At 46.6% G+C, this 111,426-nt stretch overlaps 2 protein-coding genes, 1 long non-coding RNA gene and 1 pseudogene across 3 annotated transcripts; 2 read left to right on the top strand and 2 right to left on the bottom strand.

The window, feature by feature from the left end:
• Positions 1–41,052: 41,052 nt before the first annotated feature.
• LOC123106189 (uncharacterized) lies at positions 41,053–46,175 on the bottom strand. Its single transcript, XM_044528413.1, has 6 exons — positions 45,694–46,175; positions 44,931–45,125; positions 44,167–44,361; positions 43,404–43,598; positions 41,914–42,805; positions 41,053–41,822 (listed from the first exon to the last, which is right to left on the bottom strand). The coding sequence occupies exons 1-4, from the start codon at positions 45,765–45,767 to the stop codon at positions 43,457–43,459; spliced, it is 606 nt and encodes a 201-aa protein (XP_044384348.1). The 5' UTR covers positions 45,768–46,175; the 3' UTR covers positions 41,053–41,822; positions 41,914–42,805; positions 43,404–43,456.
• Positions 46,176–46,592: 417 nt separating this feature from the next.
• On the top strand, positions 46,593–86,904 carry LOC123101867 (uncharacterized; annotated as a pseudogene).
• Positions 86,905–98,036: 11,132 nt separating this feature from the next.
• Positions 98,037–99,603, top strand: LOC123108582 (probable glycosyltransferase 6). The gene has a single exon (XM_044530344.1). The coding sequence runs from the start codon at positions 98,101–98,103 to the stop codon at positions 99,475–99,477; it is 1,377 nt and encodes a 458-aa protein (XP_044386279.1). The 5' UTR covers positions 98,037–98,100; the 3' UTR covers positions 99,478–99,603.
• A 4,976-nt stretch (positions 99,604–104,579) lies between these two features.
• Positions 104,580–105,632, bottom strand: LOC123108581 (uncharacterized). Its single transcript, XR_006451930.1, has 3 exons — positions 105,120–105,632; positions 104,855–104,866; positions 104,580–104,693 (listed from the first exon to the last, which is right to left on the bottom strand). It is a non-coding gene; the product is annotated as an uncharacterized lncRNA (long non-coding RNA).
• Positions 105,633–111,426: the final 5,794 nt, after the last annotated feature.

Genomic DNA, 111,426 nt, shown 5'->3' with positions numbered 1-111,426 from the left:
ATGCAATCAAATAGAGTAGTGACATGATATGGCCAATATCATATAGCTCCTTTGATCTTCATCTTCGGGGCTCCATGATCATCTTGTCACCGGCATGACACCATGATCTCCATCATCATGATCTCCATCATCGTGTCTTCATGAAGTTGTCACGCCAACGACTACTTCTACTTCTATGACTAACGCGTTTAGCAATAAAGTAAAGTAGTTTACATGGCGTTCTTCAATGACACGCAGGTCATACAATAAATAAAGACAACTCCTATGGCTCCTGCCGGTTGTCATACTCATCGACATGCAAGTCGTGAATCCTATTACAAGAACATGATCAATATCATACATCACATATATCATTCATCACATCCTTTTGGCCATATCACATCACATAGCATACCCTGCAAAAACAAGTTAGACGTCCTCTAATTGTTGTTTGGCTGCTATGGGTTTCTAGCAAGAACGTTTCTTACCTACGCAAAACCACAACGTGATATGCCAATTGCTATTTACCCTTCATAAGGACCCTTTTCATCGAATCCGTTCCGACTAAAGTGGGAGAGACTGGCACCCGCTAGCCACCTTATGCACCAAGTGCATGTCAATCGGTGGAACCTGTCTCACGTAAGAGTACGTGTAAGGTCGGTCCGGGCCGCTTCATCCCACAATACCGTCGAAACAAGATTGGACTAGTAACGGTAAGCATATTGAACAACATCAACGCCCACAACTACTTTGTGTTCTACTCGTGCAAAGAATCTACGCAATAGACCTAGCTCTGATACCACTGTTGGGGAACGTAGCAGAAATTCAAAATTTTCTTACGTGTCACCAAGATCTATCTATGGAGAAACCAGCTACGAGTAGAAGGAGAGTGCATCTACATACCCTTGTAGATCGCTAAGCGGAAGCGTTCAAGTGAACGGGGTTGATGAAGTCGTACTCGTCGTGATTCAAATCACCGATGATCAAGTGCCGAACGCACGGCACCTCCGCGTTCAACACACGTACAGCCCGGTGACGTATCCCACGCCTTGATCCAGCAAGGAGAGAGGTAGAGGTTGAGGAAGACTCCATCCAGCAGCAGCACAACGGCGTGGTGGTGGTGGAGGAGCGTGGCAATCCTGCAGGGCTTCGCCAAGCACCACGGGAGAAGAGGAGTACTTGGGAGAGGGGGAGGGCTGCACCAGAACTTCGTGTATAGCTCCCATGCGCCTCCCCACTATATATAGGGGTGGAGGGGCTGGTTTCTTGCCCTCCAAGTCCATTGGGGCGTTGGCCAAGGTGGGAGGAAAGAAATCTCATTATTTCCTTCCCCACCGATTGTTATCCCCCCTTTTTAGGGATCTTGATCTTATCCCTTCGGGATATGATCTTATTCCTTCTAAGGGGGGATCTTAGTGCACCTTGACCAGGGGTGTGGGGCCTTTCCCCCACTACCCACGTCCATGTGGGTCCCCCCATGCAGGTGGGCCCCACCCCGGAACCTTCTAGAACCTTCCCGGTACAATACCGAAAAATCCCGAACATTTTCCGGTGCCCAAAATAGGACTTCCCATATATAAATCTTTACCTCCGGACCATTCCGGAACTCCTCGTGACGTCCGGGATCTCATCCGGGACTCCGAACAACATTCGGTAACCACATACAAACTTCCTTTATAACCCTAGCGTCATCGAACCTTAAGTGTGTAGACCCTACGGGTTCGGGAGACATGTAGACATGACCGAGACGTTCTCCGGTCAATAACCAACAGCGGGATCTGGATACCCATGATGGCTCCCACATGTTCCACGATGATCTCATCGGATGAACCACGATGTCAAGGACTTAATCAATCCCGTATTCAATTCCCTTTGTCTATCGGTATGTTACTTGCCCGAGATTCGATCGTCGGTATCCAATACCTTGTTCAATCTCGTTACCGGCAAGTCACTTTACTCGTTCCGTAACACATCATCCCGTGATCAACTCCTTGGTCACATTGCGCATATGATGATGTCCTACCGAGTGGGCCCAGAGATACCTCTCCGTTTACACGGAGTGACAAATCCCAGTCTCGATCCGCATAAAACAATAGATACTTTCGGAGATACCTGTAGTGCACCTTTATAGTCACCCAGTTACGTTGTGACGTTTGATACACCCAAAGCACTCCTACGGTATCCAGGAGTTACACGCTCTCATGGTCGAAGGAAGAGATACTTGACATTGGCAAAGCTCTAGCAAACGAACTATACGACCTTTATGCTATGCTTAGGATTGGGTCTTGTCCATCACATCATTCTCCTAATGATGTGATCCCGTTATCAACGACATCCAATGTCCATAGCCAGGAAACCATGACTATCTGTTGATCACAACGAGCTAGTCAACTAGAGGCTCACTAGGGACATATTGTGGTCTATGTATTCACACGTGTATTATGATTTCCGGATAATACAGTTATAGAATGAATAAAAGACAATTATCATGAACAAGGAAATATAATAATAATACTTTTGTTATTGCCTCTAGGGCATATTTCCAACAGTTTCCCCCTCAGGTCAAAACGGTGAACATGATATATGCTACCCACATCCCCAAGAGGGAGGGCAAGCGCGTGCTCAGGGACGTCTATGCGATAGAGCCAGTCGCCCCAAAATTTAATCCATGATCGTCATGCCCGATCACTTTCGATCGCTGGGATCATCTGACCAATATCCGTCATGGCGGTTTAGCCGCACTGGTCCTAGACCCAGTAATTGATGGGTTCCACCTGACGCGAGTCCTGATGGATGGTGGCAGCAGCCTCAACATGCTCTATCAGGATACAATGCGTAAAATGGGCATTAATCCATCACGGATCAAGCCCACCAAGACTACCTTTAAAGGAGTCATACCAGGTGTAGAGGTCCGTTGTACGGGCTCAATCACACTAGAGGTTGTCTTTGGATCTCCGGACAACTTCCGAAGTGAGGAGTTAATCTATCGTCCCCTTTCGCAGCGGCTATCATGCACTGCTTGGACGAAACACATTTGCTTGATTCAACGCGGTGCCACACTACGCTTATCTCAAGCTCAAGATGCCCGGACCACGCAGCGTCACAACAGTTAGTGGAAACACGGAACGCTCCCTCCGCACCGAGGAGCACACCGCTGCCTTAGCAGCAGAAGTACAGAGCGGCCTTTTCAAACAGAACCTTAATTCGGCGGCCGAGCTCCCGGACACTCTCAAGAGAGTCTGGACTATTCTGTAGTAGGATAGGTCAGCTTGTCAAGAGCTCGACTAGCAAGTCGGCCTCCGTCCCAGTCCCGACCAAGTGGCGGCAATTGTACCGCACATACATAACTACGCACTCAAAATACCATGTGCATGGATTGAGGCATAACTAGCTTGTGATCCACAATACGGCTCGACCACCCCCGGACACACACACACTTTCACTGTTTCCTTTTCCTCCTTTTTCATGTCTCTTTTTCACAGGCCTTCGCTGACGGCTCGTTCTTTTTTGAAGGATAAATACACCAAGACGACAAGAAGCATGAACGTACTGGGAAATTTTAGGTGGTTTCTTTAATGATCCCTTTACCTGTTTTTAGGACCCACACGCAGCTCTCCCTTGGTTAAGGCATATCAAATAGCTTTCTGCTTATTGCACTACTTGTATAAAGGCGCTTTAACGCACCAATGAAATTATAAAAGAAACAGTTTGCAGCCCAAATTCTACGGCTTTTAGCTTACTACTCTTTCTTATTTTTCTTGTTTTTGATAACTTTATCAAATAGCACCCGTACACTCTGGTACGTTTCAATATGCCAAGGGCTCCATAGCACCCCACAACATGGCAACAAAGTCCGAACACTTTTTCCAGTATAGTTCGGCACCTCGAATTTAGCACTATATGCATTGGCTCTTAATCATGTCTTTGGTCAATAGTTGGGTTGCCCGGATCCTGTGCTTACAACCTTATGTTTCGTTGTATCGGCAAGGGTAGTAAAGGGAGAACTGTTGCGATTGTGCCCTGGTTTACCTGGATGAGCACTGAGGGAGTCCTGTATTAGGGGGTCTCCGGACAGCCGGACTATATCCTTTGGCCGGACTGTTGGACTATGAAGATACAAGATCGAAGACTTCGTCTCGTGTCCGGATGGGACTCTACTTGGCGTGGAAGGCAAGCTAGGCAGTACGGATATGGATATCTCCTCCTTTGTAACCGACCTTGTGTAACTCTAACCCTCTCCGGTGTCTATATAAACCGGAGGGTTTTAGTCCGTAGGACAAAATACAATCATACCATAGGCTAGCTTCTAGGGTTTGGCCTCTCCGATCTCGTGGTAGATCAACTCTTGTAATACTCATATCATCAAGAATAAATCAAGCAGGACGTAGGGTTTTACCTCCATCAAGAGGGCCCAAACCTGGGTAAAACATCGTGTTCCCTGCCTCCTGTTACCATCCACCTTAGACGCACAGTTCGGGACCCCCTACCCGAGATCCGCCGGTTTTCACACGGACATTGGTGCTTTCATTGAGAGTTCCTCTGTGTCGTCGCCGTTAGGCTTGATGGCTCCTACGATCATCGATAGCGATGGAGTCCAGGGTGAGACTTTTGTCCCCGGATAGATCTTTGTGTTCGACGGCTTCGCACTGCGGGCCAACTCGCTTGGCCATCTAGAGCAGATCGAAAGTTACGCCCCTGGCCACCAGGTCAGGTTTGGAAGCTTAAACTACACGGCTGATATCCACAGAGACTTGATCTTCGACGGATTCGAGCCTCTGCCTTGTGCCTCACACGGTCACGATGAGTACAATTTAGCTCTACCATCAGACAGTGTTCAGGAGATCGCACCGACAGCCGCTCCAACCCTCAATTCGGAGACAGTTGTGCCGTCCATGGACGGGTGGATGGACCCCGCCACGGAGGCCTTACCCTCAGCGGTGATCGAGCCGAACATCGACCTTACCCTGCACGAGAGCCGTGTTGTCAAACTGCCGGATCCTTCTCCGGCCACGGACTCCGAACTGCCTGCGCCCGTTCCTAGCGAATCCGATTGGGCGCCAATCATGGAGTTTACCTCCGCGGATATTTTTCAGCACTCGCCCTTTGGCGACATACTGAACTCATTAAGGTCTCTCTCCTTGTTAGGAGGATCTTGGCCAAACTATGTCCGGCAGGATTGGGATGCGGATGACGAAGTAATTCGCTGCCCACCCACCACCCACTTAGTAGCCACTTTCGATGACTTAACCGACATGATCGACTTCGACTCCAAAGACATCGACGGTATGGACGACAATGCGGGAGACGAAGAGGAACCACTGCCCATAGGGCACTGGACAGCCACCTCATCATATGATATATACATGGTGGACACACCCAAAGAAGGCAATGGCGACGAGACAACGGAGGATGACCCCTCCAAGAAGCAACCCAAGCGCCGACATCAGCGGCGCCGCTCTAAGTCCCGCCAAAGCAAAAGTGGTGATACCGACACAGGAGATAATAACACTCCGGATAGTGCCGAAGATGGCAACAATCCCCTCCAGCACGATTTAGGGCAGGAGGATGGAGAGGCCAGACCTCCAGAAGGAGCGGCATACGGAGAGGCGGAAGACGATAATTACATGCCTCCCTCCGAAGACGAGGCAAGCCTCGACGATGACGAATTCGTCGTGCCAGAAGATCCCGTCGAACAGGAGCGCTTCAAGCGCCGGCTTATAGCCACGACAAATAGCCTTAAGAAAAAGCAGCAGCAGCTTCAAGCTAATCAAGATCTGTTAGATGACAGATGGACTGAAGTCCTCGCGGCCGAGGAATATAAACTCGAACGCCCCTCCAAGAGTTACCTAAAATGCAGGTTGCTACCCTGACTGGAGGAAGAAGCGTATGATGCGGCTGATCGGCCACCTCGTGGACGCGATAGAGAGGCATTCCAGCCAAAAGCTCAGCCTGCACTCCGACGCCATTCAAATAAAAAGGCATGGGGAAATACGCCAGAACTGCGAGACATATTGGAGGACAAAGCAAAACATGCAAGATCGATCTATGGATCACGAGGGCGTGCCACTATGCGAGATGATAAACGTCACGCCGGATACAGTAAAAGTAAATCCGGCCGGGCCGAACACAGCGGGCAAGACTCATTGGAGCTGCGTCGCGATATAGAACATTACAGAGGCACCGCACACCCCTTATGCTTCACAGATGAAGTAATGGATCATCAAATCCCAGATGGTTTCAAACCTGTAAACATAGAATCATACGACGACATGACAGATCCTGCGGTATGGATCGAGGATTTCCTCCTGCACATCCACATGCCCCGCGGTGATGACCTACACGCAATCAAATAGCTCCCACTCAAACTTAAAGGACCAGCTTGGCATTGGCTCAACAGCTTGCCAGCAGAGTCCATTGGTTGTTGGGAAGATCTGGAAGCCGCATTCCTCGACAACTTTCAGGGCACTTATGTGCGACCACCAGACGCCGATGACCTGAGCCATATAATTCAGAAGCCAAAGGAATCGGCCAGGCAATTCTGGACACGGTTCCTAAAAAATAAAAATCAAATCGTCGACTATCCGGATGCAGAGGCCCTAGCAGCTTTTAAACACAACATCCGCGATGAGTGGCTAGCCCGGCACCTTGGTCAGGAAAAGACGAAATCTATGGCAGCCCTCACGACACTCATGACCCGCTTTTGTGCGGGAGAAGACAGCTGGCTGGCTCGCAGTAATAACATATCAAAGAACCGTGGTACTTCAGATACCAAGGACGGCAATGGCAGGTCACGTCGCAACAAACATAAGCGCCGCATAACAGCGACAATACCGAGGATACGACAGTCAATGCTGGATTCAAAGGCTTTAAACCCGGTCAGCGGAAAAAGCCATTTAAAATAAGCACTCTAGGCCCGTCTAGTTTGGACCGCATACTCGATCGCTCGTGTCAAATACACGGCACCCCCGACAAGCCAGCCAACCACACCAACAGGGAATGTTGGGTGTTCAAGCAGGCCGGCAAGTTAAATGCCGAAAACAAAGATAAAGGGCCACGTAGCGATGACGAGGAAGAGCCCCGGTAGCCGAACACCGGAGGACAGAAGAGGTTCCGCCCACAAGTGTGGATGGTGAACATGATATACGCAACCCACATCCCCAAGAGGGAGCGGAAGCGTGCGCTAAGGGACGTATATGCGTTGGAGCCAGTCGCCCCAAAGTTCAACCCATGGTCCTCCTGTCCGATCACCTACGATCGCAGGGACCACCCCACTAGTATCCGTCATGGCGGATTCGCCGCACTGGTCCTAGACCCAATCATTGACGGATTTCACCTCACTCAAGTCCTTATGGATGGCGGCAGCAGCCTGAACCTGCTTTACCAGGACACAGTGCGCAAAATGGGTATAGACCCCTCAAGGATCAAACCCACAAAAACGACCTTTAAAGGCGTCATACCAGGTGTAGAGCCCCATTGCACAGGCTCAGTCACACTGGAAGTGGTCTTCGGATCCCCGGATAACTTCCGAAGCGAAGAGTTAATCCTTGATATAGTCCCGTTCCGCAGTGGTTATCATGCACTGCTCGGGCGAACCACATTTGCGAGATTCAATGCGGTACTGCATTATGCATACCTCAAGCTCAAGATTCCAGGACCTCGGGGGGTCATTACTGTTAATGGAAACATAGAGCGCTCTTTCCGAATAGAGGAGCACACAGCGGCCCTCGCAGCAGAAGCGCAAAGCAGCCTCTTAAGGTAATCCACTAGTTTGTCGTTTAAGGACCCAAACACCTTCAAGCGCGCCCGGAGTTATCAGCAACAGGACCGCCTGGCACGTTCCGAGCTCGCATGGCAATGCGGCCCCCACCTCGGCCCAAGCCAAACGGTGAAATTTGTGCCACGCGTACATAACTACGCATTAAAATAACCATGGGCACAGGAGGGGAGGGGGCATGACTATGGCACGCCCCAAGACGCGGCTTAAACCACACTAGGGGCTTCCCGTTTTGTTATTTTCTCTTTTCAGGACTTTAATCTCTGGAAACCCGGTCCGGCAGCATGATTGCCGAACATATGATGCAGCAACCAAGAAGGCAGAAAGCTACGTCACACCACGGAACTCCCAGGTGGATTACGATCATGAGTGTAATACTTGCTTTAATACTATTCTTCAGCTCGCCCTTGGAGGGGACATAGTCCTACTTTTTGCTTATTGCACTGCCTGTATCATTCTGCTTTAACGCACCTTTTTTAAACAATGCATAGCATTAAGACTATTATTGCATATATATATATATATATATATATATATATATATATATATTCATTCATGACATCCAGCACCCGTACACTCTGGTACGGCCAATACTCTAGGGGCTTAAGCATACCCCACAATACGGTGTGAGAAGTCCGAACACTTTCAACAGTGCGGCACCCCGAACCTATAGCATTATATATATCAGCTCCGAATCATGTCTTGGGTCAATAGTTGGGTTTGCCCGGCTCCCATGTTTTGGTACCTTACGTTCCCCTATATCGGCTAAGATAGCACTGGGAGAACTACTACGATTGTGCCCCGGTTCTGCTGGGCTAAGCACCTCAGGAGAGAAAGCTAAAACTGGCTGTCATGATAAGGTGAGAGACTGGTTGCTGTTCGAGAGGTTTTCGAGTCCTTAAAGACTTATGCCGCTTAGAGCGATGAGTCGGCCCTGTCCGGCTTAAGGTGTGTATCGCGCCCCGAATTCAGCCTTCCGAACACTAGGGGCTTCGCCTAAATTTAAAATTATAGAATTATATGGCTAAGTGAGAGTGATAACGCATTATAGTCCAATTGCCTTGTTCGTTGTGCTGAGCACCTCCCTCGAAGGACCCAAAAATGGGAACAAGAGTGCTCAGGTTTATCCCGAACACCCCAGCACTCATGGCATGGGGGCAGAAGCTGACGACTATCCATCTCTCAGATTTGATAAACAGTCGAACAGAAGGTAATATTTTAAATTCAAACAAGCGTTGCATAGCGCATATGAACAAGTTTTCATGAATACAGGACTACATGAGCGGGTTTACTCAAATATTATATCTTTGGTACACTCGTCCGCTACGAGACGGGCACCCTTCAGGACACCCTCATAGTACATCTCGGGGTGGCGATGCTCCTTGCCCTCCGGCGGCCCTTCCTTGATCAGCTTCATGATGTCTAGCTTGGCCCATTGCACCTTCACATGGGCGAAAGCCCGGCGTGCACCTTCGATGCAGATGGACCGCTTGACGACTTCCAGCCGTGGGCAGGCATCCACAAGCCGCCTCACTAGGCCAAAGTAGCTGTTCGGAAGGGCGTCGCCAGGCAACAGCCGGACTATAAAGCCCTTCATGGCCTGTTCGGCCGCCTTGTGTAGCTCGACCATCTGCTTTAGCTGGTCGCTCATAGGCACCGGGTGTTCGGTCCCAGTATATTGGGCCCAGAACAACTTCTCCATTGAGCTTCCCTCCTCGGCCTGGTAAAACATTGCGGCATCCGACACGCTGCGGGGCAAATCTGCGAATGCTCCTGGAGAGCTCCGGATTCGGGTAAGTAACAAGTAATTTACTTTCACATGCTTGCTTTGCATATAGAATGCCTTACCCGCCGCTATCTTCTTCATCGCATCAATCTCCTAGAGGGCCTTTTGGGCTTCGGCCTTGGCATTCTTTGCGCTTTCGAGGGCCGCGGCAAGCTCGGACTCTCGCATCTTCAAGTCAAGCTCCAACGCCTCGTGCTTTGCCACGAGAGCGTGGAGCTCTTGCTGCACCTCGCCCACCCGAGCCTCCTACCTTTCCCGCTCGGTGCGCTCCTTGGCCGCTTTGTTTTTGGCCTTGGATGGCGCTTGCTTCAGGGTCGCCACCTCGGTCGTGGCCCCTGGCAAATTCATGATGATCCTGTCATTTTGCAATCGCATTCCTTACTACTTACCTTTGTTCTCCTCGAGCTGCCTCTCGGCAAGGCCGAGCTCTTCCTTGACCCTTTGAGGTCCTGCTTCAGTGTGGCGACCTCCATAGTCAGTGCGGCAGAGGCCAACAGCGAAGCCTGCATACGCATATAGACATACTTATATTAGACTCCTGCGATATTGTTTGATCCTCTGTTCGGCTTTTCTTTGTGAACACCGAACAGAGCATCAGGGGCTACTGTCTATGCGGTAATATTTTTTCTATATTTCAAAAACTTACCTCAAAGCCTGTTAGAAGGCTGGCATAAGCTTCAGTCAGTCCGCTCTTGGCGGACTGAACCTTCTGTACCACCGCACTCATAATAGTGCGGTGCTCGTCGTCAATGGAAGCGCTGCGAAGCGCTCGTAGCAGATTGTCCGGTGCCTCTGGATGGACAGAGGTCGCCGACACAGGCGTCTTGCCCCTCTTGGAAGGACGCCTGCCCGAGTCCGGAACCACTGGAGGTTCCGGCGCGGTGTTTGGCTGAGGGCCGAACTCGAAGCCCTCGGGGGCCTTGTTCCCTCTGCTCCCGGAGTCCGGAAGGTCGCCTTGAGGGCCCTCCGGGACCGTCTCCCCTCGACCCGGTGCCTCTTGAGACAACACCTCGGCGTTATCCTTAGGGCAAGGGGAGGTGGCGGTCGGAACTGGATATCTATCCATATCCGACGAGTCCAGGGAGCCGTCCATGAGGATACGTCGATACGGGCTCGGGGCGGTCTGCATAATCACGATTCGGCGTTAGGAGAAGCAGTGCGACAAATGAATGCTATGAGTTACTCTTGTATCCGAATACTTACGACTTCGCCAGGGGCTTGGCCCTGGGCAACCACTCGTGTTCGCCTTCAACGGCGGTGGTGGAACTGTCCGGAAGGAGAGTCCTTCCCTTCTTGGACCCTTCTCCCCCCCCCAGTTGGGGCGGCCTTCCTTTTCTTGTCTCCCCCGACTGGAGGGGGAGCGTCTTCGTCATCCTCCTCGTCTTCGTGGGAGGAGTGCGCCGAGGAGTCCTCGGACGATGAGTCCGATATCACCTGGCGCCGGGAACTCTTTCGGGTTCCCTTGGCCTTCTTGGTCTTCTCCGGCACCTTGTAAGGAGCCAGAGTCAGCATCTCCGTCAGGAGAGCGTCCGCAGTGTCTTCGGGGAGAGGGGCTGGACAGTTAATCTACCCCGACGTCTCCACCCAGTCCTGTCAATGGTATGGAGCTCAGACCCCGCACATGATTAAGCTAGGGGAAATAAATATCCTACTGGATGTATAGAACTCACCAAACACGCCAGGCGCTTTGCGCTTAGCCCGCGGTCCTCGGCGAGAGAGGGAGGGACCTCGGCGCCCTTGAACAGCACCCTCCAGACGTCCTTGTGCGTCGTATCGAAGAGCTCGCTCAGAGTCTGGTGCTGGGCCGGGTCGAACTCCCACAAGTTAAAATCCCGTTGTTGACACGGGAGGATCCGGCGGATGAGCATGACCTGGACTATGTTGACAAGCTCAAGCTTCTTGCTTGCCATACTCCGGATACATTTCTGGAGTCCATCCAGCTCCACCGATGAACCCCACGACAAGCCCTTCTCTTTCCAGGAAGTGAGCCATGTAGGGAATCCGGATCGAAACTCGGGGGCCGCCGCCCATTTGGTGTCACGTGGCTCGGTGATGTAGAACCAGGCCGATTGCCACCCCTTTATGGTCTCCACGAAGGAGCCCTCAAGCCATGTGACATTGGGCATCTTGCTCACCATGGCTCCACTGCATTCTGCTTGCTGGCCTCCCACCACCTTCGGCCTAATGTTAAAGGTCTTCAGCCACAGGCCGAAGTGAAGCCGGATGCGGAGGAAGGCCTCACAGACGACGATGAACACCGAAATGTTGAGGATGAAGTTCGGGGCCAGATCATGAAAGTCCAGCCCGTAGTAGAACATGAGACCACGGACGAATGGATGAAGGGGAAACCCTAGTCCGTGGAGGAAGTGGTGGAGGAAAACTACCCTCTCATGAGGTTCCGGGGTAGGAACGATCTGCCCCGCAGCAGGCAGCCGATGCACAATATTTGCGGCTAAGTATCCGGCGCCGCGCAGCTTTTTGATGTGCCCCTCCATAACGGAGGAAGCCATCTATTTGCCCCCCGCTCTGGACATGTTTGGAGAAGGTTGAGGGGAAGGATGTGGACTTGGGCGTTGGAGCTCGAGTGCGCAAGAACGGATGGGCAAGGAGGAAGAAGGCGTGGGTAGAAGAAGGTTAAACCTTATCCCTTTATAAGGGCGGCCGAAACCATGCACCCCCACTAGCCTAGTAAAACTCGCTTATTCCCCAAGCGCCATAATCAATGGTGCGGTTGGGTTACCCACGCCCGTATTGATGAGAATCCCGTAATCAGGGGGACACGATCCCTGCTTTGACAAGACGTGTCAGGAAAACTGCCTCGCGTTATGTGCGGAGCTAGTTAAAGGAAACGGTTCGAATAATCACCGGGCCATGACATAACATCATGTTGCCGAAACGTGTCAGCAGATTAGATTTGTGGAAATATTATTCTCTCTATGGTGGTATGTGGAACTTATTTTGCAGGGTCGGACACTATCCTTGTATTCAAATTCTTCCGGAGTGTATTCGGAGGAGGAACCCTCCTTGCAATGCCGAAGACAATATTGCACGCCGGACTCGTCGTCATTGAAGCCTGGTTCAGGGGCTACTGAGGGAGTCCTGGATTAGGGGGTCTCCGGACAGCCGGACTATATCCTTTGGCCGGACTGTTGGACTATGGAGATACAAGATCGAAGACTTCGTCTCGTGTCTGGATGGGACTCTACTTGGCGTGGAAGGCAAGCTAGGCAGTACGGATATGGATATCTCCTCCTTTGTAACCGACCTTGTGTAACCCTAACCCTCTCCGGTGTCTATATAAACCGGAGGTTTTTAGTCCGTAGGACAACATACAATCATACCATAGGCTAGCTTCTAGGGTTTGGCCTCTCCGATCTCGTGGTAGATCAACTCTTGTAATACTCATATCATCAAGAATAAATCAAGCAGGACGTAGGGTTTTACCTCCATCAAGAGGGCCCAAACCTGGGTAATACATCGATTCCCTGCCTCCTGTTACCATCCCCCTTAGACGCACAGTTCGGGACCCCCTACCCAAGATCCGCCGGTTTTGACACCGACAAGCACCTCAGTAGAGAAAGCCGAAAACTAACTGTCATGATGCGGCGAGAGCCGGTCAGCTCTTTGGAGGTCTCAAATCCTTAGAGATTTTTTCCGCATTATGCGAGGGATTGGTACTTACCCGATCAAGTGTTATAGCATCCTAGTTCGGATACTAGGGGCTGCGCCTATATTTCTATTGTCAAACTCTTATGGCTAAGTGAGGGAGCTAAAGCCGCATAGTCCGATTGCCTGGTTCATCGCGCTAAACATCTCCTTCAAGGACCAAACAATTGGATCAAGAGTGTTTAGATTACATCCCGAACACCCCCGTACTGCCTACGTGGGGGCAAAAGCCGACGACTGGCCAACTCTCAGATTACACACAACCCGGCCGCACAGGAGGATAAATTCTTTAAATAACCAACATTATATTACATAACGACTTTGTTTCATCATACAAGGCAGAGACAACATGAATGTATTCATTCGATGAGACCCCCGCAGGACATCTGCAAAATATCGCTTGGGTGTGCGGTGCTCCTTGCCCTCTGGCGGTCCCTTTGCCGTAAGCTTGACGGCGTCCATCTTCGCCCACCACACCTTGACGCGGGCGAAGGCCATGCGCGCACCCTTAATGCAGGCCGATCGCTTGACGACATCCAGCAGAGGACATGTGTTCACCAGCCGCTTCACGAGCCCGAAGTAGCTGCCAGGCATAGCTTGGGCAGGCCACAGCCGGATTATCAAATCCTTCATGGCCAGTTCGGCCACCCTATGCAGCTCAACCAGCTGTTTTAGCTGATCGCTAAAGGGCACTGGATGTTCTGGTGCAAGATATTGCTAACAGAACAGCTTCTCCATTGAGGTCCCTTCTTCGGCTCGGAAGAACTCCGCGGTGTCAGAAACACTGCATGGAAAATCTGCAAACGCCCCTGGAGAACTCCGAATCCGGGTTAGTAAGAAATACTTCTTCTTCACATACTTGCTTTGCATACTAAACGCCTTACCCGCCGCGATTTTCTTGGCCTCCTGGATCTCCTGGAGGGCTCCCTGGGCCTCAACCCGGGCCTCTTCCGCGCTTTGGAGGGCCTTAGTGAGTTCGGTCTCTTGAGCCGAAACATTGCGCTCCAAGGATTCACATTTCTTCCCTGCATCCTGGAGCTCTTGTTGGACCTCATGATCAAGCCTGGCCTCGTGCTTCTCTCGAGCGGCTTTCTAATTGGCAGCTTTCTCCTCGGCCTGGGCCAAGTCCTGTTTAAGGACCTCGACCTCGATCACCGCTCCTACACATATCACGGCACTACGGTCAATATGCATCATTTATTCTATCTGAATATACAACCAGTCAGTACATACCTTGCTGGTCTTCCAGCTGCTTTCTCGCTTGGCCGAGCTCCTGCTCGGCCCGCTCTAGTCTCTGCTTTAGTCCGGAGACTTCGGTAGTGTGCGCGGTCGCGGCCAACAACGACGCCTGCTTATTCATATAAGACATATTTAGTTAGTCTCCTGCAAAAATAAATTGATTCGTTGTCCGACTTTTCTTTCCGAACACCGGACAGTGTCTGAGGGGCTACTGTCTATATGGGGATTTTCTCTTTTGTGTCGCTTACCTCAAAACCTGTCAGCAGGCTACTGCAGGCCTCGGTTAGTCCGCTCTTGACGGACTGAACCCTCTCAATCACCGTACCCATAAGGATACGGTGTTCATCCACAATGGAAGCGCCTCGTAGCGCTTCCAGTAGATTATCCGGTGCCTCTGGTTGGACAGAGGTCACCGACGGAACAGGCACACCCCCTTCTTTAGAAGGAGGTTCCTCACCGGATTCCAGAGCCATATAGGTCTCCGGGCTTGTATTCAGCTGGGGGGGCGAATTGAGCAAGGCCCCCATCCCCAGTCGCCATGGGGGTCTGCTCCCCCATGTGTCCAGCAGCCGAGGCTTCGCCCTCTGGTGCCACCGTGGCGGCCTCCTGAACCTCTCCCTGGCCAGGGAAGGTCCTTTGGGACAACACCTCATCGTCGCCCTTGGCTGTGGGAGAGTGATCGACCGGCGGTGACTCACTGGCCATCGCCTTTGAATCCAACGAACCTCTTGATGAGGATTGCTGGGAGCTGTTGTGGGTCGGGATGCAATGACATTATTTAAACATATTAATATCATGAAGCAAGAGAGGCCGGATGTATGGATGTATGCAGGTCTTTAGTACTTACGACGCGGCCAGAGGCTTGTTTCGGGGGCGTCGCTCCGAGCTGTTGTCGACGTCCCACGCAGAGTTATCCACAGGGGGACCCTTCCCCCTCTTGGGTGCCTCCGCCTCCAGATTTGTGGAGCCCGCCCACTTCTTCCTCCCCCCATCAGGGGAGAGGTGCTTTCTTCCTCCTCCTCGTCATCGTCTTCGGTGGCGGAGGAGAGAGTCTTGTCTTCAGACGACGCGTCTGAAGCTCCCTTGCGGCGGAGAACACTCCAGACCCCCTTGGCCTTCTTCTTGGCCTTCTTGTCCGGCACCGGCACCAGCATCTTCACCAGGAGTGGGATGACTGGTTCTTCGGGCAGCGGAGCCGAACAGTGAATCCGCTCCACCCTCTCCGTCCATACCTGAAAGAACAATAATAATAAAGTTTAGATATCCTCCTTGAAACAAGCAAGTAGAGGATGCGTCAGGCGACGTAAAAGGCTTACCTCATTGGTAGATGGGTAATATCGTGCGCGCGGTCTGAGTCTATGGCTGGCGGCGTCTCGTTGCCCTTAAAAAGCAACTTCCATGCATCTTTGTGAGTGGTTCCGAAGAGCCTTTCCAAAGTTTGGTGCTTCTTCGGATCGAACTCCCATAAAGGGCAAGTTCGGCTTTGGCATGGGAGGATCCGGCGTACCAGCATCACCTGGATGACGTCGACGAGCTTCATGTTTTTATCCACCATGCTTTGGATGCGCGTTTGCAGCGCTATCAGTTCGTCCGACGAAGACAAATTTGGGCCCTTCTCTATCCAGGAGGTGAGCTGCATTGCAGCTCGGAGTTGAATTCGGGAGCCGGGCCCCAGGTGGCGTCACGGGGCTCTCTGATGTAGAACCACCATTTCTGCCACTCCTTGACAGTCTCCACAAAAGTACCCTTGGGCCATGTGACACTGGGCAGCTTGCTCACCATGGCGCCTCCACACTCCGCGTGTTGGCCATCCACCACCTTCGGATACATGTTGAAAATATTGAGGCACAGTCCGAAGTGGGGTTGGATGCGGAGGAAGGCCTCACACACGACAATGAATGCCGAGATGTTGAGGAAAGAGTTCGGGGCTAGGTCGTGGAAATCTAGCCCGTAATAGAACATAGGTCCACAGATGAAAGGGCAGAGAGGAAACCCTAACCGCGGACGAAATGGGGGATAAACACCACCCTCTTGTTGGGCTTCGGGGTGGGGACGATTTGCCCCTTGGCTGGAAGCCGGTGGGCGATTTCTTTCGCCAGATACCCGGCCTCCCGAAGCTTCGTGATGTCCTTATCCCTAACGGAGGAGGCCATCCACTTTCCTTGACCTTCGGATCCGGACATGGCTGAGTGCTTCCTTGAGACGGAAAGAATGAGGACTTGGGCGCTGGAGCTCGAGAATGGAAGGACAGAGAAAGAGAGGAGGCGTGGGTGAAGAAAGGGAATCCTTATCTCCTTATAAAGGCAGCAAATATCAAGCGCCTCCCCACTCGCCTGAAAACTCGCATGTTCCCAAGGGTTGTGCAAACGACATGGTTATATTACCCACGCCCATATTGATGAGGCTCCCGCAATAAGGTGACACGATCTCTGCTTCGACAAGACGTGCCTATTAAAACCGCGTCTCGAAACGTGGAGCGTAAGACGGAAAACGGTTTGAAATGATGACCTAGCAGACGTGATGTCACATTACAAAAAGTTGTCAGCGGATTGGACTCGTGCAATATTATATTCTCTGCGGTTGTATGTGATACGTCTCCAATGTATATATAATTTTTGATTGTTCCATGCTATTATATATGCTGTTTTGGATGTTAATTGGCTTTATTTTACACTTCTATATTATTTTTGGGACTAACCTATTAACCGGAGGCCCAACCCAAATTGTTGTTTTTTTGCCTATTTCAGTGTTTCGCAGAAAAGGAATATCAGACGGAATCCAAACGGAATGAAACCTTCGGGAGAGTTATTTTTGGAACAAACGTGATCCAGGGGACTTGGAGTGGACATCAAGAAACAATCAAGGAGGCCACGAGGCAGGGGGCGCGCCTACCCCCCTGGGCGCGCCCTCCACCCTCGTGGGCCCCTCGTTGCTCCAACGACCTACTTCATCCTCCTATGTATATCCATATACCCCGAAAACATCCAGGAGCACCACGAAACCCTATTTCCACCGCCGCAACCTTCTGTACCCAAGAGATCCCATCTTGGGGCCTTTTCCGGAGCTCCGCCGGAGGGGGCATTGATCACGGAGGGCCTCTACATCAACTCCATGGCCCCTCCGATGATGTGTGAGTAGTTTACCTCAGACCTTCGGGTCCATAGCTAGTATCTAGATGGCTTGTTCTCCCTCTTTGGATCTCAATACAAAGTTCTCCTCGATTCTCTTGGAGATCTATTCGATGTAATCTTCTTTTGCGGTGTGTTTGTCGAGATCCGATGAATTGTGGGTTTATGATCAAGTCTATCTATGAACAATATTTGAATCTTCTCCTAATTCTTTTATGTATGATGGGTTTATATTTGCAAGTCTCTTTGAATTATCAGTTTGGTTTGGCCTACTAGATTGATCTTTCTTGCAATGGGAGAAGTGCTTAGCTTTGGGTTCAATCTTGTGGTGCTCGATCCTAGTGACAGAAAGGGAAATGACACGTATTGTATTGTTTCCATAGAGGATAAAAAGATGGGGTTTATATCATATTGCATGAGTTTATCCCTCTACATCATGTCATCTTGCTTAAGGCGTTACTCTGATCTTACGAACTTAATACTCTAGATGCATGCTGGATAGCGGTCGATGTGTGGAGTAATAGTAGTAGATGCAGGCAGGAGTCAGTCTACTTGTCACGGACGTGATTCCTATATACATGATCATACCTAGATATTCTCATAATTATTCGCTTGTCTATCAATTGCTCGACAGTAATTTGTTCGCCCGTCGTAATACTTATGCTATCTTGAGAGAAGCCACTAGTGAAACCTATGGCCCCCAGGTCTATTCTCCATCTTATAAGTTTCCAATCTATTTTATTTTGCAATCTTTACTTTCAATCTATATCATAAAAATACCAAAAATATTTATCTTATTATCATTATCTCTATGAGATCTCACTCTTGCAAGTGGCTGTGAAGGGATTGACAACCCCTTTATCGCGTTGGTTGTGAGGTTATTATTTGTTTGTGTAGGTACGAGGTGACTCGCGCGTGGTCTCCTACTGGATTGATACCTTGGTTCTCAAAAACTGAGGGAAATACTTACGCTGCTTTGCTGCATCACCCTTTCCTCTTCAAGGGAAAACCAACGCAGTGCTTAAGAGGTAGCAAGAAGGATTTCTGGCGCCATTGCCGGGGAGATCTATGCCAAGTCAAGACATACCAAGTACCCATCACAACTCTTATCCTTCGCATTACATTATTTGCCATTTGCCTCTCGTTTTCCTCTCCCCCACTTCACCCTTGCCGTTTTATTCGCCCTCTTTTTCATTCGCCCTTTCTTTTGCTTGCTTCGTCGTTATGGCTAGTCCTTTATCTACTCCTTTATCTCCCGAGAATGATGTCCTTAATTTTAAACAAAGGGAGGGAGAAAATCTAAATGATGCTTGGTTCAGAATTTGCAATGCGCAAAATATATCTATTAGGAAGCATTCCACTTCCGTTCTCCTTCGCAATTTTTATGTAGCCATCACTCCTTGGAATAGATATATTCTTGATACCATTACCGGAGGAAATTTCTTGGGTAGCCATACTTTTGATTCCTATAATGCTATGATAGATTTGTTTGGCCCACCACCTCTTTTGGATAATGGAACTATTTTAACTTTGGAACACGTGATGCAACGACTTGAAATTATTGAAAATAAAGTCTCGACCGTAGAGTTGATTGAAAATTTGGATAGAAAGATCCATAACCAAATTACCCAATACAGATCTAAGGTAGGAGTTGCTCTTAATTTTTTTAAAGAAAAGGGACCTATGGTTAATGAAAAGATAGATCAAGATTCCACTAGAATTGATAAAATTGAGGATATTATTACCAACCAAGGGTCTGCCTTTTCCTCCGTGAAAAACACTCCTCCTACTGCTAGGATTGCCAAATTGATGTATGTTCCTAAAAATAAGGGTGAAACTTCTAGTAATGGAAATGCAGACCTCAAATACATAAGTGTTCACCCCAACTTTCTCACTATCCTTAAGGAATCTTTTGCTACAAATGATTTTCTCGATTTCGTGCCTAGGAGTCTGATAATTAATAAAAAGAAATAAACTTCTAGGAGTTATAGGTGTCTTATTTGAGAATTGCCTACCAAAGATGGCAATACCTAGATCTATCCTTGCTTTTATGCCTAGCTAGGGGCGTTAAACGATAACGCTTGTTGGGAGGCAACCCAATTTTATTTTTATTCCTTGATTTTTGATCCTGTTTAGTAATAAATAATTTATCTAGCCTCTGTTTTGGTTGTGTTTTTGTGTTTAATTAGTGTTTGTGCCTAGTAGAACCATTGGGAAGACTTGGGGGAAGTCTTTTTGATCTTGCTGTAAAACAGAAACTTTAGCACTCACGAGAGTTGCTGCCATTTTTTATTGGAGAGTGCTATTTAGTTAATTATTTTTTCAGATGATTAATAGCTAAATTCCTAACGTTCGGCAATTTATTTTAGAATTTTTGGGGCTCCAGAAGTTTGTGTTAGTTACAGATTACTACAGACTGTTCTTTTTTTAACAGATTCTGTTTTTCGTGTGTTGTTTGCTTATTTTGATGAATCTAAGGCTAGTAATAGAGTCTATGAACCATAGAAAAGTTGGAATACAGTAGGTTTAACACCAATACAAATAAAGAATGAGTTTATTACAGTACCTTGAAGTGGTGTTTTGTTTTTTTCGCTAACAGAGCTCACGATATTTTCTGTTAAGTTTTGTGTTGTGAAGTTTTCATGTTTTGGGTAAAGATTTGATGGATTATGGAACAAGGAGTGGCAAAAGCCTAAGCTTGGGGATGCCCAAGGCACCCCAAGGTAAAATCCAAGGACACCAAAAAGCCTAAGATTGGGGATGCCCCGGAAGGCATCCCCTCTTTTGTCTTCGTTCATCGGTAACTTTACTTGGAGCTATATTTTTATTCACCACATGATATGTGTTTTGCTTGGAGCATCTTGTATGATTTGAGTCTTTGCTTTTTAGTTTACCACAATCATCCTTGCTGTACGCACCTTTTGAGAGAGACACACATGAATCGGAATTTATTAGAATACTCTATGTGCTTCACTTATATCTTTTGAGCTATATAGTTTTTGCTCTAGTGCTTCACTTATATCTTTTAGAGCACGACGGTGGTTCTATTTTATAGAAAAAATTGATCTATCATGCTTCACTTATATTATTTTTAGAGTCCTTTAGAACAACATGGAAATTTGCTTTTAGGCATTATAAAAACTTTCATATAAGTGCATTGAATACTAAGAGAAGTTTGATACTTGATAATTGTTTTGAGATATGGAGATGGTGATATTAGAGTCATGCTAGTTGAGTAGTTGTGAATTTGAGAAATACTTGTGTTGAAGTTTGTGATTCCCGTAGCATGCACGTATGGTGAACTGTTATGTGATGAAGTCGGAGCATGATTTATTTATTGATTGCCTTCCTTATGAGTGGCGGTCGGGGATGAGCGATTGTCTTTTCCTACCAATCTATCCCCCTAGGAGCATGATGCACGTAGTACTTTCTTTCAATAACTAATAGATTTTTGCAATAAGTATGTGAATTCTTTATGACTAATGTTGAGTCAATGGATTATATGCACCCTCACCCTTCCACCATTGCTAGCCTCTCTAGTACCGCGCAACTTTCGCCGGTACCATAAACCCACCATATACCTTCCTCAAAACAGCCACCGTACCTACCTATTATGGAATTTCCATAGCCATTCCGAGATATATTGGCATGCAACTTTCCATCGTTCTGTTTGTTATGACACACTTCATCATTGTCATATTGCCATGCATGATCATGTAGTTGACATCGTATTTGTGGCAAATCCGCCATTCATAATTTTTTCATACATGTCACTCTTGATTCATTGCATATCCCGGTACACCGCCGGAGGCATTCACATAGAGTCATATTTTGTTCTTAGTATTGAGTTGTAATTCTTGAGTTGTAAGTAAAAATAAGTGTGATGATCATCATTATTAGAGCATTGTCACAGTGAGGAAAGGATGATGGAGACTATGATTCCCCCACAATTCGGGATGAGACTCCGAACGAAAAAAGAGAAAAGAGGACAAAAAGAAAAAAAGGGGCCCAAATAAAAAAATGAGAGAAAAAGTGAGAAGGGACAATGTTACTATCCTTTTTCCACACTTGTGCTTCAAAGCAGCACAATGATCTTCATGATAGAGAGTCTCCTATGTTGTCACTTTCACAAACTAGTGTGAATTTTACATTGTAGAACTTGGCTTGTATATTCCAATGATGGGCTTCCTCAAATTACCCTAGGTCTTCGTGAGCAAGCCAGTTGGATGCACACCCACTTAGTTTCTTTTGTTGAGCTTTCATACACCTATAGCTCTAGTGCATCCGTTGCATGGCAATCCCTACTCACTCACATTGATATCTATTAATGGGCATCTCCATAGCCCGTTGATACGCCTAGTTGATGTGAGACTATCTTCTCCTTTTTTGTCTTCTCCACAATCACCATTCTATTCCACCTATAGTGCTATATCCATGGCTCACTCTCATGTATTGCGTGAAAATTGAAAAAGTTTGAGAACATCAAAAGTATGAAACAATTGCTTGGCTTGTCATCGGGGTCGTGCATGATATAATATTTTGTGTGATGAAGACAGAGCATAGCCAGACTATATGATTTTGTAGGGATAACTTTCTTTGGCCATGTTATTTTGAGAAGACATGATTGCTTAGTTAGTATGCTTGAAGTATTATTATTTCTATGTCAATATTAAACTTTTATCTTGAATCTTTCGGATCTGAACATTCATGCCACAATAAAGAAAAATTACATTGAGAAATATGATAGGAAGCATTCCACACCAAAAATTCTGTTTTTATCATTTACCTACTCGAGGACGGGCATGAATTAAGCTTGGGGATGCTTGATACGTCTCCAACGTATCTATAATTTTTTATTGTTCCATGCTATCATATATGCTATTTTGGATGTTAATGGGCTTTATTTTACACTTTTATATTATTTTTGGGACTAACCTATTAACCGGAGGCCGAGCCCAAATTGTTGTTTTTTGCCTATTTCAGTGTTTCGCAGAAAAGGAATATCAAACGGAATCCAAACGGAATGGAACAAACTTGATCCAGGGGGCTTGGAGTGGATGTCAAGAAACAATTGAGGAAGCCACGAGGCAGGGGGCGCGCCTACCCCCCTGGACGCGCCCTCCACCCTCGTGCGCCCCTCGTTGCTCCACCGACCTACTTCTTCCTCCTATATATACACATATACCCCGAAAACATCCACGAGCACCACATAACCCTATTTCCACCGCCGCAACCTTCTGTACCCAAGAGATCCCATCTTGGGGCCTTTTTCGGAGGTCCACCGGAGGGGGCATTAATCACGGAGGGCCTCTACATCAACTCCATGGCCCCTCCGATGATGTGTGAGTAGTTTACCTCAGACCTTCGGGTCCATAGCGAGTAGCTAGATGGCTTCTTCTCTCTCTTTGGATCTCAATACAAAGTTCTCCTCGATTCACTTGGAGATCTATTCGATGTAATCTTCTTTTGCGGTGTGTTTGTCGAGATCCGACGAATTGTGGGTTTATGATCAACTCTATCTATGAACAATATTTGAATCTTCTCTGAATTATTTTATGTATGATTGGTTTATCTTTGCAAGTCTCTTCGAATTATCAGTTTGGTTTGGCCTACTAGATTGATCTTTCTTGCAATGGGAGAAGTGCTTCGCTTTGGGTTCAATCTTGCGATGCTCGATCCCAGTGACAAAAAGGGAAACAACATGTATTGTATTGTTTCCATCGAGGATGAAAAGACGGGGTTTATATCATATTGCATGAGTTTATCCCTCTACATCATGTCATCTTGCTTAAGGCGTTACTCTGTTTTTATGAACTTAATACTCTAGATGCATGCTGAATAGCGGTCGATGTGTGGAGTAATAGTAGTAGTTGCAAGCAGGAGTCAGTCTACTTGTCACGGACGTGATGCCTATATACATGATCATACCTAGATATTCTCATAATTATTCGCTTTTCTATCAATTGCTCGACGGTAATTTGTTCACCGACTGTAATACTTATGCTATCTTGAGACAAGCCACTAGTGAAACCTATGGCCCCTGGGTCTATTCTCCATCATACAAGTTTCCAATCTATTTTATTTTGCAATCTTTACTTTAAATCTATATTGTAAAAATACTAAAAATGTTTATCTTATTATCATTATCTCTATCAGATCTCACTCTTGTAGGTGGACGTGAAGGGATTGACAACCCCTTTATCGCGTTGGTTGCGCGGTTCTTATTTGTTTGTGTAGGTACGAGGTGACTTGCGTGTGGTCTCCTACTGGATTGATACCTTGGTTCTCAAAAAATGAGGGAAATACTTACGTTGCTTTGCTGCATCACCCTTTCCTCTTCAAGGGAAAACCAATGCAGTGCCCAAGAGGTAGCAGTATGCGGTGCTTGTATTGCAGACCCAGACATGTTCATTACGTCTGAAGACTATCTTGGATTATTTGGAAAGGGGAACCCACCTTGCAATGGCGAAGACAATTTGCGCATCGGACTCCTCGTCATTGAAGCCTGGTTCAGGGGCTACTGAGGGAGTCCTGGACTAAGGGGTCCTCGGGCATCCGACCTATTGGATATGGGCCGGACTGATGGGCTGTGAAGATACAAAGACCGAAGACTCTACCCGTGTCTAGATGGGACTCTCCCTGGCGTGGAAGGCAAGCTTGGCGACTAAATATGAAGATTCCTTTCTCTGCAACCGACCTTATATAACTCTAGATCCCTCCAGTGTCTATATAAAATAGAGGACTAGGACCGTAGATACACATCCTCATAATCATAGTCAGACAGGCTAGACTTTTAGGGTTTAGCCATTACGATCTCGTGGTAGATCAACTCTTGTAATACTCATATTCATCAAGATCAATCAAGCAGGAAGTAGGGTATTACCTCCATAGAGAGGGCCCGAGCCTGGGTAAAACATTGTGTCCCCCCGTCTCCTGTTACCATCGACCTTAGACGCACAGTTCGGGACCCCCTACCTGAGATCCGCCGGCTTTGACACCGACAATGATCACCATGACTCTTGTATAAGTGTAGAAGATAAAAGTGAAAGATAGGCCCTTCGTAGAGGGAAGCAGAGGTTGTCATGCGCTTTTATGGTTGGATGCACAAAATCTTAATGCAAAAGAATGTCACTTTATATTTCCACTTGTGATATGGACCTTTATTATGCAGTCCGTCGCTTTTATTTCTTCCACATCACAAGATCATATAAAGCTTATTTTCTCCACACTAATAAATCATACATATCTAGAGAGCAATTTTTATTGCTTGCAACAATGACAACTTACTTGAAGGATCTTACTCAATTGGTGCAAAACTGGGTTTAAGGATATTTGGAAGCACAAGTAGTATCTCTACTTGGTGCAAAGAATTTGGCTAGCATGAGAGGGAAAGGCAAGCTCAACATGTTGGATGATCCAAGACAATATAACGTTTCGGATATAGGAAAACATAACCCATTAAGTTGTCTTCCGTGTCCAACATCAAACTTTTAGCATGTCGTATTTTAATGAGTGCTCACAATTGAAAAAGATGTCCAAGATAGTATATTTATATGTGAAATCTCTCTTCCTTCAATATTCTTTCATGAATTGTTCAAGTGACCAATTCTGCGTTTGCTAACTTCCAATAAGTTTACTAGCTCTAATTATTATGTGTGAAGTCATTACTCCCCATGTTGTAAGCATATGAAACATGTATAAATTCAGATTTATGATATTCAATTCATTCAACCATTTACTCATAGGATATATGTGAAGCACGTGAGTAAATGACAAACTACTCCAAAAAGATATAAGTGAATAGTACTGAGTAGTCAAATAATTAAATATCCATGGGAGGATTATTTTTCATTCAAGATTTCAGATCCAATTATTTTATTCAAACCGCAAGTAAAATTTAAAATACGCTCCAAGAAAAACACATATAATGTGACGAATAAAAATATAGCTCCGAGTAAGGTATACCAATAGTTTTGAACACAGAAGAGGGGTTGCCTTCCGGGGCATCCCGAAGCTTAGGCACTTGAGTCTTCCTTGAATATTACCTTGGGGTGCCTTGGGTATCCCCAAGCATAGGGTCTTTCCACTCCTTATTCTCCTCATATCGACATCTCAACCAAAGCTTGAAAACTTCAATCACACAAAACTTAACGGAACTTTGTGAGATAGGTTAGTATGATAAAGAATAAACCATTCACTTTGGTACTGTAAAATACAAGGCTCATAATTGTTCTCACACAATGCCTACTATACCATATCATTTCTACAATTTATATTGAGAAATATAAGCCATAGAAACTAGAAAACAAGCAAACTATGCAATGAAAACAGAATCTGTCAAAAACAGAACAGTCTGTAATGATCTGAACAGAAACCATACTTCTGCCACTCCAAAAATTATGAAATAAACTTGTGGACGTGAGGAATTTGTCTATTAATCTTCTGAAAAAAGAATCAACTCAATCGCACTCTTCTGTAAGAAATGACAGCTAATCTCGTGAGCACAAAGTTTCTATTTTTTACAGCAAGATCACATTAACTTTCACCCAAGTCTTCCCAAAGGTCTTACTTGGCACTTTATTGAAGCAAACTCTATAATAAATGATTACTACAGTAGCTTAATTATGATTACACACAAAAACAGTAAGGCTAAATATTAGGTTGTCTCCCAACAAGCGCTTTTCTTTAATGCCTTTTAGATAGGCATGATGATTTCAACGATGCTCACATAAAAGATAAGAATTGAAACATAAAGATAGCATCATGAAGAATGTGACTATCACATTTAAAACTAACCCACTTCCTATGCCTAGGGATTTTTTGAGCACACAATTTATGGGAACAAGAATCAACTAGCATAGGAAGGCAAAACAAGTATAACTTCAGAACTTTAAGCACATAGAGAGGAAACTTGATATTATTGCAACTCCTACAAGCATGTATTCCTCCCTCATAATAATTTTCAGTAGCATCATGAATGAGTTCAACAATATAACCAGCACATAAAGCATTCTGTTCATGATCTACAAGCATAGAAAATTCACTAGTCTCCACATAAGCAAAATTCTCCTCATTCGGAATAGTGGGAGAAAACTTCTTCTAAATCCACTTTAGATGATAGTATCATTCATACTCCAAAAGATATAAGTGAAGTTCATGGAGCATTCGACAATCAATATAGACTAACCAATATCCAAGCTCAAAATATATAAGTGAAGCACACGAAGCATTCTATAAAACCATCCTCAAAAGATTTAAGTGAAGCACAAAGAGCAATTCTATAAGATCATACATAAAAGATATAAGTGAAGCACATGAAGCATTCTATAAATCAATGAAGTGCTATATCATACTAGCATGGTTCTTAAAGGAAAAACAAAAAACACAAAGGACACAAATCATGTGAACAAAACAAAAACCGAGGTGTACCGATAATTGTTGAAGAAGAAAGATGGGATGCCAACCGGGGCATCCCCAAGCTTAGATGCTTGAGTATCCTTAGAATATTTACTTGGGGTGCCTTGGGCATCCCCAAGCTTGAGCACTTGCCTCTCTTTATTCTTCTCACATCGGTGACTCCTCGTTCTTCGAACACTTCGTCCACACAGAACTTTAACAAAAACTTTGTGAGATCCGTTAGTATAATAAAGCAAATTACTACCTTTAGGTACTGTTTCAAACTCATTCCAATTTCATATTAGAACTATATCTACTGTATTCTAACTTCACCATGGTTCATACCCCCCGATACTACCCATAGATTCATCAAAATAAGCGATCAACACATAGAAAAGAGAATTTGTCAAAAATAGGATAGTTTGTAGTAATCTGGAAGTTTAGTAAACTTCTGTAACTCCAAAAAATTGTAAAAATGTGAAAATTTAGACAATTTGTACAAAAGTAATGTGCAAAAAGTTTCATACCCATTCGACTTTCCAGTAAAGAATGTAAAATCATGAGCTACAGCCAAAGTTTTTGTTTTTGTACTGCACAAAGTAAACAAGCAATCTAATCATCCTAAAACCAAGGATTGACACATTATTTTATAATACAATGGATATATACAAGGGGATAATTATTTTCAGAGAAGCTTCCATGAATTTTTTTACATTGTTTCCATGAGCATGAACACAAGTGTTCAAGGTCGACCCTCGTTTGTCCAATGCATAACCTTCCAATCACTTCTCTTATTGAAAAACTTTTTAGGTATGAGAGGCAAGTAATTTTTTTTGTATTTTCATTCTTTAAAAAAAAGCTTGATAATCCCCAAGTGCAGGGAATCATCGTAGAAATTCCCAATGGTGGAAGTGATAAGTATGGAGTGTCGAACCCACAAGGAGCTAAGGGTAAGATCAATATTCTCTCAACCCCTATCTGCCACTGATACGACTCTACGTACACCGAACATTTGCTTCCAACTAGAAACGAGAAATAAAACTACCTTGTGGGTATGAAGAGGGTAACTTTGCATGGTATCGGAGAGATAAAATATAAAAGTAGGGGTTGTTATCATGAATTTGGAATATATTACTAAATATTATAAATAGCGAGTGTGGACTAATGATGGATCGGTGTGCGGAATTGTCTTAGGCAATTGTTAACAAGACCGGTGGTCGTCATTGCAATTTCATATGAGGGAGAGGCATAAGCTAACATACTTTTTCTTCTTAGATCATATGCACTTATGATTGGAACTCTAGCAAGCATCCGCAACTACTAAAGATCATTAAGGTAAAACCCAACCATAGCATTAAAGCATCAAGTCCCCTTTATCCCATACGCAACAACCCCCTTACTCAGGTTTATGCTACTGTCACTCAAGCAACCCACTATAAGTGAATCATGAACGTATTGCAACACCCTACATCGGCAATCCCTCACGCTTGCGCGACATGCAGGGCACAATAGGACAGCACCAAAATAAAACATACAACTCGTACCAATCTGGATCATCAATCAACCCAAAGACAAAGGATATCTACTCAAAACATCATAGGATGGCAACACATCATTGGATCATAATATGTGGCATAAAGCACCATGTTCAAGTAGGGATTACAGCGGGGTGCGGGGGAGTGGACTGCGTAAAAGAGATGAGGGTGATGATGATGATGGTGATGTTGATGAAGACGATCACCGCGGCGATGATACCCTTCTCGATGGCACTCCGGTGCCAACAAGAGAGAGGAGGAGAGGTTCTCCCCTTGTGCTTCCTCTTCCATGGCCTCCCCCTGGATGGGGAGAGGTTCTCCCTCTGTTCCTCGGCCTTCATGGTGATGATGGCCCCTCCAGGATCCTCCTCCATAGCCTCCGGTGATGATGCCCCCCTCCGGCAGGGTGCCAGAGAGGTCCTAGATTGATTTTTCGTGGCTACAAATGCTTGCGGCGGCGGAACTTCCGATCTAGGTTATTTTCTAGGGGTTTCTGTATTTATAGGAATTTTTGGCGTTGGTTTCATGCCAGGGGGGTCTCTGAATCGTCCACGAGATAGGGGCCCACTCCCAGGGGGTAGGGCGCCCCCCCACCCTCCTGGATAGCCTGAGACTCTTCTGGCCCAACTCTTTTACTCCGGGGGCTTCTTTTGGTCCATAAAAAATCATCAAAAATTGGCACGTCAATTGGACTCCGTTTGGTATTCCTTTTCTGTAGAACTCAAAAACAAGGAAAAAACAGAAACTGGCACTGGGCTCTAGGTTAATAGGTTAGTCCCAAAAATCATATAAAATAGCATATAAATGCATATAAAACATCTAAGATGGATAATATAATAGCTTGATTACTTCATAAATTATAGATACGTTGGAGACATATCAGAGATTTACCATGTAATCGAGTTAGTTTTGTTACAGTTTGATCCCTAGTATCCATTATGTTCTAAGATTGATGTTGCTATGACTTTGCTATGCTTAATGCTTGTCACTAGGGCCCGAGAGCCATGATTTTAGATCTGAACCTATTATGTTTTCATGAATATATGTGAGTTCTTGATCCTATCTTGCAAGTCAATAATCACCTACTATGTTTTATGATCCGGTAACCCCGAAGTGACAATAATTGGGACCACTCTCGGTGATGACCGTAGTTTGAGGAGTTCATGTATTCACTAAATGTTAATGCTTTGGTCCAGTACTCTATTAAAAGGAGGCCTTAATATCCCTTAGTTTCCAATAGGAACCCGCTACCACGGGAGGGTAGGACAAAAGATGTCATGCAAGTTCTTTTCCATAAGCATGTATGACTATATTCAGAATACATGCCTACATTACATTGATGAACTAGAGCTAGTTCTGTGTCACCCTATGTTATAACTGTTGCATGAGGAACTGCATCCGACATAATTATGCATCATTGATCCATTGCCTATGAGCTTTTTCACATATTGATCTTTGCTTAGTTACTTTTCCGTTGCCACCGTTACAATTGCTACAAAAATTGCTACTGTTACTTTTGCCACCATTACCTTTACTTCCATACTACTTTGCTACTAAATATTTTGTTGCAGATATTAAGCCTTTTAGGTGTGGTTGAATTGACAACTCAACTTTTAATACTTGAGAATATTCTTTGGCTCCCCTTGTGTCGAATCAATAAATTTGGGTTGAATACTCTACCCTCGAAAATTGTTGCGATCCTCTATACTTGTGGGTTATCAAGCCTATTTTCTGGCGCCGTTGCCGGGCAACATAGCTCTATTCTTTGAGTCACTTGGGATTTATATCTGTTGATCACTATGAGGAACTTGAAAGATGAAAGAAATAAGATTTTTCCCTCAAGTACAAGGGGAGATAAGGAACTGCCATCTAGCTCTGCACTTGATTCACCTTCTGTTTTGAGTAAACTTGCGACACCTACTCCTGCTATTGATTCTGATATGTCGCATGTTATTGATGATGCCACTTTTGCTATGCATGATGCTTATGATGAAACTACTTCTATGCTTGATAATACCGTGCCATTAGGTGAATTTCTTGATGAACAACTTGCTAGGGTTAGAGAGAATGAAATTATTGAAACTGATAATACTGATGAAAGTGATGATGAAGATTCTCCCCCCTAGATATGAATTGAAATTGATAATACTAACAATTATTGTGCCATTAGGAAAATTGACTCTCCATAATAAAGAACGGAGATCATCCTGTCTCCAAGTCTTGGCCTACGCACAATGTTGCTTCCAAGTAGCTCTCTATGATGGTTCAGACATTTTTTGAAATCATTTATTATCATGGCTTCCTCGCTTTTAGAAATCCGGTATGGAGAGGAGTGATGTGGATACTGCGGCTGACCTGGCCGTGGTGGCCGTAAGCTCATAACATTAACACGACCTCTCGTCAACATCAGATGAGGCACACAATCCATCGGGATTTTCTGTTCAAAAACATAGTAATAACTTTGTAGTTAGCAATATAGTTTAGTTTTAGAAGAATTTATGCAAAAGATGCACATATGTCGTAATAGTAGAAAATCTTACCATGATATCTCCATTGATGTTACCATAGTTCAACACGTTCACTAGTGGCACGTATTGACCATAATGTGGAGGAGTTTGATAATAGCTATTGTAATTCTCAATATCAGTAAAAAATGTGATAAGACCATCTTGCTCCTTATAAGTTAATTGTGCTTCATCATGGTAGTAGTAGGTTCTGTCTACCATTTTCTGTACATTTTTTGAAGAATGAAAATAAGCTGTCAAATATTTTGAAATAAACAATATAAATTACTTAGTAAATATGTTTAAGAAACTCACACAGCGGTAGAACTGGAAGCGTGTCAACAAGGACCCAAATGGTCATATCATTTTCGTCGATGTCAGGATCACCAAGATCGAAGTTGAGAAGCATACCCTCATGAAAATCATACGCCTTGCAAAGGGCTTCCCAATTCAGGCAACCAAAATTGGATGAGTTCACATAATTGTATAGATTTACAGCAAAATCATAACCATGATGGGTCCTCAGTTGAATTATCTTTGTCTCCATTCTTTCATGATCTTCAAAACCCATCTTCTCCAAGACATAGCGTCTTGCATGGCATGGGATAATCTAGTCGAACTGTAAAAGACGGAAATTACACGTTGAAGAAGCAGAGAAGTCGTGCAAAAAATAACAAAAAACACTTGTCGTCGTTGCACACCGTTTCAACATCGAAGGTCTCTTGGAGCTTGATGCTGAAGCGCCGACCTTCTACCAAGTGAGGCCTGTCACACAGACCACGCTCATCTTTGCAGTACTCGCACATAGTGAATTCCCTTCCGTCGCCAGACATTTCCTAATAGGTAATTAATAATCCATCATCGAATACATATATAGTAGTTTGTAGCAAAGATCATCATATAACAACTAAAACACCTAAAATTTGTAGTTTGTAGTAGTTTGTAGCAAAGATCAACATCGAACCTAGTTTGTAGCAAAGATCATCATATAATCCATCATCGAATACATATATAGTAGTTTGTAGCACAAACCGCGCTCATCTTTTGCATTCAATAAGCAAATAACTAATAGGTAATTAATAATCCATCATCGAATACATATATAGTATTTTGTAGCAAAGGTCACCATATAACAACTAAAACACCTAAAATTTGTAGTTTGTAGTAGTTTGTAGCAAACATCAACATCGAACCTAGTTTGTAGCAAAGATCATCATATAATCCATCATCGAATACATATATAGTAGTTTGTACCACAAACCGCGCTCATCTTTTGCATTCAATAAGCAAATAACTAATAGGTAATTAATAATCCATCATAGAATACATATATAGTAGTTTGTAGCAAAGATCATCATGTAATATTACTAATACATCTCGAATAATAGCTCCTCTAGGTTCAGTGGGCCACGGTGTACACCCAAAGAGAAGGAACCATCACCGGATCATAGCTCCGGTGAGATCCCCAAATAATCTGCCAGGTATTCGAGAACCGACCATTTGCCAACGCAACCAAGTAGTGCTGGACGTGCGCGTTCTCCTCCGTGACACGGTGATGTACCACCTGCGTGGGGGACCCAAGCCTCTCCACCGATGCAGGCCCACGTGACCGCCACCAAAGAAGCTCCGGGTCAACGAAGGGCTGGCTCCTCACTAAGCTGCGCTCACCAGAAGGTAGCACAACCCAGTACCAGCCCGGCGGAGCCCAGTCCCGGACATGGCCCCTTGGCTCAACCAGGAGTCCTCCGCCGAGTCGACGACGAGGATGCGGGATAGGCATCATCGACGTCGAGAACTAAATGCTTAATTATGAAAACAAAATTAATAAACACTTAGCAAAATTTGGCATGACCTTTGCTAAAAATAGGACATATCGAGAGCCTGAAATTTGCTAGAACGTAAACGAATCAACATTTCTGGCAAAACATAGGCCACTCGGAAAAATATGAAATGTCAAAAATGTGACATGTTCAAAATATGACATGTCCACTGCAAATTTGCATATAACAGGAAAAATTGCTTTAACTAAAAAAATAACAACAATTGCTTTAACTAAAAAAATACCTACAATTCCTTTAACTACACCTAAAACAACTAAAACACCTTAAATTCTGTTAACTACACCTAAAACAACTAAAACACCTAAATTCTATTAACTACACCAAATTAAAAACGTAGCTAAATTTCTGTCCTAACTTTAAAACCTAGCTAAATTTAAAAACATAGGGTTCATATGAATTAACTAGGGTTCATACCTAATTATTCTAATAACCTACATTTTTTCAACTACATAGGATTCAAAATAACTACTATAATAACTATAACTAGGGGGAGGGAGGAGGAGGAGGAAGGAGAGGAAGGAGTACCTCTCAGTACGATGGAGGAGGGCCGGCGCGGGAGGAGAGCCGGCGCGGGTGGCGGGGTGGCTGGCGGGGGAGGAGGCTGAATCGGGGGAGGGTGGCCGGCGAGGAGGAGGGCCAGCTCGGGCGAGGGCGGCCGAAGCAACAGGGAGGAGGGCCGGCCCGGGGGACGGCAACATGCGGGTCGACGGCGGTGCGGGGGGATTGAGAGGGAGGAGTGTGGAGTGTGAGTGAGCTTTAGTGAGAGATGAGGCAGGCCGGGCCGGGGGCGCGCGGGGGGAGAGGGAGTGGGCTTAACAACAGCGCGGGCAATGGGCCAGCGCTACTGCTAAGCCCACTAGCTGTAGCGCTGGCGCAAAACAAACACTACAGCTAAGTGGCCTGCCCTTTGGCCCCGGCGGCCCGCTAAACAGCAGCGCCGCCCACGCCAACCAGCGCTGCTACTACTCAGTAGCAGTAGCGCCCGTTCTGGCCGGCGCTACTGGTAAATACCAGTAGCGTGTGTGCCCAAATAGGCGCTACTGCTAAAATTCTATGTATAAGCTTTTTCCTAGTAGTGAGGCAATGACTATGAAATATAGGCATCACATCCGTGTTAAGTAGACCGAAATGATTCTACATCTACTACTATTACTCCACACATCGACCGCTATCCAGCATGCATCTAGAGTATTAAGTTCATAAGAACAGAGTAATGCTTTAGGCAAGATGACATGATGTCGAGGGATAAACTCAAGCAATATGATATAAACCCCATCTTTTTATCCTCGATGGCAACAATACAATACGTGCCTTGCTGCCCCTACTATCACTAGGAAAGGACACCGCAAGATTGAACCCAAAGCTAAGCACTTCTTCCATTGCAAGAAAGATCAATCTAGTAGGCCAAACTAAACCGATAATTCGAAGAGACTTGCAAAGATATCAAATCATGCATATAAGAATTCAGAGATAACCAAATATTGTTCATAGATAAACTTGATGATAAATCCACAATTCATCGGATCTCGGCAAACACACCGCAAAAAGTATTACACCGAATAGATCTCCAAGAACATCGAGGAGAACTTTTTATTGAGAACCAAAGAGAGAGAAGAATCCATCTAGCTAATAACTATGGACCCGAAGGTCTGTGGTAAACTAGTCACACATCATCGGAGAGGCTATGGTGTTGATGTAGAAGCCCTCCGTGATCGAATCCCCCTCCGGCAGATCGCCGGAAAAGGTCCCGAGATGGGATCTCATGGGTACAGAAGGTTGCGGCGGTGGAAAAGTGGTTTCGCGGCTCCCCTGGATGTTTTTAGGGTATAAGAGTATATATAGGCAAAAGAAGTACGTCGGTGGAGCTAAGAGGGGCCCAGGAGGGTGGGTGGCGCGCCCTCCTGCCTCGTGGCTGCATCGTTGCATCTCTGACTTCCACTCCAAGTCTCCTAGATTGCGTTTCTTCCAAGAAAGATCCTCGCGAAGGTTTCGTTATGTTTGGATTCCGTTTGATATTCCTTTTCTGCGAAACAATGAAATAGGCAAAAAGCAGAAACTGGCACTTGGCCTCTGGTTAATAGGTTAGTCCCAAAATAAAATAAAAGTGCATATTAAAGCCCATTAAACATCCAAAACAGGTAATATAATAGCATGGAACAATCAAAAATTATAGATACGTTGGAGACATATCAGCATCCCCAAGCTTAATTCCTGCTCGTCCTCGAGTAGGTAAATGATAAAAACAGAATTTTTGATGTGGAATGCTTCCTAACATAATTTTCAATGTAATTTTATTTATTGTGGCATGAATATTCAGATTCAAAAGATTCAAGACAAAAGTTTAATATTGACATAAAAATAATAATACTTCAAGTATACTAACCAAGCAATTATGTCTGCTCAAAATAACATAGGCAAAGAAAGCTCATCCCTACAAAATCATATAGTTTGGCGATGCTTCATTTTCGTCACACAAAATGCTCCCATCATGCACAACCCCGATGACAAGCCAAGCAATTGTTTCATACTTTAGTATTCTCAAACTTTTTCAACTTTCACGCAATACATGAGCGCGAGCCATGGACATAGCACTATAGGTGGAACAGAATATGATGATGGAGGTTGTATGGAGAACACAAAAAAGGAGAAATTCTCACATCGATGCGACTAATCAACGGGCGGCTATGGAGATTCCCATCAATTAATGTCAATGCGAGGAGTAGGGATTGCGATGCAACGGATGCACTAGAGCTATAAATGTATGAAAGTTCAACAAAAGAAACTAAGTGGGTGTGCATCCAACTTTCTTGCTCACGAAGACCTAGGGCATTTTGAGGAAGCCCGTTGTTGGAATATACCAGCCAAGTTCTGTAATGAAAATTCCCACTAGTATATGAAAGTGACAAAATAAGAGACTCTCTATCATAAAGACCATGGTTCTACTTTGAAGTTACATTGTCCCTTCTCTCTTTTTTCTCTCATTTTTTGGGCCTTTTTTTATTTGGCCTTTCTCTTTTTTTATTTCCTCACACGGGATAATGCTCTAATAATGATGAACATCAAACTTCTATTTATTTACAACTCAAAAATTACAACTCGATACTAGAACAAAATATGAATCTATATGAATGCCTCCGGCGGTGTAGCAGGATGTGCAATGATTCAAGAGTGACATGTATAAAAAATTATGAGCGGTGGCTTTGCCACAAGTACGATGTCAACTACATGATCATGCAAAGCAATATTACTATGATGAAGCGTGTCATAATAAACGGAACGGTGGAAAGTTGCATGGCAATATAGCTCGGAATGGCTATGGAAATGCCATAATATGTGGGTATGGTGTTGTTTTCAGGAAGGTAAATGATGGGTTTATGATACCGGCGAAATATGCGCGACACAAGAGAGGCTAGCAATGGTGGAAGGGTGAGAGTGCGTATAATCCATGGACTCAACAGTAGTCAGAAAGAACTCACATACTTATGGCAAAAATCTGCAATTCATCAAAACCAAGCACTACGCGCATGCTCCTAGGGGGATAGATTGGTAGGAAAAGACCGTCGCTCGTCCCCGACCGCCACTCATAAGGAAGGCAATCAAAGAACACCTCATGCTTCAAATTTGTCACACGACGGTTACCATACGTGCATGCTACGGGACTTCCAAACCCCAACACAAGTATTTTTCAATTTAACAATTACTCAACTAGCACGAATCTAATATCACCATCTTTATATCTCAAAACAATTTTCAAGTATCAAATTTCTCATAGTTTTTTAATGCACTCTATATGAAAGTTTTTATTATACCCATCTTGGATGCCCATCATGTTAGGACTAATTTTATAACCAAGGCAAATTACCATGCTTTTCTAAAAGACTCTCAAAATAATATAAGTGAAGCATGAGAGATCATTGATTTCTATAAAGTAAAACCACCACCGTGCTACAAAAAGATATAAGTGAAGCACTAGAGCAAAATTATCTAGCTCAAAAGATATAAGCGAAGCACATAGAGTATTCTAATAAATTCTGATTCACGTGTGTCTCTCCCAAAAGGTGTGTACAGCAAGGATGATTGTAGTAAACTAAAAAGCAAAGACTCAAATCATACAAGACGCTCCAAGCAAAACACATATCATATGGTGAATAAAAATATAGCCTCAAGTAAACTTACCGATAGACGAAGACGAAAGAGGGGATGCCTTCTGGGGCATCCCCAAGCTTAGGCTTTTGGTTGTCCTTGAATTTTACCTTGGGGTTCCTTGGGAATCTCCAAGCTTAGGCTCTTTCCACTCCTTGTTCCAAAATCCATCAAATATCTACCCAAAACTTGAAAACTTCACAACACAAAACTCACCAGAAAATCTCATGAGCTCCGTTAGTATAAGAAAGAAAACCACCACTTAAATATACTGTAATGAACTCATTCTTTATTTATATTGGTGTTAAACCTACTGTATTTCAACTTCTCTATGGTTCAAAACCCCCGATACTAGCCATAGATTCATCAAAATAAGCAAACAACACACGAAAAACAGAATCTGTCAAAAACAGAATAGTCTGTAGCAATCTGGATAGTTCGAATACTTCTGTGACTTCAAAAATTCTTAAAAATTAGGAAGACCTAAATAATTTTCATATTGATCTACTTCAGTTGGAATTGGTATTTTATCGCTCTCTAGTAGAAAATGAAAATTATTCTTGTGAGCGCATACTTTCTGTTTTTATCAGCAAGATCAAACAACAATCACCCAAGAAGATCCTAAAGGCTTTACTTGGCACAAACACTAATTAAAACATAAAAAACCCACTCATAACAGAGGATAGATGATTTATTTATTACTAAACAGGAACAAAAAGTAAGGAACAAAAATAAAATTGGGTTGACTCCCAACAAGCGCTATCATTTAACGCCCCTAGCTAGGCATTGACAATTTCGATGATGCTCACATGAAAGACAAGAATTGAAGCACAAAGAGAGCATCATGAAGCATGTGACAAACACATCTAAGTCTAACATACTTCCTATGCATAGACATCTTATAGACAAACAAATTATCATAGCAAGAAAAAACTAGCATATGCAAGGAAGCGGAAAGAAACAATAGCAATCTCAACATAACGAGAGGTAATTTAGTAACATGAAAATTTCTACAATCATATTTTCCTCTCTCATAATAATTACATGTGGGATCATAAGAAAATTCAACAAAATAGCTATCACATAAACTCAAGCAATATGATATAAACCTCATCTTTTTATCCTCGATGGCAACAATACAATACATGCCTTGCTGCCCCTACTGTCACTGGGAAAGGACACCACAAGATTGAACCCAAAGCCAAGCACTTCTCCCATTGCAAGAAAGATCAATCTAGTAGGCCAAACTAAACCGATAATTCGAAGAGACTTGCAAAGATATCAAATAATGCATATAAGAATTTAGAGAAGAACCAAATATTGTTCATAGATAAACTTGATGATAAATCCACAATTCATCGGATCTCGGCAAACACACCGCAAAAAGTATTACATCGAATAGATCTCCAAGAACATCGAGGAGAACTTTGTATTGAGAACCAAAGAGAGAGAAGAAGCCATCTAGCTAATAACTATGGACCCGAAGGTCTGTGGTAAACAACTCACACATCATCGGAGAGGCTATGGTGTTGATGTGGAAGCCCTCGGTGATCGTATCCCCCTCCGGCAGATTGCCAAAAATGGTCCCTAGATGGGATCTCATGGGTACAGAAGGTTGAAGGGGTGGAAAAGTGGTTTCGTGGCTCCCCTGGATGCTTTTAGGGTAGAAGAGTATATATAGACGAAAGAAGTACGTCGGTGGAGCTATGAGGGGCCCACGAGGGTGGGGGCGCGCCCTCCTGCCTCGTGGCCACCTTGTTGCATCTCTGACTTCCACTCCAAGTCTCCTGGATTGCGTTTGTTCCAAAAAAGATCTTTGAGGGAGTCCTGTATTAGGGGGTGTCCGGATAGCCGGACTATACCTTCAGCCAGACTCCTGGACTATGAAGATACAAGATTGAAGACTTCATCCCCTGTCCGGAAGGGACTTTCCTTGGCGTGGAAGGCAAGCTTGGCGATACGGATATTCAGATCTCCTACCATTGTAACCGACTCTGTGTAACCCTAACCCTCTCTGGTGCCTATATAAACCGGAGGGTTTTAGTCCGTAGGACAACATAGACAACAACAATCATACCATAGGCTAGCTTCTAGGGTTTAGCCTCTCTGATCTCGTGGTAGATCTACTCTTGTACTACCCATATCATCAATATTAATCAAGCAGGACGTAGGGTTTTACCTCCATCGAGAGGGCTCGAACCTGGGTAAAACTTCGTGTCCCTTGCCTCCTGTTACCATCCGGCCTAGACGCACAGTTCGGGACCCCCTAACGAGATCCGCCGGTTTTGACACCGACATTGGTGCTTTCATTGAGAGTTCCTCTATGTCGTCGCCGTTAGGCTCGATGGCTCCTACAATCATCAATAGCGACGCAGTCTAGGGTGAGACCTTCCTCCCCGGACAGATCTTCGTCTTCGGCAGCTTCGCACTGCGGGCCAATTCACTTGGCCGTCTGGAGCAGATCGAAAGCTACGCCCCTGGCCGTCAGGTCAGATTTGAAAGTTTAAACTACACGGCTGACATCCGCGGAGACTATTGTAGTTAAACGTATAATGCAGGTATGTGCTGGTCAACAGATGCTTTAAAAAACAGGAGATTCCTTGATGTACATTACTATATAGACAACTTGAGAACAAGAATTGTGTGAAGCCACCTCCAGAGAACGAGCATTATTGCGTACGTCTAATCATATCAAAACTATATGTGCTGGACGACATTTACGCATCTTGAAAGCAACCCTTTGAGGGGCATTGCTGGCCAGGGAGATGGGATGATCACCATCTAATTAGACGACTTCGTTGCTACGCATCAAAAGTCAGTCAATGAGGGGCAGGCATGTACAACAGTTCCTTGGAAGTAGTGGAAATTTCACGGAAATTTCACCCGAATCAGACAAGTTTTCCTGCCAATAAAAAAACAAATTATTATCAGCATGGTCATTTCTAAATTGGAACGGCTGCTCAATGGGTAAACAAACTTGGGACCCAAAGCAAGAGAGTGACCTGATAGTGTGCTGACTGCTGCTGGATACAGTCAGAGGAAGACCAAATCCAAGGCCACTATTTAAAACCACTATCAGAGCCTCTCCTTTAGGCATTCTATGAGATGACACTTCCTAGGAAGAGCAAAGGCACAAAAGGGAAAAGATGCCCCTGGGTTGATGAAAAGTGATGCAGCACAATTAGGTACTTTCGTAAGCCTTTTAGAATGCTTCCAGATATCTTCACCTTTTCTTGTTTGAGGTGGGGCTTCCATGGTTCAGGTTCTGCTGAACAAGATAGCAAAAGCAGAATCAAGATCTGATGTTAATTCTTGATTTTTAATGGTATATGTAGGGAGCAAGAAAGATGGATCAAGAAGAGGTTCATATCGCGGTTGAGAAGAACTTCAGAAGAGAGAAGGCTAACATATTATGGGCAGCTGCAAATTTCCGCCACACTAGTTCTTGTCAATGTTCACTGGCCATCCAAGTGGATGCCTTTCAGTAAGATTTCTTCCGTCAAATATTTTCCATCCTTTGTACAGCTCTAATAGTCACCCATGTGCAATTTTTTTGAAGGAAATTTGAAAGATGTTTCATCAGAAGAAGAAAAAAGCATGTGCAGTTCAGTGTACTGTCTTTCAACTTGTGTGAAAAGAAAGTAATACGCCATCCAATCCTATAAAGAAGCGAAAATTCGAAATGGCTCGTACTAGCATATGATAGTACTATCTAAGCCGTTGGTCCTCTTCTGGATTGCTGCGTGCAGCTGTATTTAGCGTGATATTGCAGCGGTGAATTATTTATCAAACGGTGCCCCTGTCACCTGTCCACTATCCATTAATGCGGTGGCTCACTTTAGTCCACTACGGTCTCGACCGTCATCCATTTCTCATGGACCGAAGCCCTGTAGCACCTGGTCTGCTTGGCCGTCGCGTGACCCCTCCAGCTTCTATTCAAACCATTACCCGCCACATCACAGGCATCCTGTTCACATTCAAATTTTGAAAATTCAAACTTACTGACTCTCCCACCGCACGCATACCAACCGTGTGGCACTGGCTGCCCCCCTACTTGCTTATGCATTTCAAAATTTGTATTTACCACAACAGAAGTAACAGATTTAGTTATCCTATCACCATGATAATAGTCCATTAACGTTCACATCACACGCACGACATGTGCATTCTACAACCACTTTTGGTCCTAATTGCTAGTACAACAGTACACCCTGAACAACTTTTCCCGCTGGCCTGTCGCATGGTGTTCTTCTGATGGCCAGTGACACCACACTTGCTGCAGTTTTGCTTCTTTCCTCTGAACTTTGGGAACGTCTCCTCTCTGTGGGCAAGTTGTTCGTTTGTGGCCTTGAATTTTGCAGATGCAACAGAATCTACTCTTACTCATTCCTTCGTAAGGTGCCTGGCCTCTTGCGTTTGTCGGCCTCCCTGCACTTTTCTTCTTCGACGGCGCTCCCAGGCCAACCAAAGGATTGCTATGCCCCGGCAGCACGACATACTCATCCTCGCTAGCCTTGGTTTCTTTTTCATCGACATTGCCTTGCTTCTTGCCACTGACACGATCCTCCTGTCCCAGCCCATTCCTCGCCTGGTCGAAAGGAGCCATCGCCTTCATAGCTTTATTGAAGAGTCCCATCAGTGTTAAGCTTCCACACTGGCGTCTCCCAACCGGATCAACTCTAATGCCTGCACATACATGTCAGGGGCGTGGCACCAAGCTGATCGCACTGGTAGTGATGCAAGTGCTCTGGCAGTATGTCTCGACCATCGTTGGTCCACCTTCTCACAATGTGCTTATCCGACACCTTTGTCATGCCAAGGAATCCATCACCTGAAAATGAAGCCAACCACGAAAGAGTTAACCAACATCCAGAAACTGCCTTGAAGAAACAAAGTTTTGTGTGAGCCTGGCATGCACGAACCTGAAGTATATGACAAGACACCTATGTGCTCAAAAAGCCCGCATTCTCACCCAAACTCTGAACCATTACCGGTCATTTTTACTAGGAAAACCACCTAGCTCCACTTCTCATGTCTCTACCGTTTCTTTCTCAATGAAGCTGCACTTACGATTTTAGTTTTCTTCTCTTCATAACTCTCATCTGATTGACGATCAAACTGCAACAGCATGTACTGCCTAACAAACTTATGCATTGGAGAGCCGGAGGGCACATAGTTCTTCAGCATATGGTTCACACTCTCACTCCTCTAGGTACTTGTCATCTTCACACAGAAAATTCCCTTGAAATATGACTTCGCCCACTTCTCTCTTATCTCAAAAATCTGCGTCATGTACGAGTGTGCCTTCAGGTCGTACTTCTCCAGTAGCTGAGACCACGCTTCCTCGATCGATCTCGTCCACTGTGAGCATATGGTTTATGACTTTATGAAACTCCTCTCTAAATTCATTTTCTATTCCCGTGCAGAACCCCCAAACTTTCTTTAGCCTTCAAGATGTGCCACTTAAATCACCGGTGGACTGTATCTGACAGTGTGCTCTTTATCACCTGTATTTCTTGTCTAAATTCATTTCAGTTCTGCATCCTTACCGAGCAACCACACACTATCTCTTGCATTTGTCTTCTGCTTGCCTGGGTTCAGTCGGCTTTTGCCATACGTTATACCGAAACCAAGTTCCCATGAGTATAGATTGTAGAAGTCGTACGCTTCCGTCAACGTGTCAAATGTGGTGCCTAACTATGGCTTGACAACCTCTTCTCTGTCTCGCTCCGCAAAGCCCCTTTAGATTTTTTGAGGGCCCCCATCCTTCCCAGGCAGGGTGTTCTTTATGTAGGAATAGTGCCCGCACGAACTCTGCGTGAAAAACAACACACCCACAAAAATCAAACACCAAACATCAGTGAAACCAGTTCCTGATTGTTTTCAGAATTTCCCCCACCCCATAGACGCCCATGCGGAAATAATGATTGCAAGCATTACGTGCAAAAAACTAGAAGAAAAAAATCATCGGCGGACCAGCCTGCCGATGGTGAACATATGCGACAGAAACAAAGCCAGACAACAAACATCCCTCCCTCCCCAAAACCGCCCACACTTGCCTGCTGGTCATGCCTCATGCGTAACGATACAGTAGCACTAATTCAAAATCTTTTCTAATCTCTGTGGTAGCGGGGATCCTAAACAAACCACATGCACTAGACAAACAAAGCAATCCCGTACTGTCTAATACAGAAGCAATTCATGGGGCGCACCACTCAATTGGCTCAACCCCTTTCCCCCTACAGTTTTTTATGGGATGAATCCTCTGGCTGACTGGCTCTGGTGGTAATAGACACAGAGAGCACCACTGAATTTTTGGTTATTTTACACAACATCACCATTACCAGAACAGAACAGCAGGTTGAAAACGAATTACGGGTTAAAACATTCAGAAGAATTTGCTTCCTTGTACCTCTTCATCCAGTCCGGCGACCGTGGAGCCGGCTTGACGGCAGACTCCCCCGACTACGCTGGGCCATTCTCCATGCTCCCATCGCCGTCGTACTCCACGCAGTTGTTGTGTGGAGCCACAGATGAATCCCGCAGCACATCTCCTCCCCTGCTCCCAACCGCGCTCCCGCGCGGCGCCTCCTGGAAGATCAGCAACCTGCACACACGACGAAAAAAGACACGGCGCACCGCCGGGGGGAGTCAAGGACCATGGATGAGCTCGCGCGGCCACCACAGAATACAGATGCGTATCGGATCCACAGGGAAATCATCGATCCCTCTGGCCCCTAGATGGGATCGATGGTGAACATATGCGACAGAAACAAAGCCAGACAACAAGCATCCCTCCCTCCCCAAAACCGCCACACTTGCCTGCTGGTCATGCCTCATGCGTAACGATGCAGTAGCACTAATTCAAAATCTTTTCTAATCTTTGTGGTAGCGGGAATCCTAAACAAACCACAGGCACTAGACAAACAAAGCAATCCCGTACTGTCTAATACAGAAGCAATTCATGGGGCGCACCACTCAATTGGCTCAACCCCTTTCCCCCTACATTTTTTTATGGGATGAATCCTCTGGCTGACTGGCTCTGGTGGTAATAGACACAGAGAGCACCACTGAATTTTTGATTATTTTACACAACATCACCATTACCAGAACAGAACAGCAGGTTGAAAACGAATTACGGGTTAAAACATTCAGAAGAATTTGCTTCCTTGTACCTCTTCATCCAGTCCGGCGACCGTGGAGCCGGCTTGACGGCCGACTTCCCCGACTCCGCTGGGCCATTCTCCATGCTCCCATCGCCGTCGTACTCCACGCAGTTGTTGTGCGGAGCCACGGATGAATCCCGCAGCACATCTCCTCCCCTGCTCCCAACCGCGCTCCCGCGCGGCGCCTCCTGGAAGATCAGCAACCTGCACACACGACGAAAAAAGACACGGCGCGCCGCCGGGGGGAGTCAAGGACCATGGATGAGCTCGCGCGGCCACCACAGAATACAGATGCGTATCGGATCCACAGGGAAATCATCGATCCCTCTGGCCCCTAGATGGGATCGATGGTGAACATATGCGACAGAAACAAAGCCAGACAACAAACATCCCTCCCTCCCCAAAACCGCCCACACTTGCCTGCTGGTCATGCCTCATGCGTAACGATACAGTAGCACTAATTCAAAATCTTTTCTAATCTCTGTGGTAGCGGGGATCCTAAACAAACCACAGGCACTAGACAAACAAAGCAATCCCATACTGTCTAATACAGAAGCAATTCATGGGGCGCACCACTCAATTGGCTCAACCCCTTTCCCCTTACATTTTTTTATGGGATGAATCCTCTGGCTGACTGGCTCTGGTGGTAATAGACACAGAGAGCACCACTGAATTTTTGGTTATTTTACACAACATCACCATTACCAGAACAGAACAGCAGGTTGAAAACGAATTACGGGTTAAAACATTCAGAAGAATTTGCTTCCTTGTACCTCTTCATCCAGTCCGGCGACCGTGGAGCCGGCTTGATGGCCGACTCCCCCGACTCCGCTGGGCCATTCTCCATGCTCCCATCGCCGTCGTACTCCACGCAGTTGTTGTGCGGAGCCACAGATGAATCCCGCAGCACATCTCCTCCCCTGCTCCCAACCGCGCTCCCGCGCGGCGCCTCCTGGAAGATCAGCAACCTGCACACACGACGAAAAAAGACACGGCGCGCCGCCGGGGGGAGTCAAGGACCATGGATGAGCTCGCGCGGCCACCACAGAATACAGATGCGTATCGGATCCACAGGGAAATCATCGATCCCTCTGGCCCCTAGATGGGATGGATGGTGAACATATGCGACAGAAACAAAGCCAGACAACAAACATCCCTCCCTCCCCAAAACCGCCCACACTTGCCTGCTGGTCATGCCTCATGCGTAACGATACGGTAGCACTAATTCAAAATCTTTTCTAATCTCTGTGGTAGCGGGGATCCTAAACAAACCACAGGCACTAGACAAACAAAGCAATCCCGTACTGTCTAATACAGAAGCAATTCATGGGGCGCACCACTCAATTGGCTCAACCCCTTTCCCCCTACATTTTTTATGGGATGAATCCTCTGGCTGACTGGCTCTGGTGGTAATAGACACAGAGAGCACCACTGAATTTTTGGTTATTTTACACAACATCACCATTACCAGAACAGAACAGCAGGTTGAAAACGAATTACGGGTTAAAACATTCAGAAGAATTTGCTTCCTTGTACCTCTTCATCCAGTCCGGCGACCGTGGAGCCGGCTTGACGGCCGACTCCCCCGACTCCGCTGGGCCATTCTCCATGCTCCCATCGCCGTCGTAATCCACGCAGTTGTTGTGCGGAGCCACAGATGAATCCCGCGGCACATCTCCTCCCCTGCTCCCAACCGTGCTCCCGCGCGGCGCCTCCTGGAAGATCAGCAACCTGCACACACGACGAAAAAAGACACGGCGCACCGCCGGGGGGAGTCAAGGACCATGGATGAGCTCGCGCGGCCACCACAGAATACAGATGCGTATTGGATCCACAGGGAAATCATCGATCCCTCTGGCCCCCATCGCCCCGCCGGCGCCGGCGCCGATGCCGAATCGAATCCTCTCAGTCGCCGCCGAGCCGCTGCGCATTAAATTCGGAAATTCTGAAAATCAGGGGGAGGGGATTTGAGGGTACGAGACTGGCCATGGCGCAAAAAAGACTGGCTACGCGGCAAAAGGAAAAAATTCTGGACTATAGTCCAGATATACCTCGAGACAAGGACCAGCGGTCCAGGTATAGTCACGGGCGTTACCTGCATGCGGGCCAGGGCACTGTCAGCATACGGTCGTGTGTCCGCGTATGGCCTGCCCCACGACCCACGCTGTACGCTTCACCCGCAAATACTCTATTTTCTACAGCTTGTATATAGCCACATTCAATGCCACACAACTACCAGATATGTCCATACAATGGTCTAGATAATATGACTATATGGTAATGCTCTCATAAAGATGAATTTCAAAGATGGATATAGGAACATGATTTTTTATTATTATTTAGTGAATCCGTAGCCATCTTAGATAGCAATACACTTTTTCTCTCAAAAACAGAGACCATACACCTTTAATTTTTCTGCCAGGCCGGGAAAGGAAATGCCTAATCAACTTCCCTAGTATGATAAACAGACTTTTCCTGCTCTCATGTTATTCTGGACAAATGCACACGCAACATTAGAGCAACTGCCGAGGGTAGTAAAAATGTTGTACTCCCTCCAATCCATATTAACTGTCACTGCTTTAATACAACTAATATGGACCGGAGGGAGTAGAAGATTACACACATGAGCAAACGCGCCTGTAGCCTAGTGGTTCCAGTGCCCTTAGTAGCGCCCCAGGTCCTAGGTTCGACTCCCGTGAGAGCGGATTTCAACAGGTCCGGATACAAATTTCTGGAAAAAGGGCCCCTTGTTCCATGGTACTACCTCCGTCCTGGTTTATTACCGAAAAAGGCTTTCGCTCCGCTTTATAAATAAAGCAACCCGCCCAGAGCACACATACATGGTCTAGTTCAGAGCACACTCACCCAAGGCACACAATAGGAGATCCAAATTAAGGTACTGCCGAGGGCATAGCTCAACAAGCCCAAAAACAACAACAACAAAAGAAAAGCACGGCCAAGCCCGAGGCCAAGGACAAGAGCTCGCCAAACACCTAATCAGGCTCTGGAGGAGGCGGAGGGGGCGGCGGCGACAGGCGGACGGCCATCGATCGAATGACGGCGATGAAGGCGGAGATGGCGTCCCGGTCCCGAGGGCGGCTATGCGGCCGCCAGAGCTGCAAATAACGTGGCGAGTTTGAAGAGAGCGTGAGTAGCCCGTCGAAGCGGAGTGCGCTGAATCACAAGCTAATTGTGAATCGTCCGGAGGGTCCACGCGAGAGCCCCAATCTCAAGCCACCTAACGTGGCGAGTGGGCAGGGGGGAGGTCTGGAGTTCGGCGAAGAGGTCGGGGAAGTTGGTGTGGCACCAATCTCCACCCACAGCCTCTCTAAAACAGCCCCAGAAAAATTGGGCAGACATGCAGATGAAGAAGATGTGGTCTGAGTCCTCGGGGGTACTACAGAGCGGGCAAAGACCGGAGCCTGGACCATTGCGCTTGCGGACCTCCACCCCAGACGGGAGCCGACCGCGAATCCACTGCCACATGAAGATCCGGATCTTCAGAGTCACACGAATGGGCCACACCGCTAGGAGGGGGGATGGAGCAAAGGAGGGAGCGATGGCCGAGTAAAGGGACTTGGTGGAGAATTGGCCCGATGGATCAAGGCACCACCGAACCTCGTCCGGGCTAGCATGGATAGCCGGCTCATGGATGGCGATGCAATCAAGAAGCTCCTACCAAGCGGCAGTTTCCGGAGGCCCAAATGGCCTCTAGAACATGAGGCGCCCTAAGTCAATAAGGGCCCGTTCAACGGAGATCGTCGGGACGAAAACGATGGAGAAGAGATCGGGGAACCGAGCCATGAAGGGCGAGTCCCCCTCCCATCAGTCAAACCAGAACAAGGTAGCTGAACCCGATCCGCCCGATATGGAGGTCCCAATATGGAGAACGGGGAGCAACTGAATGATAGACTGCCAAAATTGGGATCCACCAGACCGTTGACAGAAGGCCAAAGGTTGGCCACGCAGGTATTTATTTCAGATGATGTCTAGCCACAGCCCACCATGCCCTTGCGAGATGCGTCAAAGCCAGCGGGAAAGAAGCGCGATATTCATGCACTTCGAGCACATGATACCGAGGCCACCTTGCTCCCGAGGCTTATAGATGTCGGGCCAACTAACCATATGGTATTTCTGTTTGTTATTGTCCCCGGCCCAATAGAAGCGGGATTGGACCTTGGCAATCTCGTGGTGAAGCGTTTCGTGTAGGTTGTAGAAGCTCATGAGGAACAAGAGGAGACTAGAGAGCGAGGAGTTGGGACGGAGAGTAGCCCATCACCATCACATCACTCTTGTCGAAGTTGATCTTGAGTCCAGACATTTGTTGGAAGCAGAGGAGGAGGAACTTAAGGTTAGCGATGTCCACGTTCGACCCTTCGACCATGATGATGGTATCGTCAGCGTACTGGAGCAGGAAGATGCCGGTGCCACCGGCCAAGTGGGGCGGGAGCCCACGAATATGGCCCGCCGCCTTAGCCTTGTCCGGGATGGTAGCCAGTGCGTCCACCACCATATTGAACAGGAATGGGGAGAAAGGGTCACCCTGCCTCACCCCACAGAGAGTGGGGAAGTAGGGGCCAATCTCCCCATTGATGTTCACGGCAGTGCGGCCACAGGAGACCATCTGCATCACCCTGGAGATCCACCGGTCATCAAAACCTTTCCGTAGGAGAACTTCCCGAAGGAAGGGCCAACTAACAGTGTCATAGGCCTAATGGAAATCTATCTTCAAGAAGACTGCCTTGAGGTGTTTGGACCGGACCTCATGGAGTACTTCGTGAAGAACTAGCACCCCATACAGGATATATCGCCCTTGGATGAAGGCCGATTGGTTGTGGTGGGTAATGTGGTCAGCGAGCAGGGTCACCCTATTGGCGTACCCTTTTGCCAGAATACGAAAGATCACATTTATCATCGTGATGAGGCGAAATTGACGGATGTCAGCCGCCCCAGGAACCTTGGGGATAAGCGAGATCGTCCCGTAGTTGAGGCGCCCGTGGAACCAACATAGAACTCATCAAAGATGGCCATGACCTCCGGCTTGATCACATTCCAGAAGGCTTGGAAGAACTTAACCGGCAGGCCATCCGGGCCCAGGGCCGAGGTAGGGTTCATGCCTTTGATGGCGGCCCAAACCCCACCCTCCGAGAAGGGGGCCGTGAGGGCCGCATTCTCCTCATCCGTGACAAGCTGGCGGCCGGATCAACAATCCAGGGCCAGGGATAAGCCGCTCCAAGGAGCGGCTGCGAACAGAGACCTATAGAAGCCGTCAATGTGGGACCTAATGTCCCGTGGGGACTGCAGTAGAGTCGGCCCATCCCAGAGAAGGGGGGTGGTGTTGCGCCTACGCCTACCATTCGCGATGGCCTGAAAGTACGCCGTATTGGTGTCACCCTTCAATACCCATTTCTGAGCCCCGCGCACACGCCAGTAAGCTTCCTTGTCGGAGTAGATGATCGAGAGTTGGTCTTCCAGGTCATACCGGGAAAGCCACTCCTTAGGAGAAAGGCCGGTGGCGTCGGCGCGCAGGTCGAGGGCCTGAATAGCAGACAGATGGGCCTTCTTCCGCTTGCGGAGGTAGTGACCCAAGTTGGCGCCCCACCCCTTCATGAACTGTCTGCCGCGCTTGGCACAGAGATGCCACGAGTCGATGGCGGAGGGGGGGCGAGACAAGGACTGGGAATGGACGCGAGCCTCCACCCAGCGAGCGGCCACGACCTTGACGAAGCCGGGTTGGGACGACCAAAATGTCTCAAACTGGAATCGAGGAGGAATCGGGGGATGCTCGTCAGCGGAAGAGAGGAGGAGGGGAACGTGGTCGGAACCGATCCGAGTGATGGCCCGGAGGGAAGCAAGAGAGCAGCGGAGGTCCCTTTCCGGGGAAACTAGGACCCGGTCCAAGACGGACTGAGTCGGAGCGGCCTGGGGGTTGGTCCAGGTGAACCTGGCACTAACCCTATCTTTTTCGCGGAGCCCAAGGTCAGCAATGCAGTCGTTGAACATTTGCATACGCGCAAAGTTGACGTGCGAATTGCTCTTGTCCTCCGAGAAACGCATGAGGTTAAAATCGCCCCCAACCACCACCAGAAGCGAAGCAGCCGAGACCTTCCGGTGGATCTCCTCAAGGAAGGAAGCGGGCCAGCTATGGTCGGCGGGGCCGTAAACAACAATAACCTCCCACTTGAAGTTGAGGGAGCATTCATAAAGTTCCATGCTAACAAAGAATTGTCCCTGGTCCATACCGCCAACCTCAAAGGTGGCATCCTTCACTCCTAACAGCATGCCACCGGAATGCCCCGAGCTCCAGGTGGGGGCTAAGACGGTCGAGCTCGGGGAGGGAGAATTCCGTGCGCATGGTGTCTTGGATGGCGACAATGTCAATGTGTTCATCACGCATGTACTCGATTAGTTGGCGGCGGCGACAATCGTGGCCAAAGCCACGGATGTTCTAGAAGAGGGCCCGCATCAAGCAACCATTGAGGGGCTGCTTGACTCCAGGACACGAGAAGTGCTTTGGGCGCGGAGAGCAGCAGTGCGAGAGTGGGTGCGGCCCCGGAGATCTGCCATGGATAGGGGGTGCCACCGGCCCACCGAGGAAGGGGGGGACAACATCCCCTAACGCGTTCAACGGGGCAGGCATAGCGAGCAGAGCTGCTCGGGCCTCCGTGAGCCGACCATCGAGGATCTCACGGGCCCTAATGGCCTCAATCTGGACTAAGGGGGGGCAACCTCCCCCTAGAAGATGATCGTGGAATCAGTCGCAACCTTCACGAGGTGGCCGAGCGGAACCGACTCTAGAGCAGAGAATGAACAAGAAGATGCCGAGGGGGGACTGCAGGCGTACCTGGCTCCAGGTTCCGGGCAGCCGCCCGAAGCTCCGCCCGCTCGTGGATGGGCATCGCGGGGCTCCCCTCGGGGCGCGCTGCGTCAAGCCGAGCGCTCCGGCGGGAGGCAGCCACCGGAGAGGAGGTCGAGCGCCCGCGACGAGAGTAGGCCGCGGCATGCGGAGGGGGGCTGGGCGGCCAAGGGGGTGGTCACCCGAGTCCCCACATCCGTGCCGAGGACTACCGCGGGAGGGAGCCCACATCCAGGGGGCATCGGAGTCGGAGGCGGGCTCGGCAGGGGTGGTGCAGGGGAGACAATGAGCGGAGCCGGGTCCACGAGAGGAACCCCGAGCTGAGGGGGAGCCGCGACCGGAGGCGGCCACGAGGGGGGGCGCGGGCGAGCGGTGACAGTCGGAGTCGCCTCGGCAGCGCTGAGGCCCAACGCTGGCAGCGGGTCGCAGATGGGGCCCGACGGAGCGGTGGCGACCACAGCGCCAGGGGAGGGAGCCGGGGATGTCACCTCCACCTCGGCGAGAAGAGAGGGCGGGTCAGGACGCGACGATGGAACGGGAGAGCGGCGGAGCGACGGCCCGGTGGGAACGGGGGAGCGAGGAGAGGACCCGAGGCAGACGACCAAGCCCACGATGGAGGCATCACTGGCCTCAGGGGACTCGGCCATCGAGTCGAGAGGAGCCTCGAGGAGCAAACCCGGTGCATCCTGACGCACCCACCGGCGGCCGGAGGCGAAGGAGAGCGAGACTGGGACCGGGAGTGTGAGTCCTCCGATCCCCCCTCGTCCTCTGACCGGCGAGAGCAGGGGCGGTGGCCGCCGTGGTAGTCTCCATCGGTCCCCGGGTTGCCACCGGGGAAACCATCGTCGGTGAAGCGGGGACAGCCGACGTGGTTGGGGGGCTCGGGGCAATCTTGAGGTCGTAGCCCTGGTCATTGAACAACACGCGAACGGTAGCATGGATCTTGGAGGAGTCTAATCACTTGACCTTGACCCGGACTTCCTCCTCCTTGCGGAGGGAGAGCTCATCCACCACCACCACCTTGGCCAGAATCTTGGACATCTGGCGGATGACGAGCTCAGACCGGGCGATGTCGGGGAGGCCGCCCACAAGGAGCCAAGCCGTATCCAGGACGGCCACCGCCGGGGCGTCAGGGACCGGCTCGGTGATGTCGACGACGAGCTGGTTGAGGGCGAGGGTGATCCGGCCACTACGCGTGGCGTAGCCGTAGCTGTCGGTGTCGGGGAAGACCACAGTGAAGATGTGACCTGCGGTAGGAGTGACCACCCAGTCCCACTGGCGACGGTAGAGGTGGTTGAGCTCAGCCTCGATCATCTCCGGGGAGGCCACCCCGTCGACCACCGTGACGACTGCCTGAAGCGAGGGGGTGGGCAGCGGGAGGTCGCGGACCTCAAGGTGGAAGAAGCCCAGCCCCTCGATACCGTGGTCGTACATCATGAGCTCCGACGACACCGGACGGTCCGGGCACAGAAGGGCGGGATGCCCGGGATCCTTGCATATGTAGCAGCACTGAGGGTTGACGCGGTTGACTTGCGAGTGTCCCTCCACCCCGCAATTGAAGCAAGGGGTGAGGACGGTTGGAGACGGGGCCCGGAGCGGAGGAGGAGCCCGGGGCCGGCGGGGGAAGGTGGGTCAGGTTGCCACGGCCCTGACCGCGGCGCTTCTTATTCTTGGCGGGGCCTTGACGGCCGTGGGAGGGGGCGCCGCACTGGGCGGCAGCCGCGGTGGGCGCCGGGGAGCCAGATGCGTGGGGTGGCACATATTTCTTGGCAGCGGGGGCCGGCGGAGGAGCCTGGGTGTGAAGGGACGGGGGGCGCACAGCCCGAGCCAGGGAGGGAGTGCTGGGGATCGTTGCAGAAATTAAAAATTTCTACACATCACCAAGATCAATCTATGGAGTAACTAGCAACGAGAGAGAAGGGGGTGCATCTTCATACCCTTGAAGATCGCGAGTCGGAAGCGTTGCAAGAACGCGGTTGCACGAGTCGTACACGTAGCGATTCAGATCGCGGCCGAATCCGATCTAAGCACCGAACAACAGCGCCTCCGAGTTCAACACATGTGCAGCCCGGTGACGTCTCCCGCGCCTTGATCCAGTAAGGAGGAGGGAGAGGTTGAGCAAGAAGGCTCCAACAGCAGCACGACGGCGTGGTGGTGATGGAGTGGCAGTTCTCCGGCAGGGCTTCGCCAAGCTCACGCGGAGGAGGAGAGGTGTTGGGGAGGGGAGGGGCTGCGCCTTGGATGTGGTGCTGCAGCCCTCCCCTCGCCCCTCTATTTATAGGGACAAGGGGAAGGGGGCGGCCCCTCTAGATGAGATCTAGAGGGGGGCGGCCAAGGGGGAGGGGGCTTGCCCCCCATGCAAGGGTGGCGCCCCCCTATAGGGTTCCCCCCAAACCCTAGGCGCATGGGCCCTAGGGTGGGATGGCGCCCATGTTGGGGAACGTAGTAATTTCAAAAAAAATCCTATGCACATGCAAGATCATGGTGATGCATAGCAACGAGAGGGGAGAGTGTTGTCTACGTACCCTCGTAGACCGGCAACGGAAGCGTTGACACAACATAGAGGAAGTAGTCGTACGTCTTCCCGATCCGACCGATCCAAGTACTGAACGTACGGCACCTCCGAGTTCTGCACATGTTCAACTCAGTGACGTACCTCGAGCTCCGTTCCAGCAAAACATTGAGGGAGAGTTTCGTCAGCACGACAGCGTGATGACGGTGATGATGTTCTACCGACGCAGGGCTTCACCTAAGCACCGCTACGATATGACCGAGGTGGAATATGGTGGAAGCGGGCACTGCACACGGCTAAGGAACGATCACGAGGATCAACTTGTGTGTCATGGGGTGCCCCCTTGCCTCGGTATATAAAGGAAGGAGAGGGGGAGGTGCGGCCGGCCCTATGGGTGCGCCTGGAGGAGTCCTACTCCAACCGGGAGTAGGACCCCCCCTCTTGCCTTGTTGGCAAAGGAAGGAGGAAGGGAGAAAGAGGAAAGGGGGGCGCCGCCCCCCTTCCTTGTCCTATTCGGACTAGGGGGGAGGGGGGCGCGGCCTGCCCTGGCCAGTCCTCCTCTTCTCCCTTATGGCCCATGTAGGCCCAATAACCCCCGGGGGGTTCCGGTAACCCCCTGGTACTCCGGTAAAATACCGATTTCAGCCGGAATGTTTTCGATATCCAAATATAGGCTTCCAATATATCAATCTTTATGTATCGACCATTTCAAGACTCCTCGTCATGTCCGTGATCACATCCGGGACTCTGAACAACCTTCGGTACATCAAAACACAAAAACCCTAATTACGATTGTCACCGAACTTTAAGCGTGCGGACCCTACGGGTTCGAGAACTATGTAGACATGACCGAGACATGTCTCCGGTCAATAACCAATAGCGGAACCTGGATGCTCATATTGGCTCCTACATATTCTACGAAGATCTTTATCGGTCAGACCGCATAACAACATACGTTATTCCCTTTGTCATCGGTATGTTACTTGCCCGAGATTCAATCGTCGGTATCTCAATACCTAGTTCAATCTTGTTACCGGGAAGTCTCGTTACTCGTTCCGTAATACATCATCCCGCAACTAACTTATTAGTTGCAATGCTTGCAAGGCTTGAGTGATGTGCATTACCGAGAGGGCCCAGAGATACCTCTCCGACAATCGGAGTGACAAATCCTAATCTTGAAATACACCAACCCAACAAGTACCTTCGGAGACACCTGTAGAGCACCTTTATAATGACCCAGTTACGTTGTGACGTTTGGTAGCACACAAAGTGTTCCTCCGGTAAATGGGAGTTGCATAATCTCATAGTCATAGGAACATGTATAAGTTATGAAGAAAGCAATAGCAACAAACTAAACGATCAAGTGCTAAGCTAACGGAATGGGTCAAGTCTATCACATCATTCTCCTAATGATGTGATCCCATTAATCAAATAACAACTCATGTCTGTGGTTAGGAAACATAACCATCTTTGATCAACGAGCTAGTCAAGTAGAGGCATACTAGTGACACTATGTTTTGTTTATGTATTCACACATGTATTATGTTTCCGGTTAATACAATTCTAGCATGAATAATAAACATTTATCATGATATAAGGAAATAAATAATAACTTTATTATTGCCTCTAGGGCATATTTCCTTCAGTCTCCCACTTGCACTAGAGTCAATAATCTAGATTACACAGTAATGATTCTAACACCCATGGAGCCTTGGTGCTGATCATGTTTTGCTCGTGGAAGAGGCTTAGTCAGCGGGTCTGCAACATTCAGATCCGTATGTATCTTGCAAATTTCTATGTCTCCCACTTGGACTAAATCCCGAATGGAATTGAAGCGTCTCTTGATGTGCTTCGTTCTCTTGTGAAATCTGGATTCCTTCGCCAAGGCAATTGCACCAGTATTGTCACAAAATATTTTCATTGGACCCGATGCACTAGGTATGACACCTAGGTCGGATATGAACTCCTTCATCCAGACTCCTTCATTTGCTGCTTCCGAAGCAGCTATGTACTCTGCTTCACATGTAGATCCCACCACGACACTTTGTTTAGAACTGCACCAACTGACAGCTCCACCGTTCAGTAAAAACACGTATCCGGTTTGCGATTTAGAATCATCCGGATCAGTGTCAAAGCTTGCATCAACATAACCATTTACGATGAGCTCTTTGTCACCTCCATATACGAGAAACATATCCTTAGTCCTTTTCAGGTATTTCAGGATGTTCTTGACCGCTGTCCAGTGATCCACTCCTGGATTACTTTGGTACCTCCCTGCTAGACTTATAGCAAGGCACACATCAGGTCTGGTACACAGCATTGCATACATGATAGAGCCTATGGCTGAAGCATAGGGAACATCTTTCATTTTCTCTCTATCTTCTGCATTGGTCGGGGATTGAGTCTTACTCAACTTCACACCTTGTAACACAGGCAAGAATCCTTTCTTTGCTTGATTCATTTTGAACTTCTTCAAAACCTTGTCAAGGTACGTGCTTTGTGAAAGTCCAATTAAGTGTCTTGATCTATCTCTATAGATCTTAATGCCCAATATGTAAGCAGCTTCACCGAGGTCTTTCATTGAAAAATTCTTATTCAAGTATTCCTTTATGCTATCCAGAAATTCTATATCATTTCCAATCAATAATATGTCATCCACATATAATATCAGAAATGCTACAGAGCTCCCACTCACTTTCTTGTAAATACATGCTTCTCCAAAAGTCTGTACAAAACCAAATGCTTTGATCACACTATCAAAGCATTTATTCCAACTCCGAGAGGCTTGCACCAGTCCATAAATGGATCGCTGGAGCTTGCACACTTTGTTAGCTCCCTTTGGATCGACAAAACCTTCTGGTTGCATCATATACAACTCTTCTTCCAGAAATCCATTCAGGAATGCAGTTTTGACATCCATTTGCCAAATTTCATAATCATAAAATGCGGCAATTGCTAACATGATTCGGATAGACTTAAGCATCGCTACGGGTGAGAAGGTCTCATCGTAGTCAATCCCTTGGACTTGTCGAAAACCTTTTGCAACAAGTCGAGCTCTGTAGACAGTAACATTACCGTCAGCGTCAGTCTTCTTCTTGAAGATCCATTTATTTTCAATTGCTTGCCGATCAACGGGCAAGTCAACCAAAGTCCACACTTTGTTCTCATACATGGATCCCATCTCATATTTCATGGCTTCTAGCCATTTTGCGGAATCTGGGCTCACCATCGCTTCTTCATAGTTCGTAGGTTCATCATGATCTAGTAGCATGACTTCCAGAACAGGATTACCGTACCACTCTGGTGCGGATCTAACTCTGGTTGATCTACGAGGTTTGCTAGTAACTTGATCTGAAGTTTCATGATCATTATCATTAGCTTCATCACTAATTGGTGTAGGTGTCATAGGAACCGGTTTCTGTGATGTACTACTTTCCAATAAGGGAGCAGGTACAGTTACCTCATCAAGTTCTACTTTTCTCCCACTCACTTCTTTCGAAAGAAACTCCTTCTCTAGAAAAACTCCGAATTTAGCAACAAAAGTCTTGCCTTCGGATCTGTGATAGAAGGTGTACCCAATAGTCTCCTTTGGGTATCCTATGAAGACACATTTCTCGGATTTGGGTTCGAGCTTATCAGGTTGAAGCTTTTTCACATAAGCATCACAGCCCCAAACTTTCAGAAACGACAACTTTGGTTTCTTGCCAAACCACAGTTCATAAGGCGTCGTCTCAACGGATTTCGATGGTGTCCTATTTAACGTGAATGCAACCGTCTCTAAAGCATAACCCCAAAACGATAACGGTAAATCATAGATCGCACCATATCTAATAAAGTGCGATTACAACGTTCGGACACACCATTACGTTGTGGTGTTCCGGGTGGCGTGAGTTGCGAAACTATTCCGCATTGTTTCAAATGTAGACCAAACTCGTAACTCAAATATTCTCCTCCACGATCAGATCATAGAAACTTTTTTTTCTTGTTACAATGATTTTCAACTTCACTCTGAAATTCTTTGAACTTTTCACATGTTTCAGACTTATGTTTCATTAAGTAGATATACCCATATCTGCTTAAATCATCTGTGAAGGTGAGAAAATAACGATATCCGCCACGAGCCTCAACATTCATTGGACCACATACATCTGTATGTATGATTTCCAACAAATCTATTGCTCTCTCCATAGTACCGGAGAACGACGTTTTAGTCATCTTACCCATGAGGCACGATTCGCAAGTACCAAGTGATTCATAATCAAGTGGTTCCAAAATTCCATCAGTATGGAGTTTCTTCATGCGATTTACACCGATATGACCTAAACGGCAGTGCCACAAATAAGTTGCACTATCATTATAAACTCTGCATCTTTTGATTTCAACATTATGAATATGTTTATCACTACTATCGAGATTCATCAAAAATAGACCACTCTATAAGGGTGCATGACCATAAAAGATATTACTCATATAGATAGAACAACCATTATTCTCTGATTTAAATGAATAACCGTCTCGCATCAAACAAGATCCAGATATAATGTTCATGCTCAACGCTAGCACCAAATAACAATTATTTAGGTCTAATACTAATCCTGAAGGTAGATGTAGAGGTAGCGTGCCGACCGCGATCACATCGACTTTGGAACCATTTCCCACGCGCATCATCACCTCGTCCTTAGCCAATCTTCGCTTAATCCGTAGCCCCTGTTTCGAGTTGCAAATGTTAGCAACAGAACCAGTATCAAATACCCAGGTGCTACTGCGAGCATTAGTAAGGTACACATCAATAACATGTATATCACATATACCTTTGTTCACTTTGCCATCCTTCTTATCCGCCAAATACTTGGGGCAGTTCCGCTTCCAGTGACCAGTCTGCTTGTAGTAGAAGCACTCAGTCTCAGGCTTAGGTCTAGATTGGGTTTCTTCTCCTGAGCAGCAACTTGTTTGCTGTTCTTCTTGAAGTTCCCTTTCTTCTTCCCTTTGCCCTTTTTCTTGAAACTGGTGGTCTTATTGACCATCAACACTTGATGTTCCTTCTTGATTTCTACCTCCGCGGCTTTTAGCATCGCGAAGAGCTCAGGAATAGTTTTATTCATCCCTTGCATATTATAGTTCATCACGAAGCTTTTTTAGCTTGGTGGCAGTGATTGGAGAACTCTGTCAATGACACTATCAACAGGAAGATTAACCCCCAGTTGAGTCAAGTGATTATGATACCTAGACATTTTGAGTATATGCTCACTGACAGAACTATTCTCCTCCATCTTGCAGCTATAGAACTTATTGGAGACTTCATATCTCTCAATCCGGGCATTTGCTTGAAATATTAACTTCAACTCCTAGAACATCTCATATGCTTCATGACGTTCAAAACGTCGTTTAAGACCCGGTTCTAAGCCGTAAAGCATGACACACTGAACTATCGAGTAGTCATCAGCTTTGCTCTACCAGACGTTCATAACATCTGGTGTTGCTCCAGCAGCAGGCCTGGCACCCAGCGGTGCTTCCAGGACGTAATTCTTCTGTGCGTGTAATTGCTACCATCATCTTTCAACTTTGCTTTCTCAAGGAACGCATTAAAATTCAACGGAACAACAGCACGAGCCATCTATCTACAATCAAACATAGACAAGCAAGATACTATCAGGTACTAAGTTCATGATAAATTTAAGTTCAATTAATCATATTACTTAAGAACTCCCACTTAGAAAGATATCCCTCTAATCCTCTAAGTGATCACGTGATCCAAATCAACTAAATCATGTCCGATCATCACGTGAGATGGAGTAGTATCAATGGTGAACATCAATGTGTTGATCATATCTACTATATGATTCACGCTCGACCTTTCGGTCTCCGTGTTCCGAGGCCATATCTGTTATATGCTAGGCTCGTCAAGTTAAACCTGAGTATTCCGCGTGTGCAACTGTTTTGCACCAGTTGTATTTGAACATAGAGCCTATCACACCCGATCATCACGTGGTGTCTCAGCACGAAGAACTTTCGCAACGGTGCATACTCAGGGAGAACACTTATACTTTGATAATTTAGTGAGGGATCATCTTATAATGCTACCGTCAATCAAAGCAAGATAAGATGCATAAAAGATAAACATCACATGCAAAAAATATAAGTGATATGATATGGCCATCATCATCTTGTGCTTGTGATCTCCATCTCCGAAGCACCTTCATGATCACCATCGTCACCAGCGCGACACCTTGATCACCATCGTAGCATCGTTGTCATCTCGCCAATCTTATGCTTCCACGACTATCGCTACCGCTTAGTGATAAAGTAAAGCATGTCAGCGCAATTGCATTGCATACAATAAAGCAACAACCATATGGCTCCTGCCAGTTGCCGATAACTCGGTTACAAAACATGATCATCTCATACAATAAAAATTAGCATCATGTCTTGACCATATCACATCACAACATGCCCTGCAAAAACAAGTTAGACGTCCTCTACTTTGTTGTTGCAAGTTTTACATGGCTGCTACGGGCTTAGCAAGAACCGTTCTTACCTATGCATCAAAACCACAACGATAGTTTGTCAAGTTGGTGCTGTTTTAACCTTCGCAAGGACCGGGCGTAGCCACACTTGGTTCAACTAAAGTTGGAGAAACTGACACCCGCCAGCCACCTATGTGCAAAGCACGTCGGTAGAACCAGTCTCGCGTAAGCGTACGCGTAATGTCGGTCTGGGCCGCTTCATCCAACAATACCGTCGAACCAAAGTATGACATGCTGGTAAGCAGTATGACTTATATCGCCCACAACTCACTTGTGTTCTACTCGTGCATAACATCAACACATAAAACCTAGGCTCGGATGCCACTGTTGGGAAACGTAGTAATTTCAAAAAAAATCCTACGCACACGCAAGATCATGGTGATGCATAGTAACGAGAGGGGAGAGTGTTGTCTACGTACCCTCGTAGACTGGCAACGGAAGCATTGACACAACATAGAGGAAGTAGTCGTACGTCTTCCCGGTCCGACCGATCCAAGTACCGAACGTACGGCACCTTCGAGTTCTGCACATGTTCAACTCGGTGACGTCCCTCGAGCTTCGATCCAGCAAAACATTGAGGGAGAGTTTTGTCAGCACGACGGCGTGATGATGGTGATGATGTTCTACCGACGCAGGGCTTCGCCTAAGCACCGCTACGATATGACCGAGGTGGAATATGGTGGAAGGGGCACCGCACGTTGTTAAGGAACGATCACGAGGATCAACTTGTGTGTCATGGGGTGCCCCCTTGCCTCAGTATATAAAGGAGGGAGGGGGGAGGTGCGGCCGGCCCTATGGGTGCGCCTGGAGGAGTCCTACTCCAACCGGGAGTAGGACTGCCCCCTCTTGCCTTGTTGGAAAAGGAAGGAGGAAGGGAGAAAGAGGAAAGGGGGGCGCCGCCCCCTTCCTTGTCCTATTCGGACTAGGGGGAGGGGGCGCGCGGCCTGCCCTGGCCGGACCTCCTCTTCTCCCTTATGGCCCATGTAGGCCCAATAACCCCCGGGGGGTTCCGGTAACCCCCTGGTACTCCGGTAAAATACCGATTTCACCCGGAACGTTTCCGATATCCAAATATAGGCTTCCAATATATCAATCTTTATGTATCGACCATTTCGAGACTCCTCGTCATGTCCCTGATCACATCCGGGACTCCGAACAACCTTCGGTACATCAAAACACAAAAAACCCTAATTACGATCGTCACCGAACTTTAAGCGTGCGGACCCTACGGGTTCGAGAACTATGTAGACATGACCGAGACATGTCTGCGGTCAATAACCAATAGCGGAACCTGGATGCTCATATTGGATCCTACATATTCTACGAAGATCTTTATCGGTCAGACCACATAACAACAAACGTTGTTCCCTTTGTCATAGGTATGTTACTTGCCCGAGATTCGATCGTCGATATCTCAATACCTAGTTCAATCTCGTTACCGGCAAGTCTCTTTACTCGCTCCGTAATACATCATCCCGCAACTAACTTATTAGTTGCAATGCTTGCAAGCCTTGAGTGATGTGCATTACCGAGAGGGCCCAGAGATATGTCTCCGACAATCGGAGTGACAAATCCTAATCTCGAAATACGCCAACCCAACAAGTACCTTCAGAGACACCTGTGGAGCACCTTTATAATCACCCAGTTAAGTTGTGATGTTTGGTAGCACACAAAGTGTTCCTCCGGTAAACAGGAGTTGCATAATCTCATAGTCATAGGAACATGCATAAGTTATGAAGAAAGCAATAGCAACAAACTAAACGATCAAGTGCTAAGCTAACGGAATGGGTCAAGTCAATCACATCATTCTCCTAATGATGTGATCCCGTTAATCAAATAACAACTCATGTCTATGGTTAGGAAACATAACCATCTTTGATCAACGAGTTAGTCAAGTAGAGGCATACTAGTGACACTCTGTTTTGTCTATGTATTCACACATGTATTATGTTTCCGGTTAATACAATTCTAGCATGAATAAGAAACATTTATCATGATATAAGGAAATAAATAATAACTTTATTATTGCCTCTAGGGCCTATTTCCTTCAACCCAGCCCACTAGGGGTTGGTTCCCTTCCACCTACAGCCCATAAGGCCCTCCGGGGCAGGTGGACCCCCGTAACCCCTCCGGTGGTCCCGATACAATACCGGCATACCCCCGAATATTTCTGGTGACCGTATGATGACTTTCCATATATAAATCTTCACCTTCGGACTATTCCAGAACTCCTCGTGACATCCGGTATATCATCCGGGACTCTGAACAACATTCGGTAATCACATACAAATCTTCCTAATAACCCTAGCGTCATCGAACCTTAAGTGTGTAGACCCTACGGGTCCGGGAACCATGCAGACATGACCGAGACAACTCTCCGGTCAATAACCAACAGCGGGATCTGGATACCCATGTTGGCTCCCACATGTTCCATGATGATCTCATTGGATGAACCACGATGTCGAGGATTCAAGCAATCCCGTATACAACTCCCTTTGTCAATCGGTACGTTACTTGCCCGAGATGCGATCGTCGGTATCCCAATACCTCGTTCAACCTCGTTACCGGCAAGTCACTTTACTCGTTCCATAACACATCATCCCGTGACCAACCCTTTAGTCACATTGAGCTCATTACGATGATGTCTTACCGAGTGGGCCCAGAGATACCTCTCCATCATACAGAGTGACAAATCCCAGTCTCGATTCATGCCAACCCTGTTGGGGAACGTAGTAATTTCAAAAAAAATCCTACGCACACGCAAGATCATGGTGATGCATAGCAATGAGAGGGGAGAGTGTGATCTACGTACCCTTGTAAATCGACAGCGGAAGCGTTAGCACAACGCGGTTGATGTAGTCGTACGTCTTCACGGCCCGACCGATCAAGCACCGAAACTACGACACCTCCGAGTTCTAGCACACGTTCAGCTCGATGACGATCCCCGGACTCCGATCCAGCAAAGTGTCGGGGAAGAGTTCCGTCAGCACGACGGCGTGGTGACGATCTTGATGTACTACCGTCGCAGGGCTTCGCCTAAGCACCGCTACAATATTATCGAGGATTATGGTGGAAGGGGGCACCGCACACGGCTAAGAATATGATCACGTGGATCAACTTGTGTGTCTAGGGGTGCCCCCTGCCCCCGTATATAAAGGAGCAGGGGGAGGTGCGGCCGGCCAGGAGGAGGGCGCGCCAGGAGGAGTCCTACTCCCACCGGGAGTAGGATTCCCCCCGTTCCTAGTTGGAATAGGATTCGGGAGGGGGAAAGAGGAGAGAGAGAAGGAAGGGGGGCGCCGCCCCCCTCTCCTTGTCCTATTAGGACTAGGGGGAGGGGCACGTGGCCCAGCCCTGGCCGCCTCTCCTCTCTTTCACTAAAGCCCACTAAGGCCCATATACCTCCCGGGGGGTTCCGGTAACCTCCCAGTACTCCGGTAAAATCCCGATTTCACCCGGAACACTTCCGATATCCAAATATAGGCTTCCAATATATCAATCTTTATGTCTCGACCATTTCGAGACTCCTCGTCATGTTCGTGATCACATCCGGGACTCCGAACAAACTTCGGTACATCAAAATGCATAAACTCATAATATAACTGTCATCAAAACCTTAAGCGTGCGGACCCTACGGGTTCGAGAACAATGTAGACATGACCGAGACATGTCTTCGGTCAATAACCAATAGCGGAATCTGGATGCTCATATTGGCTCCCACATATTCTACGAAGATCTTTATTGGTCAGACCACATAACAACATACGTTGTTCCCTTTGTCATCGGTATGTTACTTGCCCGAGATTCGATCGTCGGTATGTCAATACCTAGTTCAATCTCGTTACCGGCAAGTCTCTTTACTCGTTTCGTAATACATCATCTTGCAACTAACTCATTAGTTGTAATGCTTGCAAGGCTTATGTGATGTGCATTACCGAGAGGGCCCAGAGATACCTCTCCGACAATCGGAGTGACAATCCTAATCTCGAAATACGCCAACCCAACATGTACCTTTGGAGACACCTGTAGAGCTCATTTATAATCACCCAGTTACATTGTGACGTTTGGTAGCACACAAAGTGTTCCTCCGGCAAACGGGAGTTGCATAATCTCATAGTCATAGGAACATGTATAAGTCATGAAGAAAGCAATAGCAACATATTAAACAATCGGGTGCTAAGCTAATGGAATGGGTCATGTCAATCACATCATTCTCCTAATGATGTGATCCCATTAATCAAATGACAACACATGTCTATGGTTAGGAAACATAACCATCTTCGATTAACGAGCTAGTCAAGTAGAGGCATACTAGTGACTTTGGTTTGTCTATGTATTCACACAAGTATTATGTTTCCGAATAATACAATTCTAGCATGAATAATAAACATTTATCATGATATAAGGAAATAAGATAATAACATTATTATTGCCTCTAGGGCATATTTCCTTCAGTCTCCCACTTGCACTAGAGTCAATAATCTAGATTACACAGTAATGATTCTAACACCCATGGAGCTTTGGTGCTGATCATGTTTTGCTCGTGGAAGAGGCTTAGTCAACGGGTCTGCTATATTCAGATCCGTATGTATCTTGCAAATCTCTATGTGTCCCACCTGGACTAGATCCCGGATGGAATTGAAGCATCTCTTGATGTGCTTGGTTCTCTTGTGAAATCTGGATTCCTTTGCCAAGGCAATTGCACCAGTATTGTCACAAAAGATTTTCATTGGACCCGATGCACTAGGTGTGACACCTAGATCGGATATGAACTCCTTCATCCAGACTCCTTCGTTTGCTGCTTCCGAAGCAGCTATGTACTTCGCTTCACATGTAGATCCCGCCACAACGCTTTGTTTAGAACTGCACCAACTGACAGGTCCACCGTTTAATGTAAACACGTATCCGGTTTGCGATTTAGAATCGTCCGGATCAGTGTCAAAGCTTGCATCAACGTAACCATTTACGATGAGCTCTTTGTCACCTCCATATATGAGAAACATATCCTTAGTCCTTTTCAGGTATTTCAGGATGTTCTTGACCGCTGTCCAGTGATCCACTCCTGGATTACTTTGGTACCTCCCTGCTAGACTTATAGCAAGACACACATCAGGTCTAGTACACAGCATTGCATACATGATAGAGCCTATGGCTGAAGCATAGGGAACATCTTTCATTTTCTCTCTATCTTCTGCATTGGTCGGGGATTGAGTCTTACTCAATTTCACACCTTGTAACACAGGCAAGAATCCTTTCTTTGCTTGATTCATTTTGAACTTCTTCAAAACTTTGTCAAGGTACGTGCTTTGTGAAAGTCCAATTAAGCGTCTTGATCTATCACTATAGATCTTAATGCCCAATATGTAAGCAGCTTCACCGAGGTCTTTCATTGAGAAACTCTTATTCAAGTATCCTTTTATGCTATCCAGAAATTCTATATCATTTCCGATTAGCAATATGTCATCTACATATAATATCAGAAATGCTACAGAGCTCCCACTAACTTTCTTGTAAATACAGGCTTCTCCAAAAGTCTGTACAAAACCAAATGCTTTGATCACACTATCAAAGCGTTTATTCCAACTCCTAGAGGCTTGCACCAGTCCATAAATGGATCGCTGGAGCTTGCACACTTTGTTAGCTCCCTTTGGATCGACAAAACCTTCCGGCTGCATCATATACAACTCTTCTTGCAGAAATCCATTCAGGAATGAAGTTTTGACATCCATTTGCCAAATTTCATAATCATAAAAAGCGGCAATTGCTAATGTGATTCGGACAGACTTAAGCATCGCTACGGGTGAGAAGGTCTCATCGTAGTCAATCCCTTGAGCTTGCCGAAAACCTTTTGCGACAAGTCGAGCTTTGTAGACAGTAATATTACCTTCAGCGTCAGTCTTCTTCTTGAAGATCCATTTATTCTCAATTGCTTGCCGATCATTGGGCAAGTCAACCAAAGTCCATACTTTGTTCTCATACATGGATCCCATCTCAGATTTCATGGCTTCAAGCCATTTTGCGGAATCTAGGCTCACTATCACTTCTTCCTAGTTCGTAGGTTCATCATGATCTAGTAGCATGACTTCCAGAACAGGATTACCGTACCACTATGGCGCAGATCTTACTCTGGTTGATCTATGAGGTTCAGTAGTATCTTGTTCTGAAGTTTCATGATCATTATCATTAGCTTCCTCACTAATTGGTGTAGGTGTCACAGAAACTGGTTTCTGTGATGTACTACTTTCCAATATGGGAGCAGGTACAGTTACCTCGTCAAGTTCTACTTTCCTCCCACTCACTTCTTTAGAGAGAAACTCCTTCTCTAGAAAGTTTCCGAATTTAGCAACAAAAGTCTTGCCTTCGCATCTGTGATAGAAGGTGTATCCAATAGTTTCCTTTGGATATCCTATGAAGATACATTTCTCCGATTTGGGTTTGAGCTTATCAGGTTGAAGTTTTTTCACATAAGCATCGCAGCCCCAAACTTTCAAAAACGACAACTTTGGTTTCTTGCCAAACCACAGTTCATATGGCGTCGTCTCAACGGATTTTGATGGTGCCCTTTTTAACGTGAATGCGGCTGTCTCTAGAGCATATCCCCAAAACGATAGCGGTAAATCAGTAAGAGACCTCATAGATCGCACCATATCTAGTAAAGTACGATTACAACATTCAGACACACCATTACGCTGTGGTGTTCCGGGTGGCGTGAGTTGCAAAACTATTCCACATTGTTTTAAATGTGCACCAAACTCGTAACTCAAATATTCTCCTCCACGATCAGATCGTAGGAATTTTATTTTCTTGGTACGATGATTTTCAACTTATTCTGAAATTCTTTGAACTTTTCAAATGTTTCAGACTTATGTTTCATTAAGTAGATATACCCATATCTGCTTAAGTCATCTATGAAGGTGAGAAAATAACGATATCCGCCACGAGCCTCAACATTCATCGGACCACATACATCTATATGTATGATTTCCAATAAATCTGTTTCTCTCTCCATAGTACTGGAGAACGGTGTTTTTGTCATCTTACCCATAAGGCACAGTTCGCAAGTACCAAGTGATTCATAATCAAGTGGTTCCAAAAGCCCATCAGTATGGAGTTTCTTCATGCGCTTTATACCGATATGACCCAAACGGCAGTGCCACAAATAAGTTGCACTATCATTATCAACTCTGCATCTTTTGGTTTCAACACTATGAATATGTGTGTCACTACTATCGAGATTTAATAAGAATAGACCACTCTTTAAGGGTGCATGACCATAAAAGATATTACTCATGTAAATAGAACAACCATTATTCTCTAATTTAAATGAATAACCGTCTCGCATCAAACAAGATCCAGATATAATGTTCATGCATAACGCTGGCACCAAATAACAATTATTTAGGTCTAATACTAATCCCGAAGGTAGATGTAGAGGTAGCGTGCCGACTGCGATCACATCGACTTTGGAACCATTTCCCACGAGCATCGTCACCTCGTCCTTAGCCAATCTTCGCTTAATCCGTAGTCCCTGTTTCGAGTTGCAAATATTAGCAACAGAAGCAGTATCAAATACCCAGGTGCTACTGCGAGCATTAGTAAGGTACACATCAATAACATGTATATCACATATACCTTTGTTCACCTTGCCATCCTTCTTATCCGCAAAATACTTGGGGCAGTTCCGCTTCCAGTGACCAGTCTGCTTGCAGTAGAAGCACTCAGTTTCAGGCTTAGGTCCAGGTTTGGGTTTCTTCTCTTGAGTAGCAACTTGCTTGCTGTTCTTTTTGAAGTTCCCCTTCTTCTTCCCTTTGCCATTTTTCTTAAAACTAGTGGTCTTGTTGACCATCAACACTTGATGCTCCTTCTTGATTTCTACCTCCGCAGCTTTCAGCATTGCGAAGAGCTCGGGAATAGTCTTATCCATCCCTTGCATATTATAGTTCATCACGAAGCTCTTGTAGCTTGGTGGCAGTGATTGGAGAATTCTGTCAATGATGCAATCATCTGGAAGATTAACTCCCAATTGAATCAAGTGATTATTATACCCAGACATTTTGAGCATATGCTCACTGACAGAACTGTTCTCCTCCATCTTGTAGCTATAGAACTTATTGGAGACTTCATATCTCTCAATCCGGGCATTTGCTTGAAATATTAACTTCAACTCCTGGAACATCTCATATGCTCCATGACGTTCAAAACGCCGTTGAAGTACCGATTCTAAGCCGTAAAGCATGGCACACTGAACTATCAAGTAGTCATCAGCTTTGCTCTGCCAGACGTTCATAACATCTGGTGTTGCTCCAGCAGCAGGCCTGGCACCCAGCGGTGCTTCCAGGACATAATTATTCTGTGCAGCAATGAGGATAATCCTCAAGTTATGGACCCAGTCCATGTAATTGCTACCATCATCTTTCAACTTTGCTTTCTCAAGGAACGCATTAAAATTCAACGGAACAACAGCACGGGCCATCTATCTACAATCAAACATAAACAAGCAAGATACTATCAGGTACTAAGTTTCATGATAAATTTAGGTTTAATTAATCATATTACTTAAAGAACTCCCACATAGATAGACATCCCTCTAATCCTCTAAGTGATTACATGATCCAAATCAACTAAACCATGTCCGATCATCACGTGAGATGGAGTAGTTTCATTGGTGAACATCACTATGTTGATCATATCTACTATATGATTCATGCTCGACCTTTCGGTCTCCGCGTTCCGAGGCCATATCTGTATATGCTTGGCTCGTCAAGTATAACCTAAGTATTCCGCGTGTGCAACTGTTTTGCACCCGTTGTATTTGAACGTAGAGCCTATCACACCCGATCATCACGTGGTGTCTCAGCACGAAGAACTTTCGCAACGATGCATACTCAGGGAGAACACTTCTTGATAATTAGTGAGAGATCATCTTATAATGCTACCGTCAATCAAAGCAAGATAAGATGCATAAAAGATAAATATCACATGCAATCAATATAAGTGATATGATATGGCCATCATCATCTTGTGCTTGTGATCTCCATCTTCGAAGCACCGTCATGATTACCATCGTCACCAGCGCGACACCTTGATCTCCATCGTAGCATCGTTGTCGTCTCGCCAATCTTATGCTTCCACGACTATCGCTACCGCTTAGTGATAAAGTAAAGCATTACAGCGCGATTGCATTGCATACAATAAAGCGACAACCATATGGCTCCTGCCAGTTGCCGATAACTCGGTTACAAAACATGATCATCTCATACAATAAAATATAGCATCATGTCTTGACCATATCACATCACAACATGCCCTGCAAAAACAAGTTAGACGTCCTCTACTTTGTTGTTGCAAGTTTTACGTGGCTGCTACAGGCTTAAGCAAGAACCAATCTTACCTATGCATCAAAACCACAACGATAGTTTGTCAAGTTGGTGCTGTTTTAACCTTCGCAAGGACCGGGCGTAGCCACACTTGGTTCAACTAAAGTTGGAGAAACTGTCACCCGCTAGCCACCTTTGTGCAAAGCACGTCGGGAGAACCGGTCTCGCATAAGCGTACGCGTAATGTCGGTCCGGGCCGCTTCGTCCAACAATACCGTCGAACCAAAGTATGACATGCTGGTAAGCAGTATGACTTATATCGCCCACAACTCACTTGTGTTCTACTCATGCATATAACATCAACACATAAAACCTAGGGTCGGATGCCACTGTTGGGGAACGTAGTAATTTCAAAAAAATTCCTACGCACACGCAAGATCATGGTGATGCATAGCAATGAGAGGGGAGTGTGTTATCTACGTACCCTTGTAGACCGACAGCGGAAGCGTTAGCACAACGCGGTTGATGTAGTCGTACGTCTTCACGGCCCGACCAATCAAGCACCGAAACTACGGCACCTCCGAGTTCTAGCACACGTTCAGCTCGATGACGATCCCCGGACTCCGATCCAGCAAAGTGTCGGGGAAGAGTTCCGTCAGCACGACGGCGTGGTGACGATCTTGATGTACTACCGTCGCAGGGCTTCACCTAAGCACCACTACAATATTATCGAGGATTATGGTAGAAGGGGGCACCGCACACGGCTAAGAATATGATCACGTGGATCAACTTGTGTGTCTAGGGGTGCCCCCTGCCCCCGTATATAAAGGAGCAGGGGGAGGTGCGGCTGGCCAGGAGGAGGGCGTGCCAGGAGGAGTCCTACTCCCACCGGGAGTAGGATTCCCCCCTTTCCTAGTTGGAATAGGATTCGGGAGGGGGAAAGAGGAGAGAGAGAAGGAAGGGGGGCGCCGCCCCCCTCTCCTTGTCCTATTCGGACTAGGGGGGAGGGGCGCGCGGCCCAGCCCTGGCCACCTCTCCTCTCTTCCACTAAAGCCCACTAAGGCCCATATACCTCCCGGGGGGTTCCGGTAACCTCCCGGTACTCCGGTAAAATCCCGATTTCACCCGGAACACTTCCGATATCCAAATATAGGCTTCCAATATATCAATCTTTATGTCTCGACCATTTCGAGACTCCTCGTCATGTTCGTGATCACATCCGGGACTCCGAACAAACTTCGGTTCATCAAAATGCATAAACTCATAATATAACTGTCATCAAAACCTTAAGCGTGCGGACCCTACGGGTTCGAGAACAATGTAGACATGACCGAGACACGTCTCCGTCAATAACCAATAGCGGAATCTGGATGCTCATATTGGCTCCCACATATTCTACAAAGAACTTTATCGGTCAGACCGCATAACAACATACGTTGTTCCCTTTGTCATCGGTATGTTACTTGCCCGAGATTCGATCGTCGGTATCTCAATACCTAGTTCAATCTCGTTACCGGCAAGTCTCTTTACTCGTTTCGTAATACATCATCTTGCAACTAACTCATTAGTTGTAATGCTTGCAAGGCTTATGTGATGTGCATTACCGAGAGGGCCCAGAGATACCTCTCCGACAATTGGAGTGACAAATCCTAATCTTGAAATACGCCAACCCAACATGTACCTTTGGAGACACCTGTAGAGCTCCTTTATAATCACCCAGTTACGTTGTGACGTTTGGTAGCACACAAAGTGTTCCTCCAGCAAATGGGAGTTGCATAATCTCATAGTCATAGGAACATGTATAAGTCATGAAGAAAGCAATAGCAACATATTAAACGATCGGGTGCTAAGCTAATGGAATGGGTCATGTCAATCACATCATTCTCCTAATGATGTGATCCCATTAATCAAATGACAACACATGTCTATGGTTAGGAAACATAACCATCTTCGATTAACGAGCTAGTCAAGTAGAGGCATACTAGTGACGTTTGGTTTGTCTATGTATTCACACAAGTATTATGTTTCCGGATAATACAATTCTAGCATGAATAATAAACATTTATCATGATATAAGGAAATAAAAAAATAACATTATTATTGCCTCTAGGGCATATTTCCTTCAAACCCAACAGACACTTTCGGAGATACCCGTAGTGCACCTTTATAGCCACCCAGTTACGTTGTGACGTTTGGCACACCCAAAGTATTCCTACGGTATCCGGGAGTTGCACAATCTCATGGTCTAAGGAAAAGATACTTGACATTAGAAAAGCTCTAGCAGACGAACTACACGATCTTGTGCTATGCTTAGGATTGGGTCTTGTCCATCACATTTTTCCCTTAATGATGTGATCCCGTTATCAATGACATCCAATGTCCATTGTCAGGAAACCATGACCATCTGTTGATCAACGAGCTAGTCAACTAGAGGCTGACTAGGGACATGTTGTGGTCTATGTATTCACACATGTATCATGATTTCCAGATAATACAATTATAGCATGAACAATAGACAATTGTCATGAACAAGGAAATATAATAATAACCATTTTATTATTGCCTCTAGGGCATATTTCCAACAGTCTCCCACTTGCACTAGAGTCAATAATCTAGTTGCATTGTGATGAATCGAACACCCATAGAGTTCTGGTGATCTACGACATACAGGTCCGTATGCACTTTAAAAATATTTGTGTCTCCATTTTGAACATTTTCATGAATGGAGTTGAAGCGGCGCTTGATATGCCTGGTCTTCATGTGAAACCTGGTCTCCTTGGCAAGGGCAATAGCTCCAATGTTGTCATAGAAGAGAGTCATCGGGCCCGACGCATTGGGAATAACTCCTAGGTCGGTAATGAATTCCTTCATCCAGATTGCTTCTTGTGCTACCTCCGAGGCTGCCATGTACTCCACTTCACATGTAAATCCAGCCATGACGCTTTTCTTGCAACTACACCAGTTGACTGCCCCACCATTCAAAATATACACGTATTCGGTTTGTGACTTGGAGTCATCCAGATCTGTATCGAAGCTAGCATCGACGTAACCCTTTACAATGAGCTCTTCGTCACCTCCATAAACGAGAAACATATCCTTAGTCCTTTTCTGGTACTTCAGGATATTCTTGACCGTTGTCCAGTGTTCCATGCCAGGATTACTTTGGTACCTTCCTACCAAACTTACGGCAAGGTTTACATCAGGTCTGGTACACAGCATGGCATACATAATAGACCCTATGGCCGAGGCATAGGGGACGACACTCATATTTTCTCTATCTTCTAACATGGTCGGGCATTGAGCCGTGCTCAATCTCATACCTTGCAATACAGGCAAGAACCCCTTCTTGGACTGATCCATATTGAACTTCTTCAATATCTTGTCAAGGTACGTACTTTGTGAAAGGCCAATGAGGCGTCTCGATCTATCTCTATAGATCTTGATGCCTAATATATAAGCAGCTTCTCCAAGATCCTTCATTGACAAACACTTGTTCAAGTAGGCCTTTATGCTTTCCAAGAATTCTATATCATTTCCCATCAATAGTATGTCATCCACATATAATATGAGAAATGCTACAGAGCTCCCACTCACTTTCTTGTAAACACAGGCTTCTCGATAAGTCTGCATAAACTCAAACGCTTTGATCATCTCATCAAATCGAACATTCCAACTCCGAGATGCTTGCACCAGCCCATAGATTGAGCGTTGGAGCTTGCACACCTTGTCAGCATTCTTAGGATCGACAAAACCTTCTGGATGCATCATATACAATTCTTCCTTAAGGAAACCATTAAGGAATGTCGTTTTGACGTCCATTTGCCATATATCATAATCATAGAATGCGGCAATTGCTAACATGATTCGGACGGACTTCAGCTACGCTATGGGTGAGAAAGTCTCATCGTAGTCAACCCCTTGAACTTGTCGATAACCTTTAGCGATAAGCCGATCCTTATAGATGGTCACATTACCATCCGCATCTGTCTTCTTCTTAAAGATCTATTTATTTTCTATGGCTCACCGATCATCAGGCAAGTCCATCAAAGTCCATACTTCGTTTTCATACATGGATCCTATCTCAGATTTCATGGCTTCCATCCATTTGTCGGAATCTGGGCCCGACATTGCTTCTTCATAGTTCGAAGGTTCACCATTGTCTAACAACATGATTTCCAGGACAGGGTTGCCGTACCACTCTGGTGCGGAACGTGTCCTTGTGGACCTACGAAGTTCAGTAGCAACTTGATCTGAAGTTTCATGATCATCATCATTAACTTCCTCTCTAGTCCGTGCAGGCACCTCAGAAATATTTTCTTAAGCTGAGCCACTCTCCGGTTCAAGAGGCAATACTTCATCAAGTTCTACTTTCCTCCCACTTACTTCTTTCGAGAGAAACAATTTCGAGAGAAACTCTTTCTCTAGAAAGGATCCATTCTTGGCAACAAAGATCTTGCCTTTGGATCTAAGGTAGAAGGTATACCCAATAGTTTCCTTAGGGTATCCTATGAAGACGCATTTTTCCGATTTGGGTTCGAGCTTTTCAGGTTGAAGTTTCTTGACATAAGCATCGCATCCCCAAACTTTCAGAAATGACAGCTTAGGTTTCTTACCAAACCACAATTCATACGGTGTCGTCTCAACGGATTTCGATGGAGCCCTATTTAAAGTGAATGTGGCAGTCTCTATAGAATAACCCCAAAATGACAGCGGTAGATCGGTAAGAGACATCATAGATCGTACCATATCCAATAGAGTGCGATTACGACGTTTGGACACACCATTACGCTGAAGTGTTCCAGGCGTCGTGAGTTGTGAAACAATTCCGCATTTCCTTAAGTGTGTGCCAAATTCGTGACTCGAATATTCTCCCCACTGATCTGATCGTAAGAACTTGATTTTCCTGTCACGTTGATTCTCAACCTCACTTTGAAATTCCTTGAACTTTTCAAAGGTCTCGGACTTGTGTTTCATTAAGTAGACATACCCATATCTACTCAAGTCATCAGTGAGGGTGAGAACATAACGATAGCCTCCGCGAGCCTCAACACTCATTGGACCGCATACATCAGTATGTATGATTTCCAATAAGTTGGTTGCTCGCTCCATTGTTCCAGAGAACAGAGTCTTGGTCATTTTGCCCATGAGGCATGGTTCGCATGTGTCAAATGATTCGTAATCAAGAGACTCCAAAAGTCCATCTGCATGGAGTTTCTTCATGTGTTTGACATCAATGTGACCAAGGCGGCAATGCCACAAGTATGTGGGGCTGTCATTATCAACCTTACATCTTTTGGCATTCACACTATATATGAATATGTGTAACATCACGTTCGAGATTAAATGAGAATAAACCATTGACCAGCGGCACATGACCATAAAACATGTCTCTCATATAAATAGAACAACCATTATTCTCAGATTTAAATGAGTAGCCATCTCATATTAAACGAGATCCAGATACAATGTTCATGCTCAAAGCTGGTACTAAATAAAAATTATTGAGGTTAAAAACTAATCCCGTAGGTAAATGTAGAGGTAGCATGCCGACGACGATCACATCGACCTTTGAACCATTCCCGACGCGCATCGTCACCTCGTCCTTCGCCAGTCTCCGTTTATTTCGCAGCTCCTGTTTTGAGTTACAAATATGAGCAACCGCACCGGTATCAAATATGAGCAACCACACCGGTATCAAATACGAGCGCTGGTTAGGTACACATCAATAACATGTATATCATATATACCTTTGACATTGCCGGCTTTCCTATCCGCTAAGTACTTGGGGCAGTTCCGCTTCCAGTGACCGTTTCCCTTGCAATAAAAGCACTCGGTCTTAGGCTTGGGTCCATTCTTTGTCTTCTTCCCGTCAGCTTGCTTACCGGGCGCGGCAACTCCCTTGCCGTCCTTCTTGAAGTTCTTTTTACCCTTGCCTTTCTTGAACTTAGTGGTTTTATTCACCATCAACACTTGATGTTCCTTTTTGATTTCCACCTCCGTTGATTTCAGCATTGAATATACCTCAGGAATGGTCTTTTCCATCCCCTACATATTGAAGTTCATCACAAAGCTCTTGTAGCTAGGTGGGAGCGACTAAAGGATTCTGTCAACGACCGCATCATCCGGGAGGTTAACTCTCAGCTGAGACAAGCGGTTGTGCAACCCAGACATTTTGAGTATGTGCTAGCTGACGGAACTATTATCCTCCATCTTACAAATGTAGAACTTGTCGGAGACTTCATATCTCTCAACCCAGGCATGAGCTTGGAAAACCATTTTCAGCTCTTGGAACATCTCATATGCTCTGTGTTGCTCAAAACGCTTTTGGAGCCCCGGTTCTAAGCTGTAAAGCATGCCGCACTAAACCGGGGAGTAATCATCACTGTGCGTCTGTCAGGCGTTCATAACATCTTGTTCTGCTAGGAAAACAGGTGCTTCACCTAGCGGTGCATCAAGGACATATACTTTCTTGGCAACTATGAGGATATCCTTAGATTACGGACCCAGTACGTGTAGTTGCTGCCATCGTCTTTCAGCTTGGTTTTCTCTAGGAACGCGTTGAAATTGAGGGCAACATTAGCGTGGGCCATTTGATCTACAAGACATATTGCAAAGCTTTTTAGACTATGTTCATGATAATTAAGTTCATCTAATCAAATTATTTAATGAACTCCCACTCAGATAGACATCCCTCTAGTCATCTAAGTGATACATGATCCGAGTCAACTAGGCTGTGTCCGATCATCACGTGAGATGGACTAGTCATCATCGGTGAACATCTTCATGTTGATCTTATCTTCTATATGACTCATGTTTGACCTTTCGGTCTTTCGTGTTCCGAGGCCATGTCTGTACATGCTAGGCTCGTCAAGTCAACCTAAGTGTATTGCGTGTGTAAATCTGGCTTACACCCGTTGTATGCGAACGTTAGAACCTATCACACCCAATCATCACGTGGTGCTTCGGAACAACAGACCTTAGCAATGGTGCACAGTTAGGGGGAACATTTTCTTGAAATTATTGCGAGGGATCATCTTATTTATGCTACCGCCGTTCTAAGCAAATAAGATGTAAAACAAGATAAACATCACATGCAATCAAATAGTGACATGATATGGCCAATATCATTTTGCTCCTTTTGATCTCCATCTTCGGGGCGCCATGATCATCATTGTCACCGGCATGACACCATGACCTCCATCATCATGATCTCCATCATCGTGTCTTCATGAAGTTGTCTCGCCAACTATTACTTCTACTACTATGGCTAACGGTTAGTGATAAAGTAAAGTAATTACATGACGTTTATGTTGACACGCAGGTCATAAATAAATTAGGACAACTACTATGGCTCCTGCAGGTTGTCATACTCATCGACATGCAAGTCGTGATTCCTATTACAAGAACATGATCAATCTCATACATCACATATATAGTTCATAACATCCTTTTGGCCATATCACATCACACGGCATATGCTGCAAGAACAAGTTAGACGTCCTCTAATTGTTGTTGCAAGTTTTTTACGTGGCTGCTATAGGTTTCTAGCAAGAACGTTTCTTACCTACGCCAAAACCACAACGTGATATGCCAATTTCTATTTACCCTTTATAAGGACCCTTTTCATCGAATCCTATCCGACTAAAGTGGGAGAGACAGACACCCGCTAGCCACCTTATGCAACTAGTGCATGTCAGTCGGTGGAACTAGTCTCACGTAAGCGTACGTGTAAGGTCGGTCCTGGCCGCTTCATCCCACGATGCCGCCGAATCAAGATAAGACTAGTAACAGCAAGTAAATTGACAAAATCGACGCCCACAACAACTTGTGTTCTACTCGTGCATAGAAACTACGCACAGACCTAGCTCATGATGCCACTATTGGGGATCGTTGCAGAAATTAAAAAAATTCTACGCATCACCAAGATCAATCTATGGAGTAACTAGCAACGAGAGAGAAGGGAGTGCATCTTCATACCCTTGAAGATCGCGAGTCGGAAGCGTTGCAAGAACGCGGTTGGAGGAGTCGTACACGTAGCGATTCAGATCGCGACCGAATCCGATCTAAGCACTGAACAACGGCGCATCCGCGTTCAACACACGTGCAGCCCGGTGACGTCTCCCACGTCTTGATCCAGCAAGGAGGAGGGATAGGTTGAGGAAGAAGGCTCCAACAGCAGCACGACGGCGTGGTGGTGATGGAGTGGCAATTCTCCGAAAGGGCTTCGCCAAGCTCACGCGGAGGAGGAGAGGTGTTGGGGAGGGGAGGGGCTGCGCCTTGGATGTGGTGCTGCAGCCCTCCCCTCGCCGCTCTATTTATAGGGACAAGGGGGAAGGGGGCCGGCCCCTCTAGATGAGATCTAGGGAGGCGGCGGCCAAGGGGGAGGGGGCTTGCCCCCCAAGCAAGGGTGGCGCCCCCCTTTAGGGTTCCCCCCAAACCCTAGGCGCATGGGCCCTAGGATGGGATGGCGCCCAGCCCACTAGGGGCTGGTTCCCTTCCACCTACAGCCCATAAGGCCCTCCGGGGTAGGTTGACCCCCGGACCCCCTCCGGTGGTCCCGGTACGATACCGGCATACCCCCGAATATTTCTGGTGACCGTATGATGACTTCCCATATATAAATCTTCACCTCCGGACTATTCCGGAACTCCTCGTGACGTCCGGGATCTCATCCGGGACTCCGAACAACATTCGGTAATCACATGCAAATCTTCCTAATAACCCTAGCGTCATCGAACCTTAAGTGTGTAGACCCTACGGGTTCGGGAACCATGCAGACATGACCGAGACAACTCTCCGGCCAATAACCAACAGCGGGATCTGGATACCCATGTTGGCTCCCACATGTTCCACGATGATCTCATCGGATGAACCACGATGTCGAGGATTCAAGCAATCCCGTATACAATTCCCTTTGTCAATCGGTATGTTACTTGCCCGAGATTCGATCGTCGATATCCCAATACCTCGTTCAATCTCGTTACCGGCAAGTCACTTTACTCGTTCCGTAACACATCATGTCGTGACCAACCTTTTAGTCACATTGAGCTCATTACGATGATGTCTTACCGAGTGGGCCCAGAGATACCTCTCCGTCATACGGAGTGACAAATCCCAGTCTCGATTCGTGCCAATCCAACAGACACTTTCGGAGATACCCGTAGTGCACCTTTATAGCCACCCAGTTACGTTGTGACGTTTGGCACACCCAAAGTATTCCTACAGTATCCGGGAGTTGCACAATCTCATGGTCTAAGGAAAAGATACTTGACATTAGAAAAGCTCTAGCAGACGAACTACACGATCTTGTGCTATGCTTAGGATTGGGTCTTGTCCATCACATATTTCCCTTAATGATGTGATCCCGTTATCAATGACATCCAATATCCATAGTCAGGAAACCATGACCATCTGTTGATCAACGAGCTAATCAACTAGAGGCTCACTAGGGACATGTTCTGGTCTATGTATTCCCACATGTATCACGACTTCCGGATAATACAATTATAGCACGAAAAATAGACAATTATCATGAACAAGGAAATATAATAATAACCATTTTATTATTTCCTCTAGGGCATATTTCCAACAGGGAGTGCGGCCGCAGCGCGGGGACGGAGAGGGCGAGCGCCTCCGCGAGCGCCAGTCCCTAGAAGCCGCGGGGCGGGGGGAGCGGGACAGGCCCCGGGAGCCGCGGCGAGCCGGGGAGCGGCGCTCATGACGGCGTCCGTCACGGAGCGTGCGCAGCTCCCGCCGGAGCTCCTCCTCCCGGCACAAGGCATCAGGGGAGGGGCGGGCCTCCTCGTGCCGGTCAACCGAGCGCCGTTTGGGGCGGGACGCCCCGTCGTCCCACTCGCGCGGCATAGCCAGGAACGGCGAGGGGGAGGGGAGGGCGGGGGAGAGGCGAACACCGAGGGAGGCTGGACGGAGGAGGCGACAGGTCGGGGAGAGGAGGGAGCAGGCAGGGTCGGGGGAGGCGGCGGTGGGAGGAACTGAGGCGGACGGAAGGCCACCTGGGAGCCAGATTGATGCCGTCAGAGGCCTGGATCTAGGGCACGAAGCCAACCCAGGAGCAGCCGGCCGGTCCGGCGGATGGGGCGGGGGCCCAGGATCGGGGAGCCGAGGATGGGCCGGGCCACGGCCCAGGAGGCCGTCCGCAGGTGAGGCGCGGGCCAGTAGGTCGTCCGCACGCGAGGCGCGGCCCAACGAGCGAGGAGGAGCCTCGGTCCGTAGGGTTTCCCCCCGGGGAGCCGGACTCGCCGCCGTCGCTGCCGCCGGCGACCCGGCCGCAGGGACCAACCACGGACTATGCCAGGGAATGGATGCCCGGAAGCACAGCGTGGAGGAGCCGAAAGAGGCAATGAAAGGGCGGAAGAGCGATGCGCGTACCACCGGAGCCGCGGGGAGGAAATCACGGCGAGCCACCGGCAGGGCCGGAGACGCCGGGCTTCCGCAGACCACCGAGCGGCGCCACGACGAGCGAGCACGGCCCTGGTCGGAGCGGCCAGCCACCCCCCCCCCCCCCAAGACCGCGGCCGACGGCGACGAACCCCTCCCGTGCGCAAGGACGTGCCTTGAATCCCACCCGCCCGAGTCGAGCTCGAGGGCGGCGTCGGCGTCCGCGGCGGCCGCGAGCCTGCGACCGAACCCCTCACGTGGGGGGCTGAGCCACCGGCCCGGCTGGGCCTAGCGGAGCGACGGGAAGCGACGGGCAGGGGAGAGGGGTGTCTAGTCAAGGGAGACAGCGGCTCCTTGTCGGCCAGATCGGCCCAGCGCACGCGAGGGACGGGGGCCGGGGCGGGCGAAGGGAGGGGAAGGACGAACACGTCGCTAGGCGTCGGTGAGGCGGGGGGAGCTCGGACACCGGGGGGACGCCGGAGCCCGGGGAGGCGGCGGGGGCGTCGACCAACGGAGGCGGGGGCGAGCCGCCACCGCAGTCGCTAGGGCGCACAGCAGCCATCTTTAAGCGTCAATTAGCCCCGGATCATCCTGGTTTATTAGCCCCCCTCATATTTAGTGTCATACTTTGACCATGATTTTAACTAAGAAAAATATAAGTTATACATATCAAGAATAATATCAACGAAAACTATGTTTAAATATGAATCAAATGATATAATTTTTTTATAAAATGCGTTAATATTTTATTAGTTAAATCTATGATCCAACTTTAACATAAAATACAAAGAAGACTAATAAATCGAGACGGAGATAGTACACGCATAACAACTGTAGTTTCCTAACAGTGTTATACATGTGGCCCACATGTCCTGAGCTCCCTGTGGCTTAGTCCACGTAGCTGGCCTTCGGGGCCTTTTCTTGACCGAACCAGAAGAGATTCTTCTTAGTGCAAAACCATGGGGATTCTCTTCCCTGAACTGGCTGAGTTTTTTTATTATACGCATGACTTATTGCAACAAAATAGCTATTTTATTAACACAAATATTAACAACATAAAGTATAACTTTAGTTTTATGAGCTGTATAAACAATTGTCTGTTCTACCCAACAACTGTAGTGGGTGGCGAGTTACTATACAAGTTTGCAGATGAAAAGGAGGAGATGCATAGAGGCAAACAAACAGGAAGCAACGGTTAGGATGTTGTTAGAGTATCTCCAGCCGCGTCCCAGAAAGGCCTCCCCAGCCGAGATTTTCGCGTCGGCGCAGAAAAATCAGCCCAGTCGCGCCCTCATAAGCCCGATTTTCGCCGACCTAGGCCGAAATTAACGCCGGCGGACCCAGGCCGAACCCGGCGCGCTGGGGGCGCTCGGGGACGCCAGGGCGAGCGGTTTTGGCGCGAAAGAGTCGTGGGCCCGCCGCATCAGGGACACCGCGCGTCGTCTTCCCCCCCACGCCTCGGTTTCCCGCGGGGAATCAATGGCAAAGCTGCCGCGGGTCAGCCTTACCATTGATTCCTCACGGGCGGCGCGTCACGGGACGGCGCCGATGCCTCCCCTCCCTCGCACGCGTACACACGGGCGCGACGCGGCTATAGAAAGCCAGCGGCTTCCCTCGCCTCTGGCCACACCAGCCCTAGCCCTAGCCGCCCTAGCCGCCGAGCTCTGCCTCTCCCGAGAGCCGCCGCCGAGCCCCCCTCTCCCGAGCACCGCCGTCGAGCCCTCGCTCTCCCTCCCTCTCCCGATGGCCGATCGTTTCCCCGGAGATGAGGCGGCGGCCAACGGCTTCGGCCGCCGCTCGCTCCGCGAACAGGAGTCTTGGCTCCTGTTCCAGGCGAACATCCCGGCGCCGCCGGACATGCGCGCCGGGCCGACGGGCTGGAAGCTCGGCAACGGGGGAGTGCCCATTCCCCCGTTGCCCGACGCCGTGGCCAAACCCGGGTACTTCGCGGAGGAGGTCGACGTCGTGCGCGCCTCCCTCACCGCCGCCCAACTCTCCCTCCCCCAGTACGCCGCCGACAACCATGCGGCTTGGGAGGCGTACTTCGAGCGCCGTCAGCAGCAGCGGCTGGCGTCCACCAACGGCGCGGCGATGGTCGGCGGCATGAAGAACAGCGAGGGGCGCCGCCTGTGGTGGGGCGTCCCCGGCCGCACACTCGAGGGCGTGCTAACGCACCTCGAGGGCGGCAACGACCTGCCGTTGGCGTACCCCCCAGCGAGGGCGGCCGCCCAGGTGCACCACCGACGCGACGGGCCATGGGGGCCAATCGGCTCCTCCTCTTCTTCCTCCTCCTCGCGCTCTTCCTAGCACTCCTCCGGCACTCCGGCGCTGCTCGGCGTCAAGGCCGAGCCCACGGCGGAGTCGCCGCTCGGCCGGCGCACTCGCAGCGCCGGCATCGTGATCAACGGGGCTCGCCGCCGTGAAGATGGAGCACGGCGAGGTCAAGCGCGATGATGACGCGGCCCTTGAATGGGCACGCCAGGACTCCCTCAAGATGGCGATGGAGCGTCAGTGCGCCGCCGGGGCCGCGACGAAGTAGAAGTCGTCGTCATCGACGACAGCGACGACGACGACGCGCCGCCGCCGCCACCAGTCCGTCATGGCGACGCCGGGTCCAGCAGGGGCGTCAGCGTCAAGGAGGAGAAGGTCGACGACGAGGATGGCGGCGACAACGGCGACTACTCGGTGTTCAGCAAGTTTCTTTTAGATTAGTTTATTATATATTTGCTATGTAATGAAAATCGGCGAACTTTGTCCAAATATATGCCCAAGTTGGCCCAAATTTGGCGTGTTTAGCCGAACTTCGCCGAACTGTGCCAAAATTTGCTATACTTTTTTTATTTAATCACGCCTGGGGGCGGCCCTGGGGTCGGCGGCTGGGGACCAACTCGCCCCTAGGCCCATGTTTTGCGCCGGCTCACCCCCAGGCAGCGATTTTAGGCGCCCCTTGGGGGGCCAACGGCTGGAGATGCTCTTACAGTACAAAAGCATGTGTGATACAAGAGAGGTAATGATATCTATCCTAAGATTTTAAGTTCATATTAAGATAAATCAGGTTACAGCGGAGCAATTTGTGTTCACCCAAAAAGCCGTGTACTCATTTGGTATTTGTTTTGAGATCATGGATGAACCCAGACTAGCAATAATAACATAAGCTGAATAATTGTTTTATCCGATGCTAATAGCTAAGCAAACAAATCATGGAGATGGATCAAATCAATATTACGCTAATTTCTGAATAATAAGAGTAACAAGATAACTATTTCAGAGAAGACATGTTTGATAAACAAGCATGTATCTTTGCAGGTTAAGGCGCATTACATCACACATGATGACATTCTTGTTGGTCTTGTAAACTTGATAAAGAAGCTCAAAATAAAGAGAATTGTCATCGGTTCAAGGTGAGATCTTAAATGAACTCATCCCCCAAAAAAGAGCATTCCCTTTTGATATATGTTACTTGAGTAACATGTACACAATAAATGTATTAAGTTTCATGCATAAACCAGTAGAACCAAAAGTCCAAACTTCAACAACCCCTCTCACGTGTGGCTGGATAAGGCCTAACATGGACAAAAGGAGTGCAAGCAATTTTTTACTTAAATTCCTAAAACTGATATTTGAACCCAAGACCTCTTGGCATTGATACCACATTAAGTTCATGGACCAGCCAGTTTACCCAAAAGACCGTAGACCAAACTGATGGAGAAGGGCGGGCACTCCCCTCACTTCTAGGCTTCTTCAGGCCTTGGACGTGCGATTGATGTAGGATGCAACTATTTCTATTTAATAGTGCGTTGTCTAGGCCTTGAATTTGAGTCTTGGCTCTGATGTCATATTAAGTATCATGCACCAACCAGTAGAACCAAAAGCCTGAACTGATGAAAAAGGTTGGGCAATCCACGTATACTTCAACAAAATGAATAGTACCTTAGCGCATATAACTGTATAACACTGAAGCAAGTTATGCAGGAAAATGGCAAAGCAAGAGGAGCTTCGCAAATGCTGTCGGGTTTGGGTCGTGCACAATGGAAAATACATGTCCACTAGGTATACTTTGTCTTAAGTCCATAACTGCAGATGAACTACTCTTGGTAACATCTGGATCAAATCCAGTAATTACTTGATGATCATTCCTAAGTGCAGTAATGATTATCTGAAGCATACGGGACACATTGGATATAGGAGGAGCTCTGATCTGTTGGCGTCTATACATGAGTTAACTCAGCTGACCGAGGAATCTGATGAATATGCAACACCACCAAGTGATTTTGTAAGTGACCTTTTAGTAAAGCATTACACACATTGTTATCCAAAAGAGCATTACACATATGCAAATACTAATAACTGTTCCAGTTTACAAGTTTATGACTATGGTTCAGAGTTTTGGTCCTAACTTGTGGTGTATTCTCAAGTATGTCTCATTTTAGACAGATGATATCATGAATGGGGACGGGGTTATTCAGATGGATGGTTTTGAATCAGCAAAGGTATAACTCATGGCGCTCAGGACAACTACTAAAACATGTCTTTCAGAAAATCTTCCCATAAACAAATATCCAGGGTTTTGTATTCTCTTTGCTCTCTCTTGCAAATATCCAGGGTTTTGTATTCCATGATGTACTATGTATTTGAGCTCAATGAAGATGGCACCTCAAGCGCCTTTTCCTGTTAAAAAAATGGCATTGTATTTGAATTCACTCTGCTTAAGCATGTTTGACCAGAACTATATTTACCACTGCTGCCACAAAGGCAGGTTGATGAACTATATGTGGTAAAAAAAACAAAGTGCTACCTATGACTTTTGAAATGTGCAATTTGCGTAAATAACATTAAGTTTTGCTACATTCCAGGATGATGTGCAGGAAGCTGAACAAGGTGTCGAGGAATCAAATGCTTATGAGGAGGAGGTGGAGATTTTTTCTGAAGATGGCGCTGATAAATCTGATGAGATACAGAGTGCCAGAAATATTTCTGAAGAAGCTGCAAAATTGATGGTAGAAGTCACATGATGCAACTTTTGTTACAGTCCATTCCTTTTGAAATGTGAAACGGTAGAGCTTGGACAGAAAAACATGGCTAGGTGAAGGTTCCAACATATGAGGACGATAACACATTCAAAATGAAATTAGTACTGACGAAGATAAGCTAGAGACGTTGCGTTTCACGAACAGAAAAATAGGTGATAGAAAATCATGGGAACAAGGTGTATATCACACAACATTGGTAGTTTGGTAAGTATGCAGCTTTTTGTTTTGTGCAGGATGAAATGGAGAAACTCCAAAGGAAATTAAAAGATCTGCAAGATGAGGCCTATAATCATGAACAAAGTATCTTGTCACCCAGAAAAGGGAATGTTTTGCTGAGGGAGAGGACCTTATCAAAAAAAGATACCCGGAGCTGCACATTCCAGATCACATTGTAGAGTTCCCCATGTCGCGTATTGAGGAAGCGACCAATAACTTCCACTCACAAAATCTCATAGGAGAAGGAGGCTATGGCGTCATAGTGGCCGTCAAGTTGTTGGGACCCCATGGTAAACAAGGTTTCCCAGAGTTTCAGCAGGAGGTAAATATATCGGGTCATTCATTTAACTGTCTGAGTATGCACACAGAATGGCTTAAGATTAACTGCAGAGCAATAAGCAAGTAGTCCACCCTAAAAAAAAGCAAGTAGTTCTTTCTGAACTGTAGTAGAATCCCGACAGGATCCCTGTTTCTTCACTTCTTTTATGAGAACTGTTTCCTCCTTTGCATATATAAAAGAACTTGCAGAAGTAGGTAACAGACCTGCATACCTGGCTACTTGGCGAGGCATCATGGACGCAGAAAGGTTTGTGCCCTTCTAGAATCTCCCCTGATTCATATAATACAATAACATAAATGAAAGAGTAATGAAAACAAGAATTAAAAAAAATTATTGAGTTGTGTGTTTCATAATTAACTAAATCTCACCAATTATAGAAATTAATTAACAATGTTTACATATTCCCCCCACCAAGAAACAAAAATAGAAAAGGTGAAAATAAAAAAGTTAAAAAGATCAAGTAAAAAAGAAAAATATAGAAAATAAAAAATAAAAAAATAACATTTAGAAGGAAAAGAACAACACAAAAAAGAAATGCAAAAAAAAGAATTGAGCGCTCATCTTCTTCGAGCTCCACCCTTTCGTACAACCCATATATAGCCCATGACAAAACCAAAAAAAATAAAAAAGGCCAGCATTCATAATAAAGCCCATACCAACCAAAAAGAAAAAATCAGCAATAATTAATATGGATTGTAGGGAGTATATCATACAAAGGCACATCATGGCTCCCTAAAAGACAGAAAAAATCTCACCATAGGTATGGTGGGACAAAAACAGACCTCAATAGATATGGAGTTGAATATGACTTAACTATTTCTCGGATGACTAAAAATCAGCGAGCCCGACATTAATCCAATAGATATGGAGTTGAATATGACTTAACTATTTCTCGGATGACTGAAAATCAATAAGGCCATTCAATTAATTTTTTTGCATGCAGCCTAGTAAATCGGGGCGTGGTTAGGTGGTTGGTGGCTAATGGATCTGAAAGAAGAGAGTAGAAAATAAATTCAATATTTTTGTAAGGCTATAAATATGAATTCAATTGATAGCTAACATTTATTTATTTTGATAAGTAATCACAGCAACAATAAAATGCCCTATTGCAGTTGCAATGCACATGCAATTATATATGTCTTTTTACACGGTATCGAGTCTACATAACATTTTAAAATTGACATGGACTATTTTGCTTTAAATAAAGATAAAAACCACTGGATTACATGTGTTATGCACACTCGAAAGAAAGAGTTCCAAATTCTTGATTCTTTGAGGGGGGGAGAAAATATCTCTGAAGCTACCAGGAAATTCGTTGAAAATTTTGTAAGTTTCGTATTTATGTGTGTACAATTTTTTGGGGGGAATATTCATGTGTGTACAATTAACCATATAATTTGTTTACCATATGTAGTCAACGTGTTTGTATTTTTTTGTCAGAGAGAGCAACTTGCAGGAGATATCCAAGATGCAAATGATAGTGCAATTATGCCGTTCCTCGATGTGTCTGCATGGCCTACAGTCCCGTACGACATGCCTCAACAAGAAGATGGGTGAGTTACATGTTGCATGTGCTTTCGAAATACATTAATTGATTTAGTGTTATCTTACTTAACGTGCTTTGAAAATTCCACTTGTGATTTTCGAACACAGGAACTCATGTGGGATGTTCGTCCTTCGCTGTTTTCAATACTAGGACGGAGAAAATTTTATAACTGCTATTTCTTAGGTGGGTACATCTTTAGTATGAAAAATTAGTACTCCCTCCATTCCCTTATACAAGGCCACAAACTCAAATTACAGGTACCAAGGTAAAATTTAATGACTGCTTTGCAAGTCCACTTTTCTTTTCGTTAACTGTGATCATTAATACGCCCTCATGCATGCAAGGAAGGAATTAGAAGGAAGTAGCACAGTGTCATTATGACTACATGCATGTAAGTATTAAAACAGTTGGTAGTACGAGAAAACATCATTAATTTTTGCATTGATTATAGTTAGTGGCTTTGTATAGATGCAAATTTTTTTTTCATAATGACCTTGTATAAGGGAATGGAGGGAGTACATCATATTATGTATAAGTGATGAAATTAAAATTATCTTTATTTCTTTTTAAGAATCTATTGATAGTTCGAGAGAAAGAATGATAGCTGGAATTATTTTGTCCCCAAAAAATAAGTTACAGAAGTGAATAACAATGTAATTCGACTTGCGAAGAGGAAACAAAAATAAAAATCTAATATGAGAATTCTACGTGGTTTTCGAAACATTATGTCTTCATGAGTGAGGATTGTGTGTGGATGCTATATTTTTTATGTGAGTTCCAAATATTTTTTACATGACCATATTATGTAGCCTGGCAAATTTATTTAAAGTACATTTTAATCATTTGATATTTTAAAATTTAATTTATATTTTGTGTTGAATGAGTGTTCGCGCGAATGTACGATGTTGGGCTTTAAAATACCCAGTTGATATATGATGATGACGTATCAGAGGCGAGCGTCGCCCACGCCGCAGGAGGCGAGCGTCGCCTGCGCCGCGCCGCACCTCACGTGCTCGCCTTGTGCGGCTCAGACGGCACCACGTGTTCGGCGTGAGATGGCGCACGTGGGCCGTGTCATTTGGCCAGCCGGCCGGCGCCGCGCTTCGCTCCAGGATTGGTCTGTCTCGCCCCCGAGGTTGATTCCCCGTCGGCCCACTTGCACCCTAGGCGGCGTCTGCCTCGGGATCACCATCTGCGGCGGCATCAGAATCGTCTTCGTACGTAGTGCCCCTTTGCGCCCGTTGGCGCCACTCAAGGCCAAGCGGCTGTTAATGTTTTTATTTTAAATTAAAGCAACCGGCCCTGTACAACGCCTCCGATTTCCCAACATGCATGTTTTATACACGGAATCATATATTTCTCTGAAAATAATGTATACATCATATATTCTATTAAAAACAATGCCTATAGCACTAAGAAATATATATTATAACGTAAAATGTGTATGTCGCATATCATATTAAAAACAACGAGTATACTGTCAACAAATATGATATAAGTAACACCGATTACAAGTCTTCCGTATTGATGTACCGAAACAAATATATAAGTACTATTCTTTAATACAACCAAATAAATCATCAACTCTATTCTGAAGTTGTTCTTTTTATTCAAACGATCCTTGCTATGATCATCATGTCATGTTCCTGCATAAAAAGATCATAATATACGTCAAAATTTTGTAAAGAACAAATTAAACAAGAAAAGAACGTTAATAAAAAGGTCTGCACATACTTAGAATTCTGAGGACAATTATTTTTGAATTGACTTTTTATTCTGCATAAACCGCATATGCGTACAGGAGGTTTCTCATCGAAACCTTTAGGTCTACCGTTTGTAGTCACGACAGGTTCCTTACCACGGCCTTTGTTATTCTGCCCTTTCGGTGCTCCTTTCGTATTGATTTTCTCTGGATCACCAACAAAAACATGATCTTGATCCGGCACAAAAGCATCGTCATGTGCAACCCTATGCTGTCTCACATAATCTTCCTCCTCAACGTCCTTGTTTACTATCACATCCTCCAGAGCAGCCTTCAGTTTGTCAAATAAGAATGGTCTATGACATGCCACATGATTTGCTTCCGCAGACAAGATAGTCAACTCACTGTACTTAGTTCTCTCCTCAGTACCTGCCCATCCCCATGCGAAGAGATCGCTAGTGCGTTTCACGGGCAGACCACCTCTAGCATTCTTGGTGAATCTTCGCAGCATTAAGCACTTAGGTAAGTCCTTCACGTTCAACCTGGCCAAAACATAAAGAACATGCTTGCATGGAAGACCTTTACGTTTCATACTATCACAACTGTACTTCACTGTTTCTTCTGAATTAGTAGGTGTATAGTCCACTTTGAATCTTAGTTGCCTATTATTTTTCCATGCCACTATGAATCTACTACTGACGGCTCCACTGAGTCTATCTATGATCTCAAGATCCGCTGCCTTCTTCATTTCTTTCTGCAAGAGGTAAAAGTTCACCGTAGTGAAGTCACGAGCAGCGGCTTTTTCAATGCATTTGAACTCGTCGACTGCTGGTACAGGGAGTGTCTGTGTGGACATGCAGTCGTCGCGTGACTCGTTCTCACGGAGCCGAACAATGCAGTTTTCATAATGCACAACCATATCAACAATTAATTGTCATGCCAGAGTCAAGATGCATATGAAGGCAAGAAGGCAAGAGTTCATACTCTCGCTCCTCTGGTTACTCCGCATACCAAGGAAGAACCCACCGGCGAGATATGACGCAGCCCAAAGCCTTTTCTTTCTGTACATCCTACGCAGCCATGTTTCAGTTTTCTTCGACTCCCATTTAGCTCTAAAAGCTGCCCATCTCGCCTCAAACTCATCATGTGTAGTAGCATAGTAAATAAGAGACCTGAACTCCTTAAGGGACTTGTGATGGACGTGTTTCTGCATGTTTTTCTCTATATGCCACAAACAAAGTCGATGCCACACGTCAATAAGGACCTTCCTGATGGCCCTTATCATGGCCGCGTCTCCGTCGGTAATTACAGACCTCGGCTTCTTCTGACAATGAGCTCTCAAGAAGGTCTGCAACACCCAAACATATGTATCCTTCGTCTCATCTGATACAACAGCACACCCGAACACAATGGTGCAACGATGGTTGTTTAGCCCAACAAAAGGTATGAATGGCATTTCGTACATATTCATCTTGTAAGTGTTGTTGAATATGATTACATCACCAAAGTCAAGGTGATCCCGACGTGACTGAGAATCACACCAGAACATGTTCTTCAGCTTGCCTTCTGCGTCAACAGTGTGCTCAAAGAAAAAGTCTGGATCCCTTGCCTTTCTCGTCATCATGATACCAATCGCAGTGTCCGCATCACCCTTTGCTAGCAACTTCATTTTCTCCCTATAACACATGTTATAAAGCTTCCTCCTCCCGAAACCAGCCCGTGCATATGATCCATACCTACTAACGAAGTTGTCATAAATCCAATGTTTTTTTAGCCCAGCACCTGTCATTGCTAAGATCTCGAGCTTCTGGTATTCCTTTATCTGATTATGAGATCGAAGATATATAACTTCATCCGGTCTAGCAAGAGTGTGACTATGATCTCACAGTTAGATGGGCCTCGCAATAGCACCGAGTCTCCGCTCTCAGCCTGCGCTTCTTCCCTTCCATGATACAAAACTTGGCATGTCGTTTCCCAGCCCTTGAACAGAGAAACCTCCTCAAGCGCCTACGTGCGTCGATACCCTTTGCATATTTCAAGTTGTCCTTCCTAATGCTGAAGCCATGCTTTTCGCATAGTCATTATAGAAATCATATGCCTCCTCGTCTGTCCTGAACGTCGTGGACATCACCGTCCAATGCATGTCCAGTGATTCTTGCTGGTATTCATCGTACCCAGTGTCAAAATTGCACTCATCACCATCGGCATCATCATCGTTTTTGCATGCGCCACCAACCTCTCCCTGAAAAAAAATACAAACAACCTTATATGTCAGTAAATAGTTGTATAAGGACTATCATATGTATTCACTTTGCACTACTTACTTTGCTCGAGCTATCATTATAAGATGCATCGATATCATTTTCGTCATTGCCATCACCGAAAAAATTCCACTCATAGTACCCTTCCACTTCCATCTGCACAAATTTTAAATATGATATGTAAGATTTGATGCGTTTTTCATGTCACTTTAAAATAACCTACATTAATCTAAACCTACATGGCTTCCGCTTTCAGCATATGAATCATCTACATCCATATCGTCATTGTCATCATCCCCTCCTACCTGTGCAAAGTCAAACATGTTATTATCATCGTGGATGCTTGTATTTAATATGGTTGACAACATGCAGAACACTTACATTGCCACTGTAAGACTCATCCAAACTCATATAATTTTCGCCGTCATGTTCGTCTTTATCCAATGACAATGATCCGTCCTCTCTACCGCCATCATCACCATCATATCCTATTTCAGCCTCCATCTATACACGTTCATATATAATCAAAGATCCATTCAAACATCACGTAACATCTTCGCAATTAAAATTCGTTTTTAAATCACTATGCCAGCGCCTCATGTACCTCGTTGCCTTCGTCAGACATGATTGTCTGAGAATAGTGTTGGGATTCGTCGGAGGCTGGACGGCGAACAGGTACGAGCTGACGGCGGCGGAGGCGTCTGCCCGACCGAGGCGGTTGTCGGCGTCTAGTCACGCACAACGCGAGGGCAAACAGCACGCCGAGCTGACGACGACGCCGCTGTCTGCTCCACCTAGGCGGTTCTCAGCGTCCAGTAGCGCATAACGCGTAGGTCTTTTTCCCGTCGGCCAGGTACTGGCGGAGATCGCGGCGGCGCGAGAGGCGGCGGCTGAGGCGACGTGAAGATAGGGTTCGCCTGATCGGTTTTTTTTAATCACTCGGACCGCACGGGCGTACGCAGTGGGGCAGGGGTCCATGCGGGCGGGCGTACACCGGGCGTGGGCGCGGACGGGGGCGTACGCGACAGCGCCGTATGACGACGCGGGCGTGCGTATGGCGGATGGGTATTTTAGTACGGCGTGTGAAATGGCCGCTATACGATTTTTTTGAGAAGGTGGGTTGTACCGAAGCGCACCTCACATAAATTATGCTTCTGACAGCAAGGGGGGGGGGGGTACGGGCATTACCTGGCTGCCCATACGTTGCCTCGCCTCCTCTCCGGGATCCATCGCCGCCGCCGTAGCCGTAGTACAAAGAGGAACGCCGCCGCTCATTTCGATCGCCGGCCAGCCCAGTTGGTCTCGATTTTGAGATGGGCTAGGCCGCCATGTACACTTGTTATCTACTTTGGGCTTTATGACTAACTTACGGGTCTTCGCCAAAACGGGCCAACCTATGGGCCTTTTGTATCTCTTTTTTTCTATATTTTTTTCATGAAGTTTGTATTTGTTCTACTACGAAACAACTCCAATTTCCTGGTACGATTCTGCATCTAGGGACGGCCCTCTTCATCTGGGCAACGATTTTGCATACAGAGCTCCCTCAGCGACCGAAACCTCCAAGGATACGATGCAGGTATACCTTCATGGATTCGAAAGGAAATGCGAACATGACAGACAAATTAGAGACCGAAACACGCATCTTTCATACTCTGCGTGTCACAGATGACTTTACCGTCTCATGATCAAAAGGTCATCGGTGGCAAGCAGCGTATCAAAGTTGCCTTCGAATCGAAGAGGGGGACTTTTAATTTCTAGGTAGCTACAACTGGACCGCGATTGAGTATATATCTTGCACCTAATTAGAGAGTAGGAGTGATCAGTGCTTACTTAACTTGCTAGTGGCCATGCATATGCCTAATTTTGGGGGGGAAATTTGTGGCCCTGGATCAACCTCCGTTTCCTACCATACCGCCATACGTATACTAGCTTAGCTTCGTTGGTCTGCCTTGGTGTTGCGGACTCCTCCATATAGTGCATGCTCTTCCTCTATGGCTAGACATATAGTTCATTTTCTAGAAATGTTCAGATGGAGAAAAAGAAAGGGAAACCTCCTTATTTTCAGCACGGGCACAACGTTGGGCCTATATGGGCTCTGCTTGGACTTTGAGATAATAGCATAGGGTCCACATTGGGCCTATATGATATGAGCCTAGTTTAGGCTTGGACGCCAATGGAGAGATGTCGTCAACCATATAATACATGGAGAGAAGTTGGGGGTACACGATGAAGAACAACAGCTACCGCTAGTGCTTCTTTCGGCCCCCTCGCCTTCGGTGTTCATATTGGCGCTGAGAGGTGGGGGTGCCTCAGATGTTACTCCCTCTGTCACGGTTTAGAAGGCACACTTAAATTTGCGTGCATTTCCACAATAGACAAGGTTTAGGGTCCATTGCATTTATTTCTAGTAGCTAATTAGTACTCCGTATACTATTTCTATATGCATGCGTAGTGTGAATGCTATTTTTTAACCCATCTCACAACCAATAGATAACCACCTAAGTCTCAGAGAATTTCCAAGCGTGCCTTCTAAACCGTGACGGAGGAAGTAGAGTTTTGTGGCCTCCATCGGGTCTCATTAATGAAGGGGGCATGTGCTTTACGAATGAATTTACTCTCTCTTTTTTGGCAGCTCCATGGACGCAGAAAGGTTTGTGCGCTTCTAGAAAATGAAAGAGTAATGAAAACAAAAATAACAAAGTAAAAAAATTAAAAAAAATATTGAGTTGTGTGTTTCATAATTAACTAAATCTCACCAATTATAGAAATTAAGTAACAATAGGTTAAAAACATCAAGTAAAAAAGAATAATATAGAAAATAGAAAATAAAAAAAGAACATTTAGAAGGAAAAGAACAACACAAAAAAGAAAAGAGGCCATAATCCAAATGCTTATAAAAGGGCATCTAAACCCTTCAGGTATGAAAATATGTGGTGTTCACATGAGGACTATGAATATATTGCTAAGGGTGCATGGAAGAGGAACAATGTTCAGAATGATTTGAATGGTATTGCATCCACCTTACGGAGAGTTCAGAATGATTTGCAACACTGGAGTTATAATAAATTTGGTTCAGTCCGTAAAAGTATCAAGGTGATTCGGGGAAAATTGGAGGAGCTTCGTTCTGTATCTTCCTACCGAGGACCAACAGTGGAGGAGCATAACCTTATCCGTCAGCTAAATAATATGTTAAGCCGTGAGGAAACAATGATGAGGCAACGGTCTAGGGTGCAATGGCTTCGAGATGGAGACGGAAATACTGCATTTTTTCATGCCAAAGCAAAAGAACGCAGCCGCCAAAACCATATTGGTTCTCTAACTAAAGAAGATGGTTCTCTCACTACTAATCAATCTGAACTTAAGGCAATTGCTGAGGATTTCTTTGCTCAACTTTTCCAAGCTCAAGAGGAACTGAACCCATCACTAGTCACTTGTTTTGTTCAGAAGAAAGTGACTACTGCCATGAACTTGATCCTGGATGCACCATTTACAGAGGATGAAATCTCAAAAGCTCTATTTAGTATGGGACCAAATAAGAGCCCGGGTGTAGATGGATTCACGGCCGGATTTTTTCAAAAACATTGGGATCTAGTCAAAGATGACGTGGTACCAGCTGTGTTAGATTTCTTGAATGGTGGAGTGATGCCCGAAGATATTAATAAAATTGTACTGGTTCTTATTCCCAAAGTTAAACACCCGCAATTTCTGTCACAGTATCGCCCTATTTCTTTATGCAATGTTTTATATAAAATCTGCTCAAAAGTGCTCGCTAATCGCTTGAGAATAATTATTGATGATATTATTGGGGAAGAACAGAGTGCCTTCATACCAGGAAGACTCATAGCTGATAATGTTCTAACGGCATATGAATGTATTCACTACCTTAAAAGGAAGAAAGGAAAGATCGGTGGATGTGTTATCAAAATTGATATGGCCAAGGCCTATGACCGCGTAGAATGGCAATATCTTCAAGAAATAATGCTTGCGCTGGGTTTTAGTGAAGCTTGGACACAACGAATAATGGAATGTGTACGTATGGTCTCTTTTTCCGTGCGTGTGAATGGGGAATATTCAAGTTTCTTCAAGCCATCCAAAGGACTTTGACAAGGTGATCCTATATCACCGTATTTATTTCTATTATGCGTTGAAGGGTTGTCTTCTTTATTGAAGAATTCTGGTCCAAGATACTTAGCGAAAGGAATCAGAATTGGCATCCATGCCCCCTGGGTGTCACATCTTTTGTTCGCTGATGATTGCATTATTTTCTCTGAAGCTTCCAAGAAAGGAGCGGACAGAATTCAGACTATGATTGAGAATTATAACCGAGCTTCAGGCCAACTAGTCAATAAACAAAAATCATCAGTTTTCTTCAGTCCAAATACAGAACATGATGTTAAGATGGAAGTGCGTAACAGTTTGGGTATCCAAAATGAAGCCCTTGGTGCTAAATACTTGGGTTTACCTACGGCTGTTGGTCGATCCACTAAGGAAGCCTTCGAGCATATTCCTGAACATGTACGCTCATTGGTATCAGGTTGGTGCGAAAAGAAGCTAAATGCAGCCGGTAGAGATGTTCTTCTCAAGTCAGTGGCGCAAGCCATGCCAATTTATTCAATGAATTGTTTCAAGCTTAGTTCGGTTACATGTAAGAAAATTACATCATCAATATCCAGCTACTATTGGGGGGGATGTCCAGAGAAGAGGAAAATGCATTGGTTAAATTGGCCGAACATGACTCGCTCCAAACTGCATGGTGGTATGGGCTTTCGTGATATCGCTACATTCAATTTGGCGATGCTTGGGAAACAAGGATGGCGTTTAATGATGAAGCCACAATCATTATTTGCTAGGGTATTAAAAGGAAAATATTACCCGCATTGCGATTTTATGCAAGCTAACAAAGGGAAACATTCATCGCATACTTGGCGAGCAATTATTAGTGGGCGAACTGTCCTAAACATGGGTCTCATCAAAAGGGTGGGAACGGGCACAGAGATCAATATTTGGGAAGATAAATGGATCCCGTCTAATCCGTCACTACGCCCCTTGTGGAAACCTAATAATACTCACCTTACTCTAGTGTGTGACCTCATTCGCGAAGATGGAACATGGGATGATCATCTCATAAGAAACTCTTTCCTCCCATCGGATGCTGATGCAATCCTCTCCATTCCTCTTGGTGGTTTGGACTGTGACACTTTAGCCTGGGCATTCGAGAAACATGGTATGTATTCAGTGCGCTCAGCTTATCACTGTTTATCGAGTAATGCAGCTGCACGCCGGCACATTGATCCAACATCATCACGAGGTTCTGATCACCCCATGTGGAGGCTATGTTGGCAACTCAAAGTTCTCCCAAAGATAAAGCATTTCTGGTGGAGAGTACTTCATGAGTTCATTCCAACCATGGGTATCTTAAAGAGAAGACATATTGAACATATTGGGGCATGTTCTTTATGTGGAAATAATGATGAGTCTATCTTCCATGCGATTATATCGTGTCCATCTATTAAAGCAATATGGAAAGCTGTAAATGAGGCAACTGGCGTCAAACTCCCTCGTCTTCACCCGAAAACATGGGCATCAGATATCATCAGTGGGAAGGTATGTTCTGCGAAGGATGCTGAGACTATTACAACAGCGGCGTATGCCATATGGACCAGCCGAAACAAGGAAAAAAGGGGAGATCAGCACTTCTCACCAAGCAAAGTTGCCCGATGGGTAGCAGAGGTGCTACAGGAGGTATCTAGTGCCACTCATCCCACTGATCACCATGAGAAGAAACTAGTTAAGTGGAACCCTCCTCCTAAAAATATTATAAAGATAAATGTAGATGGAAGTTTTAATCCTACAACTGGTACTAGGGCTACTGGATGTGTGGCACGAGATAGTATGGGTCGAATCCTTGCTGCAAGAAGTCGTTGGTACAATTCTGTGGCCAAGCCCTGTCGGTGGAAGCGCTTGCTTACCGTGATGGTGTTGATCTTGCAAATACTTTGAACTTCCAGCGGGTAACGGTCGAAACTGATTGTCATAATTTGGTGCAGCTTTGGGAGACTCGTCAACATCATCTGTCTGAAATTATGGGAATCCTCCGTCAGATTCAAGAGATCGCTTCACAATTGCTACATTGTAACTTGATCTTTGTAAGACGTGAGGCTAACTTTGCTGCCCACTTGCGTGTAGCTTGTGGACTGGTACTACCCCTCCTTTCCTTGCAAGATGTATCCAAAACGATTGTAATATGTTGGCAGATGAATAATAGAATTATGAATGTTTCGCAAAAAAAAAAAAGAAATGAGCGCTCATCTCCTTCCAGCTCCACTCTTTCGTACAACCCATATATAGCCCATGACAAAACCAAAAATAAAAAATAAAAAAGGCCAGCGTTCATAATAAAGCCCATACCAACCAAAAAGAAAAAGAAAAAATTCAGCAATAATTAATATGGATCGAAGGGAGTATCATACAAAGGCACATCATGGCTTCTTAAAAAGACAGAAAAAATCTCACCATAGGTTGCCTGACCTCGTATCATGGGAGAAAAACAGACCAACACGAATCCCGGGACATTAATCAATAGATATGGAGTTGAATATGACTTAACTATTTCTAGGATGACTAAAAATCAGCGAGCCCGACATTAATCCAATAGATATGGAGTAACTATTTCTCGGATGACCGAAAATCAATAAGGCCATTCAATTAAATTTTTTATTTTTATTTTTTTGCATGCGGGCTAGAAATCTCTCTTTACAAATAAGGAAGGCATAGGCGTATCAGAAATGCATCTCCAAAACAGATCTCGATGCGCATTAATGGCGTGATCCGAATCGGAGGGGATGAGGTGTGCCTGCGCCTCGGCAATTCCAACCTATCTTGGTCCAAAAAACTTAACGGGAAGAAAACAAACCCCAAAGAAACAAAAACAAGGCCCATGCAAGCCCCACGCCGCTCCCGGCGCCGGCGGCCGACACATCCCAGAGGACTAGAGGAGCCTCTGCCAGAGAAGAGAAGAGAAGAGAAACAAGATCCATCCCCTCGACCTCAATCCGTTCCACCCTGCCATTCCCCGGTCCAACCCCAAACCCCACCCCCCACGCCATCACCTTTCCCGCCGCTGCCTGCCTGCCTGCTGCCTCACAGCGCCACGCCCCTCGTTTCGCCTCACACTCCACAGTCCTCACTGGCCTTGCTTTTCCAGCTCTGCTTTTGGGCGGCCCTCGAGGGAACTCACCGCCACTATGGCCTCGGAGACCGCGCCGTTCGGCCTCACGGGGACGGCGCACAGGCCGCACGGCCACGTCGTGCTCGCCGCGCGCGTCCACGACGCGCTCGTCTTCGCCGCGGGCGCCGTCGCGGCCGTGCTCCTCCTCCTCTGCTTCTCATCCCTGCTCGCTCCAACGCCCGTGCCCAACCTCGTCGCCGGCCCCTCCCTCCCCTTCCCCACCTCCTTCCCGCAGCCGCAGGAGAACGACTCCGAGGACGGCCTCTACGCCAGGGTCGCCGCACGCCCGCGCACCTTCTACGACGACCCCAAGCTCTCCTACGCCGTGGGCCGGCGGGTGGCCGGCTGGGACGCGAAGCGGGCCGAGTGGCTGCGCCTGCACTACCCGCGCGGCCCCGGGGAGCGCGTCCTCATGCTCTCCGGCTCCCAGTCCTACCCCTGCGCCGGCGACGGCGGCGACCACATGCTGCTCCGCTTCCTCAAGAACAAGGTCGACTACGCGCGCCTCCACGGGATCGAGCTGCTCTACAACACGGCGCTGCTGCAGCCCGACATGGTGGCCTACTGGGCCAAGATCCCCGTGGTGCGCGCCGCCATGCTCGCCCACCCGGAGGCCGAGTGGGTCTGGTGGCTCGACGCCGACGCCGTCGTCACCGACATGGACTTCGCGCCCCCGCTCGCCACCAGGTACAAGGACTACAACCTCGTCGTCCACGGCTGGGACAGGGAGGTGTACGAGGCCAGGTCCTGGGTCGGCCTCAACGCCGGCGTCTTCCTCATCCGCAACTGCCAGTGGTCGCTCGACTTCATGGACGCATGGGCCAGCATGGGCCCGGCCTCGCCGCAGTACGCGCGATGGGGCAAGACCCTCAAGGCCACGCTCAGCGACAAGCCCGACGCCGAGTCCGACGACCAGTCGGCGCTGGCATACCTGCTGCTCAAGAACCCCAAAAAATGGGGCGCCAGGACCTACCTCGAGAACCAGTACTACTTCCAGGGCTACTGGGCGGAGATCGTGGACAAGCTCGACGGCGTCGCGGAGCGGTACCGGGCGGCGGAGCGGCGGTTCGGGCCCGCGCTCCGGCGGCGGCACGCGGAGGGGGAGCACGCGGTGTACGCGGCGGCGAGGAACGCGGCCCTCAGGAAGAAGGACGGCGGCGTCCCGGGGCCCGACGGGGGCGGGCAGAAGGCGTCCGCCTGGCGCCGGCCCTTCGTGACGCACTTCACCGGATGCAACCCCTGCGGCGGCAGGCCCAACGAGATCTACTCCAACGAGAGCTGCGCCGAGGGGATGCGGCGCGCGCTCAACCTCGCCGACGACCAGGTGCTCCGCGCCTACGGATTCCGCCACGCCGGGCCGCTCAAGGACGACGTGCGCCCGCTCGTAGCCTAGTCTTAGTCTTGTCAAACTGAGCGTGCACTTTGGTGGTTGTTACACAAGACAGAAATATCGAATCACCATTTTGTTATTTTGTACACTGTTTTATTATTAGTGAAATGAAAAGATGATGACATGACAGTGTCGCTGTCGCTGTCACTGGATGTGGCGGTGCATCCTTGTAGCTTGATTTTGGGTCCTTGCTTGACCCCCTCTTTTTTTTGTACTTCTTCTTAAACTTCATCCAAGCATATATATAGGGAGCACCAATAAATCAGTTGTTCAAAAGAAATACTCCATCCGTCCCGAATTACTTGACCAAACATATGTCTAGATACATTCATTTCTGTAAGCCACGTCTTCGCCCCGTATCGGCCTCGGGCACTAGGCGAAATCGACTGAATTGAACATATTTTCTACTTGCTCCGGTAACAGCAAATCTGGTACATAAATGACAGTGATATCAAGATTACCAGTAGTAGTAGTTTTTGACGATGCGTGTTGACAATTTGTACCACATCCAGATCCAGAGGAAGTACTACTACTTGTACGTGCCAAGAAATCAAATCGTGTTCACGGACCTTATTTTAAGATATCCTATTCGTACATGTCATATCGCATTTAAGGAAAACAGATTCGTACTTTGATTTGAATAAGCTGGTCAACTGATTGCCCCCAGTACGAGATTCTATGCTTATTTTCTTACCTTCTCTTCACCACGTGTCTCTCTATCATTGGTTCACTCTTCTTCTCGCGATTACAAATTAATTAAGCTTTTTTAGGGAACAAATTAATTAAGCTAATCAAATGGAGGCGCGGGAGATCCTGATTCTCCGGCGGCTTTGGTGCCACCACATTGTCCTTGTTCTTCAGGGCCTCCTCACCTTGAGCTTCTGGACCAACCCATTCCATTAGTTTCAAAGACCGGACTGCTTGGGTCAAAAAAACAAAAACACAATCGGTGTTCCTAGTGGTTTCTCAAGCCATGTGGACCATCTACAAGAGTTTTTTTTTTAACATCAGTACAGACACAAGCGCTCATATACACACACGTACGTTCATCCCTATAAACGCACACATGCACACCCTACCCCCTATGAGCATCTCTGAAAGACCAAGCTAGCATATCATCTTGAGATTTACGAAGTCACCGTAGACGCCTTGTCGTCGACGGGAACGTCTCCTTCCACTGAATGCGCATCGCCGGAAATGCTGAAATAAATCCAGAAATAAATGCGAGCACCGGGATTTAAATCCTGATGGACTGGGAATACCACAATCCCTCCAACCATCCAACCACAGATTGGCTCACACCGTCCACAAGAGTTAGCCCATCGAATCATGCGAGAGAATTCAAACTCAAATCTCCATCAATATCTTGGCTCCTCTAACAAATCATGCGGAGCATTTTCTGCAAACACCCTCAAGAACAAGTGAACACCATATATAAGATTATTTGTTGGGAACTGTTGAGCCTGATAGGACAGAAGCCTTTCTAGCCGCCGCCTCCTCCTCCTCCACAAAAAAGAGCTAGGGTTTCTGCCTCCCGTCGGCGCCGCCGTAGGTCCACACCCTCTCCGGTGGCCCTAGGGCCATGGGGGCGTGGTGGATCTTCGCAAGGGCCGGCAGAAGGGCTCCGTTTTTAGCCGTTTCTTTTAGTTTTCCTAGGGTTTGTGTCCTATTCAAGAAGACAAGACGACGGCGGCTCCCTGAAGATGGAACAAAGGTCTCCCCGCCTAGTCCCTGTTTCGGCGGTGCGTCTAGCACCGTTGGTGGGAGTGTGGAGGTGTCTCCGGCGGATCTATCTTTGGTGGATTTGCTCGGATCTCGTCGTTGTTCGTCTAAGTCCATGTGTCGTTGGATTGGATCCTTCCGATCTACGTTATTCTTCATCTGCGGCGGTTGCTCTTCTGGTGCGCTGATCCTACGGGGCCTTAGCACGACGACTTTCTAACTGTCTACTACAACAAGTTGTGTCCGATTCCGGCGATGGAGGGGCGATAACGGCGGCGCGCATTCGACTCGCTTCAGTGCTTGTAGTCGTCACTAGGTGGTCTACGGATCCGAATGTAATTTCTATTATTTCTGATCTTTGTTGCACTGCCATGATTGAAAATGAATAGATCGAAAAATTTCTCGTAAAAAAAAGGAACTGTTGAGCCTGAACCCACAATGCTATTCATTCACTCGATTGTCCGCAACTAGTTGGGCTTTCCAACTAGGATATGTTCTGGGCTTTATATCCATAAATGGTTTCACAAAATACTCTAGTTGACTTGTATGCGTCTTGAAAATTGTAGACCTACAGCAAGTACTAAGGCTGGTCGTAATGGGAGTATCATAACTAGTATCATGCATGCCAACTAGGCAATTTAGATGATGTGGCATAGAATTAAATGAAGAAAGAGAAGGTTGAGTATCATATTATGATACCGTATCATAATTAATGCTACACTACTATGTGTCATGCTAAATGAATGCTTTCTTAACACTCACGAAGATACAATTTTGCCCAATATCCCAGATGCCATTTCTTCATCACATGTTTCTCTATCATTAGTTCCCTCTTGTTTTCACAATAACCCTCATGGTGAGAGAGGTCTTGATTCTCCAACGACTTTGGCGGCACCCCATTGTATGTCGAGGGGGAGCACATGATGTACGCAGCGGCGAGGAATGCGTCCGTGAGGAAGGCGGGGTGTCCTGGGGCCAAGTGGGGGCGGGTAGAAGCAGTCGTGGCGCCAACCATTCGTGATACATGTTGACCAAGATATACTATTGGTACATGTCAGATGACATGTAAAGAAATCTCGTACTGCTACTACTTCTGTATAGAGTGGTCAACGGTTTGTCACGAGTACGAGATTCTATGCCTATTTGGCTGTTTCACCTTCTCTTCATCACCGTGTGTTTCTCCATCATTGGCTCACTCTTCTCTGACAAATCAATTAAGCTAATCAATGGAGGGACGGTGATGCGGATGTGGTTGTAGATCATGGGGCGAGAGATCCTGATTCTCTGGCGGCTTTTGATGCCACCACGTTGTCAGAGCATCTACACACATGATATCCGCCCAAGACGACCGGACGGGCCAAAACTTCTCAGCCGGTCGGACTTGTAAATTTGGTCCAAACGTCCGAACTGATTGGCACTTTCTATACCTGACCAATATTTAGGGTGGCTATGGGAACGTCTGGGCTTGCTCAGATGCGCTCGCCACGTAGGACTGACCAAAGGGTCCGCGCCAATTCATCCATATCGTATCCTCACCTTCCTCGCTCGACCAGCCCACTCCTCTTCTCTTTTGACCTCGTCAGCCGCCATCGGAGTTCCGCCGCAATCGTTGTTTCGCCTTCATCCCCGACCTAGTTCTTCGCCACCTGAGGCCCGAACCCACACTGTCGTCGACCGTGCCAATCTATCAAGGTCGCCGCCCCCGGAGGCTGCCTCGATGCATCTACCCTCCCTCCTCCCCTACGCGACTTCGATTGTAGTGTGTTAAGAAAAAAGAAGTCGCGGTGATCCTCTCGCGCACACGTTATATGTCTTGCCATCTCATCTAAGTGTTCCATGAGGGATTTCTTATATGATGGTCTAGGTTCTTGTCAATTTTTGAGGTGGGACTAAACCCTCTCCCACCTCTACCAGGTGCCTTCCACTTCCAGTTCGACCCTATGAATGTTTTAGTGGGCTTGCTACCAACCCATACGCTGGTGTCACACATAGCCTTCTTTGGCAAAACACACGATAAACCAAGAAATAGACCAGTGGGATACCGACTTTACATATGAAGTCACTACTAGATTTTGCAAATAGCCCTAGGGTCGGATACCCTAAGCAAGCAGGTAAAAACGCTAGGGAAAGGGGTTTCCCTAGTGTATCCCCTAGGAAATCGCCTAGGGCACGAATGGTGGGAAATCTCGGTTTCACTAGGGTGAAGAAGGAATACCTTAGGTATAGTCCTCTTTCCCTTGGGTTCTATACCCTAGGGACACAAGCGACAGGTGGCCCGCATGCTAACTTGTAAAGTTGATAACCTTTGGGTTAGTTTCCTTCCCTAGGGAAATATTGTGTAACGGCGACCGTTGTTAGCCCAGTTTAGATCCCTTGGGTTTACAAACCCTAGGAATCATTATTTTAAAATATTGCATTACTGGGCAAATTAATATTGTTTCGTACAAATTAAACTATAAAAAATAATTGTATATAATCACTTCAAAAATTAGAAAACAATCACATGAAATATATATTTCAACCACCATTATTATAAATAGCAACATCAAAGAGTTTACATAATAGTACCACTCTTTACAAAAGATGGCATCTGCTCAGTAGCTAGAACTCACAAAATGTCATCTACCTAGGTGCCAATTAGTAGCGTGGAATACATACACCATGCATCATATGAGTTACTGATCCAGAATATCACAACCTTAACCAAGTGAATGGCCAAAAGGATAATTGTCCATTTGCTTCCAATTAATCAAAAAAAAAAAGTTCAGACCACCTCCTTCACCACGACGAGGTATATCTCAAAATGTAGGTAAATCATCACCAGGTGGGGAGAAAGTTCCAGCAGCAACACCATTCGCATCATTACCATTTGCATCAAAGAAGCGGCCAAACATTCCATCTTCCGCTCCACGTAATGTATTATCCATATTTTCAACATCATTTGTTGGGTTCGCCGGCAGAGGGCTGCACAAATGTCATTATTAGCATTCTGGGAAATTTTCAATTGTATTTGCCTAACCAACTAAAAATAAAATGGAAAATACCAATTCAGCCCCTATTTGGCAAAAAAATTAAACCAAAAATAACAAATGTCCAGAAAATTATGAAATTTTGACAAAAGGACAACCATATGATGCCTACTATTCTGCGAAATTTTCAAATCATATTTGCCAAACCAATTAAAAAGTAAAATTAAAATACCAATTCAGCACTATTTGGCCAAAATATTGAACCAAAAAACAAAGTGCAACCATATGTCGACTACTATTCTGGGAAATTTTCACTTGTTTTTTTGCATTTGCTGATATACTACAACATATTCCTTTTATGTTTTCATTTGGCCTATTTGGCGCTATTGCATTCAAAAAGACATAGGTACATACCACTTATGGAGAACAGATCGGAGACGAAGTGGCTAAACTTGGAAAAGCTGGAGGTGGTGGTATAACAATGCATGGAATCTCAGGCGCTGGAATTCCTTGAAGGGATGCGATGGTCTGAAATTTTTTAGACAAATTAGAAAGTACAACACAAAGGGAAACAACCAGAAATCATCAATGTCCAGATTTAAAAATACATTGAGGAAAATGTCATCTCAAACAACAAGAAAACTACTAGAAATCATCAATGTCTCCATGAGATAATTGCAAGTCCTCACCATCTTCTGATTCTGCATCAGAGTCAATTTCTTGATCAGAACACAAATATACAGCTTACAATTTTATGAGATGAAGAAATACACAGTTTTAATCAGAAAACAAATATACACAAATAGACAGTTTTTTTAGGGATCACAACTTCCTAGATGTGAGCTTCATCTTCATGGAGTAAAAAAGATCTCTAAAAAAATCATTTACCGATCCCTAAACTGATGCATCAGACACATATAGGAACATGAGGGAAACATTGTCATGTGAGCTCACCTAATGGAGCCTTTGATTCTGAAGTTGAAGAAGACGCCTATAGTTGCAGCAGGTTGCAGACCGAGGACGTATTGGTCAAGGGCGGCAAGGTAGGAGCAGGGTGGGAGCAGCACGGATGCCTCCGCCTGAAGTTGTTGTCGAGGGCAGCAGGTCGGTCAAGCTCCACGGCGGCGGACCCTCTGCAGCGGCGGTGGCGGACCCTCTACAGGGGCAGCCGCGGGAGCCCAGGTCTGCTGCAGATGCAGCAAAGGCGGCGGCGGCGGCCCCTCTACAGCGGCAGCCGCGGGAGCCCAGGTCTGCTGCAGATGCAGCGGCGGCGGCTGCAGCAGCGACAGCCGCGGGAGCCCGGGCCTGCAACGGCGATGGCTTGAAGAGGGCACGGGTGACGCGGCTATGGATGAGGTGCGCCGCCGCAGCTTTGGTGCTATTTTGGCGGCGCTCTCACCGCTGGAGTGGGATTTGGGGAAAAATGTCCGCGCGTGTACAGGGTTGAGCTTTGGGGAATAGGAGGGTTTCGCGCGTTCGGGAGAGAAGATTGGGGAAACTTCGCGCGTCTAAGGGGGTGAAGGGATACGAGCGCGTACAATTTTGCGCGGGCTCGATAAGCGCCAACAGCCAATTCTGGGTGCGTGTATAGCCAATTTAGGCACTACTGATTTTTTTGGGAAAAGAAAAGGCACTACTCAACTAGCATCTGGTCAAAAAGATTTACTTGGCTATTATTTTCCATTGTGTATATCTAACCCTCAAAGAAATATGCACTTATTTCCGCCTATTTCACTGACACATGTACATTTACTAATCAAGTGTGTGCACAAAAAGTGATGGGTCCACATATATGTCAAAAAATATATATGGTCAATCAACTTACGTTTTCTTTTTGCACAATTTATGTTATTTTCACATTTATTTTTTTTGTAGGTTTAAATTTTCTTGATATTCTATATTTGTTGCAAGTATATTTAGAATATAAATCTTAGGGTAAAATACATATTTAAGTGTGTGTAAACCTCCCTACAGTTAACATTACAAACACTAGGGATACTCTACGGCGTTAGTTGGAACGTTAAAGCCCCGTTTACACCATATGTTCAGTCTCTAGAGTTTTGTTTCTTCACCCTAGTTATAGATCTTTTCCTAGAGTTAATAAGATAACCCGTAGGGAAACACGCCAGCATGGCTTCAGCATGGTCCCACGCACGGAGTATCCCTTGGGTGTGTAATTAGACCCTAAGGAAACAATACAATCCCATGGGTTTTCAGTGTGTACCCTAGGAAACCTTTACGTCCCTAGGGTGTCCAATTTAACTCTAGGGAAGTGCTTCAGCCCTAGGGCTATTTGCAGATTCTAGTAGTGAGTACATAATCATCAACCACATGGATAACCTAAAACAAAAGGAACAAGCAAAGCCAAGCTAAGCACTTAGACTAAAGAAGCTTGTTTGCTCCTGACAACGTGCACAAGTCTTTGAGGAGCACCTCCAGATCTGCCACTAACTCAACATAACATCTTACACATGCCGCCAACAACATACACCCATATGGAGTTTGAAGGAGGATGGCAACAGTGGTGACAGCTACAAGGAAGGAAGCGGTCCCCCGAAGAGGTTGTAGTCATCGGCATGACCATTGGCATGCAATGCTTTCACCGGTGCCCCATCTCCCAACCCTAGAGATCAATCTCGACAACGACCAATCACAAACAGTGGTCTATGACACGTGCATAAAACATCAATAACTCCCATGGCATACCTGCAAAAAAAGACTCCCATGGCATAGTCGCAAAAAGAAACTCCAATGGCATGACACCGATCCTTACACCCCATAGGTTTGAGGATGGCCACCTAAATCAGGAAATCCTACCGTCTAAATGCAACATGGAGAAACAGTAAAAAAAACGATGGTGTCGTAAAGAACCTGAGGTGAACCCCACCAAGTGTTGCACCTGCCCAGAGCAGCCCCGAGGAGGCGCCAGAAGAAGCCGATCAACACAAGTAGGTGGATTTCGGTGGACCGAGAGATGCAAAACTTTAGGCTGATGCCCTAGAGGAGAAGAATGGCGATCGCACATGTCATCGTCGATTGATATGTCCTCGGCCGCACGACCACATTAAAGAGTGTCGAGGTTGACAGTGTCTTCAGAGCCGGACCGTGTTTTTTATGTGATTTCTTGGGTCCTATTTCGCTAATATGGAGGACTATTTGGAATTTAATGTTTTCTTAGGACTACTTGAGCATAATATGTTGTATAGCTGGCCAAATAGGCTAGCCCGCGAGCACACCAGCACCGCCAACCATGGGCCAAGCACGACACGGGCTTAACGGGCCATGCCCGGCACGTTGCACACCTTCGGCCTGGAGCCTGGGCACGCGGGCTGGCACGACACGGCCCGTTTATTTTTTATATAATTTTCAGAACTTTTTTCATATATGTATACCTAAAATATAGCACAATAGGTCTAAAAACCAGCCCAACAGACTGAAAATGTGCAGCCCAGCATGCTAAACGGGCCATCGGGCCGACCCGTTTACTAATCAGGTCGTGCCTCGGCCAAGGAGCAGCGCCCGTGGGCCGGCACGGCACGGCCCAGCTATTAAACGTGCCACGGCAGGCCGTGCCGGGCCATGCCGTGTCGGGCCGGCCCGTTTGGCCAGGATTATTATATGTTGTAACAAAAAATTCTCCTCTGTTCTCCCCCAACGTCTCACGGTCTCACTCTCACCTCTGCAGGAACCCATCACCATCTCAACTTGTAATCTCCCCAGGAAATCCAATTCCCCTCACGCATGACATATCACTGGATTCCCTTTCCGGCGAGCTTTCCAAAGATCCGATTTTCTTCAACATTCATTGAGGTGTCGGCGTCGAATCGAAGCTGCTCAGGATTTTGTTAGCCATTGACGCACACGAACATGACGGCAGTGAGGGAAGCAACAGCCGCGCGGTCTGGATCGATGAGTGGCGCGGGGACGGGGCACGCGGGCGGGCTGAGTGGCGGCGCATCTACGACCGGGTGGAGGCGCAGGTCGAGGAGCTCGCCGCCGGCCGCGCGCGGCTGGAGGCGATCAACAGAATCCAGCATGAGTTCTGGGATGCCCGCGACAAGATCAACCAGGCGCGCCTCCACCAGGTGATTCAGCATGAGTTCTGGGTTTCTCCTGGGCTTCTCCGCGCCTGATGCTGGTGGCTTGTCTTCTCCTCCCGGACCGGACCGGAAGGCGGAGCTAAGCAGGAGCAGGTGGGAGGCAGCCTGCAGGGAGCTGCTTCCTGGGGACAGCCCCAAGCTCGGCGGTCAGAACACACTCTGCCCCTCACTCCTTTCTGTCTGAGGATATTTTGGACGAAATTTACAGGAACTATATATTTGTGTTGCTTGAGAAGTTGATTTGTTGAATTTATCATGCTGTCACCTTGTCTGTTGCCCTGCTAAGCGTCAGTTGTCACGATTAACTGAATACCATTTCCGCTGAATTCAGCAGTACCTAAAATGTTGCTTACTGATGTCATGTCATTGCTGCCTTCTTTGTGCAATGCAGAGCTGCTAGAGAGTGATTCGGAGGATGCAAGATTCTGCGAAGCTCTTTTTGGCATTGAAAACTCAGAACTGAAGGTACTAAACTACCTCAAGAAAAGCATTCAGTCCAGCATGTATGCGTGTCACTGGTTGGTTTTCTTATTCATTGATCAGCATCCGTGCTTGTCTGTCTCTACCTGGAGGAAGTTGGAACTTGTGTCGGGCTTAATGAAAAAACTGCAGACCATGAGCACACCGCGGCGGATTTAAGAGCAGAGCTAATAAAATTGAAGCAAGGTTATCAGACCCTGTGCTCAAATAAGGATTATGAAGTTTCTTTGTTACTTGCTGAAAAGGATTTCGTGTCGAACCAATTGAGGGCAAGAGAAAAGGACAACGCTGCTGCGATACTTCAGATAAAAGAATTGGAAAGAGCACAAGCTATTGAAGCAACACACAACCTTCAGAAGAATGTGGTGGAGCCCCAGGTGGCAGACAGAAATAAGGTTGGTGGGATTCGCAGATCACAGGCAGAAGCACATGCATTGAAAAAACAAGTTACCGGTTCCTGTGACTGTGAGTAAGCTTCACGAAACGCACTCCTTTGCCAAGGACAAAGATATCCAGAAACTCAAAGCTGGACAATCTACGACTCTTAAGCGGAAGTTACCAAATGCAAGCGTAAGCACTTCATTCCCAAGTATATGGACAGCTCATAACAAACTTTTATTTCTGTATATGTTATTTGTTGGTGATGACCCTATCTTCCCATGCGTACATGTATAGTCAATAGAGAATATTGTTGTGTTTATCAAGTAGACATGCTACTTGATTTTGTTAGTATCCATCTTTCCTAAGTTTTGGTGATCCTTTTGGTTGTCCTGTTTTAGGATTCTTTTTCACAGTGACCTTATTTTTGTTATCGAACTCAGTGGATATGACTTTGTTGACACGGGCAAATGATGCATTAACAATTCACATAAAACTGGCAGTTCTTCTCAACCTCCTACGATTTTATCACCTGAAATTCTGTTTGTTCCATTTCAGTACCTAACATTGTCTGTCTTCCACTTGTTTCTGTTCAGTGATTGATATTAAATCTTACAAATTTTTGACATATTTTGGTAGCCACCAGCGAAATGAAGGACAATATTCTGAATCATAACATTTTTTGTTGATTCTTGTATGTTCCAATCTGGAGGTCAATGCGTCAGACACGATCTTTCCAGAAAAAATCATTCTGGAAGTAATGGGATGAGATGATTGCCGTCTTCATTACCTGTATTGTGTATTTATGTTGGCCCTGTAATTAGTACAAAATCCTTTTTAGGTGGCCTGATCGAACAAATAACTATATATATGGCTTTAAGAAAATGTTTTTATGTCTAGAAATTAATTGCTGACGTTTGGCGGGCTCATTCAGCAGATGTGGATCGTCATCGAGGACTTCTTTGGCAAGAAGATCGCTCTGGAGGTCAATGCGTCAGATACGATCGACAGTGTGAAGGCCAAGATTCAGGAGCAGGACGGCGCGCGTCCAGACGATCAGCACCTCGTTTTTGCCTGCAAGGAGCTGGAGGACTGCCGCACCTTGGCGGAGTACAAAATCCAAAAGGGCTCTACTCTCTACATGCACGTCCTGGGAAAGTACATCCACGTGGACGTGTCCGGCAACTTCGTCCGCGTCAGGTTGGAGGGCTCGGACACCGTCGCGGACGTGAAGGCGAAGATTGAGGCCAGGGAGGGCGTCCCAGCAGCCAGGCAGGAGCTCTGGTCTGGATTGAAGCGGCTGGAGGAGAACAGTCGCACCTTGGCTGACTACGGCGTCGAGAGGGACTCGTGCCTCTGTCTGAAGGTTTGTCCTACTCCCGGTGTTCACCAGTGAGTTGGGCGGATGCCGTGGTCATTGGAAGAGTGCCGGCACAGTATTCTCTCCCGTGTGATGGATATCTTGTCTGCTCCGTTCGTCCATGCTTGCCCAGTGGTTTGTGTGTGGAAGTACGGACATGTCAGTCAGTGAAACAGCCGCTGGAGTGGCTCGAAGCAATTTTGGTAGCAGCAGCAGTAGTAAATAGTAGTAGTGGCGTAGCAGCAGCAGCATACTCAGATAGTTCGGTGAGCATTCTTCAGTATGCGTTCCAGTTTGGTTGATGGTTATATATGCAGCTGCACCCGGGCAAGCATCTCAAACTGTTGTGTTTTGCTGTTATCGCGCTCTAGGGATTATGAATTTTGACGTGCTGTCTATATATATTGTCTGCATTCCTGGACCTAAGGGTCAGGAGATCTTTTTACATGCGGCTGCATCATGCCTTTTCCTACTGCATCTCCAAAGAGGAAACAACCGTGGAACCTGATTGAAAATTCTGTGTAAAACCAAATTGTTGGATGGCTTTTGCTTCATCCTAGGAGATGTTTTGAATCATTGAGGGGATGTTGGCAAGTATTTTATTAACTTATCTACGCAATTAATGAAAGCAAACGCAGTAATAATGTGAGAATTATCTCAGTTGGAACAGATGAAGCGATGTCGCTGAATTCCCGAGTTTGCTTGCTGGATACATGGTTGATGGCAGCAGATCCTGATGGTGAATAAGACCTGGGTTTACTGCTTTCGCCTACAAATTATCCTATGTATTTGGTACTGTGTACTTCCTCCGTTTCAAAATATTTAAAGTGCTAGGTATGTCCCAAGTCAAACTTGCTTATGTTTGACCAAGTTTATAGACTTAAGTTGCAATCTCTCGAAAGCTCGGTTAGCGATTCCACACCCTTGTAATAGAAATTTGGTT

The sequence above is a fragment of the Triticum aestivum genome, chromosome 5A, assembly GCF_018294505.1.
Source record: "Triticum aestivum cultivar Chinese Spring chromosome 5A, IWGSC CS RefSeq v2.1, whole genome shotgun sequence".
NCBI lineage: Eukaryota > Viridiplantae > Streptophyta > Magnoliopsida > Poales > Poaceae > Triticum > Triticum aestivum.
Note: the sequence above shows the minus strand (reverse complement) of the source record. Positions and strands in the feature narration are given on the sequence as shown.

Bases quoted from the DNA above. Each gene is read 5' to 3' on its own strand.
- LOC123106189 (XM_044528413.1), bottom strand. From the start codon at position 45,767: ATGGAGAATGGCCCAGCGGAGTCGGGGGAGTCGGCCGTCAAGCCGGCT. The intron at 45,126-45,693 runs GTACAAGGAAGC...TCGTGTGTGCAG, and splicing joins TCGCCGGACTGGATGAAGAG to GTTGCTGATCTTCCAGGAGG. The intron at 44,362-44,930 runs GTACAAGGAAGC...TCGTGTGTGCAG, and splicing joins TCGCCGGACTGGATGAAGAG to GTTGCTGATCTTCCAGGAGG.
- LOC123108582 (XM_044530344.1), top strand. From the start codon at position 98,101: ATGGCCTCGGAGACCGCGCCGTTCGGCCTCACGGGGACGGCGCACAGG.